The following is a 143,194-nucleotide window of genomic DNA, read 5'->3' on the forward strand; positions in this document are numbered from 1 at the left end:
CCTGTCAGTTCTCTAGCTGCAGCATTTTGGATCAGCTGAAGGCTTTTCAGGGAGCTTTTAGGACAGCCTGATAATAATGAATTACAATAGTCCAGCCTAGAAGTAATAAATGCATGAATTAGCTTTTCAGCATCACTCTGAGACAGGATATTGCTAATTTTATAAATATTGCACAAATGCAAAAAAAAAGCAGTCCTACATATTTGTTTAATATGTGCATTGAAGGACATATCCTGGTCAAATATGACTTGAAGATTTCTCACAGTGTTGCTGGAGGCCAAAGTAATGCCATCCAGAGTAAGTATCAGGTTAGACACCATGTTTCTAAGATTTGTGGGGCCGAGTACAAGAACTTCAGTTTTATCTGAAACTCAGGTTTTATCTAAAAGCATAACTATGTAGTGAAACAGGACGGACCACCATCCAATTTTCAGCCAGGAGCTGGTGATACTAAAAGTAATTCTACATAGCTAATGACGGTAGATTTTTTTAACAGCCACTGATTTTATGTGTGTTGTGTTATTGTTTAGACACAGAACACTTTAGCGTTTTGTGTGACCAGAGGCGCAAAAATTGTAAATGTTAAAAATGTGGCAGCTAGCGTGTCAGTGCTAAAGCTTTCAGGTAAGATAAAGCGCAAAATTTGCCCTGTTTGATTTGAGACAACAAAATTCAGTCACTACACAAGTATGCAGCGTACTATGTGAAGGCTATGAACATGAGTACCAAATTGTGGTGAGTCTTTTTGATACGTTTTTTTTTTTTTTAAATGAGCCCTCAACAAATTCATAACTTCAGTTTTACCAGAGGACAGACAAGCTAGCTTTGCTTGGGGTTAAATGAGTACCTCATTCTCATATATATGGCGCGTTAGCTTAGCTTAGCTTTGTCTGAATGCGAAACTACTATTCCTTTGAAAGAAATTGTTTGAGATATTGTGACATAATTTTACACACTTTCTTGGTGAGTTAAAAACATTTTACTGTTTCTCATTTCTGTACTCTAAATATAACGTTGAAACCAGTTAGAGTTTAGACTACGTTAGCATACAAATCTGGAATCAGGAGAAACTCAAACCTGAGACTACGTTAGCATACAAATCTGGAATCAGGAGAAACTCAAACCTGAGTCTGTCTTGTCCAGTTGGTGAAGCTCAATCAGTTCAATTTCAATTCAGCTCAATTTTATTTATATAGTCCCAAATCACAATATCAGTCACCTCAAGATGCTTTATACTGTAATGTAAAGACCCTGCAGTAATACAATTCAGGTATCGTTTAATAGTCAGATAAATTCTGACTATTGCTACAAATTCTTACTATAAATTCAGATAATTTTTTTACCACCATGTTGTCACTGTGAGTTTGACCGTCATTAATAAGACACTAATTCCTAGTGAACAAACTTATATAGAAGTTGTATCAAATCTCATATACTACAGCTTGGCAAGAAAGCAAATAAAAACATTTTTTGACATTTAAAAAAACTATATTTAAGGTTTTACAAATTGCAACAGGTGGAGCTGTAATTAGCATCATTTCGTTCAGAGAAGAGGAGCAGCTTTTATTCTGGCTGATCAGCCTCTGAAGTAAAACATTAAGATTAATCTCGGCTCGGCAGAAAATAGCTACGTCCTCTGTGGCTTCCATGTCCAGTCTGGGTGATGGCTGCTAATTGAAAACGAAGAAATAATTACTGTCTTAAAAGTGATAGAGGAGACACTGGGGACTCAGGGAAATATGGGACTCCACTGGGACTGGGAAGTCTCACTGGGAGTCAGAGTGCCCACTGGGAATTCCTCCATTGTCCATCAGTCAGCACCCAACGGGACTTACACATATGCACTCATTTATTACACATTTACTTCTCTTTGTGTACATATATATGAACACAGTTTTTTTATTTTATAAAGATCTGTAATGAAAAGTTATTCTTCACAGCCACAGCAGAGCAGAACAGACACACTGTAGTCCTGGGGGTGTTGGGGCTATAATAACCCCACTAGGCTGTGATGTATGTGTGAGTGCCGATAACAAATGGCGATGGACCGGCGGCTCTGTGGTGTTGTCTGAGGAACAGTTGGTCCTCTGACCGTCCTCATCAGCAGATTTCAATTGGCAGTGCAGCCTAGCATGAAGACTCTAATCTCTCTGCAGACAGTTATTTACATTTATTACCCTGCTAAGGAAGCACAGGATACATAAAGCATACACATACAAGCATGCAGATCCACAAATAAAATTCCCAAAATATCGACCGGACAGACTGACAGAAATCAATTAGAATCTAATACAGAATTATCAAGTGTTAAACGATGGATAAACCGCAGATTTTACTATAGCAGAGTTGATGAAAACACGCTCTCCATCCATCTTGCTTTGCAGACACTCGACTCGCCCCTTTTGATTTTCAGTTGGCCCCACCTCTTATCTGCCATGTCAAACAAATCCGTCTGATACAAATGAAATCAATGCACCCCTGTTAGATCCTGCAAATGATGTTTTGCGTGTATTGTAGTCATTTTAAAAGAGTATTATGTTAAATTTAGTTTAGTTGCATGTAACACAACCATTAAGATTTTTAAGCACTTTCTAGCCCTGCAGACACACAAAAGTTTAGCATTTTTGCCATTTTCTCCACACAAGAGAGTGAGACAGTGCAGAGTGTGTGTGTCAAAGCAGGGGCTCTGAGCGAGGGAGTCCCACATAATCTGCAGAAGAGCACTTTCTAGCGGCGTGTTCGGAGCACAGCAGTGAGTGCTCAGCGGGAGCAGACTGCCTCTCAGTCTGTTGTCTGTCGCTGCTTCATCCCAGCAGCCAGGCTTTGCTCTCTCACAGACACATACGCAGACACACACACACACACACACACACAAATATGTATGTGAGAGCAGGCTGTCTTTTCACAGCAACAACAAACACTGTACTTGCGACATGCCGCTACATGGGAGACGCCACAAATAGCCGAATGGTTTTGGAGAAAACATGTTTTGATGTGGAGAAGTTGTCACGGCACTGGGCGAGATTCTGTGAGGTTCTGCTGTGAGAATAACCAGAGCTGACTTGGACTTTCGGTTTTTACATTCAACCTCTTACTACTCAAAGTTGTCCATTTTCCCACGGTATTTTTTAATCCATAGCTTTGGGGCTTTTCACCTTTATTTGATAGAGCAGTGAAGAATGGACAATAGGGAGAGAGAAAGGGGGAAGACACTCAGCAAAGGGCCCCGGGTGGGACTCAAACCCAGGCTGCTGCATTGGCATGGGGTGCCTGGTCAACCAGGTGAGGCACCCTTTCCTCTATTGTATCTTTATTAGTTTCATTTAATAGAATTTGTGTCCATAAAAATGGGGATTATTAGATGTGAAAACACTGCACTCTAATTTTCCCTCTTTAAAGTGTCATTTTGTATCCATTACAACGTCATCAAACCTCATTGACCTCAGAAATAGAGGCGGGGTTACTCTTCAATAGCCACCCTTTACAATGGCTAACAATAGGACCAAATGGCCTGAATGTTTGCACCCACAACAACAGACCACCAGCATCCACCATCCATCACAGTCAGGACAGCCCCAGTGTCCCGGATGATTTGGATGATATAACTCCCTATTTAGAGCACAGTCTTTTGCTACTGTATATTTTGTACTTGTTCATGGTGAATAGTATGATGGCGGCTGCAGCAGTGTCCCCCCTCCATGCATTTTCTTGTAGTCTGCTATTTCATTTTTTAAAACTGTGTATTATGTACCACTAGGACACATGCTTATTTACAAAAAAGGTCAGGTTAATTATTAAAACCACTACTAACCACTTATGTCTCGCTTCCTATAAAAGACCCCAGCAGTGTTTCATTTTTATTATGGTTTTTGTCTCAGATGAGCCTTTATTGGGGGGGGGGGGGGGGGGGGGGTGACTGCATGTAAGTACCGCTTGTCCACATATTTCTGGGCATTTGAGAGTAAAACATATTTTATTCTTGAGGAAATACAGTCCCCACTTAAAAAAAAAAAGTGGTTAAAAATGCTTTCATTACAATTCTTGTGATTTCTCATTGGGGGAAATCCAAAACCTCTTTTGGGAGGGCACCAAAATGATTGCATATGCAGCCATGTGCCTAAAAACTGCAGTTTCAGAAAGAAAGAGATATTTAATTTCAAGTAAACTCTCTTAAATGCCTCACAGCACTTCTGTTAGACGATGGTATAAGAATTTTATCTGGGTTTGCCAAAAATGTGAACGCTCCATGTAAAAATGTAGATGTGAAGCTAATCCTGACCCTAACAATGTCACCACCAATCAGGTGGTTGTTAGGAGTCATTTGAAATGGATCCATCATTTCATATCTCTTTTATGGCAGTAATGTTTTGCTTATTGTGTTAGAAATGGCCCCAGATACTTTACAAAACACCCCACTTGCCTGTGACCATGAGCCCACGGGCCTCTGCTGAATAACTCTTGTAGACAGAACACAAATATGTAATTAAACTATTAAAAAAAAGGCTGAAAATTCTCATAGAATAACTGAGCTCTGTAGGTTTTCATCGTCACTGCTCAGATAGGGTGCTTTTTTCATCTGTAATGAGTACTACTGACTAAAACTAATCTATAATGATGCTCTAACTATGGACAACGGTTCTCTGATGCAGTGAGGAAAAAGATATATCAAGCTTTGGATACACACACAATAATTGTCTCACTTGTATATAATTCCATGCTCAGCCATAATATTAGTCAAGCATCTGAACTAGGAGACAAAAGACTCTCTCACTTTCATCCTGGTGCAGCAGCCCAAGCCTGAGCCAATCTGTAGGACAGCCGGACCCGAGGGACCCTCTAGCCACCAGCTGACTGACCAAGCGGTTTACTCAAAGGCACAATTAGAGGGTCTTTGTTTCACCCGGAGTGGCCCTTTGTGCCATAATGTCGCCTGGCACTGGAGGGGAACGTCATCAGTCACTGGCTGAATGGTGTGAGTCGGAGGAGAGATCACACACATGCAGGTTGGAGGTCTGTGGTCCTATCAGAGTGAAGGATCTGATGGCGCCCTGAGGCGCTTCAATGGGCAGCTCTCCCAGCTCGCTTCTTCAATAAGAGCGGGTGCTAATGTCATGTGGATGACGGTTCATCAATAGATTCTTGGCTGTCACTTTCTAGCTGAGCACATGCAGGATTTGCCAGACTTTTACTCAGGATTTACCACGTAAGAGCTAATTACGCACACAGCTGTAACTATGATCTCTCACCTGCGTCCATTTCTTTGAAATCACTTAGTTGTAGAATGATTTTAGTGTAACAGGTTTTGGGGGAAGTGGGGGGTGGCACTTTGCAACAACAACAACAAAGCAGATTTTCCTACTGGGTCTCCTCGCAGTCCTGGCTCAGCAACAATGTGCTGCGTTAGGGTTGGAGGTCGGAGAGCTTTAGAAACCAAAAAAAAACAAAATCATCATCACTCGTCTCGTCTTCCATCTCAGTGCAAAAAAAATGACACATGACCTGAGCCAGCACTGTCAGCAAGCTCGAGCTCATAATCACAGGCCAATTGATCCCCAATCAGTGTCAAAGCCGAGCATGATGTTGCAGTTACAGTGTACTAACTTTAAAAGATCGCGGCTTTACAAGTCATCAGAGAAAAACCTTAGGGAGCTGCTTCTGGAAGCAAGACATCAGACATGGATTGTAACAAGGAGACAGAGACAAAAATATCTTCGTTTTAAGGGCTCGAATGCGGTAATTGAAGAGCGAAGCCGCTTGTTGAAACGCTGTCACCCAGCTGCTGGTTTTGTTTGTGCAGCGTTTCATTTGATCGAAAATATCTTTTTCTGTGGGAAATTTATTTGCTCGGCTTTTCCAGCGAGAACAGTTGAAGCTGCAAATAAATATTACTTTTATTTTTTATTTATTTATTTTTTTTAAATTCACCCTGTGAGGTTTAAGTCATCACATGTGGTAACCCTAACCCTAGGGTTAGGGGTTAGGGGTGAAAATGATAATCATAATTTCATAAACTAGAAGAATCAATGCATTTTTGTCTCCCAGTTTTTCTGTTATAATGTTACAGTTTGGGTGTGCTCAACATTTAAAAATTTCACATAAACAGATACAAATGAACTTAATCCTAACCCTAAACTGGTCACTGGCTCTTAAGTTAAAGGTTAAAAATGTTTATTTTTTGTGAATACAGGGCAAAAACAGTCTTTATCTTAAAATTTCTTTATCTTAAAATAAGTTCCCAAAGAAGCACTATGAACGAATCCTGAAATTTTGATTTTCCAGACTGTCAGGCTGACCGTGATTTCCCCGGTCATGTGCAGCACACATCACAGATGTCAGATCAGAGAAGCTATGATAAGAGTTCTGTGCCCAGACCCCTGACCAATCCACACATCTCTCTCTTAAAAATTGTACTTTCTTTAGTGGGGTCCAGCTTGGATTATGACATGGTTGACATCATTTGATTTGCCTTCCCAGGAGCTCTGAAAGTGCTCCATTAGAGTTATTGCTGGTGTGGCGGCGTGCCAACACCAGCAGCCTGTCCCTGTTACCCACAGACTTACCTGCTGAGTGTAATCTGTCCTGTTAAGGTTAAGCCAAGTTTAAATTTACACGTACTTTGAGGTCTTTACACTGCCTCAAACAATAGCAGAAGTTTATTCTTATTCACATAGACCCACCAGACACAGAGCATTGTTCCTACTGAGAAGCAGCTCAGAGTAGGAAGAGGCAGGCCCATAAACACAGGTTTCTAATCTTATAATTCGCCGGTCTGTATTATGGCTACAGACGAGAGAGAGCAGAGTCAATAAAGATACGCAAACACGACAATGTGACTTAAACCAAAAGTCGAGCCCTGCACTCCCCACAATGGGTCATGAGAGCTGAGCGAGCCCTTTGCCAAGGAATGGATTCAAAACCGAGCTGAGAACAGGGCAGGACAATAAATCAACAGGGAGTCCTTTTATTTTCTTCCTGGTTCTGGTTTTCATATCTTACTAGGACATGTTGTTTTTCTCAAAATGGAAGAAGAGAGGGAGGAGTGTGGTGGATGTAGGAGGAGGAGGAGTGTGAGTGTGTGTGTGTGTGTGTGTGTGTGTGTGGGAGTGTGGGGGGGTGACTGGAGAAAAATAAGAGGTGGAGGGCAGGCGGGCAAGCAGGACAGTGACATTCACGCATTACGACGTGGCGACACTGACAAGGTGTCCTCCCTGCCGTTCGGCCAAGCTGTTATCACAGTCGGCCCCCGTTTCCAGGTCGCAACCCTCAGCGGCACCGGCATTATTGGGTCGCGGCTTGGTGCCACAAGCCAACCCCGGTGTGGGCCGGCCATGCCATTGTCCAACGGTGAAGCGTGGCTTTGAGATACTGAACACACACACAGGCCCACTGATCCGCCCTGGCAACCTCCCTAGCAACCATCTGTCCTGCTTTGCCATGCTCGGGCTTGGGCACAGCTAGCAATGGGCATGCCTTGACACGTCTGAGTTAATGGGACAAAACGGAGGCGCGCAAAAGGACAAAAGGACTCACAAATGAAAGAGTGTAGCCAACAGAGAGGAGGCAGAGAAAGAAAGATGGGTTTCATGAGAGTTTGGCTCAAAAGTCCAAAGTAAGATCAATGTTGTTTTGGCCTTTGTGTTGATTTAAATGCTGTGACATTATCCAGGGTTGCTTTCGAGGAGCAAATGGAATAACAACAAAGGAACATTATATATTTCATATGTAGACAAATGAGAGTCAAATTTACCACAAACTGACAAAGATTTGACAAAAGTAGAAATTGTCCAGGGTGAGGAAATGATGGCAGGACTCGTCTTTCCCTCCTTAGTTTTTCTTTCTGTATTCAGCACTCTGCCCACTTCAACACCATCACTCATTTCACCTATTCAGTTATGTTGTCATCGCATTGACGGCTATTAGCATTACAACCAACGGCAAACCGGGGACATGAGAATATGTCAAGCGTTGACAAAGGCCTCACGTTTGAATGTGTAAGGCTTTCCTCAGAAGCATAAAGGGATTATGGCTGAATGTGTGTTGCATTTGTGGAACGCTGAAGAAAGCTTGGAAAGGAGATGAGTAATTTGAACAATAGAACTTCTGACCATCCTGATTTTGTTGTTTAACTTACTTTTGTGTCAACAACGTTGTTCGTATTGTGATATCTACATGGAAAAGTTCGGAACGTTGACGCCCTCGAGGTCACCGTGTCATAGGGAAAGGGCTGGAAGAATGACGGTTTGCTTCCTGATGCTATAGATTTGAGGCTATTTGGGGGGGACTGGATGAGAGTGGGGCAGGACAGGGTTGGGGTGGGGCAGGTCTGGGTGTGACGCCATATCACAAGCAGATACATCTTCCGCTGTCGAACGCGCTTGCTTGTGTTGCCTTATCAGCGTTGCGCCGATGGCCCCAGAAGCAGCGCGGCAATGACCTCACGTCTTTCTCCCTCCCAAAATCAGCCTTTTCTTAACATGCAAAAACGCCGCCTTTGTCAGCCCTCTTAGACACAAATCAATTCCCCGCCCCTTCTAGCACCCAAAACCTCAGGCTTATCCAAGAAGCAGAGGGGAGCCTCAGACAACTCATGACAGAGCCTCTTTTGATGGCAGCTAAATTTTGTTGCGTTCGTTCCTCGAGCTTCTGATTTGTCGTGCAAGAAAAGCTCGGACAGTTTGGTTTGTTCCAAAAATAAGATTCCATGTTCACTCCGAGAACTGGTCTCACCGTTATGACCGTTATGTCCGTTCAGAAGGGGGCCAAAGAGAGCACCTCTCCCCTGGGCCGTGCAGGCAGAAAGATTCTGCTCTGCTTCTGGCAACAAAAACAAAAAACGGGTGGTTTAGAAACAGGTTGGAGAGACGGGCAGAATTATATGATGAATGTAGGAGATACAAATCTGTGGAAATTATGTGGCATGCCAGCTCTCTACTAAGCCCCCCCCCCCCCTTAACCCCACACCCCTTCCCTTTTTCTTTCACTGTCTTGCATTTTCAAAGAGCTGAGAGGCCATAGCGAAAGTGAATGAAGCATGACCGCTGGCAGATGCTCCCCACATCTCTCTCCCTCTCATCCTACCCTTCCCAGTTTACACCCTCGATTTCCCACAACTAACTTAACACTGCTGTTTCAAAAGGCCACAAAGTACATTTTCAGTTTTTGGTGTTTTTTTTTTGTTGTTAATCCCTGCAGCTGATTACAATTTAAAGTGGACTTACAGACTTGTGAGGTAAAAGTTGTGTTACAATGTTTTTACCGTGCATTAGATTAAAGGTGGAAACTACTGTTTACAATATGTATTTTTTATATTTAACCTGTTTTTAGATGTATTGTTTTATATATTGTGCTTGTGAGCAGGTTTTTTTTTTGTTGCAGTGCCATTTTGAGTAAATGCCATTTGTTAATTCCCCCTAATTCCCTCTGGGCACTTGAAGGCTAAATGAGCACAGATGGGACATTTTCAGTCCTTTGGAACAGTTCATTTGAGTGATTTGGATTCAAAATTATTGTTTCACACTCTACATATCTCACATTGACTCTTCTTAGGAGCTTGTGTGGAGAAAGCTGTTGAAGCCACGCTGTGATGGAGCACATCGGCAACTTTAATCCAAACCACGCCATCAAAAATAAGAAATAAAACAAGTCTCTTTATGGTCGCTGCAGCAGCGAATAACTTTTGTTGCAAGAATTACACACTTACATGCTCATTCATGAGTTTGGCTAATTTTGCAGCATATCTTGAACACAGAATTTAACAAATAAGGTTTTTATCTAACAGCAATAATAAAGTATAATGAGCAAAACTCATACATAAATACTTTGAACGCTTTATAATAACTTGTTATACATGGTTACCTAAACTTGAGTAAATTTTACTGTTAAACAATTAAATAAATACTAATAGAATTGTTTGAATATATCCAAATGTCATTAGTTCATGTAATAAGTGTTATTTTATGTCAGACTTTGTGGGTTTTTTGTGGCATCAGTCATGCCAACAGTGAGATGGGTGTGAGGCATAAGTTGTTGTGTTTTAACCCAAATCATATTTTTCCTAAACCCAGCAAAATCCAAAGTAAACAAGTAAAAACAAAACTAATCAGTGAGAGCAGCAACGCCACCTTCTAAATGCTTTAAATGGAGCACAGTAACCATCATCCATGAACATCCAGACGGCTGTTCCAAAGTTGCAACTCGCTTCCAAACCAACAGTGCTTTACTTTAAATTACTTTTTAGGTTACTATAAACTCTGTTATTCATTAATAATTATTAATGATGGTTTTTATATAGTGTTACCGAACAGGGTTTTAAATTGTATAAAAAAAAAAAAGCTTTAAAAATTGTGTATAGATGCCATTTTTGCCCTGGATATTTAATATTTAATTTTTAAGACACTCGCGACTGTCAGTGTCTTTTGGGGCATTTCTATTGGTCACACAAATACATCCAGATCTGAAGCACAGTTTATATATATATATATATATATTGGTCGCTCTTGCTGGTGTTATTATTGCTTATGCAAAAGTATATTGCAAGAACAGCTACATTCGGTCTATGTGAATGTGTTTTCCACAGGCATCACTCTACTGTCATTTTAGGCATAATATTATATCAGAGATGAGAAGATCCTCTGTGTGTGTGTGTGTGTGTGTGTGTGTGTGTGTGTGTGTGTGTGTGTGTGTGTGTGTGTGTGTGTGTGTGTGTGTGTGTAACCATATTTCTGAAGCAGGAATGAGGCCAGTCACTGGCAGGCGACGGGGCAGTGAAGCGACCCAAAATTCACTCTCCTCACTCTCAGTAGGCTTGTTTTCACCACAGAGCCAACAGCTCCGGCTCATCGTCCCGCTCTGCCAACAACAATGTTTGTCTTAAGAATTTCCATTCTGAGGTGTAGTCCGGAATGAGAAACACAACCTGAGCTGATAAAAATGTTAGCTGCTGTTTGGCAGCCGAGCACTGAGATTAGCCGTAATTCATAATCTGAAAGCACAAGATTGTTGAATTTGTGCCATTAATACTCATTTCTAGTTTAATCTCTCAGTCTGCATTTGCTTTCTTTTGTATTTATTTTTGGTGATAGCTGTGTGCTATAGTGTGAAATAGAGTGAAAGATTTATATTGTGATGCATATATTTGATTTACCCCCCTTACGTATATGCTATATTTGTGCATTTTCATTATAATATTTTAATCTCTTTATCCTCTTATTAAAGTGTTTTTATATTAGCTTGTGCATCTTTTATACGAGGTTGTAATGCCTACTTATGTACAGCCCTCTGAATGGCCTTGTTTGTGAAATGTGCAACAAAATGCGCCAATCATCACAATCTGACAACATAATGACAACTTTTATATTTTATATTGTTTTTAGATATATTTAGAAGTGCAGTTTGTAAAGAAGGTAAAGGAAGAATTCAGCCGAGAGAAGACCTTTGTCTCCACATTATAGTTATATTTAAGGGAAAAATCTTCAATAACAGCAGGACCTGAGGTTTGCATTTAAGCATTATGCTTGCAAACTGAGGGTGATTATAAATGTGGCCATGCTGATCACTATTCACATGAGCATTGCTGTGTCATATTTTCAAATCATGCAATGCAGTTATTTTTGATAATAAATGCAGTGCACACTGCTTTGAAAGCACACTTGCTAATTAACTATGAGACACCTGCAGCCACACAGGAAGACGACAGATATGATGCTGTAATCCCTGCTTAGAAAAAAAAAAAAATGGTCGGAAATCCATCGCCAAATAATTCTGTAAATTGAAACTGCTCTATTGCTGCATGTACCGACTTTGATGTCTGTGGCATGTTATTGCTAAAGACAACTTCTCTGTTTGGAGACGGAGAGGAGTCTCCTTCCTCTCGCTCCTGATAAAAAGGTAGAGCAGATGAGGGGGCGGCGGGCGAGAGGTGATACAGCGCACAGAGAAATTTCATTTCCTGCCTTGTACGGAGAAAATAGTATCAGCTGGGAAAACCTGGCCAAGAGATGGGAGATTTCCCCTCCGAACATTGATAACCATTTGTTCATTTCCTGACAACAACAGTGGAGGGAGAAAAAAAAATGCACAAGTCTTCTCTGAAATGGAATGGGCCGAGTTTTTCCCTCTCTTTCTTGTTTTGTTCTGCGGGAGCACAGGAGTCTATTTCATCACCAACATGCAGCAGAGGTCCTAATCACAGGATCAGTTATTACTGGAGGGAGCGCATGCTGCATCGGCTGCATAGCTGAGAGACGAGAAAGAAGGGGTCTGCGGTCAAATTCTCCCACTTTTGTGTCGCTTAGCTTCTCTCCGCCGGGTCGGATTTGCATTTTAATGGGAGGCTTTTATAGACTTCTCGGTGGCGTTCGCGGCACCACAAGTGGCATCATTAAGTGAACTAAGCCGGATTAGAGGCGATGCTGAGGTCAGATACCCATACGCCAAAAACAGAACCGAAGCTTTCACCTCCGGGATTAGACTGAGACCAAGAGACGACACTGTGGGGTGGGGGGTTGGGGGGGGGGCGTCTGGAGGGGAGGGTGGGAGATTTTTTTTAAGGACAGAGGGAACGAGAACAACAAGAGAGAGATTTTTAATAAGAGCAGTGGAACAAGAGAGAGAGGTGATGAAGTGCTTTTAAAGTGTCTCCTCTTCTGCTCGAGGGCCTTGCACATCCTCCACTTGGCTTTAGTTCCACTTTTTTTAGTATAATATTAAACACAAACAGGGAAGTGACAGCGTTTGTGAACAGTTCTTGACCTACAAAGGGGTGGCCAACAATATTTCACCAAACAAACAGGTCCTGCGATCTGTCTGAATCGCTGATTTTGCAGTGCTGCTTGTGGTTTCTGTGCATTTCTGCTGTCATTTTTCTGCACAAAACTTGTGGATTGTGCAGTGATAATTATAGCTGTTTGTTAGGACAGCATTCGGGAGGACTTGTACTGCTACATGGCATGAAGACCTATTCATAGAAAGGACACCTAGAGGTTCATCAGAAGAAAAAAAAAATCTCAAAGGCTGCTGAACATGCATGGAAGCGTTGGTATTTTTGCTGTCTTTTAACAGGCCTAGGGGTTACAGTGTGGCAGCCTATTAATATCAGCCCAGGGTCTACAGCTGTTGACCACAGATGTAAATAAATCTGAGTAAAATCGAGACTTCAATTATCAGGTGTGAATGCACCACACAAGCATGGCATGTCATTTCTATATTAAATGAGGTCCCCTGCTTATATTAATCCTGTGAAATAAGGCTTATATCAGGAAAACTACAATCATCACAGTGGAATGATATTTAATTTTAGTGTGGATGTGCCTCTCAGCAACATTTGAAATTGCTGCCACACATGTTTTTAATGGTCAAAGTTGAAAAACTAGAAGGCGTATGAGGCGTATTCTTGGGGTGGGAATTACAAATCACTTATAAACTGCAGTTTCTAAGATGTGGTCACATCAGGTATCTTTTAACCCAAACCAAGAGCTTTTCCTAAATCAAAATTATTGTTTTTAGTGTGTTAACCAGAAAAGGTGACAGGAAATGTCCAAAAAAAAAAGAAAAAAGAAAAACTGCAGTTCATCCAGTGGCCACTTGGGGCTTATTTCATGAGCAAGTCAGTTTGCATAGATGCATCTGTTTAAATGCCCAACTGTAAGGCATAAATAAGAGTTTGTATTGCCAGGTGCAAAAAATGGTTTCAGTCTTTATGGACAGTTTTCCCTTCATTACAACTTCCCACCATCCATCCATCCGTTTTCTTCCTGTTATCCAATTCAGGGTCGCTGCCTTTACGCTTTGCAGGGTGTGCAGAGTGAGTGCAGAGCATAAATGAGTAAATAAATAACTGCACATAACAAAAGAGGATAATGTGTTTATGTTTCATGTGTCTGAAAAAAATATATAACATTCGATATATATTAGATTTTAAAATGACCAAATATTGGCATCGGTATCGGTCTTGAAACTCAGTCAGGTTCTGTTTGTTAGGGCTTAAGATCAGGGGGGAGTGGCAGCTTCGACTGACAGGTGTGTAGACAGGCAGCTGTCAGTGACAGCTGCTAGACCGCTGCTAATTGGACTCACTGAACAACGCCTTTAAAAATTATCTAACACATAATATGGACTGTTTTTGCTGCAGTGCTGATGTGAGAAATCTGAGTATTTTTGACCTTGCACTAAAGTAAACAAAGGAAATCAAGGCTGGTCAAAACTGCTTACACAATGTTTAAGATAACTGGCAAGATATTCAAACTTGTCTTGCACAAACCTACAGGATTGTTTTTACTGCACAGCATGTCAGGACTCTGTGGTGAAACATCCACCTTTTATTCTATGGAATGCACCAACTTATTCACCTTCATTGTCCACTAGAGCGCCAGAAAACACTAAATCTGCAAACTTTCAACTGTTCTGCTGCCTTGTTTTCCAATTAACCTTTCCAGGGGCCAACCTTTGCATGGAATGACATGGATCAATGCCCACAGTGATAAACATCTGCAGAGCATCTATAACTGACTGGAAAAGTGGCTTTGTAAATGCTGTGTAAATATTAACTAATGGGTGTTTGCCGTCACTTCACAGGTCTGATGCATGCCAGGTGCAGATATGAAGGGGAAGTTGCTGAACCGTTGCGCTGTGAACATCAAGGTTGCAGGTTAGACTGAAGGTGAACTGCTGGAAATGGGAAGGATTTGACAAGCATCCAAGCTGAGGTCTGTCTAGTCCTGCCTCGTATTGTCTTTGCCATTAAATGACTGAAAAGGTAGCCATAGTCTAAGAAACCACTCACAGTGGAGACAAAGTTAGAATACAAACCACTGCTGCAGAGACGAGTGACAAATTCAGCAGAGGGAACATGAGGATGTGTTTATTTGGTTAGAAAGTTTTCTTCTAACAGGCTCAAACTCCAAAGCACTCAAAGATCAGGGGGGAGTGGCGCTAGAGTTACTGCCTGGAAGCTCCTCCATGCTCTTGAGACTATGCTGGGAGACAGCAAAGCTTCTGGGAATGGCACATATTGATGCGCCATCCTGGAGAAGTTGGACTACCTGTGCAATCGCTGTAGGGTCCGGGTATCACCTCATACTACCAGCTAAATGCAAAACTTGTGAAAAACAGTCAGAAAAGATGAAGAGGGAAAATGTGAGTGGCCTCCACCCGTAAAACAACGAGATGAGCCCTTACTATTTTGGGGGTTGCAAATGCTAAGCTGCACCATCATTTTTGTAAGTAAAGTCAGACCCCGTCTACAGAGAGCTTATGCTTCACTTAATTTTGATCCCATCGTACTTGCAATTGACTTACAGGACACTTGCCAGCTGATCCTCAATGAACATGAGTGAACAGAGCTAAAAGTGTCACAGCCCTGAGCCAGTTTACCCAGCATTTGAGTTTTTTGGCCTTTCTGGTTTATTTAACTATTCTTTGTAATCCCTGCTTTGTTTAATGTTTATTTTTACTTCATGTAGTCTTTAGTGCGTTTAGTTTTGCTCCTGGTTCTCAGTTGTTTTAGAGTTTAGTTTTTCTCTGTGTTCCCTCACTTTAAGGTTGTGTATCTGGCTCTTCCCCTTTTCAGTTAGCTCATTTCCTGTTTTATTCTTGGAGTTTGTGTCTCTTGTTTATTGTGTTTGATTTTGCTTCTGTTTTATCATCTGCAGTGGTTCTTCCCAGTCCTCATCTTCACAACATATATATTTATATATACATATGCATATATATTTATGACAAAAAGGGCTGAAATAATTCCTTTCACATGCTTCTAGACAAAAAGAAAATCCTAAAAATAAAATACTTTATCTTTGTTTTTTCTATTATTTTTATTTTTTTGGTGTCTCCCAAAATTGTTTCAGACAAGCAAAAACAATAAAAACATTTTTGTTTATCTAGGTTTTAGTCACTCAGGCATGACACACATTTGCATTTATGAAATTAAGAGAAAAAAACATAGATTTCTGTGAAATAATGTAAAACACATTTATTGTTTCTACTATACGTGGAGTAATCAGGCAAGGAAAAGCCCTGATGTAGTCTTAGGACTACACTCAGGTTTGTGTCAATGAAGCCTTATCTGGGCAGGGGAGTGTCCACAGGAGGGGCATGTGGTGCCCAGTGCCCCTCCACCAGTGCCTTTAGATGAGAGTGTGGATAGGACTAGTAGTGGAATGTAACTGTACTTAATGAAGTCCTTAAATAATTTTTTTTGCAGCTAATTTGGTTATTTGGCAACACGTCGGTATCATCATTGGGTGTAAAAAGAGCATCTGCACAAAAACTGTCTACAAATTTTAGAACAATTTCAGAGTAACATAAAATTGTAAAGACATTGAATATCTCATCCACGGTATGTAATATCATCAAATTTGGATCATTCAGAGAATCTGGAGAAATCTCAGGGCTCACAGTCAGTATTAGATCTTCAGGCCTTCAGGTGAGAGTGCATTAAAAACAAGGGTGATTTTGTCATAGAAATCATTGCGTGGGGTCAGTAACACTTCCAAAAATCACTCTGTGAAACTCCGTGCCGTCCACAAATGCAGGTTAAAGCTGCATTGTGCAAAGAAGAAGTCATACTTCAATATGAGCCAGAAACACCGCCTTCTTCTCAAAGCTCATTTAAAATGGACTGAGGCAAAGTGTGAAACTGTTCTGTGGTCAGACAAATCAAGATTTGAAATTGTTTTTGGAAAACATGGACGCCAAGTCCTAAAGACTAAGGAGGAGAGGGACCATTAAGCTTGTTATGAGTACTTTCTCAGTTAAAACCTCTAATATGCTTTTTTCTGTTCTATTGTGAATTAAATATGGGTTTATGAGATTTGCAAATCATTGAATTCTGTTTATTCACATTTATAGTGTCCAAGCATTTTCAGGATTGGGTTTGTGATTGGTGAAGTCATCATGCAAAATGTTTGATTTGGTGACTTTACTGATTTAAATCTCATAGCATGACAAATTTGAGTGATTTAAAATCATGCGCATTGGCGAGAGATACCCATTTACCTTGGAATATGGACATAAATCCTCTGTGTAATGTTTCTGAATGTATTAAAAATACATTCCCGCCTGCAGAGGCTGCAGCTTTGAGTGGCAGGGGAGGAGGGGGTCACTTTAGGTCACCAACATGTAGTAGTCTAGCATATGAGGTACAATTTTTTTAAAGTAACATGTTATATGCTTTTGTTGTAACCAACACACAAAACAGCTAGATGTTATTTGTGCCTGTACAATAGTGTGTGTGCGCGTTGTTCATGTGCCTAACACAGCGTGCTGTGCAGAGATGAGCGGCCCGTCACTCAGCAGGCATCAGGCCATGGAGGTCACACCCCAACAGTTGCGGGAAGAAGAGATTATGCCTGTGTGTGTTTGTGTGTGTGTTTTTTAAAAAGCAGAGATTATGCATTGTGATATCAAACTGGGTTAACGTAGCGGACTGTGTTTGCATACAGGGGTGCCACGGACTCGCGGGTTTTAGCTTTAATCCCCACACACAACGGAATCCTCACCGGCTGATTTGGCACTTTTTCAGAGCATTAGGCGACCAGGCGAAGAAGCTTTGTTTACCCGACAGACAAGTCATCATGTTTCATAAAATCCCTGCTAGCCTGTATTTTCCTCTACTTTTACACTTATTTGGGAATTTTGCTTTCACCTTGGTCCACTTGAGTAATACTGAACCCTTATTTATCCATGTTTCTGAATCTTCTTTCCAAAGACATGTGGTCAGTCGAGCAATAGTAAGATAAACAGAAATATAAAGAAGTGCCAAAGTAATGCATATTCCCCAAAAAAGGAAAAGAAGCAGGAACGCAGACCTTTTCTTGAGCCAAGCCTTCTCTTAATCTTGTATTAAGATAACAGGCCGTCACGATGGACTCATTACACTGTTGTGCATCAGCCAACTAATTGGTTGGGAATTTCTGTATTTTTCTTTAGTCTGCAGTCATCTATTTTACTTTTATCTAACCCACTTGGAGGAGGCATACACAGTCAGTGCCTTTATAGTGTAGTGATCACAGAGAGGGTGGATCACACAGACTGTATATAAAAGATGGACATGGCAACCATTTTCGTCACCCACTTGTTGGTGAAGTCCTGCTGTGAAGCATTAAGTTGAGCATTTTTACTGTCACCATCTTAACTTTTTCAATCCTGAACATCATGAGCGCAGAATTAATTTGGCAATGAAACAGAGGAACACTGCACACTCACTGGCTACTGACTTGTCAGTTAAGTTGTTAGCCAAAAAGCTAAGCCAGCGTTATCATCCCTTTTGACTCTAATTAACCATAATTTACAAAATGAACATTGTGTTCTTGATCCCACCCATGGCCTCATAATCTCATTTCTGCTTTTGGCAGATGATGTGGTCCTGTTGGTTTCATCAGGTGGTGGCCTCCAGCTCCAGTGTGAAGCAGTGGTTATGAGAATTAGCACCTCCAAGTCTGAGGCCATGATGCTCAGCCAGAAAAGGGTAGGGGCCCACTCTGGGTCAGGGGTGAGTTGCTGCCCCAAGTGGAGGAGTTTAAGTATCTCAGAGTCTTGTTCATGAGTGAGGGGAGCAGGAGATGACAGATGGATTGGGGCTACAGCTGCAGAGATGCAGACACTGCATCGGTCCATCTTGATGAAGTGAGAGCTGAGTGTAAAAGTGAAGCTGTCGATTTACCAAACAGTCTGCGTCTCTACCCTCACCTATGGTCCCAAACTTTTGGTATTAACTGAAGGAACAAGATTGCAGATATAAATGGTGGAAATGAGCTTCCTTCAAAGGGTGGCTGGCCTCTCCCTTAGAGACAAGGTGAAGAGTGCAGTCATCTGATAGGGGCTCAGAGTAGAACCACTGCTCCTCCACATTGAAAGGAGCCAGCTGAGGTGGTTCGGGCATCTGACTAGGATGCCTTCTAGGATCCTCTTGGGTGAGGTGTTCTGGGCAAGTCCTACCAGGAGGAGGTGGCTGGGGAGAGGGAGGTATGGGCTTCTCTGCTTAGGCTGCTGTCCCCATGACCCAGCTCCAGATAAGCGGAAGAAGATGGATGGATGGACGGATGGATGGATGGATGGATGGATCAACCCATTATATTCAGTAAGATGTGTAACCAGCAAGTGAGTGTTGCTGGTTGCTCTGTCCCCTTTAGTTCTCAGCAGTGTATGTTGCACAGTCGGCAGACCCTGATCATCTGACTTCAGGGCCTGCTGGGGTTGTATGGATGTAAAAGTTCACTGATGTATGGTGACGCTTGTCCATGCAGAGCTCTAAAAGTCAAAACTAGAAAGCAACTAAAGCAACAGTGTGATATGTGAGTACTTAGAAACCTCACAGCAGGACCTGAAAAAGAAGTTCCAAGGGACAAAGAATTACAATAATCCAAATGCAATGAAATAAAGGCAAGAAATAACAATTTCCAATTCAGAGTATGATACAATGAAACTCAACTTGGCAATAACTCTTAACTGATAAAAGCAAGAACAAACCGGAGATTTAACCCAAGCATCCAGAGTAAAAGCTGAGTCAAAGGAGCCCAAGGTTCCTGATAGAAGATTTAGCAAAAGTGGCACGAAGACCTAAAGTTTCCATTACCTTGGGCACAAATCTGTCGGCGGCACAAACAAGGACTTCTGTTTTCTCTTCATGAAGGAGGAGAAAATTGTCTGCCATTCGGCTGAATAGAATATTACTAAGCCAAACTGAAGGGCAAACCTTTTGGCTGTACTGTAAAAGAAACTGTGCTATTTGTCAAATAATTCCTAAAAATGCTACCAAAGGCACTAACAGCACAAATGTGACCAGATGTCCAGTTGAGTGACTCAAATTATGGTTATGAAGGAGGGAATCAGCTAAACAGAGCCATTTTTACTGTTAAATGACTAATATTTGCTATAAATTTGCCCTTTGCCTTATTAAGAAGACTTGAGAGGAAGGAGGTACCATACATGTATATCATGTCGATGTTTCACTTCCATATTTCTGTATTTTCCACTCCTGCACGCTGCTTTATACGTTTAAAAATGTAATCAGGCTCCAGCACTTGACATATAATCATATTCCATTTGTTTTTCCACATTTGAAATGCAGCGGGTCTATTTATTACCAGCAGCAAACTAAAAAGCAGTGTAGTTTGTGTGGAAATTAACTAAAGCGATTAAATAATAGATTAAAATCAATAGGAAAAAACATCACAGTTGCTTTGATTAATGGTCTCTCCTGAAATGATAAATTAAAGTTGAAAACTTTCTGTACACATTATTAACCCCCCATTTTCTAACTCATTTAAAAAGCTGCAGGCTTGTTTCCCATTATGTTGATAATATGGGTATGGTTAGCCAAAACTCTTTGTGCTAATTGTGTGTTGGTTCAAAAAGCCATTTTCTGTTAGAGTGCACAAATCCATTACAGCCTCCTCCTTAGCCCTGATAATGGGGGATTGGATTAATGCAGGGACTAAAACATGTGGCCCCAGACTCCTAAAGATATGATTGATCACCTTATTGCTGAGTATTCAACCAGTTTGGTTTGTGTTAATCGATGCCATTACCTCTTTGGATTAAACGGCGGCCCGTTAACAAGACCAAGTCAAAGAAAGAAAGACAGATGTGGGGAGGATGGTTTCTGATGGTTGTAGCAGGTAACACATCTCAAACGACTAGATATTCTCTCACATCAAGCAGCTGACTTGTTTCTATTTAGAATTATTCAAATTGTATTTAACAGCTAAAGAAATAAATAGAAGGATTCCCATATCAGATAGCTGAAGGGCCTATTATGATCCATATTTTTATTCATGGACTCTCCTAGATCTGTATGATTCATAGCTGAAGGCAATCCCTGCCTTTCTTCTGATTGGCTACCCCTTCAAAGCAAAACATCTTACCTGTGCTCACCTTTTGAGCGTTGGAATCCACCAGCAAAAACACATGCATGTACCGAAGAAAGCTTGGAAGAAAACACATAATGTCATTTGGAAGACTGGAGCCGAACTTTGGAGAGGAAACAAACAGTGAATTTTCAGCACATTTTAACAACTTCTGCTTTCTGTCCTTTTTAGATTAGATTTCACAATCACATCTCTACCACTGAGCTTTAAGTATATATGCAAAGTAGGACAGTGGCTGGGATTGGCTTCACTCCCCCCATGACCTTGAATCGGACAAGCAATTAAGACAATTAAGACAATGGATGGATAAATAGATTTAAAAAAAAAAAAAGAAGCATACTTTCAGTCTAAATAAAAGTATTGCTTGCAATGTTATATGGCTCAAAAAGTTTCATGTATGTGCACTTATATACAGTCTCTGACAAGAGCATCAATGGAAGAATGGAAGAAGTTGAACATTTTCTCCAAACTGGGTCTTTTATTTTGACAGGCTTCTTTATGCCATCTTTGTGTTTGACTTCCTGTCTTTTCATCTGCTCTGTGCAACATGATGCAGCTCCTGTCAGATAAAAAAAAAGACCCAGCACTGTGTTTCTGGGAGATCTGTTTCAGGGATGTTTTTTTTGTTTGTTTGTTTGTTTGTTTTTTTTTTGGGGGGGGGGGGTGAACATAAGCGGATGGCTATCAGCTGGACAGGTAAAATGCTATTAAATTATAACAAATGTCTGGTTTATTTTCACCTTATAGTCTTTTTTTTTTTTTTTTTTATAATGACCAGTCAGTCGACAGGGAGACTATCTTTACAGATACAATCATACATGCACCCTGATGTTTTTGCTTTCCCTTTGGACAGAAAGTTTGAAACATTTGTAACCTAACATTAGTTTGTAAATGCCTGTAATGTAATCCATCTGTGGCTTGTGGACACTTAGTGGAAGGGTTAAAGTTGGGTTCACATCTACTCCTTTATATGTATATACAAATGGTAACATTGTAAATGAAGAAGTTTAAGGCCAAAATGCATGTAAGAGAGCTACTCTGAAAGGTAGCATCTTAGCATGTGTCTAAAATGAACCCCTAAGCCTGCCCCTAAGTGGTGACTGTTATAGGCTGATGGGTACGGTATTATTTTCTAATCACCAGGTCTCACTATTCTTACAGAAAAGCCAACCTATCTAGATCTGGCAATTTACAAAGAAGCCGAGCAAAAGCACAGCAATCAGATTACTCTGCAGGTAGCGATGAGATGTCTACCTGCTGAACAATTCTGATCGTGATTGGATTGTGTATTGCAAAGATATGACCCTCTTTCTGTTTCTGCCTGTTTGTGCCAATTTGGTCACAGCCAAGTGATCAACAATGAATACATAAAACCAAGAAAAACAACAGACAAATCACTGCACTACAGACTAAATGAATAACCTCTTCTCTCACACTGTTTCTTTTCAGATGATAAAGCAGAAATAACAAAACAGAGCTTCCAGAGCATTCAGGAATGGAGCCATTGAAATGTAGAAGAATGTGTGTTGGAGTTAGACAGCAGGGCAGGTCATAGCAGGAGGGGTGAGAGGTGTTGGCTAATCTGCTGCAGGATGATATAGATGAGCAGAGATGCCTCCCAGAGAGCGGATGTTGTACCCAGATGGCCACAGAGCAGTTGGTGGCAGCAGGAAAGATCAGATAGGTGGAGAGAGACACACAAAGAGAGGGAACACTGCAAAAAATATCTCATATTCTTGTTTTTACAAGGGGAATTTTTCAGGTTTGTAGTATTGTTTTTGTTAGTGCTCGATTTGGAAAATATGTGTGTTTCCAAATAGGGCCAAATTTTACAGATGTATGTTAAAAAAAAAAAAAAAATTTAAAAACTAATGGACTTAACAGCCTGTTAACATGAATAATCCTTAATGCTTAAAGATGCAAAAAAAAATATATTTCTTTTAAAGTTTTGCCCCTTCTGCTCTCACATAGCTCACAGTGGTTGGGTCCCCGGGCCACCACACTTGCCATGCCATGCAGCACACTTTCACACCTGTAGCACACAGCACCACTAGAGGGACTACTTTTGGATTTTGGTGAGTGTGGTGCCTAGCACTCCCCAGTGGCAGCAGCCTCCCACCACAGAGAAATGGATCCCGCCCTGAATCAAAAACTGCTCTGAAACGCTCAAGAAACACGGCAAAGAGCTTAAGGTGTTGACCGGGAGCGTGATCGAGCATATGCAGGATGTGTCTGTTTTGGTCCTGCGCTGGTTTGTTTGATGGTTTGGGTTCTCATTTCTTTAAGTCTAGGCTGGGCAGGTGAGGATCCACCTGTGGGTGGGGTTATGGATTCCCGCTCCTTAGCTGCCATACTTGTTCCTCGTTGTCCTCTTTTTCCTGGCAGTATTTAAGGACCAGCTCTGGAGTGGCGATCCGGCCTCACCGTGTTCATCTTAAAGCAACTCTCTGCTTCACCCCCCTCCTGGCTGCCCACCATCCGACGTCTCCAATTTCCAGCACAAAACTGACCAGTGGGCCCCCCCCCCTCCAAGTACCTCTTCCAAACCTACCAAGTAAGCAATCTCACCTCCAATCACTGATTGGCTTCATTCATTAACTCTTTTGAACTTTGAATGTGTCTGTAATTAGTCCTGTTTAAGAGCCCGCTTAGCTTTATGGCCTTTTTGGCTTACGACAGCTTCAGAATAAGTAAGATCCACGGAGGTCCCAACCTGCAGCCAACAGGGTCCAAACACATCATGTCATGTTCATGCCCAGTGGGTCAGAGCTGTTTTGGCAACACAAACCAAGCCTCGACAATATAAAGCAGCTGATTTTAAAGTTGTGGCTGATCTGTGTGTATATGCTGGAAGTTCCAACCTATTCCAGGAACTCTGAATGATTTGTTTGCTTGAGAAGAATAGCACCTTTCTTCTTAGTTTGGCCACAAAGCAAACTGGAACATTTCCTTCCCAAATTCTGCTGGGAAAAAAAAAAATTGTGAATGGACTCCTGAGTTTTCATGTGTGTGCAATGATTATATTAACATGACAAAATTAAAAACATTAGGATTTATCCACAATGAAATGCAGAATATTTACAAACATCATATTCAGTACTTAAAAGTGAATGAGTGAAGGACACTTTTTGCAGCAAGCAGCCACACACACGGAGGAAGAGACGGCAGAGAGATCAGACTCCCTGTCCTGGACTCCTCGCATGTGTCATCTCACACTAATAACCCTCATCTGATCTGAATCTCCCTCCTGTTTTGTCCTCTCTTCTGCTATTTTCCTCGTGTCTACTGATTCGCTACGTTCCTTCCATCCCCCTCTCTATCCCCCTCTTTGGTTGTATCCTTCTCTTTCTCTGCCCCATCTCCTTCTCATTAGAGCTTATCTACGCTTCCACATTCAGTGCTGGTTTTTATCTGTCTAATTATGTTGCTCCTCACCTTTGGAGGGAGTATAAGCAGCCCTGTGGCACGCTGGGAAGACGATTCTTGTCTGCTGCTCTCCCGTGTCCTGCCCCCTTGACTTTTACACACCCGTACTCTCTCTCACCCACCTATGGAGACAAGCAGATTTTCCCTATGCTCTTTTCAATTCCATCACCTTTTCAGCATCATCAGGGGCCCTTTGAGCGGGGCCCCCCGGCCTCTAAGTCCCCTGAACAGCCAGGGCTCAGCGATAAAATTCCCCAGACACTCTTCCATTATGGAGCAACGATATGAGGTGATGCTGGGAGTACCAAAAAGAAAAAAAATACACACACTCACCACCATCATCGTGCGCATGTAGGAATCGGGGTATACACACTCAAACAGCATGCACAAAAGCACATAAAGCAATTTGCACACACTCCTCCCTGCTGCCTTATCGAGCTTTTTCAGTACACACCGCGTGAGCTGCATGTGCTCATCTTCAGCATAACCGTGTAAGAATTCATTGATAGAATATTTATAATAATACTGCCGGCTTTTGATGTATCAGAAAATAGGATTGGTAACAACTGTGCTGGTTGTCTGCATGTTTTTATTCTTTCTGATATTCATATGCCGACGTATTCACATCAATAATAACAATATGCTACATACAGCAGTTATTTTTGGTGCTTTCATTTTGATGAAAAAAACTTCCAGTCTGTGATATCATGTTTTGAAGGCATTGTAGGTAAAAATAAATAATAGTTACGTATGGCACATGGTATAAATATAAATGCTCTCAGTAGGTTTGCATTATAGACTGTATAAAAGAAAGTTATCATCATGGTGATGCTGCATTTCTGCAGCTTCCATGTTGGTGCTTTGGAGTTAGAAGAGACCATATTTGGGGTGAAGTGCTACATCATAAGCTAACACTAGCAGGCTTGATTAGCGAGCTGCATCCATAAACTGTATGAAGGCAACACACAGACAATTAGTGGCTCCAGATAAGCTGAAGAAAATGGATGGATGGATGGATGGATGGATGGATGGATGGATGGATGGATGGATGGATGGATGGATGGATGGATGGATGGTATAATACTAGAATTTCACTCACCAAAATGAAACAAACTTTTTGGACAGCCTAAATATTGGTCAGATAATTTCATTAGAAAGATTCCAAAGGACACCAATAGCACGAGCACAATGGAAAGGTCCAGTAAAGTGACTCCAATCAGCAGATATGAGGCTTGGCAGACATCACCTCCCTACAGCTACCTGTTTTGGCTCACCTGTCAATCATAGCAGCCACTCACCTAATTTTAAGCCTCAGCAAAATCCAGATGGAGGAGTTATATAAAAAAGATGAACCCACCTTTTAGATGTTCTGAAGGGGAAGCCAACACTAGAAGACAAAAATACACTTTTGTACCAACCTAGGAACATGCTTTTGAGTGCTAGGCATTTAACATGAGAGTCTATGGGGACTGACTTGATTTTGTAGCCTACCTCAAGTGGCCATTAGAGGAGCTGCACCTCTGAGTTGGATTTATTTTCCAGCTCAGGAAATTCCTGATAATTTAAACTTAAGCATGTACAAAACTGACCTGACTGACCTTCATCTTAACCTTTAGACCTTAATGTATTGGGAGTAGCAGATGTCCTTTTTTTTTTTTTTATAAATTATTAATTACACTCCCCTCAGTTTCCCCTCAGTTTCTGCTGTACACCCATGGCTGCTTTTCCACACATAGAGAGAACTGTGTTGTGAAGTTTACAGACATCATCTTCATCACCTGGATTACACACATCCATGACAGTTGCTATCAGGAGGAAATCAACAATTTTGCAGTATGGAGCAGAGAACAGCGCCCAACCCCAATGCCTCACCCTGCAGGTGGTGGTTCCATACAAAGACAGTTCAGGCTGTGCCTGGAAGAGCCCCGTGACTCCAGGCCCAACCACCAGATACTCCACGGTGACCTCCCCTCACAGTTTTGGCCCCAGGAGGGGACCCCCTGGAGCTCATATCCATCCGATTCATCGGGAGCTTTTGAGTCACTTTCAGTCTGACCCTTCTCCTGGGACAATTTTGCCTTGGGAGACTCTAGCAGGGGCTGTTGCCTCAGACCACACAGCTTCCAGGATCGCAAGGGTACACAAAACCCTCTACCATGTTAAGGTGGCAATTCTCCAGACAGTTTAAACTTTAGAAACAATTAATAGGAGTCATAACATGAAAACAGCAAAGTCTGCATTCTCGGCCCAAGTTACACAGCTGCAGCAATACCTTCTTTGATGTTCTGTGCGACTGGTTTACCACAGGTGTTCTTAAATCTCTGTTTTAAAAAGCTAGAGGTTCTGTGTACCTGAGGCAGGATCTGACTTTTTAAGGTTTCTACAGAACTCAACTCAGCAGGGTGTTTTTATGACATGGAGCTTGTCAGGGACAAACTAGCTGATTCTGCTTACTGCAGTCACTTGGGGTTGAAATGAGGCACAGAGGGTGAATGGGAGGGGTCACACGCATGTGTGTTTGCCTTAATGTGTGTGGTAGGACCTACAAGGGGGTGATAACCCCAATAACAGTGGTCCTTACCTTTCTGCTCCCTTGATCCACACACACATGTTACAAGACACATGTGCGCGTGCGCACACACACACACACACACACACACACACACACACACACAACATGCCACTGTGCGTACAATATGTGATTTTAATGAACCTAATCTCCAGGATCACCAGGTCTCTGAGCCGGGAAATTAACGAGAGCAGGTTAAACACACACAGTGGGTTCAGTGAAACCCCTTTCAAATAATGCGTGTGTGCGTGCGCGTGAGTGTGTGTGTGTGTGTGTGTGTGTAAGGGTGAAATTGGTTTTCCTCAGGATTAAAGGATTAAAAAGGCTGTTAGTTCCTCAAAGTGCTCCAAATACCCCCCTCAATATTCATTACAGCAGATACAAAAGGGAGAGAGGAGCTCATAATGGGCCCCAACCTTCTAATCATTTCAAGCAGGGACGCTCCTGATCTTGCACGCCGCCACACATACACCCGTACGCTCTCTTTTATTATCATTATCCACACTATTAGCATGATATAAGAACTGTCTGGAGATCACAACGGGGTGAATTTGATATAGAAAAGAGATTATTGAGGAAACTGTGGCTGAAAATGATCCAAATATTTGTACACATTTCAAATGCGTGCCCCTCCCCTCCTCAGCTGCTTTTAAGAGTCATCTCCCCTTTTCCAATACTCCGAGCTAATGACTCCCTGATGCCAGCAGGTCTGCCAGCCATAGAGTTTGTTAAAGAGGATAATAAATCAATATCTGAGTGCCATCGCAGTCAGGAGGTGGCCTAAGTGCCCCCTTAGCACACACCCCATGGAAAAACTGTCCTTTTAAAGTCCCTTCAAGCACAGAGGAGGGGGGGAATAATTGAAAGTGATTGAGCGCATTCTTCACTGTGCCCTTTTTGCACCCAGCAGGTAGCCACTTGTTCACTGACAGCAATGGAGGGATTGGTTTACATTGTGTGCTGCTGGCCTGTCGCTGCGCCTGTGTGTTTGTGTGTGTGCGCACAAGCTTGTGGAGGCCTAACAAGGCTGAAATTGATGCCGTTTTAGCCGGGGAGGCATTTTTGATGGTTGCTGACATTCAGCTCCAGAAAATGTTGCATTGGATGTGGAAAAGGTCAAAGCCAAGGGCGAGGAACTGGAAAAAATAAGAAAAAGAAATGGAAAACTAAATGAAAGTGTACTCGAGAATTGAATCTGCTCCATAAAATAAAACTGGTGTAAAGGTAAACAAATGTATGATTCGTCCACCTTCACACTGCTTCAGTTTAGTGTCTCAGCTTTGGAATCAGCGTTTGGTACATTTAATTTTCAAAAATGGAATATTCTGAAGTGCCTCACGTACTCCCGCTCAAAGCTTACTCTGTGAGCTGGCAGTCCATGGATGCATACACAGAAAATATTCAAGAACTCCCACTCCCTGGATTTCCAGTTCAGGGGGGTTGGGCATAGTGTAGCGCTTAGCACATTAACCTCATACGCAAAGGGTCAGGAGGAGATGCAAATCCCCCCTGGAGGGTCGCATCTAGTGTTAAAGTCTGCAAAATCAAACATGTGAACTGTTGTGCAGAGGCAGAGAAGTACCCCCCAATAATAAGCTTCTTATAGGGGGGGCTATTTTCAAGTCAGTCCAGAGCAGATGTGGATCTGTGGAGCTGCAGGCTGAAAGTGTAAACTTCATGTTTTAGTAGAAAGAATCAACACAGCACAGCTTTCTGTAAGATGCCACAGCACCATGAGCCACATAACAATATACACCACTTTTCCCCCTCTCATGTGTATAAAGCTCAATAATAATATTAATAATATTAACTCTGCCTATGCATCCAACAGATGACATTAGCAACGCTGGGTTTTCTAATGACTTAATGAATTTGCTAATGAAAAGGAACGAAGCAGCAAAATATGTTTTTTTTCCTTTTAAAGCAGCATGACTCTTTTTTTTATCTCTTCCAAAAACGAGAGCCTGCTGCATGTTAACTGTGACAGCAGACTTTCCATGAGTTTAACCAAACTGCAGGACACACACATTTTTATTTTTGCATGTATTTATTTGTGTGCATTTATTTATTTGCCCTTGATTGCCAAGATTTGGATGCACAGGCACTTTGTCATGATTTATCAAGTTAGAGGAACCTCCAGGCCTTTCAGGAGGCATGGAGGAAATGTATTTTGTAGTTTAATTTGGAAAAACATGAGAAAAAGTGTATTTTATAATCAAATTTTATATCACATTTTTTTAAACTTAGTACCCTTTAAAAAAGAAATGGTTGTACATACACTTAAAGGTGCTCCACAAATGTTTTTTTTTATTTCTCCACACATCTTCACAAGTAAGATGTTAACAGGTTTGCTTCTATATTGTTTGATAAAAATAAAAATAAAAAACACAGGAAGGCATCAGTTCAGTGAGTTGGGATTTCTAATGAGCCACTAACAGGTTATCATCAAACACCGGCCGCCCTGCATTCCACAACTCAATGCTTTTACTGTCCAACGAGAAGAAAATCCTCCAAGTTTGTTTTCAAAGGCACTCCTCATGCACAAAACACCCCATCAGCTACTGCAGGAGACAGGAAACTATTATGCACATCATTTTTCTTCCTTGTTGGCACGCTGGAGTAATCACAGTAACCCCTCTCCCTCCCCGATCACGCGGGCCTCCTCCTGCGTCTTCCTTCGTCCTGTAACAGCGCTGAGAAAAACTCCACACAAAATAAATGCTGCTACCTCGGCTCCGCCGGCTTGGTTTTCTTTCCCCGCCCCGTCACTGCTTCAGAAAGGGACAAATGTTTGTCACAACTTTTGTCTGGGTGCACAACAGCTGCTGGGGATTCTTTTATTCTTCTATTTATTTTGCACATATTGTCTAAAATGCACAAATGCATGTCAGCATTTCTCCAAGTCAAGTCGTGTTTCAATGCATTTCCCCATTCTGCGGGGGGTCGCATGGACTCATATCAAGTATGAATTAAGTGTGAAATTCCACCATCACTAAAGACAGGAAAGGCTTCCTTCGTCTTTCCGTTATTTAAAGGGGCCTCGGAGAACCCTACATCCCAGCTTACATGGTGTTACACATTTAAAATATGTCCCATTCTATTTGAGTTTGTGCTAATTGCACTGCTCAGCATTAATTCAGCTGATTCTATTATTGCTGCACATCGATAGATGTCAGTTTTATTTGCGGTATGAGCCCGATGACGGTTTCTGCATGCTTGCTCGAGAGCGCGTGGAACTTATTTTCATTCCTCCTTTAAAGATGGGGGCCCTGTTTCCCGTTGGTGCTAGGTGAAGATAAGGAGCACTGCTCGATGGTTCTTCACAAAAATAAATGAATAAAAGCTCCTCATACTGTAAGCCTGGCCTGGCTCCTCTGTTCAGTTTCTTACAACACTGAGCTAACAGGCTACATTCAACATGGAAAAACACAGAAATCCTGAATTTGGCTACACAGAACATAAATATTAATCAGGTCAACCTGTATGAGCACAATGTTTACCATTTAAAGCAGTTTTAAAGCAGTTTCTTGCTGCTTTAAAGCACAGTTTTTCACCCACCTGCCACTAATCATTTCTTCATATTTTTTCATCACTTTCCAGATTTCTCACTCTCTCCTTGAAACCATATCAGTGTCCTCTCCACCTTTTCCTCACCCTCCATCCAGGCTCTGCCAAACTTGGCTTCATTAAAACGCTAATGAGTCCCATTAATGGACCCGGGGATCAATTCTGTTGGTAAGCACTCGAGTCTCTGCTAATGAGGTGTGATTAGTATTAGTTTTATTCACTGCGCCTCTGTGTGTGCGAGCCCCGATCGTTACCGATTTTCAGTGTGGTCAGGAAATGTCTAGGTGGACTTCTTCAGAGAGACTATTTCAGAATGAGTCCCAGCAGCCCGCATTAAACTCACATGAAAATATTAAATACTGTAAAGTGCAACAGTGAGAGAAAAACAGCTCTCCTTCTTTCTCTCTCTCCCTCTTTCACTCTCCATGTTTTGCATTATCCCCACTAGTCTCTCTGTGGTTTTTGAAGTGTCAGGGAAGGCGTGGTAGCCTGGACCTCCATGGCTGAAGCATCCCAGAGGTTATAAGGATGTTGACACAGCAAATCACAGTTTGATGGCATTCCCATATGCTTCCAGCTGACTGGGACGGTCCATTCCACGCCGGCTGTTCCGTAATAATTCTCTGAATTTGTTTTAACTGTTAAAGACAGCCAGATGTTCACAGAATCAGGAGCTGTGCTGGAAGGAGATGGAGGAAAGTCCGTTGTCAGTCGTTGATAAAAAGTGGCACCTATAGTGGTTCTTACTGCACATTCACTGGGAAGATTAAAGTTATTTCTTCCACTATTTCCTGTTATATTTTTAGTTTTATGGGTATATAAACATAAAAGCAGTTATTTTAATCTGAGATTTGTATGTATATATATATATATATATATATATATATATATATATATATATATATATATATATATATATATATATATATATATATATATATATATATATATATATATGCATTTCACATTTCAAAGTTTAAAATTGTCACTTTTTTCTTGACCTGCTAAAGTTTAAAGTCAGACACATGGTGTGAAAACACAGTGATTTTAACTCTAAAGTTACTATAAAATAATTTACAGTAAATTAACAGTAAAATGTTTTAGTGTTAAGTAAAAGAGTAGCGTGTTGGTCTTGTAGCTGTAAAGGGATTCTGTGGAAAAACGCCCGAGTGAGAGTGAGAGTTTCCCGGGTTTGAGCAGGACTCCCTACTTTCTTTGTCTGATGTTATCTGTGCGTCTCTCACAGACGGGGCCTTTGAGGATTCCCCTCTAAGGGCTGCGGATGATATTGTTCTCTGCGGTTTGCATCTGCTGGTTTGATAATCCAGTGATTCCGCCGTCAGAGGGGGATTCTGGGAGCGCAAATACGCAACAACACACAAACTCCTGGACTGTGACGGCAGCCATTGTTCCTCCCAAACAATGTCTTCACTTTGATGTCTGTGATGCTTGGCCGGCCGAGGGAAGTTTTTTCAATCTGTGCTTTAGCGCCCGGCTCCCTTTTAAGTCTTTGCTGCTGAGAAACCACGAAAACACAAAAATAAGATAAATGCATATTTACATGACCTTTAATAATGGATCAGGGGGCTTTGTAGAATTTTACAAATGAAAGAAGGATCGAATATTTGACTATAAATGCACAGCAGGGAGGATCAGATGCTTAATTTTGCACATTCTTTGCTTTTTATGCACCAAACTGTAGCTTTTTTACATCATTATACGGTGGAAGAGTCTTTAAACTGAGGCTGTGCTCAGTGCTTCCCCTGTATTGACTCTGCTTAGTTAACAAACATATAGGTGTGATTTTTTTTTTCTCTTCTTAGAAAGCTGAGGCATGTTAAAGATTTCTTTTCAATATATTAATTCATAAATTATATAACTAATGCCTTTTTTTTTTTAATCTGCTGGTTTATCAGCAAAAGCCTGTGCAGTTGATATTATAAAGATTTTAATTAAAAAAAAATCAGTGCCATGCAAACCCAGACAAAGTTATGAATTCAGTTTGGAAAGACTTTGCCGGAGGAAATCTTCCATGTCGCTGTACAACACGACGCATCCTCTGTGGAAAGGGGTTGGTTTTTGTTTCACTGAAGGCCCTTCAAAGGCTCCCATAAAGGACCTTTTTTTTTCATTGTCCTGCTGCAGGGGCAACACGCTGCTGCAAGTCCTGACTGACAGCCTCAATCCTCCAATGTTCTTCAGCACAAAAGGCAACAAGCAGAAAGGAAATTGGCTTTTGTCCTCGCCTCTGAGCTCCTTAACCTGATGCTTGTTTTCTCATTTATTAAAACTTAAACTGTACTCACAAACTGCCACACAAACACAAAGTACTGCATGTACGGTTATTTGTCTTGATTATGTTTTTTTTAATTGGCTATCTGCATGTTCTTTATAGTATTTAATTTTTCTTTTTTGGTGTGTATGTGGGGAATACAATTCATTTACAGCAATTATTAAAATGCACTAAAAGAAAATCATTATGTCAAACTGATTTAAATTATTTACTTTCTTTCAGCTCTTTATTTTCCTTTTTATTAACTTAACTATATTTATTTTCAGCTAGCAGTTTTTGAAAAGGTGTTTTTAAATAATCCATTTTTTAAAGCTTATATTTTACTAGCCTTACATCTCCAAATAACCTCAAAAGAATATATTTTATATTTTTTAAGACAATAAAAATTAATATTTTCTAAAAGTATTAAAATGAAACCTTGAAAATCAAACACACAGCCAGCGAGTGAGGTGGCCAGAGGCGGAGGCCTCTCTGTTTGGCCTGTAATGACTCTCAGCCAGGAGTTTTGTGCCCCCTTCTGGTAATTCTGGCAATAGGTGACCAGCTGATATAGCTGTGATAAACAGAAATGAGACGCATGCTTGTAATGTAGCGGTAATGTCGTCTCTCCAGCCACCACATATCCAACTTACACCCTGTTATCTCCTTTATTAGATGTCCACATGAGTATGAAAACAATATTACTGAATATAAAACCCGATTGGTCTCAGTTTATTGATGATGGCAGCATTCAAACCAGCTTAAAAAAAACATTCCTATAATGAGTCATATTTGGGGTCCAGTGGGTTGTCACCCTTTGCTGCCCAACTTTAACCATGGTCAGTATCAGATTAAATAGGACTGTTTGTTAGAAGGCCAGCGGTGATAGAGTCAAACAGAACCTCAGGCAGAGCAACATAATCAGAAGCAAATCAGCCGCTTCCCCTGTCACCTCAGTGCACTCTGGGAACTAACAAGGCTGCAGACTCTCCGTCCACTCCTTCACTCCCTCCCTCTCCTTTGCGACTCCATAACTTGTCACATTCCCTATTAATTTCCAAGACGGATGCTGACTTTGCCTCTCTACCTTTCTTTCCCTCACCCTCCATCTCCCTGCCCGCATTCCCCCATTTCTGCCTCTTTCTCCTCCATTTATCTCTGCCTCTTTGCCTTTATCTGCGTCCTCCATCCTTTCTCCTGCTGTCTTCACCTTCCTTTCAGACTCTCCACCTCTCCCTCCAAGTGTTCCACCTGTTCTCGCCTTTCTCATCTCTCCTTTCATTATCTTATTCTTTTTTTCCTTGTATTTCCGTCTTTAATTTCCATAAAAGAGATGCTGACTTTGCAGAGCTGCTGCTGAGGTGTGTGCACACGTCACAATTAATGTAGATTTTAACTGGCGGCAGAGAGCAAGAAGATCATAGCCTAACGTGTTTAAGCAACTGATGGCTTCCCATTAAGGGAAGGGAACACTGATTTATTTTTTACGGAAAAGAGAAAAACACTGAAAGGTTTGGGAGAGGACAGAAGAAGAGATGGCAAAAAGAAGAGGGATATAAGAGGGCGGAGAAGATATGAAGCAGGTGGTGAGTGATTAAAACAAAGGCAGGAAAAGTGGAAGCTAGCAATGCGGTGTAGATAAGAGTACTAAAAGAAAAAATTTAAAGAGCAAGAAATTGTTTGTGTCAGTGCTCGAAACATGAGGGGGAAAAAATAAAGTGAAAGGGAGCTGGGAGGATGCAGCATAATCATTCACATCTACAAAAAATCTCATTCTGATGCCTGAGAGTGCCACTAAAGATATATTAAAGAAGGCGCTTTAGGTGTGCAATATATCATTTAATATGACAAAGCATGAGAGGTCTGTCTCTAAATCTCTGCGTGTAATAAGCTGGGAAGTGCTCCTGTGTAGTAAAATCAAAGTACATTCATTATTCAGGCATTTAATTTGGTGCATTTACAATTTCTCCAAAATATTTGCAATAAATGTGAAGATGTGTTATGTATGACATCACATGGTGGGTGCTATCCATATCAGTCTCCTCTAAATAAATCTGTTCAAGGTTTATAATGTTAGACATGCAATTCCAGACTTAAAGCAAGGTGATAATCTGGTTACAGAGCAGCTTCTCATCATAACGGCTGACTGACGATGACAGTGATGATGCTCTATGTCAATACTGTAAATAACTGCACAGTTCCTTTTGTCTGCTTTTGTATATTTGCAGCATTTGTATTTTGAGTTGAATTCACCATAAATAAAAAAATATATATATATTAAAAAAAGATGTAGATAAAACTGCCAATAATTGTGAAGTGAAAATCTGATATTCAAGTTACCACTGTTCCTGTAACTGGTTATTGGGCATTTATTGCAATGTATCAGGTTTGGTGCTCTGTAAAGGTAACAGATTGGAGCCTTGGTGGCACAGATATCCTCTACAGAAGCATCACCTGTGGGGGCCATAGTTCACCTGGTTGAGCAGGTGACCCATATGCTGAAAGTCTACAAGGACCTGGATTTGATTCTGCCCCCAGACCATTTCCTGCATGGCATTCCTCCTTGATCTCCCTCTGTTCCTGTCCAATACAGGCTAAAAATGCCTTCTGTGAGTTTAGCTAATTGCTTATTAGAAGAAGAGCAGGGCTGATATGTGCAGCTCTGTACACGGAGAGATGAGAGAGACAGCAGGCACTTCATCATGTGCAGCATCAGGAAAGCCCCGAATCACATTTAACCTAGTTCACATACAGTAGTGAATGATCTAAGCCACCTTAATTAGTAGGTGTATCAGCTGAACAGTATTAGTATTACTATTATTATACTATTAAATACTTTATTTAAATGGGTAGTCTTACTGAGATCGAGATTTCCTTTACCAAAGGGACCTGTGTATAAAAAAAAATATACAAACACTGAGTCACACACATAATAAAACATTATACATGATTACAATTTTTTTTTAAAAATGCTAGAGTAGTTGCAGATAAATAGAAATAACCTTTTAAAATGTTCCAGTAAAATCAGAGAATTTAGCATCTTAGTTTTTTGCGGCTCATTCCATTCGTAGTACATCAGAGGTACAGCTAATGTAGCCTGATGTTGTAAGTACTGTGTTTAAATTCAATCAGGGAGCATAGGTAAGCAGTAGAGCCCTGTATATAAACATTATTTTAATGCTGCTCTCTTCAATTTGCTAGGGAAGACCACCCGACTTTTTCATATAAAATACAATGGTGAGTAAGCCTCAGTGTGTTAGGATTTATTGCCTGTGATAAATCCTAACACACTGAGGCTTCAAAGTGGATGAAGAAGCAGGCATATAAACAACATCACCAAAATTGTTGATTATCTTACAACTTGTGAATGAGAAATGTGATTTATTTCATTACAAAAATCTAATCTTCTTCTTCAATTTTCCTTGAAAGGTTTTCCACATGGTTTTTAAAAGTGAGTCTAGCATTCAGCCAAAGTCCTAAATATTTATAACAATCAACAGTTTAAATTTTATGACCATGAAGGGTTTGAATATGGACTGTAGGCTGAATACTTTTAGGTGACCTCATAATTATCATGCACTTAGTTTTAACATAATTTTAAGAAGTTTATGTGTGATCAGAGATTTCTAAAATGTATTATATACAGATCACAGTTTTGCAATGGTGTATAAAATAGTGTCATCTGCATAGAAATGTACATTAAAGATTTGAGTGGCAGAGATAATATTGTTTGTGCATAGGGAGAATAAAAGAGGTCCAAGAATGGATCCCTGTGGAATACCTGCAAATAGAAAGTGAACTGTAGTGAGTGTACTCACATAGCAAAGTTACTCCGAATCAGGAGTTTTCCCTATCTGAGTGGACTGTCAGCCTGCTGTTTACCTCAGCTTTCAATGCCAGGTGAGAGGTGTCCACCTTTATTTATTCTGGAGGAGGCTGTAAAACATCATGAAAGGAGTCCAATATGAGGTCAATGAAGCTCTCTTCTGACCAATGACAGTGATACTGAGGTGAGCTGCTGAGGAGGTCCAGAACTTCTCTGTCAGTAAGTGCTGCTCTTTTTGCCGCTGCTAGCTTCCTTTAGCTACTGTTGGCCTCTGTTAGTTGCTGTTAGCGGGTGACTCTGACACTTAGTGAATAAGGTTTCATATGATGGGATAAAGTAATCAAATTGTTTATCAGAGGAAAAGGGTGATTTTTAGGACACTCGAGCCTAACATTAGCTGGCACAATGTTAGCCAATAACCAGCATTTGTCAGTTGTCCAGAGACTTTAGGGTCACATGTCTAATCTGCTGATAATAAGTAATTGCGACAATATCAGGAATAAATATGGTGTTATTAATAAAAAAAATTATGAGTTATTTTTAATGCAACACTGTGTACACAGACTACTACCAGATGCCCATTTTTTCTTAAACAACATTTGCATAAAATCTATGTGTAAATTCACAAGAAAGTTGCACCAGTGATATTGTGCAACTTTATTGGTTGGTTTGTCACAACCACGGCCTCTAAGATAGATGAGAAGATAGATGCAGCTTCCTGATCTGAAAAGTGAAGCCTATGCAGAGGTGCCCTGAACCTGCATTCTTTTTAATGGCCACCAGGCAGTGATACGTACCTGCAAGACGAACTCTATAGATGTCTATGCGAAATCAGCCTTGACCCCCTGACCTCTGCAAATGCATTCCAGATGAGTTTATGAGCTCAGCCACACATTTCTGGTCATACTGAATAAAACATTCAGATCACTTTTTTGAAATTGTGTTCATACTGTGTTACAGAAAGAAGTTTTCTCCAGGGTATGCTCATTCTATAACGCAGTGTTTCTCAAACTGTGGGGCGTGCCCCACTGGTGGGGCGCAGGGTCACAACAGGTGGGAGAATGAATTGGGAGAAAAATAACGTGGAACAAATGTAGAACATCAGATTACTTTTCATGGCAGACAAGGAAATCACGTTAGCATATGTTAGCAGGTACGTTAGCATAGCGACTAGCGCAATTCTCCATGGTCACTGTCTTTTGTGTGCATAGAGTTGTCATGCTGCTTTGCCACCAAGCCATTATTAATTCATCTGTGCAGGAGTTTTAAGTTCTAATGTTTGGTTCCTTAAAGTGATGAATTAAAATGTTTTTTAATTTGACTAAAGCTACTTTACACTTGTTCTTATACAAGAAATCGAAAAGCAGCGTATGAGATATTGAAAAAGGTACATTTTTAAACAAAAAAAAAAAACAAAAACAAAAAAATCTAATTTGCACAGTTAACTTTTTGTTGAATAATAATGTTTCCAGTGTCCATCTTTTCACAAATAAGCTTCAAGCCTGGCTTGCTGAGTTTACTGTGGCTTTTCTCACGGTCCTGGGCGGCGGCCCAGCAACGGTCGGATCGTACTGTTTTTGTTGTCGCCACGTGCTAGCAGGAGGGTAAACAAATCCAGTTTTAATAAGGGCTTGTAGCTCATAATCCCCGCCCGCCAGCAGGTGAGGGCCAACATATGGAGCGAGACTACGACGGAGAAACAGCACAAACTCGTGCACGAATATTCACACACACACCGTACGCACGCGCACACACACACAGCAGCTGTCGCTTGTTTTTCGAGGCAAGACCGATCCAACAAGAACGCGGCGGGTCTTTGGGAGCAGCGCCAAGATGGGGGAAGGGGGGGCTATATTGGTGCAAATGACAGAAGGTGAAGGAAGGAAGGAAGACAGGAAAGATTCCAAGTAGAGTTTATCTTTTTCTCTCTCCTATTAAAGTCCACTTGCTTCCTGCCACTATTACATTTCCTAAGCCGATAAATGACACAGGGTTAAGTACTCCATGGTTATTATAACTGAACATGGAGCGAAGCAACAGCACAATATTTTACTGTGCTGAAGCCAAGTGTGTTAGAGCTCAACTAATTTACCACTCTACTGTTTTGTAAACATAATACGTTTGACTAGTGGGACTTGTTCATGGTTACTTTGCCCTTGTGTACTTTACGGCGATAAAATTCTTTCAGCGAGAGTGGAGAGGAAGAAAAAAAAAAATCAATTTCCCCCCTGACTGATTTGGTTACACACAGCTCAGGCACAGCCTCTCTTCAGCTCGCTGTTGTCTTGTTTTAAAGCTTAACAAATGTACTTTTTCTCCTGTTGTTGTTTTGGCTTATTTCATAAGAGAGCTTCTCGTAAATCACTGTAGGTCGCTGTAATCTTTCAGTCCGAGTTTAAACATAAAATTCAAAGCAAAAGCTGAGGTTTTAATGATTTTATGTCCTCTTCTCCACAGGGCATACTCAGTATGGTTTATAACTGTGCCTTCCCCCTTTCTTTTCATGCCTTCTTTTAGGCTCTTCTCTCCTCCCTCTTTTGTTGACTGAATTTCCCTCTCAGTCTTTCCCCGTGTTCTTTTACTCCCGACCTATTCCCTTCCTTTTTCTCGTAATCTGCCTCCTCTCTCCGTCTCTTCCTCTCTCTTCCATCTCATCCCATTTCTGCTTCTTATGAAGTGTGAAAAATGATTGTCTGCAGGATGAAGTGGACAGAATTCGCCGGCGTAATGGTCTGACAAAATGAATCGCAGCCTTCCTCGCCATCCATCACTACTCTGAGGCGACTGCTGGCTTATTGATTACTAGTTGTAACTACAAAGTGTCTGATTCAGTGCTTGTGGCATGGCGTGTGGAGGGAGGGGTGGGAGTTTGAGAAGGTGGTTGGCAGTGGGCGGAAGGGAATGCAGGCAGCTGTAGTACCCTCAAAAATCCTCGTTTGATAGATTTTAAATGGTGAAATATTGATTTCTGTCTGGTCCAAGGCCTGGCCGAGCAGGCTGCAACTATTTGTCGTAGGTATAATGCTGGACACCCATTTCTGCTGGCCACCATAAGTCATACTGACACCAGGAAAAATGAGGAAAAGGGGGAAAGAGGGAGAGAAATAAATATGTGGCTCACCCCTTTACCTTCATTCAGTTCTAGCTGTGTCTCCCATGTTAAATCGCACACACCGAAGCACAGACTGAATAATCTCACTTCCGTTTAATTCAATTTTACATCCTTTGTTATACATATATAAGATTATGTAGGTTTGGTTTGAGCACTGGGGAACATGCATAAAGTGTCCGAGGTGTTTTTCCTCTGCTTGATTTCCTGCATTCTGGGGAATTTTTATACATCAGTTTATGATAGAAATGTTTTTATTTATCTAAAGGAAAAGAAAAATGGGCACCAGATGAGATTTCAATTCTGGATTTATTTACTGGAATATAATTCTCTCAAATAAACAAAATATTCTCAGCATTTAATATCATTGCCACTAACATATAGTATGCATGAAGGCATGCTTTATTATTATGCCGTCCTGTTTTCTGACATGAGAAGTACTCCATATGTTTTGGAAAAGAAGCCTGCCTAAATGTGGATGTCACCTCTTCATGATTAGATTTTTTTTTCTTTTTTTGAATTTTAAAAGCAAAATAAAAAGTGAATGAATCTATCAGGTAATTATCCATGTCATCTTTTAAAATCCAGATTAGAATCAACCACCAGAAGTTCCAGCGGCCTCCTCCATTAGGCCTTTCCTTGACATAGTGTCCAAGTTTTTCTCATTTTCACAACCTCGGAGATCAGAAGTCTCTGACCCACTACACCATACAGCTTTCCTTGCTAACATTACAAAGACAGACTGGGTCACATCCTCTTTTTCTATATGAGATGCAGGAACCTGCACAAGCAGACATGGAAGTGCAAAAACCTGCTGACCTACTGCTGCACTAACACTTGAATGTGCTGCTATCCAGAACAGAACATTCCCACAAATGATGCAACCTGGTGCCTACACGAGAGATTTCTATTTGGGACAATTTGGTGAGGTTCCTGTTCTGTACTTACTACAATCTTAGAGAGAGAACCCAAATGATCCAACAATTGTCTGAGAAAGCATTGACAGCAACAGTGGAGACGAAGAACTCCCGTTTAACAGGAAGAACCAGGCTCAGTGAGGAGCGGCCATCTGCCATGATCCACTGGATGGTGAGAGGATAGAAAAGGGAAAACAAATACTTCTGAATATTCTGCATATTTTCCAAAGCGCTGACTCATGCTAGTGGTTAGAAAAACAATAAAATAACGCCCATAAAAATGCAGTGCACAATAACACCGTCACCTTTTCGACCTTCCTAATTATCGTGCATTTGGAGAAAGTGGTGCGACGGTGAGGAGGGTGGGGGGTTGCTATGAGGATAGTGACCTACTAAGAGAGCAGACCATGAAAAGGTGATTATTGCTCTTAATTGCCGTCTGCAGAGGCTGCCAAAATGTAGGCAGGTAGCATTAATCTACATTAAAGACATTAGAGGCACCGCACACAGCACTTTTCTGCTGATTCACGCTTATTTAAGGCTGCATATTGTTCCGCCGATAAGCTTCAATTAATAGCATTTTCAGTGCTGAGCTACTGAGTTCTGCAGTTAGCACACTGTGGTCTCAGTCTCAGACACGCCAACCTCTGCACAACAGGAGTGAACAATGTAAAAGACGCAAACACCACATCTGAACGTCATTGTATAAACAGGCACCATGTTTGCATGTTTGCAGTGCATGATTGCACTGATACAATACTTTGTCAGTATATCATACTTCTGTGCTTCTAAAGCCTAACTGCCCTGATTTGCACTTTTTCCCAAACACACAGTGCAATAATCCTATTAAACAATATGAGATTCCTATAAATGCGAGTTGCTATAAATATTATTAAAACTTTATGCTCATTTATATAATAAAATATGAACAACTGATAATTACAAACTATATCTGTGACAAAATTCTTGGCTTCTTACTATAAAACACCAAACCTGTGCCTGTCCGTCTGTTTGTCCACAAACTGTCCCTGCATGATCAGCAGGTGAGCAACCAAACTTACCCTGAAGGTTCTTATCTATATCAGATATTGTGGTGTCATTATGTTGCCTTGCAGCCACCTACCAGTGGGTTAAAGTGACCCATTTTTAGTATTTTTGCACTTGTAACACCTAATAAAAGCATTGTATCATTTTAATTTCACGACAGTAACATCTAATTTATAGCCACAGAAATGAAGTGTTGTATATATGATATGAGACCATCACATTGCCTGGCATTTATATAGTAGAAAAGGACCTGAATATTCAGGGGGAACACCAAAAAAATAAACAACATCTACCACCTTTTCTAAATGTCATTAAGCATACCATAATAGCACAAACAAACCAAACAATACTGCAGCATTGGCATGTACTAGTTAAGCAAACAAGACATTTCAATTTTGCTATTTAATATGTCATATTTTGGTTTGAACCCCTGCTGGGTGCTGTGCAATGTTTTGGTCCTGAGAAAAACTGAAATTAGGTTTAGAGCAGGTGGTGACTGCCACCCACGCACCCTCCACCCGACAGACACACATACACACATACATATGCAGCACAGAGGAAGCTCAGTCCTGGTGGGAGGTCTGAGGTCTGGCCCTCCACATTCCACAGACAAGTGTCTAGCACCTGCTAGGCCTCAGTCAGCCTTTACTGGCCAACAGATTAGGACGGGCGGACACACTCCAAATCCATTTACTTTACAGTCTGTGTGTGTGTGTGTGTGTGTGTGTGTGTGTGTGTGTGTGTGTGTGTGTGTGTGTGTGTGTGTGTGTGTGTGTGTGTGTGTGTGTGTGTGTGTGTGTGTGTGTGTGTGTGCTTGTGTGTGTGTGAGACTGGGGGAAAAGCTTTGGATCAGTTTGAGAAGGAAATCATTCTGCAAAATTAAAATGTGAACTGAAATTATATTGTAGATTTTGGCATTTTGGTATTAAAGCCTCACCCAGACATCGCACACACATACGCACACAGACACACACACACACACACACAAAGTATACAGTATGTACATATAAATGCGCACACACCTTCAGCAGGCCATGTCTGACAGGTGCACATGTCAGTGGTTAGTTCAACCTGGATCAGAGCATTTGGTCTCACTCTGTCGCAGCCAGGCCTCTAGGGTGTGTGTGTGTGCATTTGTGTGTGTGTGTGTGTGTGTGTGTGTGTGTGTGTGTGTGTGTGTGTGTGTGTGTGTGTGTGTGTGTGTGTGTCTGCACGCACGCATGCGTGTGTGTATAAAACCCAAGGACCCAATACTCAGTACCCAGACACTACCCATATTGTTTTCTTCAGTGGAGCTAGAAAAAAGGGAGCTGATTTACAGAGCTGTCTGGCACTGGAGCACACGGATGCATGACTGACTCGGCCTAATGGAGTTTTCAGCCCTGGATTTACACTTCTCCATCTCTGTGCGAGGAGCACAGCCCGGCTGCTTCACGGCTCCCTGGAAGCTATGTTAGCTCACTGATCTCATCCTGCATCCAAGTGTGGTTCATCGTCAGCCCCACTTCGACCACTCTGCAGCCATAGAAATTCACTGAATACAAAGACATTTAATAAAATACACCCTTAGTTTAAATATGTGCATCATGTGCAATCCATGAGTGTGATTAAAGCCTCGTTACAATTCTCAGTCCAAAATATTTGCACATTTATTGTCTGATTCCAGTCTTTAAATGTTTATTAATGCTAGCTTAGCAACATTAGCTCCCCCAGCTACATGTCATGTTAACAAAAAGGACAGTTCACTTTGGAGTCAAACTTCCATACTGACAGTAAAAAGAAGGATGAAGGTCGGAGGTTCTGAAGTGTCCAAAAAGCCATCAAAAACGAACAAAGCACTGCGAGCCGGAGCCGATGATGTGGGAATTCAACATTAACGTGTTAAGTGGACCTAAACCAGTTTGATCTGTGTCGGATTGCTGGACTGCCATCAGGGCAGGACTGCGTAACAGCCAGCAGCTGCCCCTGAATACCGGCCTTAACAAATTATCTATTTCACAGCTCACAAAGCATTTAGCCTTCAAACTATGTGAACTAATCCATTCCTGTGCTTTTAGAAGGAAAGCCACCCAATATTTTGATCAGTGATCTTAATGCCGTGGGCATGCCAAGATTGTGAAGCTGCAGGTTGTAATTTATTTCATGGCAGTTCCACGTCTCCCTGATCGACCTGGTATCAGTAGTCTGGTACCACACGTCCACGTGGCAATGCTAGCATCTCACAAAACAAAGGATTTAATATGTAATTACTGATCTCGCTTAAGTTATAATGCCCATATAGTCCTTTATTGTTCATGGTCATCCCATGGCCATCATCATTATATTTTGGATGTCAAACTTTTAGCTTTAGTAACCTGTGACAGGTATTTTTCACTAGTCAAGAAAACAGCTAGGCCAATACCAGTATTTAAAGTTTAAGAGTCAATAGAGCAATTTGGAGTGGGCATCACAGTTATGTGTACTATTGTGTGCGCATTCTGGTTGCATAAAAACAGGAAACAAGTACAAAATGTACTCCCAGGCAGGTTTTCAGGCGTTGTTGGACATGAAGTCTTTCACAAACATTAATCAGAAATGTAGGTAGTACAGATAAATTAGCAACAGCAAAAGGGGATGCATTATTATTGGGTTTTTTAAATTAAATTTTGTATTACATATTATAATATCAACATTTTGTACCACTGCATTTAGTTTCCTTTCCTCTAGCTACAGATAGTGCATTGTTCCACTACCTGTAGCTAAATCAATCAAATCCTGAGGGGTACTGAGGGATTTATGAAGACACATCACTACAGAACAGTTTTCTTCTGCCACCAGATTGACTCCGCCCACAAAACGTGCCATTGCCATGTAAAAAAAGGTAAAAAGTTCTAGGCTAAGACCAATTTTTTTTTCTGTTTATTCTGTTTCTGTTGCTTTTTATTTAACTTATACCAAGAAAGGGAATGCAATTTCATTCTCAAGTCTTAAGTCTTCATATGACATAACAGACTAAATATGGGCAAATATGTGCTTTTAATTGCTAGCTAGCTGATATCAGTCAACAAAGTTAATACTGTTTAGTGTTTGTTTGATATGTCAGTACATCCCTGCAGTAGATGATGAACAAAAGGGCCATCTGGCTACCAACAGTCACTAAGGAAAAATTAGTATTCCAAGTGGTTGCTGGAGGTTGAGGCAGTCGCTGAAAATGAATGCTAAAGCCCCAGTCGCACTGCCCTAGAAACCGGTCAGTGACCTCCTCGGTAACCAGTGGTTGCTATTGGAAAACTTTGCAATCCCCAACCTGTTGGCAAGTAGCTGCAGGGGGTTTCTTGGTGTCGCTAAGTGAAATTGGTTGTAAAGAGGTTACAGTACCACTCACTGTATACGTTGCTTGATCTATTGGCAGGCCAATATTATGTGCCGATATTAGACATTTGCTGATCTCTTGGCATCAACATTTTTAACAGCCGATAAATGAAAAATGAAAAAGTAAAGAAGTAACTGTAAAACACGCTTCAACCATGTTGCGAGTGTTGATGTTGCATTGTCTGTCCACCAGAGGGCACTCTGCTACTTCCCTATTGGCAACATATGTTTGAAGCCCTATACACAATAACCAACTGATCTGGGCAGAGTGTAAACTACTAAATAAATAACTACACATAGCAAATGTTTGAGAAATCTTTGATTCACTTGCCTGAATAAACATCAGCCACTGGAACATTGGATTTTTAAATCACCAAATATTGGCATTGGTCTTAAAAATCCTATATCAGTCAAGCTCCAGACCCTACAAAGAGGTTAACCGTCACCTGATCTGACAGAGCTCCTGTGCATCAACGGGAAGTGTTGCCCAGCCATTCAGTGAGTGAGTCAAAGACTCAAGTGCCAGCCCTCAACTCTGAGAGAGCAAACTATGAGCACCAGACCTTATTATTTCCTCATTTTGCAGGGATTGTCAGGGGACCTTGAAGCATTTATGCCAGAAACTCAGGGTGAAACAGCTCTCATAGTAGAAGCTTTGGTCCAACATCAACTGTTGGCAGTGGCTAATGAATGGTATATAAACTGGAAAACTGATTTCCTTAATCCACTTACATTTCTTTAGATTCTATGGTGTGGTAAGCCTATTAGGCCACAGAGCTGTGGAGAATCGTGCAGTAAGTGTTGAAAGTAACAGCAGTGGGAGGCTGAGGAGGAAGGAACAACTGTGGCACAATAGTCTCCTTAAAGCAACACCCCGAAGAATACAGTATGAAACATTTGATCGAATCGTGCTTAATATAAGCCGCAGAAAGAAAGAAACCAAACTGATTTCTTCATCGCCTACATCCAGAGCTCTAAGCTTGGATTTGTCTCCTGGGTTCCTTCTGCAACATTTATCGAGGATAAAAAAAAAAACAGAGAGACAGACCAAGGGAGACAGAAAGAGAGAGAGGGATCAAGGTCTCTCCCTATAATTACAAAGATAGCACGGTCTCACTCTCTCCCCAGCGGAGGCTCCGAGGCGTCACTCCCCGTCCCTTCATATTGTATAAAGACTGTTCTATCAGCCCACGAACGGCATCATTGCTTGTAAATTAATTTGGGGTTCCTGTCAGTCGGGCCCTTCTCCTCTCTTATCTGGCAGTGTAATATGGGAAGCTGAGAGGCTTGGGAGATACTGCTGAGAGCGCTGGAGGAGAGGAGGTGAGGGGAGATGGGGTGGGGGTGAAAGTGAGTATTAAAGAGAAAAGAAAGAGAGAGAGGGAGGGAGAGAGAGATAGGAAAGAAAGAGGTTGGGACAAAACAAGAGAAGCAAGTGGGAGAAGCAAATGGGTCCCTGTGGATGTCAGGAGTGGATTCGATGGAGGACCTGACTCAGTGATAAGTGAATATGGTCTGGCTTCCTATTTTACACACACGCGCGCACACACACACACGCGCGCACACACACACACACACACACACACACACACACACACACACACACACACACACACACACACACACACACACACACACACACACACACAAGCCATTTGTCATCCAGACTGGACTCTACATCGAGAGTCCTTCACCTAGCAGCACTATTTGTTGCCGTGTCACAGCCTGCGGATAAATCTTCTCCCAAGGATCCTTGTTTAAATCCGCCCCCTATTACCAAAGGTCCGGCCCTCTCATGATCACGAGCTACACACACATAGGCAGGCACACACACACACACACACAGCCACCTCTGACCCCTTCACTTGTTTATAATTAACCCCTCACCCACTCTATGCTGCCTCAATTCCCTAATGGCAATAAATAGGCCTGACTACAATCCCATTAGAGGACTGAGTCATGATGGTGAATTAGGAGGGACACTGACTAAATGCTGGGGTGAAATTGAATATGAGCATCGTTACTTGAGCTGACACCGTGTCCCTTTATTTTCCGCAAAGGCTAATTTACATGAGTTGTCCTTCTTATTTGTTCATTTATTAAAATATCTATTTGTTAGCAACATACTTTATTCCCACCGCGGCGTCCTTTTGTTAAAACGCTCCATTTAAATACAGCTTATTCTGAGTTAATTGCGTCCGTGTATACAGTGTGTGTGGAAATAATACGTGTTGACAGAGCCGTGGTTGTGACAAGTAGTTCAGGTTGGGCTGAAGTCGGTTTTGGGTGGTTAAACGAGGCGGAGGCAAAATGAAAATATGGCTCTAAATTAATAGAGCTGTGTTATATCCGACAGGACTGCTTTTATACTGAAGCCAGTGGGGACTGTGGTTGACACGGACTAACTTAATAACTTAGTGGTTTCTAATGGTGATGAAAGCTCAGACATTAAGGGGGCAGCATGGATGTTTTTAGGTGGCAGGCTTTTACTTAACTAGAATACTTAAAAACAATTTAAGATGCTTGAGTGTTTTACTGTCCTTATAAATTATGATGTTTTGTCATGGATTAATTTGGGACCCACTAATAGTGAAATTCTGGACAAGTACCAATGCCAGTATTTAAAATAACAATTTGGCTGATAGTTCTGATTAAAAATATGATTTCAGTTAGTTTGTTTTGTTATTTATTCCCCATTTTTCTGTCAGAGAAACATCAACAACATTTTCATTAAAAATTAATAATTAAAACTGGCCTGTTTAAATTTTTCCAGCTGGTTGTGCTTTTCTTGAACATTTAGCCAATATCGAATGACCGATATCAACCGATATCAGTCAGTCGATATCGATATTCAGTCAACATATTGGTGCATCCTTAATTAAAATATCCAACATCATGTTCAGGCTATATTTTGAATTTTTTTAAAAAAATGCTGCTCAAATATAAATGCACCAATAATAATATTAATGTAAAATGTGTTAATTATGATACGACACTTTCACAGCTAATTATAAGGAAAAATATTCAAAGATTTTAAACATGCAATGGTTAAAAAAGAAAAAATTAAATAAAAATGAGAGCAATAATTCAAGAGCAGATGTTTATAAAGTTTTTATTAAATTAATTTTAAATAGACTTACTATTCGCTGTTCCCCCATATGTAGGAATGTTAATCATTTACAGTAAATTGTATTGTCTTTATAGTACAGCACTTCAGTGTGTATTACAGGCTAAAAGCCTTTGTTTATGTGTAATCACATTCATGTTTGTCTGTGTGAGCAATAATTATTTCCACTCTGCATTAAACAAAGAATATCTTCTTCATGTGGAGACCCACGGCGGCCACAGCAATAATAATAAAAAAAACACTTTGTGTTTTTAAAATCCATCATTTCGAGCATTTCCGCAAAGCAACAATGAGCAAAACAAGCCAGGGATATGTGAACATATTATATTTGGCAGAGCTCCAAAAGTGGCAAAAACAACAGAGCCTTTTTAAGCAAAAGAACAATAAGACATGAATCATCTATTGTGGCCTGCTCTGCAGGGCTGGAACTGAATCCACATGAAAAATTGGTTCATATCCAGACGTATGGAGTGTGGAAGTAGACAGGGCACTGGAGCAGTCCTGATGGATAAATCCTGTCCAATTCTTTCCAACATACATTATTCTAAACCCTTTGTGTGCATATTTTTGTTATAACCTAAGTAGAGAAGATGAAGATTATCTAAATATTAAAATCTATAAAATGCAACCCCCAAAAAAAATGGAAATACACAATTTATTACATTTTCAGCAGACAATTATAAAAATAAATAAAAGGGATAAAACTGATTATTCTTTTTCTTTGCAGGGAAAGCAGGGTGGAAAACACAGACTAAGGCCTCTTTATTTTCCTAATTTCTGGGTATCTACTGCCACCTGGTGGCTGCAGGCAGACATACAGGCATACAGCATCTGCAATACAGGAAAATTCTACAGTTTGCTGTATTAATTTTGAGCTCTATAAATACTAGTCTCTCTCTAGAAAACAGTCCAAAACTCAAAAGGTAAAATTAGCATTCATTTTAAAATGGAAGGGGTAGCATGCTGACTGTTTCCTCACAGCAAGAAGGTCCTGGGTTTGAATCCAACTTGGCCCGGGCCTTTCTCTGTGGAGCTTGCGTGTTCTCCGGTTTCCTCCCACGGTCCAAAGACATGCAATTAGTGGGTGTAATGAAGGTCTTCATTACGTGTCTTATGGTGGAATAGACACAGATGATTTTAGTATATAAGTAAGAGAATGCAGCCACATTAAAGGTTTAACATGTTTTATTTGTTTTGCAGATTCCTGTTAGCAATCTCCCAACTGGTACTGTTGAAGGTCTGCCGTGGAGCAAATGTTTTACTATGGCAGGTTTAGTAAATCAACAGGAACTACATCTTAGCCTTTATAGACTATGTATTTTAATGGTTAGCATTTATTGATATTTTTAAAGGGTATTGATTGTGAGAAATGCTTTCCTGTGCTTGCTCCAAAAAGGTGTTCCAGCCAAAAGAATCCCCGGATTTCCTGAGGGCCTTTTTAAGGTTCCAAGTTATATCAAGGAACTGAAGAGGGGATTGAATGGGCAATCACCAGTTTAGTTGTATATTTTGGATGGTAGGACTAGTGGAGAAGTATTTTATTTAATAAATTTTGTGTTTTGTAGTGTGGTATTGATGTTAATAAAGTTGATTAGCTAAGTTGTGTGTTTACTTTGTTAGTATAGTTTTTTTTGTGTACCCCAGAGAATGGTTAGGCTCAAGTGGTAATTTAGCAGCAGTCTATAAAAGGCTGCCAGTTAGGCTCAGACTGCTGTTGGAACCCTGCCCCACCATTCGGCGCTATTGGTTTATTTTGTTATGTTTTCTGTTGTGTAAATGTTGGTGAATAAAAAAACCTGTGGGTCAGCACGTCACCTCTGTCTCAAGCCTCCTATTTTAATTCAGCCGCTACAGCCATGCTAACAGTGGGGTTAGGTTAATTGATGACTAAATTGCCCCTAGGTGTGAATGGTTGTCTGTCTCTTTGTGTTAGCCCTGCGACAGACTGGTGGCCTTTGTAGGGGGTACCCTGCCTCTCGCCCTATAACAGCTGGAATGGATGGATTTTAAAATGGAAAGAAAATGCAGCAATGCTTCCCAGTGAAGAGCACAAGAGAAATGCTGGTATTTTAGCCTTTGTAACTGACAAAAAACTATCAAAATTGCTGCTTAATGCTTAATAAATAACTGTGAGGCATGGAGCCGCTGCAGGTGGTGAGGTGGTGAGAGGCCGGGGTAATAAGGAGTGAAGCTAAGCTGCATTAATCTTATTTTTGTAAAATAACGAAGTAGAAGTTCACTGATTTACTGACAGTTATTCCACTGGAATTTAACTTGGATCCTGTTTCACTGTTAAGGATTGACGGGAATTTATTGAGCATGAACTTTTTTGGTTTCTGAAGGGTGAAGAGGGGCAGTTTGAGAAACACTGGTTTATATAGAAATTGAGGTGCCGTTTACACGAAGCCGTTTTCACTGGAAACGGTGTCGTTTTGATGCGTTTCAGCCTTTCGTTTACACGATGGCGTTTCAGAAACGATCCGTGTTTACACGAGGACATGTGAAACGATGAAAACGATGTAGTTCCCATGCCAGGCCACAAGTTGGCGTTGGTTTTCTCTTTGCAAAGTTTGTTTATGCAAGACGCGCATGCGTGGAGTGACACAGTAGGTAGTGCGGCAAATTGTTCATTACTTACAAAACGGCCAATGTGAGAGGTTTTGTGTGGACCGATGATGAGGTTGGATCGCTGCTGCACACAACGCTGAATTACAAAACGGTAAAAACACAGGAAAAGCATAAGAAGCACTCGTGAATCCGCGAGTGCTGTTTATCAGTTTGCGCGTGCGCGAAAAACTGGCCGTCGCAACCATAGTGCGCATGTGCGAGTCGAGCGTTTTCAAATCACCCCGGTTTCAAGTGTTTACACGAAAACGCAAGCCGGTGCGTTTCTGAAACGCTCCACTCTGGACCCCGTTTCTGAAACACATCGTTTTCACTCTGTTGTCGTGTAAACAGAAGGGCGAAACGCATCAAAACGACACCGTTGTCGTGTAAACGCAAGGCCGAAACGCATCAAAACGACACCGTTTCAAAATGAAAACGGTCTCGTGTAAACGGCACCTAAAACCAGCTCCAACCCGATGTCACAAGCACAGAGTAGAAACCGAGGGATACTCTCCCTGCTAACAACTTGTCAATCACAAGTCATTAGCTAATGAGCACCCTGTTATACCCTTCTTTTTGTGTTCTAATGGGAAGCATTATTGGGCCACACCTCTCTAAATTCTGGTGTTTTCAGTCCCTTTGCCAATGGTGGATAAAATCAAGCACATAGTCATGCAGTCAGCCTATATAAACATTTGTGAAAGAACGGGTCACTCTGAAGAGCTCGCTGAATTCGAGTGTGGTACGAATTAGATAATAAGATGCTATTGGTGACACCAGTCAGTTTGTGAAATTTCTTCCCTCCAAGATATTCCACGTCAACCGTAAGCGGTGTTGATGCAGAGTGGAACCCTTTAGGAACCACAGTAACTGAGCCACAAAGTGGCAGACCACACAGAGTTACAGCGCGGGGGTCGCTGAGTACTGAGGCGCACAGTGTATAAAAGTCTGCAACGCTCTGCTGACTCAATAACTGCAATGCTCCAAACCTCCTCTGCAATAAACATCAGCACAAATAGGTATCTGGTCCAATCATGCCCATTTAAGGAGATACCTCACTGTCCTACTGTCGCCAAGTGCTTGCTCATAGGGGGTCATTTCAAACTATTGTTTGGCCTTACAATATAAAATGCCTTGAGGCGACTTTTTGTTGTGATTTGGAGCTATATAAATAAAACTGAACTGAACTGAACTGAGATTTTTCCAGGTTCAGTCCTGTCCGTTTATGGAGACATCTCAAAAACGGATCTGGTTCACATTCTTTAGGATATTGTTCGTGTCTGCGACGAATACAAAGGTATCACTAGCTTAGTATTTTAGTGCTTTTATTCCACTATCAAATGCATTCATTGAAATCAGACCATAAACGGAGAAAGAAAAGAATTTGTTGAGGTCTGAGAGCTATGTTTGAGTCACCTCCCTGCTGGCCGTTAAAAAGAATCCAGGTTTGTACATAATTCGCAGAGGTAAGGCTCCCTGTTAGCTTCTCTTTTCAGATCTTGAATATGTCCATCTTTTATATACAGTCTGTTCACCGCAACTGAGCCACTTACACCAAAATAGAGAAATAAAAGAAAAATATGTATCATTCCTTTCCTGACTTTCCACATTTCTCAAAAAAGACTGATGTCATGAGACAAAGCTCCAAGGAATGCATGCAGACGCATGTTCACGTAGATCTAGGAGCGTATGCGTGCACGTGTCCACATTTAATTAGCGATGCAAGATATAGATTAATCTCCTTGCATGCAAAGGAGAATAAATCAATTGCACATAATTAGCAGGGGCAAGGTTATAACTGACACAAGGTTTCATCTTAATTACAGAAGGGGCTGCATGAACATGTCTCAACTTAATCACACCTGCCATTGTTATCTAGTAAATGTTCACGACAACTTGATAATTTATTCTTATGGGATCTTTTAATAATAATCATGTTTTAGTTTGCATGAAATCAATGTAGAGTTAAACACGTTAGCATGAAAGTGCAATTTTGGCCACACAGGCCACTGAAATGAAATAAATAAAAAATAAAATACATTTTAGCAATGTGGTAGAGGCAGCTTTCTTCTAATTTCTTTAAGTATCCTTTAGGAAGAGTTCTCCGGGCTTCTTGAAGGACATTAAAGCTCTTCCTTGAAATCATAATTCAAATTTTCCCTTCCTTAAGAATGGCTTCTTAACAGCCATCCCATCCACTGAGACCATTTCTGATGAAAAATGGCCTCACCTTACATTACCATTAGCTAACATTCAGCAAACAGTTCTCAGGTCGTGTGTTAGATCTCTGATAGTTTTTTTGTTTTATATACACTGCTCAAAAAAATAAAGGGAACACTCATATAACACATCCTAGATCCGAATGAATGAAATATTCTCATTGAATACTTTGTTCTGTACAAAGTTGAATGTGCTGATAACAAGATCACACAAAAATCATCAATGGAAATCAAATTTATTAACCAATGGAGGCCTGGGTTTAGAGTCACACACAAAATTAAAGTGGAATAACACCCTACAGGCTGATCTAACTTTGATGTAATGTCCTTAACCCCTTAACTGGCCAGGGCCCGGCTAGACCCTCCCATTTTTATTGACACCTCATTCGGCCAATCATGTAACTAGCTGCACTAAATCACCTGACAAAGCTACGTGATGCCCTCTGATTATCATTGGCTCTGGGAAACCCATTTCTTAACATGATTGGCCGATTGAGGTGTCAATCAAAATGGGCGGGTCTAGCTTGCCATATAAATGCACTTCATTCGGCCCGCGGACCAGACGCAGTCAGTTAATAGGCTATGAAATGGGTTGTTCAGAGCCAATAATAACTAGAGGGTGTTATGTCGTTTTTTTCAGGTGATTTTTTTGCTGCCAGTTAAGGGGTTAAAACAAGTCAAAATGAGGCTTAGTATTGTGTGTGGCCTCCACGTGCCTGTATGACCTCCCTACAACGCCTGGGCATGCTCCTGATGAGGTGGCGGATGGTCTCCTGAGGGATCTCCTACCAGACCTGGACTAAAGCATCCACCAACTCCTGGACAGTCTGTGGTGCAACGTGACGTTGGTGGATGGAGCGAGACATGATGTCCCAGATGTTCTCAATCGGATTCAGGTCTTGGGAACGGGCGGGCCAGTCCATAGCTTCAATGCCTTCATCTTGCAGGAACTGCTGACACACTCCAGCCACATGAGGTCTAGCATTGTCCTGCATTAGGAGGAACCCAGGGCCAACCGCACCAGCATATGGTCTCACAAGGGGTCTGAGGATCTCATCTCGGTACCTAATGGCAGTCATGCTACCTCTGGCGAGTACATGGAGGACTGTGCAGCCCTCCAAAGAAATGTCACCCCACGCCATTACTGACCCACTGCCAAACCGGTCATGCTGAAGGATGTTGCAGGCAGCAGATCGCTCCCCACGGCATCTCCAGACTCTGTCACATGTGCTCAGTGTGAACCTGCTTTCATCTGTGAAGAGCACAGGGCGCCAGTGGCGAATTTGCCAATCCTGGTGTTCTCTGGCAAATGCCAAGCATCCTGCACGGTGTTGAGCTGTGAACACAACCCCCATCTGTGGACGTCGGGCCCTCATACCATCCTCATGGAGTCGGTTTCTAACCGTTTGTGCAGACACATGCACATTTGTGGCCTGCTGGAGGTCATTTTGCAGGGCTCTGGCAGTGCTCCTCCTTGCACAAAGGCGGAGGCAGCGGTCCTGCTGCTGGGTTGTTGCCCTCCTACAGCCTCCTCCCCTTGTCCTGGTAGCGCCTCCAACCTCTGGACACTATGCTGACATACACAGCAAACCTTCTTGCCACAGCTCGCATTGATGTGCCATCCTGGATGAGCTGCACTACCTGAGCCACTTGTGTGGGTTGTTGAGTCCGTCTTATGCTACCACGAGTGTGAAAGCACCACCAACATTCAAAAGTGACCAAAACATCAACCAGAAAGCATAGGTACTGAGAAGTGGTCTGTGGTCCCCACCTGCAGAACCACTCCTTTATTGAGTGTGTCTTGCTAATTGCCAATAATTTCCACCTGTTGTCTATTCCATTTGCACAACAGCATGTGAAACTGATTGTCAATCAGTGTTGCTTCCTAAGTGGACAGTTTGATTTCACAGAAGTTTGATTTACTTGGAGTTATATTGTGTTGTTTAAGTGTTCCCTTTATTTCTTTTTTTGAGCAGTATTTCTAAAGGACATGACTTTCTGAGAGTGTTCATCTGCTGTATAGTTTTGTTGTTGTTGTTGTTGTTGTTTTTAGTCCACTTCTACAGTTTTCTCAATTTTTTTAAGGACACATTGCACATCATGCTGAGATCTGCCAAGTTTTTGACTAAAAGCTCTTTGGGAATCACCTTGTTGGTATACTATTGTATGCCTGTCAAACTTTATCTTTGGCATTTTTCATAGATTCAACTAAATAAAATGGGAACAAACTATGTGTTTCTGCTGTTTAAAAAAAAAGTGCCTAAAGATTCAATTTAAAATTCGTTTGTATTTAAATGTTTAATTTAACCTAAAGTTCTTTGCAAAGTGGTCTGTTATGTGTTGACACAACACTGGATCATGCCTTGTATTAGGTGCCTTTTAATGCTTGAATGACCACTTATTATAGTTTTCAATTCAGTTTAGTTTTAGCTTATTTTAAAAGTGTGTTGTTGTTTTTGGCTTAGTAGTTTCCTAAAAATTTATTTAGTTGCTATTAGTTTCTGTATTAGTTTCAGACATTTTTATATAATGGTCGGGTGTTTGGGGTGGGGGGGTCACACTATTACAATACAAATACACAGTCACTTTTCATTCTTTTCTAATTGTTTCGGTCAATTACATTATCATACCTTTTATTAGTAGTAGCACACAGTAGTAGTTCCCAACAGGCTTGAGAGCCTTTATTTTGAAAGCTAGAGCCGGAAGTGTAGGTTTTCCTGAGGCCGGCCCGGTCGCGGAGCCGCTCCCGCTGTAAGCCAATCACAGTGCAGAAAAGCCTTTGCCGTATCTACGCGCGCCTGTGTTCGTGTTTGATCGCAAACAGTGGGGGACTTTCAAGTTGTCTTCTGATTCTCCAGTTCGCACTGAAGTAAGGATAATATGATTTTACTCGGCTGTTGATGTACCCTGCAGCTAACGCGGGTCAGACACGGGGAGCTTCAGCTAGCTACACTTGATGTCAGTCGGTAAAAGCGACAGCGTTACGCGCTGCGCTGCCGGACAGTCACCGTATAACTGAATAAGGTAGTCTGAGCTCAACTTCAGTAACAGGTGACTAGGCAAAGGTAGTTAGCCTCGGTGGTTAGGATGCTGCTTGAGGGGACACAACACTGAGTTAAAGAAACTCCTCAGTTAAACGCGTAAAGTCGGAGCTAACAGCCCAGATAAGAAGGCAGCATTTGGGCAACTTTGGAAATTGATACGCAATCGCACTTTTATGCATTGTGTTACTGTGTTGAATTATGTTATAAAATTATGTTATTAAAAAAAAACAACAACAACAACTTGCGTTTCATGTTTTTCTGAATTGCACTGATTCAGTTGTTCTGGTAATAGTTGTTTTACCTCTAAGAAGCAATAGTCTCTTTAAACAGTTTAACACTCATTTGCACACAAATGTCGTATTTGTTGTTGGGCTGTTAGACTACTTTGTTTTGGAACAGTTTTGTCCAGGGTAATGTTGGTAATTTGTCCACATTAACCTGCGTTCCCCCATAGGCTTGATGGTGGTCTGGAATATAGCTAAAGCAGTCTAAATTTAGACCAAGTCAGCAGGACGCTGTTAAGAAGCTAATCTGAGATGGGTGCTGGGGGTCAGGTGAGGCTTTCATATGTCAGTTTTATTTTGACAGTTTCAAGCTGATCTATATACAGTATGCCCCTTTAAAAATCATATCTTACTTAATCCTGAGCAACTGGAAAAGAAACAAACATTTAAAAATTAATCTGACTAATTCAGCAGTCGTTGTAGGTAAATAGCATGACAGTACACACAGATATTAAAGCAATAAGAAAAGTACACACTGCTGTGTACAAGAGGTGGGAATCACCAGACGCCTCACGGTACCATATTATCACAGTCCTTACAATACAATATTGCAGTTGTTAACATTTTGCAATAACATATATTGCGATTTATCGCCTTTTTTCAACTGCAAATTATGTCCTCAAACTTTGTCAGTATGTGCTTTATCCAGTAGGATAAAGTTGTCTCACTCATTTGTGCATCATAATAATACAGTAATGTAACCCAGCTTAGATATACAGAGGCTGTGGATACTCTCTGTGTTTTATGTTAATAATTCATGCTTTTGTTTATAGGCGGTGTTACGATGCTGGTGGTGCAGTTGCTGAGAGGTGCACTGAAGCATGCTGGGAACAGGTCCGCAGGTTTTGTGAGATCACATGCTTCATCCAGCACCAATGGTGACCGACCCAAAGTCCTCATCACTGGTTAGTTTTTGTGCCACATCTCTGGAGTTAGTTAAACTCCTAAACTGATTGGTAATTCACTTCTTCTTCTCTCATTTATCCTTGTAGGAGGACTTGGACAGCTGGGAGTGGGGCTTGCTATGTCGTTGAGGTAAGATGCTTGATTTGATTTCAGTTGTTAAAGCTGTTTGTAGTAGCTGTTTCCATATGTAGCATAGTTTTCTTTGCATGTGGAGCTACAAATAAAACAAAACAAAAAACAGCTGAAATATTCATACAGGAATACGTCTGCTGGCACCACTGGATCATTTCCTTTTCACACATATTCATATAGCACTTTACTCTATGGACTCAAGCATTTTGCCTACCTTGCATTCATACCTACAGCTAATTTAGAATCACCAGTTAACCTAACACACACACACACACACACACATCTTTGGACTGTGGGAGGAAGCTGGAGTATGTGGTGGAAACTAGTGTTGTAGTCAAGACCACCTAACCCGAGACCGAGACAAGACCAAGACTTTTAGGGTCCGAGACGTGACAAGACCAAGACCAGTGCCCCATGCTACATGACACAAGAAAATGTGAAAGATGATCAGAATCATTTCTCAAATTGAGCTTAAAGATCCACATTTCCATAAAGAGTGTTAGCAGCACGTACACAAGCATGACTGACAGTGCTAAGACCCTCCTCCTGGCTCTGATTGGTTGTTTCTGACCTAGCTGTGTATTTCTGCAGTTCCTACTGGGAGTACTGGGAGAAGGCAGAGGAGCTCAATCTTTTCAGATTATCTGTCTCATACTATACTGTCATGACAGTGAGTTTTACATATTAAAACTCACTGTCATGACAGTGAGTTTTAATATGTAATATATTTTTTTTTATAAAACATTTTTTATAAAAGTTACATACTCCAGCATTAAGTTTGCTTTTGAATTAATGTGTAAGCTTTTATAAGTTTTCAAACTACATAAGAATATAAAGAAATCAGAATTTCAATAACCTAACCACGTGTGTTTCAACCATAAAATTACACAACTGTTAAATTAGGAGCAGTTTCATCATATCCCAAGCCTTAAAAAACTCCAGTGGCAAAATAATCTTTGTAAGTCCAAACTCAAGACCAAGCATGTGTCATGGCTGCTGCTGCAGCAAGGCTGAAAAGACCTCAATGCAGGACACAAAGACAAGACCTGTACTTTTACTTAACTTTATTGTACACATGTAACAAGACTAGGTTGGTTAGGGGCCAGCTATATGAAAAAACTTGAAACTAGAAACCAAAACAGTGTTTTGAAAACACACAGCAGGCAAGCCAACATGGATGGCTACACTGACAAGGACCTGACAAAGACAAAATCAGACAATAAATACACCAGGGCTAATGAGGAGTGTAACAATGGGTGAGGGGCACAGCTGAACATAATTACACAGGGGAGCCAAAACTGAACACAAAGCACAAGGAACACGAGACTGTGAAAATAAAACAGCAAGTGACTAACCATGACAGACATGCAGGCTTAACGCACGGAAACCTGACACAGACAGAATCTAAACATATGACTAAAGAGACACCTACTTGAACACAGGCTGACAACACGGGGAAGACAGAGACAAGACAAGGATGGGACACTAAGGGAAAACATAGGGAGAACTAAACTCTAAAGCTATGGGAGAGGGAACCTAAACACCACACACACAAGAAAACAATGGGAAGGGAACTAAACACAGAGAAGAGCCAAGACACGGGGACAAAACAGATACAAACATGGAAAGACCAGAACAAAGGGGAACCAGAATAATATACAAATAACTAATAACAGAATACCCAAACAATAACAAACTGAGGATCTAAACTGAAAGGAAATCTAAGACAACATAACTACAAAATACAACAAAACAGAATTTCACAAAAAGGAACAAAACACTGGGCCACAGGCCCAGGACATGACAGGATAACCATATAGTTGCACAGTGGTTGCAATAAAGTAGTAGTTGCACACCTTTAAAGTTAAATCAGTAGAAATCACTTTAAAGTAAAGTTTGGTTGCATTTTAAAAACATGAGAGATTGCAACATTCTGTGACCTAAACGTGCACGATGGGGTCTCATTATAATGCCTCCTCTACTGAAAACCCTCTCCACTGGTGCAGAGGAGGCAGGGACTGATAGCACCTTCAATGCCAAATTGTGGAGTTGTGGAAATCTGGCATGGTTTTTGGCCCAGAAGACAAGTGCATTGTCAGGATCAGAGTCACGGACGGCATCAAAGTATTTGCTTATCTGTGTTACAATACTTGAATCCTGCACTGAGCTGCGTTTCTTGTGGGCCTTGTAGCGGGACAGAAGGCGAGGACATTTAGCTGGTGGTGAATCACTGGCTGGATCCACATTCCTGGCTTCTGAGCCCGTTTCATCTTTACTGTCCATCATGTTCTCCACCTCAAAGATCAATGTGTCTGAAAAACATAAACACAATGACTGAGTTAGATTTAAAGGGATATGCACGTATCAGAGTTAAATTAAACACTTTTAGAACCTTATATAGGGCCTTTTTTAAAAAAATTATCCATTAAGTTATATTATTGCTGTTCAAAAAAACACAATAGGTTATTTTATCCAGTGCAGAGGTCAGTAATGAAATGATTCTATGAATAGTTATTTCTTTAGGTTACAAGATGCTGCTGTACTACCGTATTTTCCGGACTATAGAGCGCACCATACTATAAGCCGCACCTACAAATTTTTTGGAAAAAACTGGAAACGTACATATATAAGCCGCACCGGGCTATAAGCCGCTGGTATCTCCGCCGCTCTCGGTTTTCCACAATTACTCGGCACTCAGCAGAGGGGGACAGACAACCCCAAATTTGAGTTATAACAAGTCAATTCACCATTGATTCGTTCACGCCGAGCTTACGTGCAGCGGCTCTATTTCCCTCCTGTAGTGCCAGGTCGATAGCCCTCAACTTAAAAGCGGCATCATAGGAAGTTCTTTTTGTGGTTTCCATGATGAGGGAGTTTGAAAAAAATCTCTTTTGTGCCTGCTGCTAGCACTTGTTGGCGCTTTCTTCTTTGATTTCCAACTTTGACGTCCCATGATTCATATCCTGCTAAAGAGCCCCCTGGTGGTTAAAGAAAAATCCACAGAAACGCCGCACCGGGCTATAAGCCGCATGGTTCAAAACGTGGGAAAAAAGTAGCGGCTTATAGTCCGAAAAATACGGTATATCTAACTGCTGGCCTACTTATTTAATAGTATTTGAAACACTTGGTACTTTGAGTACAGGTGCAGGTAAGTATGACGGGCTAGTATAAAGTGAGAGTTTGGATTATGAAAATAGGCATGTTACCAGCCTAATATTTAGGCTGGTAACTTTAAAGAGTATAAGGTTCAATAGAGTATACAACATAATTTTTACGACAAGTAAACAGATGAAATGAAGACTGTGAATTCCACTGTAAGCCTAGTTAAAGCTTTTATGGGCTACCAATTTAAAACATTTTAGGATTTATGATTTTGCAAATAAGACATTTATTTTCAGCAGAGAAAAATGTATACTAACCTGTCAGAGTCTTCTTAAGTTCTTCTCTGAACTTCTTCACTGATGCTGCATTTCCCCCATTGGTAACATCTAAGTCCACCCAGCTTAAGCCAAACTGCGGATCCAGCATGGTAGCAAAAAAGTACACATTGTGGTTAAAAGGTTGCTCTCTTCCGCTCTCTTTGGCCATGTTTATTTTTATAAAGATTCCAGAAAATCTTTTCATCAGAGACTGTTTGAGGGCTGCAACTAATGGCCGGCACTGCATTCGGGTCTCCTCCATCTTGAGGAGGTGTGTATTCAAGTCCAGGACAGTTGGAACCACCATACTAATGGTAACTGATTTCTCTCCTTCTGTCAGGTCTGTTGCCTCAGAAAATGGAGCAAGAACTGCACTCAGTTCCTTCAGTTGGTTCCACTCACGGGTGCTAAACACCACATCCTCATAATCCTTAGTGCACATTTCGTTCAGGGCTTTGTGGTCCAGAGCTATGAGGGCCTGTACTTGTTTAAATGTACTGTTCCAACGAGTCATGCTTGCAGCTGGAACAGTCCTATTAGTGCCAAACATAGCCTCAAACTTGTCTTTGAATTGTGAGCTGCTATGTAATAGAGTTGTGAACCGTGATGTTTTGGCTATGGAGCGGGAAATGGTCCTAACCTCCTTCATGCCATCATTCACAACTAACTGCAGAGAGTGTGCAAAGCAGGAAAGACGTTCACCTGATGACCAGGGTAATTCTGTGTCTTCTGCTAAATTAATGTCCTCCCACAAGTGCTCGTTATCTAGATTATCCTCCTCACTCTCACTGTCATCAGATTGCTGTTGGGGCATGTGTACTTTAAAAGCACATTTCATATTGCTGGCTTTGTCTGTTATGATATAGCTTATTTTGTGACGAATCCCATATTCCTCTGTGATCTCCTCAAAGGCAGATGAAATATGCTCTCCAGTATGCCTGCCTGTAAAACGCCTACAGTCCAGCAGGTAGGATTCAAGTGCATAGGAATCCTTTGATTTGTAGCACACATGGGCAGTCACTCCAAGGAAGGAGCGTAGCCTGCGATCAGACCAGAGGTCAGTTGTTAATGACACAGACGACTGGGTCTTCAGTTTCTCCAAAACAGTTTCCTTGACCTTCTTTACCAACTCTGGTATTCGCCTCTCAGAAACTGTTCCTCTAGAGATTGGTCTGTATTTACTATCCATGACCTCAAGAAAGTGTTTAAAATGTCCATTTTCCACAAGTGAGATAGGCAGACAACACCCAATGATCAAATCTTGAACAATGGCTTCACTGATGGCTTGTTGCCTTGGCGATTGTGGGCTGTAGAGCTGCACTTTCTGGGTAAATGATATCGTTGGCTGTGTGACATCAGTCTGTTGCCTTGACTTGTACTCCAAGAACCTAAAAAATAGGAAAGAGGAATCAGTATATCTGGTCATGTGTACATCAATTACATCAAAAGAACAATCTTAAAAATATGTAGCAACTTCATAAATGTATGTCAAACATGTGTAATACTGTTACTGCATAGAATGACACGTGTGGGTAAACAACACAATGTAAATCAATGGTATTTTGGCCATCATATTTTTCAAATCGATAAACAAGGAAGTTACATGACTGATACGGTATGAGCCTTAGAAAGCGCACTAGTAAGAAGTTATTTGATCTGCAACTGTAAATTGGAACTTAAAAACACTGCATTTGCTTACTTCTGTTAATATGTTAATTAATTAGTGTTTGCAAAAACTTTTGAGCTACAGCAGATGTGGGAGTGTATCAGGCGGGACATTTTTTAAATATGTAGGACAATGTACTCGCGTGCTGCAGATTTGTATCTATTTAATAGTGGGTATTGTAGTGGCCTCTAACAGTTGCACATTTTACACTGTACTTGAACATTAACATTCTACTCTACATAGATCCGTTCATTTTAAATATGATGACACAGTAAATTAAAATTCATATAAGGGTTAAACAAAGGGGGTCTGATACACAGTAATAAATATCATTATCATTTCAAACCCTTCTTTGTTCTGCTTTGCTTCCACCTCTGCGCCACAATCTGGTCAGTTTGGACGCAGCGCAATCACACTATACCATGATGTGAAGTCATGCAGCCGATAGAAATACAGAGGCCTGTTGAGGAAAGCTGTTACCATGGAAATGGATTTAAATACCAAATTAAAGCCGCAAGCGGCGATAATAGGCCCTCGCCGGCCGCCGCCCAGGTGCTGGTGCCGATTTGAACCCAGCTTTTCCAGCCGTGCCTATTGCAGCGGGGTTTTTTTTGCTGCCACATATGAAAAACTGCAATGGATGTATTGACTTTATCAAAGAAAAAGATGCCATATTCTGGGCATCGCCATGGCAACGCCTTACACATTACAGTATTTTCACCTGCAGGTTTTATGTTCAGGGAGATGTGGACAATGCGTGTACCAAATTTCAGGCATTTGTATGCATTTTTGAGAAAGCAAGGGTCATTTTTCCATTGCAGAAATTTCACATTTTTTCCCATAGGGATAAAATGGGGCAGTTTTGGCATCGTCATGGGAACAGCGTCCAAAATATGACATAGGTGTGATTGACTTTTTTTATCAGGCTGACATCAGCAATCTGTGTACCAAATTTCATGTATTTCGGGCAAAGTAAGCAAAAACTTTAGTATGGGGGATTTTTCGCTTTTTCCCATTAGAATAAAATGGGGCATTTCGGGCTCCGCCATGGCAACGTGTTAGAAAATAGAGCATGGGTGTGATTGGCTTTTTTGATGAGGATGACGTCAGGAATGTTGACACAAATTTTCATGCATTTCAGTGAAACTAAAATTGTGGACCTCCATACAAACTTTTGTTTGCTTCTGTAGGGGGCGCTATTGCACCTAGAAACTTGATTGATGGTACAGACTCAGACTCAAAGCCTGATGAACCTGAGCCGTAGACTTGGGGAGTAGCAGGTGAGAGGGGTTCGATCTGGAGATAAGGTACGGTTCTGCTCAGTGAGGACGGTAACTAATGAATTTGGATTATTGGATTTATTGAATGGTTTCCCAGTGAGACTGAAGGCTGTTGAAAAAACAAGCAGCCTGTTCCAAAACAACATCTGCATTATCAGAATTCGGCTCCCTAGCCGGCCTTGGCTGGCAATCATATCTCTCCAGAACTATGTGTGAAGGCCGCTATCCCCCTCAGCCCTCTCTGTGATTTGTGAAGCTGGATCTGGTGTACCAAGGCTGCTGATGAACTTCCATCACTATCAGCAAACTGTTTGCCTGGGAGCTGGCATCTGGGCTCCACAATGCCCCCACCCTCTCGTCTCCGTCTGCGTCCCCTCCTGACCCTGACCCTACCCACCATACTGCTATCCCGGCTTTATATGTGCAATATGCTTTTTGCTGAGGTGTTTTTTGGAACCTCGTAAGGTGTTCTTTATGAACACAGTATGAGATGATTTTTTTGAACCTAACTATCCCAATGTATCTCTTTCTGTCTCTCTGCTAAAGGTAGCGCCGTTGAGAAACGGTTGCATGACCTCAGACATCTGTCCCCCCCCTGTCTGTGTTATGTTTTTGTTTTGGATGGATGTTCTGTTAACTGCAATTTCCCCATTTGTGGGACTAATAAAGGCATTCTTGATTCTTGATTCTTGATTCTTGATTCCCTAATTGTGGGTTCAGGCCGGGTCAGTAAACAAGTTATTAAATTTTGAGGCTGATCGGCCAAAGATTGTGCGAACGAATGCACAAACAAAATTGCGGCGAGAGACAAAAACGATCCCTTCGGGAGGCTCGGGCCTAATTATTCAGCTCGAATCAGTTACCTGTAGTCCCTGCTTCAAGATCAAAACAACTACTGCAGCAGTGATGGCTCTTTTTGAAGGGAACCGAATCTTTGGGATCTGTTCACCGCGACTGTTCTCACCCTTTCTCCTGCTGCATGAAGCCTGCATCAGTGTAGCAGCCAGGTACCACGCAGAGCTACATATATGACTGCCACCATGACAGGTGACGAAAACAGAGCAATGAGCATGCGCTGTGTGCTCTTACGTTCTTACATTTTATTTATTCGCCGATTAAACAAATGTAATTTTTAATTCAAAAGGACCTTCAAAGCGCCCTGAGGCGACGGTTTGTTGTGATTTGGCACTATATAAATAAAATAGAATTGAATTGAATTAAATAGAATAATAATAGCTACTGTAGTGTGCAGAGCATTACAAAAACAAAGGACGGTTTTCACTGAGACTCGAGTCCTATCGCTCATAGTCAAGAGCCGTCACATCACTGTATTTGCAGGCTTGTCGAACAACACGTCTGCACAATAATTCAGCGTAGAAACAATTTTTTTCATCGCAAATGCAACATATTTGTCACTGTACAGCCCTGTAATTTTCAAGATTTATTTAATGGCAATATATTGGCAAGGTTAGAGGAGAAGCACGTCGGTCAACATGTCAGACGATTTTAAATCAGTAATGTCTGACGCAAATACAATTAGGTGACGTTAGCTTGTGCGCCAAGCTAGGTGGCAAATAGCTGACAAGAAACGGAAAATTGCACCCTAAATATACATGCTCTACAGTGTGAGCTAACTTAATATGCATAGCTAATATTGACAAAATGTCTTTGTGTGATGGCCAGGTAAAGAATTTCGGTAGAGGCAGATTACTAACGTTAGTTAGCTAGCTTTGCTAACATCACTTACACATAGCTTACCTTGCTTTGTGCTTCCTTTCTAGGTGACGATAAAAGTTGGACGTTGTCCCCACCGTCTCTGATAGCGAAGCACGGCAGAATTTACATGTCGCAGTATGCTTTTTTCTCGATGTTGTTTTACAAACATATTCTTTATGATTTATATAGCCGAATTTTATAATTGACGATTTGGCAGACATCTCCTCCCGCTCCCAGACAACCACATCTTACTTGGAGTGCAAGTGAAAAGGGGGCGGGAGTGACAGCGGTAGGATCAGTCACATTATTGCTCGGATTTGAATCAGTACGTTTTGCACTCAATAAAAGCAAGGATGTTAACAAATAAATTTGAGAATATTCTGGCAAATTAGTGATATTTCGACAGCTGCGGTCTCGACTGGTCTTGAAATAAAATGCCGAGTCCGCAATGTCCGAGTCCATGACAAGACCGAGACCAAATGCGGTCGAGTCCATGACAAGACCGAGACCATCAAAAAGCGGTCTCGAGACCGGTCTCGAGACCAAGACCGATCTCGAGTACTACAACACTACTGGAAACCCAAGTGGGCACAGGGAGACTATGCAAACTCCACACAGAATGACCCCCTACTAACTAGGAGAACCCAGAAGCTTCTCGCTGTGAAGCTACAGTGCTCGCCACTCCACCACTGAGACACATTTATCTGACGTTTGATGATGTGTACACACAATAATAATAATTCGGTTACCACAGTTATTGTCAGTACCTGTATACTGTGAAAAATGCACTCCCCTCCAAAAGTATTGGAACAGTGAGGCCAATCCCTTTATTTTTGCTGTGACTGAAAACATTTGGGTTTGACAAAATAAGTCAACATGAGACATTGGAAGAGATGAACTTAAAATAGATTAAAGTGAATAAGACTCAATGTTTAGTTGCAGATCCTTTGTTTCCAATAATTGCATCAAGCCTGTGGGTCACGGACATCGCTAAACTTTTGCGTTCTTCTCCTGTGATGCTTTTCCAGGCTTTTACTGCAGCCTCTTTCAGTTGTTGTTTGTTTTAGTAAGTAAGTAAGTACAAATTTATTTGTATAGCACATTTCAGCGGCAAGGCAGTTCAAGGTGCTTTACATCATAAGAGGATCAAACAAATGTGCAGTAAAATCATTAAAAAGCATTAAAAACATCAATCAAGTACACAGTAAATCATTAAAACATGAGAATCATCACACAAAATCATTAAACCATCAAGCAGATGCACATGATAATCATAGGGAGATGGTCAATGTGTAATAAGATATTTTGTTTAGAGCAGCTTTCACCCAGCTTTGTTGGCGGACTACTAATCAAAGGCAGCTCTAAACAGGTGGGTTTTCAGTCTTGATTTAAAGGAATTTAGTGTTTCGGCTGTTTTGCAGTTTTCTGGGAGTTGGTTTCACATTAAAGGTGCATAAAAACTGAGAGCTGCTTCCTCCATGTTGGGTTCTGGTTCTGGGGATACAAAGTAGACTGGAACCAGAAGACCTGAGGGTTCTGGAAGGTTGATATGACGATAGTAATTCTTTAATGTATTGTGGTGCTGAACCGTTCAGCAGTTTTATAAACTAATACAAGTATTTTAAAGTCTATTCTCTGAGCTACAGGTAGCCAGTGTAAGGACTTTAAAACCAGGGTGATGTGCTCTATTTTTCTAGTCTTGGTGAGAACACGAGCAGCAGCATTTTGGATTAGCTGCAGCTGCAGCTGTCTGATTGATTTTTTTTTTTTTTTTGGCAGACCTGTGAAGATACTGTTGCAATAATCAATGCGGCTCAAGATAAATGCATGGATGAGTTCTCTAGATCTTGTTGAGACATTAGTCCCTTAATTCTAGAAATGTTCTTCAGGTGGTAAAAATCCGACTGTTTTTATGTGTCTCTGAAGGTTCAGGTCTGAGTCCATTACTACACCCAGATTTCGGACCTGTTCACAGGTTTTCTAGTTGTAGTAGCTGAAGCTGCACGCTGACTCTTGATCGTTCCTCTTTAGGTCCAAAGATAATAACTTCAGTTTTGTTTTTGTTCAGCTGAAGAAAGTTTTGGCACATCCACACATTGATTTGTTCTAAGCATCTGTTCAGTGCTTGGATAGGTTTTGAGTCACCTGGTGATAACGTGATATAGAGCTGTGTGTCATCTGCATAGTTATGATACACATAGTTGGTGGGGTACTCCCTTCAGTCTCCTCTTTAGCAGGTAAAATGCATGCTCCATAGGGTTTAGGTCTGGAGATTGACTAGGCCGGTCTAAAACCATCCACTTCCTGCCCCTGATGAATGCCTTTGTAGGTTTGGCAGTGTTTTGGGTCGTGATGAAGGACCTCCCAATCAGTTTGGTTGCATCTTTCTTTAAATTGACAGACAAAATGTTTCTGTAGACTTCTGAGTTCATTGTGTTGCTGCCATCATACGTGACATCATCAATAAAGATCAATGAGCCCGTCCCAGAAGAAGCTATGCAAGCCCAAGCCATAACATTACCTCCACTGTGTTTCACAGATGAGCTTGTATGTTTGGGATCATGAGCAGATCCTTTCTTTCTCCAAAATTTAGCCTTTCCATCACCTTGATAAAGGTTCATCTTTGTCTAATCAGTCCTTAAAACTTTGTCCCAGAAGCTTTCTGAAGCTTGTCTCTGAACGTCTTGGCAAAGCCTGGCCTTCCTGTTCTTCTTGCTTTCTTGCCTCTGTGCTTTTGTTTATTATTCAGTAGCTTGCAAAACCACTTTTAGCAGCAATAACTTGAAGTCATAATTTTCTTTATGACTTTATCAGTCTCTCACATGATTTGGGAGGAATCTTAGCCCGCTCTTCTTTACAATATTTCTTTAGTTAATTGAGGTTTGCCACCACCTGTTTATGCACAGCTCTTTTATACACTTTTATTTTTTAAAAAAATGTATGAACACTTTGAAAACACATCAGATCTTAGTGGGGGAAAAAAAAATCATACTGGATATCTATACGGATTTGGACTGGGTAATGTGTTATGAATGCGGTGTAATGCGGTGACGGGAAGAGTCAAAAATAAAAGGAGGGCCGTGCAAACCTCACTGAATGTAGAAGTTCCGACTCCCCTAACAGCGGGCACCCGGCAGACTACGCACCCCATCCTGAGGACCCCCAGCGCTGCGGACAGCGGACACACCAAAGCTGACGCTAACAGCTCTGCGGCTAACAACAACCCCGCGGACCAGCAGGTGTGACAGTGCAGGTGTGACAGCACTCAGCCCCGGGGACGTTCAGACGGATTCCGCTGGGACCCACCTCACGGACAGGATGGAGCAGAGGTTCCCACGCAAAGCTTTTTCTCTACAGATTTAAGATGGATCCTGATAGACTGTTAAGAATTTAACTGCTGGGAACTCTACTAGCTACTGCAGCCTGGACTCCTGCTAGCTTCATCCTGGACCTCTGCTAGCTTAAGTGTGGCCCTCCACCTGCTACAGCCTGGGCCTTTGCTAGCTTGGATTTGGCTTCCAGTTGCTGGCCTGGACCTCTGTTGGCTCTGGCCTTCTACCTGTTTCAGCTTGAACCACAACCAACTTTAGACTGGCCTTCCACCTGCCGCAGCTGGGAATTCTACCAGTACTATCTTAACTTTCTACATAGTACAGCCTGGGCCTCTGTTGCTTCAACCTGGCCTTCCATCTACTATTGCCTGTCTACTATACTTGCCACCACACTTAGCCTGACATGCATTTCCTGGTAAAAATTCCAATGGCTGTCAGTACATTACTGTTTGTCATTTCACTACACACTCAGTCCCCTGCTCCTGAGCCTCTTAGTAAGCCTTTATCTGGAGCTACTACTGCATTCCATGGCAGCAGAACACTGGACTTCACTCTACTCCCCAGAGATGTCTCTTCCTACTGGATCACCAAAATTTTTGGACTTTCTACAGTTCAGGTATCTCATCTTACTCAGCTCTATCCACTCATGTTACTGGATCAGTTTTTTGGTTCTCACTGTTTGCTTGTAGACACACCCTCTGTGAAAGATAATCAAACGGACTGTTTTGATATTGCTCTCAGGCGCATAGTAATCATACTCATGTTACTTATCTCTGGTAATGTTCACTCAAATCCTGGGCCTGTTTTAGATAAGCCCACTTCAACTCATTTGCTGTTTAGTGATTTCTGTGATCGTAAATCTTTGGGTTTTTTACATGTGAACATCCGTAGTCTGTTAAATTCTAGGCACTTTGACAATTTAAAAGCATTGGTACATACTTCTAACCCCGATGTCTTGGCCATCTCTGAATCCTGGCTTAAGAAAACAAACACTGACCATGATATCTTGATACCAGGCTACAATGTATTTCGTCAGGATAGAGCCTCCAGGGGAGGTGGTGTAGCTATGTATGTTAAAGACCATCTGCATTGCACTGTTGCTCTTTCTAAGTCAGTTCCCAAACAATTTGAATTACTGGTGGTAAAGCTTAAACTCTCAGCAAGTTTCTTTCTCACTGTTGCTGTCTGCTACAGAACACCCTCTGCCCCAGCTCCTTCACTCACTGCCCTTAGTGAACTCCTAGCTCCATTTATCACCTCTGAATTTGTTCTTTTGGGTGATCTAAATTGGAATATGATCAACCCCCCCGACATAGTTCAGCAGCAATTTGATGCTCTAAACCTCACCCAAATTATAACTGAGCCTACATGACCCAACCTCAAATCTCCCTCATCCTCCACACTGATAGATCTCATTCTCACTAATACCCCATCTAACTACAAATCTGGAGTTTTCAGCCAAATGAGTGATCACTGCGCTATTGCATGTATACGCTCTGGATGCTCTGCTAAAAGACCACCAGTGATCGTGATAAAGCGCTCCTTGAAGAAACTTGATATGCAGGCCTTTCTTCAAGACGTTGCAGCAGTGCCTTGGGACACAATCAATTCTATCCACTCCCTAGATGATGCCTGGTCCTATTTTAAGAATACATTCAGTCTGATCATCAATAAACATGCCCCTATGAAAAGATTTAGGACTAAGAATCGTTACAGCCCATGGTTCTCCCATGACCTGGCACAGCTCATCCATAAAAAGAACACCCTTTGGCGAAGAGCCCGTTCCTCTCGATCTCCTGCTGATTGGCTTGCCTTCAGGCAATGTCGGAACAAAACCACCCAGGTGATCAGGAATGCCAAAATCTCCTACTATAAAGAGAAACTCACCACATGTGGCTCTGATGCAAGGAAATTCTGGAAAACGGTGAAGTCCATGGAAAACAAACTTACCTCTTCACACCTGCCAATCTCTATGGTATTCAACAACATTGTTATCACAGATAAGCCCCCGCATGGCTTCACTCCTCAACCATTACTTTGTTAATTCAACCAAAGCGTTTACTCTTCCAGGCTCAGTTACTACCTCACCTGATGCTCAGCCTTTCCTTTCCAGCAATAATGGTTTCTCCTTCAAATCCCTCTCTATCTCAGAAGTGCTGGATGAACTCACTAAAATTGACCCAAATAAATCTGCTGGCTTTGATGGACTTGATCCCATGTTCTTAAAAGCATCCGCTCACATCATTGCTGCTCCGATCACAAGAATATTTAATCTGTCTCTGCAGCTCTCTGTCTTTCCTTCTGACTGGAAATCGGCCATGATTTTCCCCCTCTTCAAAGGTGGCTCTAGCTCAGACCCCAACTGTTATCGACCCATTTCTATTTTACCATGCCTATCCAAAGTCCTGGATAGGCTGGTTCAGAAACAGCTAAGCCACTATCTTGTTTCTAACAATATCCTGTCTGACCTTCAATCTGGTTTTCGTTCTGGACATGGATGTATGGCCGCTATCACGAAGGTCCTTGATGACATTATTACAGCATTAGACAGCAAGAAGTTCTGCATGGCTGCCTTCATTGACCTTGCCAAAGCCTTTGATTCAGTCGATCACAGGATCCTCTTAGGTCGGCTTTCCAGCATTGGTCTGTCCACCACCTGCTGTGACTGGTTTTCCAGCTATCTAGCTGACCGTGTCCAGCAGCTAAAAACAGAGAACATCTTGTCAGAACCATTAACCCTCTCCAAAGGTGTGCCTCAGGGCTCCATCTTGGGACCAACATTGTTCTCTGACTACTTCATTAACGTAGATAAAGCTGCTGGCAGTTCCCAAATCCATCTTTATGCTGATGACACCATCCTATACTCAATTGGACCTTCACTACATTCTGCCGCATCTACGCTTGAACTCAGCCTCACCTCTGTAGAGCAGTCCTTTCACAGCCTCCATCTCTGCCTTAACACCAGTAAGACCAAATGCATCATCTTTGGTCGAAAAAATGAGGCCTCCAATCCCCCCAAGATTAGCTGTGCCAATGGCACATCTCTGGAGTACGTTAAATCTTACAAATACCTAGGCATCTGGCTGGATTCATCTCTGTCCTTCACCACACACATCAACAATCTTCAAATAAAAGTCAAAGCCAGACTAGCTTTCCTCTTCCGCAATAAAGCTTCCTTCACTCATGCTGCCAAGCACGCTCTTGTCAAGATGACAATACTCCCAATTCTGGACTATGGCGACATCATCTATAAAATGGCATCAAGCACTGCTCTCAAAAAACTGGACACTCTTCATCACTCAGCCATCCGCTTTGCAACTAACGCGCCTTTCCACACCCATCATTGTGACCTCTACAAACTGGTGGGCTGGCCCTCCCTTCATACCCGGCGGCTCCATCACTGGTTTCACTTCATCTATAAGACAATCCTGGGCAAGACACCACCTTATCTGTCATCTCTTCTTCATGAAGCTCACAATAAATATCGAACAAGGTCAAGTGAATACATTAAGCTCACCATTCCCAAAACCTCTACTGTTTTTGGCTGCAACTCCTTTCGTTTTGCAGCAGCAAATGACTGGAATACTTTACAAAGCACCCTCAAACTTGCAACTTTAACATCTCCTACAACTTTCAACCATAAAACTCAACAGATTATAGTTGACTGTTGCTCATGCTGACCACCTCAGGTCACACTAATTTACATACCCACATACACTTTCTCCTATATATACTCATACATGCGTACAATCACACAAACACGTTAATGTCAACTCTCTCCCTTTTTGCTAACTCGTGTATGTTTCTTCTCATTCCTGTTTTATCCAGTTGTCATCACTTACACGCATACTCCATGATAAATCTCAGATTTTATTGATTGATTGATTGCTTTGGTATGTTTGTATGTTTATATTTATGTGTATTTATGTGTAGTGGACCTAATTCGATTGGGGCCTCTTGGCCAGGTCATGTTTGTAAATGAGAACTAGTTCTCAAACATTTTTACCTGGTAAAATAAAGGTTTTAAAAAAAAAAAAAAAAAAAAAATGAATGAAAGGATGCCACATTATTTGATGGAAATTAAAATGATCAACCTACAGAGGTTGAATTTAACGACACACTGAAAATCAAAGTGAAAGAATGATGCAACTCAAAATGGTACTCAGTAGTTTGTGTCAGCCTCACATGCTTGTATGCATGCCTGACAACATCAGGGCTCCTGATGAGACCACGGATGGTGTCCTGGAGGATCTCCTCCCAGATCTGGCCCAGGGCATCACCGACCTCCTGGACAGTCTGAGGTGCAACTTGGCAGCATCAGATGGACTGAAACATAATGTCCCAGAGGTGCTCTGTTGGTGCACTTACTGGGGTTAGGTTAATTGGCTACTCTAAATTGCCCATAGGTGTGAATGAGAGTGTGAAAGTGAGTGTGAAAGGTTGTTTGTGTTTCTGTGTTGGCCCTGTGACAGGCTGGCGACCTGTTCAGGGTGTACCCTGCCTCTCGCCCTATGACAGCTGGGATAGGCTCCAGCCCCCCCCCCCCGCGACCCTGAACAGGATAAGCGGAAGCGAATGGATGGATGGATGGATGGATGGAGGTGCTCTGTTGGATTTAGGTCAGGCGAGCGTGAGGGCCAGTCAATGGTATCAATTCCTTCATCCTCAAGAAACTGCCTGCATGCTCTCACCACATGAGGCCGGGCATTGTTGTACACTAAGAGGAACCAGTACCCACTGCAGCAGCTTAGGGTCTGACAATGTGTCCAAGGATTTCATCCTGATCCTGGTAGTCAGGGTGTTGTTGCCTACCCTCTAGAGTTCTGTGTGTCCCTCCATGGATATGTCTCCCCAGACCATCACTGATCCACCACCAAACCATTTGTGATGAGTGATGTTACAGGCAGCATAACATTCTCCATGCTAGATGTCAGCAGATTGCAGTCAATTGAATTCTTTTTTTCTTACCCCTCCCAATTCAAGCACATAATCCTAGCTACGGTGTGCACTGTCAGACAGACAACTCTGGCTGCCGTTCATCTGTAGTGAGTGTAGGCTGTCAGTCTGCTGTTTACCTCAGCTGTCAATATGTGACCACATCTGTTTACTCTGGAGGAGGCTGTAAAACTTTGTGAAAGGAGTCCAATACAGGTCAGTGAGTTAGTGAAGCTCCCTTCTGACTGATGATGATACTGAGGTGAGTTGTTGAGGATATCCTGAACTCTTCTGTCTGTAAGTGCTGCTCTGACACTTGGTGAATAAACTCTTATACAATGTGAGAATGTCATCAAACTTTATCAGAGGGAAAGTGAGATTTTTTTTTTTTTAGGGAATTCGAGCATAACATTAGCTGGCAATAATGTTAGCTTACAAACGGCTGTTGTTGTTTAGCTGGCTTGTTGTCAGCTTCTAGACACGGTAGCGTTGCATGTCCAATCTAGTGACAGTAAGTAATTGCAACAGTACTGGGAATAAATAATCGGTTTATGCCCTGACTTCAGTTTAGGAGATGAGGCTTGAGTTGAGGAGGAAGCGGATAACGTAACGTGACCCAACCCCGGTCACGTTGTCTCTTTCCTTTGCATTTTCGCTTCTTTGGTGGCAGGAACCCCTTCTCACATGATAAAACATAGGTATAATCCTTCATATCTTGAACCTAAAGGTGCAGAAACAAATTAAAATTTGCCTCCCTGATATCTGTGAGCCAAAACCTGTATTACCTGCAATGTGTCAACAATTCCAACAGCTATCAAAATAACATATTATGGAATTGAGCCTGAAGGCTGCCATTTTTCTCATGTAATCATGTTATTTGTACTGCAGACCTGCTCTTTTACTACAGTTACCAGAACTGACTGTTGTAATGTTTCTTCCTCAGGAGGCGATTTGGAAAAAACAACGTGATCCTCTCTGATATCCGGAAACCCCCCAACAATATCTACAATAATGGTGTGTGTGTGTGTTCTTTTTTACCTACTCTTAAAATGGAGGGTCAGTGACTTTCTATTTAGGAGGTCCATTCTTGGACAATGCAAACCACATGTCCATTAAACTACGCTCTTTGGGTGAGCGTTTCCACAGATGAGTGGGTGAACACACCATCTATTGTGTGCATGTGTCCTCCACAGGTCCATTCATCTTCTCTGACATTTTGGACTATAAGAACCTCAGGGAGATTGTGGTCAACAATAACATCAGCTGGCTGGTTCATTACTCGGCTGTATTGTCCGCTGTGGGAGAGAACAACGTGGCTCTGGCTAAAGAGGTCAACATCACAGGTGGACACTGCTTTACATGTGTAACGTTTCTGAAGATAGATGGTTTATTGCAGATTCTGAAGGTAAAACACTAACGCACTTATGCACAGCCTCTCTGTTTTTGTAGGTCTCCATAACATATTAGACATCGCCACCGAGCACGGTCTGCGTGTGTTTGTTCCCAGCACAATCGGTGCCTTCGGTCCATCCTCCCCTAAAGACCCCACTCCCGATCTGTGTGTGCAGAGGCCGCGCACCATTTACGGTGTATCCAAAGTCCACGCAGAGCTGATGGGTGAGGTGAGGCACACACTGTGCAGGCTTTCAGAATACATACCTTTTTGTTCTTCTCCACACCTTTAATGGTTTTAACTCAGTTCCTCGTTCTAGAGACCTGTTCATTTTATCTCTGCTGTTTTTGAGTCTTTTCTTCCCCTCCCCTCTATCAGTACTACCACCACAGGTATGGGCTGGATTTCCGCTGTCTCAGGTATCCAGGCATCATCTCAGCTGACTCCCAGCCTGGAGGAGGAACCACAGGTGAGTAGGCCTGAGATAGAAATACCCAAAGTCCTTCTAGAAACAAGTCTTGCAACACCTCTGCACAGACACTGTTCCCTTTTTTTTTTTTTTTTCACCGTTTTCCAGATTATGCTGTCCAAATCTTTCACGCAGCTGTGAAGATCGGTCACTTTGAGTGCAATCTGCGCAGCAACACACAGCTTCCTATGATGTACATCGGTATACCAGACTTTATGATTTAGTGGAATTGGCAGGATTTTAACGAGCAATGCGTTCCTGTCTGCGTTTGTCACTTTCACTCATCTCTTCCTCTGACCGCCTCTCCTGCCCAGATGACTGTGTTAGGGCCACTCTGGAGTTCTTGGAGGCTCCGGCTGACGCGCTCATCAGCCGCACCTACAACATCAATGCCATGAGCTTCACTCCACAGGACCTCACCCATGAGATCCAGAAAGTCCTGCCTGACCTCAAGGTCACCTACAATGTGGATCCTGTCCGGCAGGGTATCGGTAAAACTGCTGGGAGACCAACGTCATATCTTTATAATTTCAGCATCTTGACTTCTTCTTCTCTGCTTCATTTTTTTTTTTTCTTCCCCAGCGGACGACTGGCCCAAGGCGCTCGAGGACAGCGCAGCGAGACAGGACTGGGGCTGGAAGCACAAGTATGACCTTCCAGAGATGGTGCAGGCCATGCTTACTCACATCACTCTGGGAAACAAGCTGGCACGAGACTTCTAAACAGTTTGCAGCATTTTCGTAGCAACTGGACACAAAGCTTTATTTAAAAATTTAATGTGACATTTAGGATTTAAGACATTTTTTCAGCCTTAACTATTAAACTTTTTAAAAAGTTCCAAAAAAGGAAGTGAGGGCCTGTTGTCTATACGTAGATTGATGTTTTAGTTGGAAGAAATCTTTGGCATGATCCCAAATCTTTCAGTTCTTGACAAGTTAGCCACAGTCACAGTCAACCCTAGATGGGATTGGTGCACTGATCATCACTTCAGTTAAACCCGTCACAGTGACGTAAAATCAGCTGCAGAGGGCATCCGGTGCCACACGCAGAGAAAATGCAGAAATTGTCTGCAGACGTCGGGCCGTGTCTGGAGAACAAGTTTCTAAAAATTAGTTCCTGTCTTATTTTTGGCTGCGGACAGGAACGCACGTGATGAGCACTTGAGCCTGCGATCAGTCTGCAGCTTCTGCCAGCTCAGCGACGATTGCTCCACATACATCACGCAGCATGAGAAAGATGGTATTATTGCCACTCTAAGCCCTTACATCAAACCTGTGTAGCTGTCACCAGTTGCCAGGTGTTGAAGGGTGATGGCAAACCTCAGCCCAGGATCCAGTGGCTTCCTGTAATTTGTGCAATGCTTTTCAATTCTGGGCTCCAGTCTTCTCAGCAGCTCACAGAATGTGGTTGGATACATGGAGCTGATGAAGCCACTCTCGTCTTCAGCATGTAGTTCCCTCATCAGCCTCCCATATTGCCCAGTACATCCTGACGCAGCGATCTGCTCTTTGCAAGTCTCCGCCGCTGCACACAGATGTCCACCACCTCGCCGCTGTGCGTGTTTTGCACGCGTCACACACCATCAGGTCACGTGGTGCACGCTATCGATTGTTTACATTTCCCATTCACCACGAGTTTCTGTGGATTGCTCGCGGTCGTTCGTCCGCCGCCCTCCGCAGGATTCTTGGGGTCAGTATGACAGGGGGCTTATAAGGGAATAATTCACATCATATTAGCATGCGATGTTGAAAAAAGAGAAAAGTTCAACATGCAATGGTACGTGTCGCTCTTCCCTGCAGAAACTCTTGTTAGGTTTCAACTTTGCAAGCTCCCATTCCGGTTGACCTTTGATCTTTTTGGCAGCATAGAGAGAATGGGCCTCAGGTCCTACATAAACTTTCAAGGTCCTAAATACATACCAAGACTCTAAAAAGCATGAATGAAATTGAGATTTTAACAATATATTTGTCAAAAGGCAAAAAAAAAGGCATTCCTACTGAACCATCAACCTCATCTCTCTCTGTGAATCCATCCAGCACCTTTAAGAGTTAAGTTCTCTTTCTGAACGTATCACGTCTACCAGCCTGCTGTGCTGAGCGGCTTAAAACCAGCTAGGTAGAGCTGCACTCCGTTTACCAGTGTGAACTGTACTCCTAAGTGCTGAAACAGTGGTGCAGGTAACTGTAAAAACAGTAACCCCACACAGTAGTACTGCAGGGATATTTTTTGGTGCTTAAACAGTGTTTGCCTGCTGCGATCTTCTGAGCAGGAAAAGAAAACTAGCGATGTTTTAGGCCTTAAAATACGTGCATTAAAGATGCTGCTTGATCTTTGCACTGGTGTGATTTTATTTATGTATTTATATGTTTTGTTTTGTTTTGTTTTGTTTTTTTAACTGTTTTCTGTCTAGAAGCTGTGGTTTCTCTGCTAAGCTTTAATGAATGTTGAATGGATTAATGCATCAGTATGAATTTAAGCAGAGCTCTTCTGTTGTGGTGCTGTGCAGAAAGAAGGGTGTGGATGGCCTATTAATGTTTGTTTATAAGCTGTTCTTTCAGAATTATTGCTGGGGGGTGTTTTTGTTTTTTTTTAAATAAATCCTCTTAAAAAAAAAAAAGTTTTTCTGAATTTTTCTTGATAACCACACTGTGCTGAAAAGTGATGCTGGTGCTGATGTACCAGAATTTCCCTCCTTACAGCATGAAAAAGCATGATTACAGCCTGATAAGAAAATTATTTTAGCCTCCATTCACAACAACTACAGCAGGTGAATTGATATTTGTTTAACTTATAAGTGAATGCATGAAAATTATTCCATTTGGATATCTGGTTTACTTTTTATAGCTAATTGATCTGACTGAACTTTTGCATCATTTTTAATGGAATTATCTGACAAATAATGTAGTCTGCTATGTGATCCAAGATGTTAGTACTTCAGTTTTTGAGAGTGAAATTCTTGTATTTACTTTCCACTAACTAGCAGGTATCTTTGTCCGAGCATTGCACCCATAAAGTTTATGAATGCAGGTAGCTAGCCAAGCTTGCTAGCTTTAGCTGATAGCACTCCAGCCTCCCAAGCATGCTCATTTCTGTCTCCAAAAAAATAACCTGACAGCAGCCAAAATGCTAACAGCGGCTTCAAAATGTGGAGTCCAGAAATCAATAGGTGGCATCATGGTGGCTACGTCCATCTTTTATATACAGTTTAGTTTGGGATCCATGTTGCTGTGGCTGTGAGTCTTGCTTTTAAATGTCCAGTTCAGAAAACTATAAATTCTACACATCAGAAATGCCCAAAAATGGCACACAAGCGGGACAGTTGAAAATTGTAATTTTTTATTAAATGAATTAACATCATTGCTTCCAATCAGGATGCTTCACTGAGTTCCTGACTTCATGTGGCTTTTCCAGATGCCTTCACTCCTTTTGTGTTTTTTGCAGTTTGTATATTTGCCTTCGTCTCAGTAGCTGGACGTTGGTGTGGTTCTGTATTGGTAGAAGTATTGTTGTGCCTCCCAGTGGCCAGAGCCTCCTGCTGCAGTTTGAGCTGCATGATGTCACTGAGCAAACTGGCCTCTTGGATCAGACTCTGCAGTATCTGGCCCTCGGTGGTCCTCACTGCTGCACGAACCAACTTCAAAATGCCCTACATAGGGAGGCAATAACAGCGACAGTTGGGCCCTGAAAGACATTTCCAAACTATTTCCTAAGGGAACTACTTTAGCTACCATAACCATAATCTTAATTCTATGTTTTGGAGAATCTAAAAAAGGGCTGTTTTAGAAGAAAAATTGTCTGCTGATTGCCAAAATAATTTTTGAAAAGACAAAAACCACATATTCTCATAGCATAATGTATGATTGATGTTACAGGTTAGGGTTAGGAAACTTATCGACCTGTTGGTCCAGATGCTCATCCTTTGGAAGAACGATGTCCTCCAGAGTGACCCGTGACCCATGTCTGAGACACCTCAGCTCTGTTTCCTTCTGCTGCAAGGCTGAAGTGAGACTAGCTTGATGCTGCTGACTCTCCCACTCTTGCAGATCAGTGCCCTACAGAATGGATACAGTGTAAAGATCAAAAAAGGGCCCTTTTTTTAAGTTTGAGACAAATGCATTAAATAGATTCCAGTACCATCAGATAGCAGCCCTGAATCTGCATGATGATTATGTGATTACTAAGAGGCAGCACACAGCAGTGGATGTTTGCTAGCCACTACTCAAAGAGGTCTCCGTACCTGTGCCAGAGGAGAGGGTGTGGGTGGCAGTTGCACCTCCAAGTGTAGCTGAGTGATAGACATGTGCGCAGCTCCACTGACCACCGCCTGGAAAAGCCTCCGCCGGACGATGCAGATGTCTGTGAGGTACCTGGTGAGGTCATGTTGATGGATGGGAGCAAGGTTTGGTAAACGCTCATGCAGCACCTCTCTCAGTAGGGACAACAAGCCGAGTACGTCGAGATCTGATGGATAGAAGACCGTCAAGAAGCTTGAAAGGAGATGAACCAAACCCCAGCAACACATGATCCTGTAAACTGTGGCTCAAAAACTCCAAAGCTGAGGACAGGTGGACCTGCATTAATAATGCCAGGATATCTCTATTGGCCTATCAGCAATGAGAGCTTTACATTTGATAATAATTCTGATATTAAGGGCCCTTGATCATGGCCTCTTGGTTAAGCTATGTGTCACCTGACAGGCCTCTTTATAGTAAACTGCTGTTTGCTCTCACCGTCCAGCTGTGGAAAGATGTCTCTGGCGATCGCAGCTGCCCGGATAACATGAGGCCAGGAGAAGCCACGGTCTGCAGCAAACATGGCCACGTCATACACAAAATCCTGATGGAAGCATCGTCGTTCATCACAAAACTCAGACCACAAGAAGTGACGGCTGAGCGTCTCCACACCAGCATCTCTCTGACAAACACAAGCGAGAAACTTTGAGATCCATGTAGAAGGAGCAAACCCTCCTTTCAAAAGGTCTCATTCTTCAGAATGTCCCCTTAATGTATCTAATGGCATGTTATTTTAATCATTTATAGCTGGTGTGGTTAGTGCTTTATTTTTGCAGTTCTGCTCCTCCATGCCTGTAATGGTTCAAGTTCCCTACAAGGAAATCAATAAAGTTTAGTTTATGTACAGATATGATGTTTATGACAGTGCACCACGGGGCCATCCTGTTATCGTTTTATTCATTCAAAATGTATAAAATAAGTAAAGCTGGGCCGGTTCAGCATGCAGGACCAGCAGGCTGTAAAGTCCAGTCTACACTAGTGTCCTGTACATAAATAAATAACTTCCGGCTCCACAGTTTTGGAGAACAAAAAGAACTTAATGGAGACAATAACACAACTTGCTCTGGCTCGCATGGCTTTTTGGTCAAATCATGTATTTTATAGCGGCATTTAAAGCCAGTATAAAAAAACGGCTTTCGCTTTGTATCAGTGAAATCAAATGTTTGGATGTTACCTGTAGCTTTGCTATCTGAGCCATTTCCGCCTCTGTGAGGGAATCCATTCTGACCAACGACACCGCGCGGCTTGGTTGCCGTTGGAGACCGACGCGATGACGTAGGGACATAAAACAGCTGATTGAACGTGTATGCAGCGCGCAAATAACATCACTTTATTTACCCAGTACTTGCTTTGCACTGGGTTTAATGGTTTCGTTTGCCAGTTTATTGTATGGGGATGGTTCCGGGCTGAGAGAAGAGCAGGCGGTCTGTTCTGGAGCCGCGCAGCCGCTGATTGATACTCTTAACTGGGCTTATTATCAATCTGCGGCCACAGATGGCAGCCAGCTTTAATCCGCTTTAGCGCGAATCCCACTCCTCTCCCTCCTTTCCTCCGCCCTTCTTCTTCTGCCTTACCTTTCCCTCTCTCCTCCTTTTGTTCTCCACCAAATAATGCCAAGGTAATAGGTTTACATAGCGCCAGGATAGCTGCAATTAGCTGGTAGTGTATAGTTTCCGGATGTGTCTTTACAAATAAAAGCTTTATTTCCTGCATTCCCAAGATTCTCGTCAGTTTGCCTTTTTTTTTAGAAAATGTGTATTAATCATAGGCGATAAGGCTGGAGAAAAAGTGTGACAAGAAAATATCCCCCACACCATTACACCACCAACTCCAGCCTGAACTGGTGATACAAGGCAGGATAGATCCATGCTTTCATGCTGTTTATGCCAAATTTGGATATTTGTCAAAATATCGATATTTCAAGATATTTGTGTTAACAAGCAGTTGAACAGGTGTATGCAATGAAGAGGCTGGTGCGTGCATATTTACATGTAGATAAAACACAAAAGCTTCTGTTATCCTTGGCACACCAATGGCCCATTTCCTGTTAAAAATAAAACTATGAAAAAAATTACAGGACTGTTGACAAATGCAGTAAACATTTTTACTGTTAAATATCACAACAGCACATAAATGGGGTCTTAAATGATTCCACGTGCTTCCACTGTGAAACACAGGCTTCATCTGGAAATATGAAGCCTTTTTCATTAGCATTTTTTATATTAATATGAAACTCAACATTTACCAATCTGTGTTTTAGGAAATTACAGGAAATTTTGGATTGCTGTTACAGTAAGGAAAATGTTTTATGAAGTTCTCAAAAATGTCAGTGTAATCTTTCAGAGACTGAATAAAATAGCATTACGACAAAGATTATGTACAATATGATGGGAGTAGATTTTGTTTATTTATCTAAAGAAAAAGACAAAATTCAGGCAACAGGTTGCAATTCTTCATTTACTGGCAGTTTTCCTGAGTAAGTCATTTTATGTTTTTAAAGAGAAGAGGGCAAATACTGAAATTTATACTTCCATCCATCCATTCACTTCCGCACATCCTGTTAAGGGTCGCGGGGGGGCTGGAGCCTATCCCAGCTGTCATAGGGCGAGAGGCAGGGTACACCCTGAACAGGTCGCCAGCCTGTTGCAGGGCCAACACGGAGGGACAGACAACCTTTCACACTTACATTCATGCTCTCATTCACACCTATGGGCAATTTAGATTAGCCAATTAACCTAACCCCAGTAAGTGCATGTCTTTGGAAAGTGGGAGGAAACCGGAGTACCCGGAGGAAACCCACGCAAGCACGGGGAGAACATGCAAACTCCACACAGAGAGGGAGAGGCCTGGGCCAAGGTGGAATCGAACCCAGGCCTTCCAGATGGTATTCTAACTGTGAGGCAGCAGTGCTAACCACTACGCCACCGTGCTGCCCTGAAATTTATACTTAACTAATAAATTGTATCTGCATAATAAAATTGTAAACACACACCACACAGAGAAATAAAATAATGTATAACTGTACTCACCCACTTGTTACTTTGGTCTTGTAATGACAGTCCTGTGATTTATGGTTACAAGTCTTTTTTTTTGTTTTTTTCCTTGAAACGTGAATGTATGTGGGTGTAGCTGAAATGTAATTCTTTTCTTTTCTTCTTCTCTGTCACACTGGCTTTTTAATATTGGCTAGAAACAATGGACTTCTTAGTCTTAGCAAAAATTCTTTGTGCTGGACTGTAACTAAGGACTTGTAAGTACAGGTCCTACTCCACTTCTCTTACCTATGGTGTGCTGCAAGGTCCTGTTTTGGGGCCCTTATTGTTTAAGTTATATCTGCTCCCTCTACAGCACATCTTGAGCACCTTTAAGGATGTATCTTATCACTGCTATGCTATACTGATGTTCAGTTGTATATATTTAAGCCCCAAGATCTTTCTAAGCTACAGATCCTGAATAGGTGCTTAGACTATTAAATGGTTGATGGCTGGTAACTTTCTCCAACTTAATAAAGAAAAAAGTCTTTGTTTGTGTCCCTGACAAATTTGTGCCTAGGATAATGGAAGCTCTTGGTCCCCTTGCCAAATTTGCTAAACCTTCTATTCAGAACCTCGGGGTAACTTGAGTCTGCCTTCACTCTGGGTGATTGTGTCAAATCTCTGGCTCACTCTTGTTTGTACCACTTGAGAAATCTTGCTAAGTTAAGACCCATTGTCTCACACAATGAACTGGAGACTGTTATTCATGCATTCATCTCATTACATATGAATTACTGTGTCTCACTGTTCACTTGTTTAAGCGAAAACTCCTCAGGAACATCTGCAGGTCTTCAGAGCGCTGCTGCGAGGCTTCTGACTAAGTCTTCCAAGTACTCTCGTGTCCAGCTGCACTGGCTCCTCGTTAAACTCAGGGTCCATTTTTAGATTCTGGTTTTGACTTTTAGAGCTCTTCATGGACAAGCACCAGCTTGCATCAATAAACCTTTACATCCATATGTCCCCATCAGGCCCCTGAGGTCATGTGATCAGGGCCTACTAACTAAAGGAGACAGAGCTTTTGTAGCAGTGCCCGCTCTTGCATTTGGTTCACTTTTTTTATTTTATCATCAGTTATTTTATTGTGAAGTATTTTGTGATTTTTATATTGAAAAGGTGCAATAGAAATAAAAAAAAATACTTTACTTTTACTATTACAATGTATATTACAATGAAATTACGATGTGCAATGTGCAAAGGATTCTTTATAACCCCACAGGTATTTAACACCCAGCTCTTTGGAGTTTTTGACTCATCGTTTTTGTTTCCCAGCTTTAATAATTCACTTCACCCTCACGCTTCATGCTGAAACGCATGGCTGCAAGTGATTACTTTGAAAGTCTGAATCATTCTACTTCCGGTTTTCATGCCGCTAACTTGCCGCATGCCTGAGCGCGCGCCCATAGCTTGTGCGCGCGTCTCAAATCTCCGACCGTGAACTCCGGCTGCGTTCCTCGGCTCGCGCTCACCGCTGCCCACACCTGACTTTATCATCCTGTTACTGAACTGGTTTTTATCCGGATCTAAAATCGGATTCTGATCTTCGCTCATTCCTGCATCCTTGCAGGTAAGATCACCTGTTGCTTTACAAACAACCTGCTTCTCCGAAACTCCGAGAACATGAAGAGCTCTAGTGCGGTTTTGGATTTTGTGTGTGCTCCGTTTGTTGTTGTTGTTGTTTTTAGTGGGGATGTAAACACCGGTGAGCAAGTGTATGTATGTGCTGTAGGCCCGTGTGAGATTTGATCCAGTTGTGCGAATAAGATGATCACACACCTGCTTATAGGATAAGACACAAAAAGGATTGGGCAGAGGAGTGAGCGCACTTCCGAAATTAGGCCACCACACATGGAATAATCTCTCCTCTGTTTTACTCTTCACTTGCTCTGCTGACTGCAGTGATCGCACATGAGAAGCAGAACTTCTCTCAGTCTTGGGGTGAACATGTGTAAGTTCACTGTCTTCATAAAGGAGATGAAGTATATCCATGTGTAACATCATCAGAGAGAGCGCGCAAGTCATACATTCCTTGCTTTATCCTCTAGGAATACACATTAGCACCAACACCTTTCCAGAGTGCAGATCCCTGACGCCTCACTTTGACGCTTCGGGCTCCTGTCAGCACCGGAACTACTCATCCCTGACTTCCTGTCTACCCAGAATCCCCCTGAGGCCCACCTGCCTCCCCCTCTGTCTCTCATTAAGGCTGTGAAGCAGGTGAATTGAGGAGTTACATAAGTTTAAATTATGTAATAACATACTTCTATAAAAACGAGGACTTGTTTCAAGGACATTTTGAGCCTGTAGATGGAAATAACGTTTTCAAAAGTGTAAAAAGATTTTTTTTTTAATTCTTTTTCTTTTGCTGCTATTATGAAGCAGATTTTTAACTCTGCAACACAGCATGTTGCTGAACTTCAGTATCAAACACCGCTCTGACTGAACTTTCATAATAAACCTACCTGTTAAGTAATCATTTCATTTGTCATCTTTGAATTAAAATAAATAAAAAAAAAAAAAACTCAGCCCCAGCAGAAATATTTCAAAGTGACTATGGAAGACCAAACCAGCCAAAATAAATAAATTAAAAATGAATATCCCGTTAAAATCACATAATATAAAAAAAAATCTATGAAACAAGACGTGTATTGATTTAAATGTATTCTTTTCTTATTCCCTTTATTTCCTTTCCCATTTAATTTTATGTATTTCTTCCCGTTAATTTTCCCATTATTGATTCTCCGAATCTATTTTCCTTTGTTCCCTGCTGCATTTCGTTTCTGCTTCTGTGTGCAGATGAGGAGGCAGCCATTCTAACACATCACCTGTTGGCTGATGCACACACAGCTCAGACTCCACGCTGGCAGCTAGGGGGAGTATTTTGAAGTGAGCAGCAGATACAGGACAAAACAGCTGATGTTGATATTGGTGATGACTTCAAGTAAATGCCGGTGAAATAACCTCTGGTGACACGAAGTGGGCGGGAGCCGAAACTTTTCTCAGCTTCTAGGTGAGGAATGAAAGTGAATGAGAGCACAGGAACAATACCAAATCCTGACACAGGGGGCAGCTCTTTCTAGGGAAAAAAAAAATTAAAAAGCTGGCAACAGTCTGGTGAACATATTGGAGCAAACAGAGCTCGATAAGTTGGGATGTGTTCTCTAAGCTCAGTTATGGATATTCTTTTTATCACCATAGGCAGCAATGAGCGCAGCACACAACATTAAGATTTATCCTTTTGAGCTCTTTCTAAGCAAACATTTCTCTGAATGTCTTTTTTCCCCCTCCGGCTCCTCCTTTCACGCTGTGTCCTAATCAGTGTCGTATCTGTTGCCACTGGCGCTTGTTCTGTGCTGCTGCTTTTTTTTTTCTGCCTCCTTCTGGTTTTGTGAGATGCTGCTTTTACTGATTGACGCAATCAGCCGGTCGTGATTTGCTCATTACAGATTTCGTGCCACTCTGACAGCAATAACAGGAGGTTCCAGAGCAGCAGCTGGTGGTTTCAGGGATTTCTAGACGAGAGGAGCCCTGCTGTCAGACAGATTGTCAGTAATTACAATCCTCCAACTAGATCCCCGTGTGTGTGTGTGTGTGGGTGGGTGGGTGTGGGTGGGGAGTTATATGTGCTAAAACCTCTGATATCAGATTTCAGAGTTATACCTTTGTGACCCCCACACTGACTGTAGGATCAGAACAATTGTTAAAAATCAATCTCACGACTGCAAATTAGCGCATGCGTCTTCTGCTGGTCAGGTGCGGCGCGCATAAGAACATCACCTGTCTCATTACCATCTTGGCCTCACCATAGCAACCCCTCCTTCTCACACACACACAGGTCCTTAAGCAGGCTTTTCGTTCTATCCTTAGCCTCACCCCTCCTGTCTTCTCCACCCCCGCCCCTTTCCTCCTTGTGTCCGTCTGCCATTTTACCCTGAGAGCTGGAGAGTGGAACCAGGGGCTCTGCTGCGCATCTCTGCGTGTGACTCAGAGACAGCTACACACACGCGCGCGCGCGCATTCGGACAAGTACCGCACACTGGTCTGACAAGATATCCACAAATTTCTCTTCAGCTTTTTCGTGCCGCTTTGGACCATGTTTCCTGAATATGTGAGTAGTGCAACTAATAGATACAGCATGGGGGGGGGGGGGGGGGGGGTTAAAATTAAATGATATCGCTTTCATGGGAAAATAATAGAGCTTCGTCTAAAATGCCAAAAAGGCTTATATGTTTATTCTTTCATCTTATGAGTCAGAGTCTTAACAAAAGTCTGTCCATGAATCAGCTAGTCCACTGAAATCAAATTATTCAGCAGCTGTTCATTTAGCTGATTCATTCTTTCTTATTTTAAATGGTCACCAAGTGCGTTTTTAAGAAAATAATTTACTTATTAGTATTTTTATTGTAGAAAAAGTGTGCAGTGTTTAAAAAAAACAGCATTCAAGAAAACACACCAGATTAACAAAATCCTGCACGTCAGGACCGCAGTAATCCTTCCCCACAGTTTCAGTGGTCGTTTATAATGATGCACGTCGATAACAGCTTTGCTTTCCATGTCTGAACAAAGTCTGAGCAAGTAAAAAGTGCGCTCGACTCAGTCAGAACGAGCTTTACAGTCTGTGTATTTGTGCTGCGCTACACTGAAAACCCCTGTGGCGTATTTGATGACTGCGTAGTTAACGTGTGCCTAAATATTAACTGTTCCCTAAATGCATTATTAAATATGTTCGATGTAACGTTATTAGGAAAGACTGAGCTAAAGAGGCATTAAGGAGCAGAGTGCCAGCACTGATTTGGCCTCGTGAGGCTTAAACGCCTGCTAAGCCTGTTGATAGCATTCCCCTGTGTGCATAAGCTATCAAAAACCATTACAGTAAACAATCAAGAGGCACATTATTAACGTGTACTGATCAGGAAAAGTGATATTTGTCTTGAGGCTGTTTATACTGCAGTCTCTGTTGTGTTATTGCTTTCAGTTTGTCGCCTTCTTATTTCGGCTGCTCCTATAAGCAGATCTCTCAACATACGCATGATATTTGTACACGCCTGCATGCTTTAATAAACTGGGTTTCGTTCATGCGTTAAGCTCAGTCAGGATATATGTGAATATACAAATGCCTACAGACCTGAAACCCATCAAGACTAAAAACTAAAAAAGTAGTTATTTGTGTACCTGTGTTCGTCATTGTGTTGTAAAACTGGAGATCAAAGCCAAATGCATGAATTACTCAGCTATATTATGTAAGCTGATTTATGCTTGCTTTCCAGAAGCAGGGCAGAAACTTTTTATGTCCGTTCCAAACAGGATTTCTATATGTGTCCTAGACCACTAAAAATAGCACACTGTATAATCTATATAACTTTAGCATTTAGCTGCATTTGATATTGTTAACTTACTTTATAGTATGTGGCTAGTTTTTGTTGATCTTTGATACTGTTTTAAGATTTGCAGTTCTTGCAAAAAAATAAAATAAAATAAAATGAACTGGTCAGTGATCATGTGTTTCAGGCATTCCTAATCATTATTTTCTCTTTGTATTGTAACACTGGCACAGAACATTTCAGAGAGAATCAGGGCTAATGTCTTTTTTTCTGTAACTCATTACCAGTTTTGATCTTTTTGCCAAAATAAACAGCAGAAAATATCACATGCAGCTTATTTAGGTAATAAATCTGGAAGCCTACAAGTCTGATTAAAAATGAGTTAAAATGATTTGAAGTTTAGTTGCGAACGACCGCAGAACCAAACGTGTAACACCCACATATGTCTGGTAGTCCTTGGAGTGGATGTCCTGTTCTGAATCCTCAGTTAAACATCCCGATTAAGACTTGTGATCTTGTGAGAGTGATTAGAGAGCATGTGAACAAAAAAAAAAAAAGAGTAACCTGCAGTCAGAGGTGGCAAAATACAGACATTCTGTACTTAAGTGGAAGTACAAATACTTGTGTTAAAAAAATACTCTGGTAGAAGTTGAAGTACTTGTTCAACTTCTTTACTCACGTAAAAGTACAAAGTACAGGCTCTGAAATGTACTCAACATAAGAAAGTAAAAGTAGCATGAGGAGATGAATCACAACTTTCTATTGTAGCTGCAGTAAATGATGTTGGTGTGCAGGCTGTGATCAGCTGACCTGCTGCTGCTGCTCTGAGGTTTACTGCTCTGTGTGGATGAACTGAATTCATAAAGATGTAGCCCAGTATTTCACAGCTATCTTGGCTGATCTCCATCCCCTAAACTGACAGCATACAGGCTGTACAAATGTTGCATTCAGTGAATGAATCTAAGCATCAGCAGCTTTGATTCAAACTCATCTCTGCTGCACTTCATGTAACCAAACTCTGAGCACCAGTCCAACACAGAACTTTACTGTAAGTACAGTACAGAAAACTAATCTGTTTATCCTGCAGTAAACTGCAGTATTTTCACACAATCTTTGAATAACACAAAGTTAGCATACCTCAGTGTGTTTTGCAGTCCTTACCTTTAAATCTAGCCTCTCTTCTTCCTCTCCTGTCCTCTTTCTTCCATCTTTCTCCATCTCTGAGTGAAGTTATTGCTCTTTTTCTCTTCCTGGAAATGCAGCAGCTTTTTTTTAGCTAGCAGACACACTGTGTGACAAACTTCAGGCACCTTGTGTGTTTGCTGATATTTGTTGAGCATTTAGAAACAGTGCATTAAAAATTACCTGCAACACATTACTCCCTTTAATTTTGCTCCTCTTCTGTAGCGCTAGCCAGATGCTGAAGTACCACGACCACAACTTACGGACATTGGCACTCAGTCCGGCCCACTGTAACCCCTGATTACAGCGCTATAAATTATACATAAATTATATGGTTTTGTCTCAGATCGGTTTAAAGGTGCAGTGACTGGAAATAAAAACTTCCCTCAGATGTTAAACCTAAAGTAACAAACCTGTTTTGAAAATGTAAGGAGTAGAAAGTACAGACATGTGTGTAAAAATGCAGAGAGTAAAAAGTAAAAAGTAGTCAAAAAAATAAATACTCAAATAAAGTACAGATACCTGAAAAATCTCAAGTACAGTAATGAAGTTTGTTTCTTCCCACCTCTGCCTGCAGTAAATGACAACAGATTAAAATGAGTCTTTTGAAAACACTGGAAATGTTCTCATCTTTGTGTGTTTCCCAGGTGTATGTGAGATCACAGCATGCATTCAGTTCAGACAGGGTTGTGGAACCCCCGGCCCCCATCTAAACATGCCTCGCCCATCCCTGCCCCGCCCCCTTTCCACTCACGTCCTGCTCACGTGACTTCAACTACCCCGGCCAAACGGATCACCTTCTACAAAAGCGGCGACAGCCAGTTTGGTGGCGTCAGGATGGCCATCCACAAGCGCAGCTTCAAATGCTTTGATGCCCTGCTGGATGACCTTTCTCAAAAGGTTAGTCTCACGGGTGTTGGCGGAGACTTCTTTTGAAGCCAAATGCTTAGATGGACGCTTGATATTTATGTACAGTGTACAAATGTGTCCATATGCAGGTGCCACTGCCATTTGGTGTGCGGACTGTGACCACCCCCCGTGGCACTCACACCATCAAACAGCTGGAGCAGCTCCAGGACGGTGGCTGCTACCTCTGCTCTGATCGACGCCAGGCGAAGCCAGTAAACATGGAGCTGGTCAACAAACAGTCAGGCATCTGGTACCATCACGGCCGAAGGCCCCACAGGCCTGAAACTTCATCCACAACACCGCCTGGCCATTTGCATACGCCTTACAGGCAGCGACGGATCTTGCTGGTGAAGAACAGTGAGCCAGGGATGAGGAGAAGCGTGGTCCTGAGCAGGAGGTCAGCCAGGAGCCTGAGAGCATTTCTAGATGAGGTGTCCGAGGTGATGCAGTTTCATGTCCGCAAGCTCTACACCGCAGAAGGGCGCAGGGTAAAAAGCGATTTCTATTTTAATGTGAAATGCACAATTTAGAATTTAGGTTTTGCAGAGGATACTATTTTTCCTGACTCTGCATGAATTTGTTTCCAGATTGACAGCGTTCAAAGCTTGATGACTTGTCCAGGTGTGCTGGTGTGTGTTGGCCGGGAAGCCTTCAGCCCCATGCTGATTAACTTTATTAGGAAAAGCTCAGAAGAAAAACTCCCCGGTCTGGGCAACAGGTCCCCGGGTCTTGGCCCCCGGACTCCTGGAAACGGGGCGCGATCCCCTGCTACCCAAGGAGTAAGGTCCCCACCTCATGGAGCTCAATCCAGAGCCAGTGAGTACAGCGAAGGACGTGACAGCAAGAAAAATGGTGAGTTGTTTGGGCAGGTGGGCAACTTGACAACAAACCTAAAAGGTTTAAAAGGTGTAAGAGAAAGAGGGACAAATATTTGTATTTTTTCAGATGCATTTTTCTCTTTTATTTCAGTTAACTTTGGTCTGGAAACCAAAAAGAGCATCATTCACCCTCGCTCTGATTCCTCAAACCGCTCAGCCCGTTTCTCTTTTTCCTCTGAAAAGTCATATGGCAATGGTGTCAGCACATTCCCCCAAGCAAAACCAGCTATTATGAATGACGACATTGAAAAGCGAGTCCTCGTCAATAAAGATGGCAGCCTCTCAGTGGAGATGAGGGTGCGTTTTCGCCTCCAGAGTGACGAGACCCTTCAGTGGTCCACGCAAATTAAAAAATCCCCATCTCTTACTAATGAATATTGCCCTCTAAGCCAGGCACAGCCTCATTACCTGCAGCAGGGCCAGTCAGAAAGTTGCTCTGACCCTGATTCAACATCCTTCGATCAAGAGGGTGCGGACTATTCCAGCCAGCCTCTGCAGTGTGAGCTGGAAGGGAACCGCTGCCCCTGCTGCCACCAGAGACATGAACAGCAGTACGATTTATGGGAAAACCCAGCACACAGCCATAAATCACCTCCGGTCCCACCCACCAGCAACACCCACGCTATGATGAGACACACGCACTCTTCTAGCTCTTCCTCATCATGTAATTCAAGGAGGGTGGTGCGCTGCCGAGCAGGGCTCTCCAGCTGCGGGGGTGGCTCGGGTTCAGAGCAGAGCCAACTGGTCCAAGAAGAGATGTGTGTGACAGAGCAGGTTGAGCACAGATTAGAGGTGGAGCAGGATGGAGACACCCACGTTGAGGTACACAAGGTGAGCCGGTGCTGCAGTCGAAGCGAAGTGGTTGTCATGGACAGCAGCCTTCGACCGCTCAGCAGAAAGTCAGCTGAGGAGGAAGAAGACCGCCCATTGTCAGCAGTCAGCAGCTCCTCACATGTCCTTCGGTCACTGAAAGAGGATCAAGATGATGAGGATGATGAACTGCCACCAAGCGTCTCACAGTGTTGCCATGGCAACGAACCATCCCCAACTCCTGACAGTCAGCAGCACGAAAGGCCAAGAAGCAACGTCTCAGCCGATTCCTTCCAGTCTGTCAAACACAAGGAGAGGGAAGAGAGAGGAAGCGGGGCAGTGTCTGCAGCCTCTTCCTGTCCCTGTGGAGAAACTGGTGGTCCAAACGAGGTAGATCAAGTACTTTGCACCACATCTAAAACAAGCGAAACCAGGTTGCCAGAATTAGAGGAAGGAGGGGCAGGTGATGATGATAAAGAGACAAAGAGGGCTGTAAGTGGCTTGTCAGGTCACACAGGACTCTCGGCAAACTCTCAGAAGTCAGGGTCATCCAGTGTATGTCCCAACTGCGGGGGCTGCAAACGCAAGGCCAACTCTGTTTCCAGCGGCAGGGCATCACACAGATCCAATCGCTCCAACCAAGCATCTCCAAACCGAGCCTCCCCAGTTCCCGACAGTGATGATGCTGCTTCAGATGTTTCTACCCAATCCAACAAAACCAACCTCACCAATAATGGACGGCTCTCTGCCACATCAAATATCTTGGAAGGCAAAGTATCCAGTGCCATGTCTAGAACATCCAGTCCTAAGGCAACGGGAAAAGAGGAAGAAAGGGCCCCCAGTGCTACTACAAGCCACAGGTCCAGTAGATCACACAACTCTGGCTGTAAGGACAGTACTGATGTTACAGCAGAAAAAGAGGAGGAGAGAAGCCCCAGTGTAGTGTCAAATCAGTCTGCAAAGTCCAGCAAATCTAAACATACAACTGAAGCTCCTGACATGAGTTCAATTGAGAAAGCAGAGGGTGAGAATGCTGTTGAAAGAGCAGTCAGCTCCTTGTCAGGCAGATCTTGTGTTTCAGTTAAGACCAAGACATCAGTCAAGTCTTGTAACTCCAACTGTCAGTCAGGCTCTAAAGGCACATCCCAAAGTGACAATCCAGCTGTAGAGGAGTGTGACACAAACAAAAGAGCTCCCAGTAGCCTTTCTGTGACGTCTGGAAAGGCTGAAAGACCTGATAGTGCTAGGTCAACAAAATCAAATATTTCTGTAAAGTCCAGCACATCTCACAGGTCTACTTGCAGTAACTGTGCAAAAGCAGCAGCAGGTGAAGCCACCATAAAGGTAACTGGAAAGGAAGTAGAAATAGAAGTAGAGGAAAGGGCAACAAGTGCAATGTCAGCAAAGTCCAACTTGTCTGCCAAGTCTAATAAATCCCACAAGTCAACTAAAGCTTCAGAAGGGTCAGAAGCTGGGGGAGATGGAGAAGAAAGGGCACCGAGTCAAATGTCTGGCACATCAGTTAAATCGGACAAGTCTGTTAAGTCTACAAAGTCATCCAAGTCTAAATGTAATGGCAATGAAACAGTAGCATCTTCAAGTTCAAAGACAGCAGATGAAGCTGAAGAAAACAACAACATACTTGAAGTGGAAACACAACCGAGGCCAGACAGTACAATGTTAGCTAAATCAGAAAGTAACGAGAGGGCCCCCAGCGCAGGGTCCTCCAAATGTCATATATCTAGCTGTAATCAAAACACAGAATCAAGTTCTGAAACAGTATACAATGCAGGAAACCAAGAAGATGCTGAGAAGCGAGCTGCTAGTGCTTTATCCCATAAATCAGCTTCCTCTGCAAAGTCTCACAATACAAAGATAGAGGAAGATGGCATGGGGGACAGAGCCCCCAGTGCCAAGTCCTCCAGGTCCCAGAAGTCAAATCACTCAGCAGCATCTCCAGTTCCCAGTGAAGCTAAAGAAAATCAGGAGAGGGTGGCAAGTGTCATGTCTGCCAAGTCGAAATCTTCAATGAGGTCCAAAACTTCTCATAAATCAAATTCAAGTGCAAATGTTGCCACCATTAAAACACCAGTGGCAGATGACAAGGAAGAAGATGTTACCAAAGAGAGAGCACCAAGCGCTGCATCAGGAACATCAAATGTTTCATCTGCAGTATCACAAAAGTCAAATTATAATGGAAAAGCTGACATTACCGTTATTGAAACAGCAGATGGAGATGAAAAGGCAGAAAATACAAGTGCACCAAAAATTAAATCTTCTGAGCACTTTAATCTCCAAACACTCTCACCCAAGAGAACACGTTCACCAAAGATGCACTCACCCGATGCTTCGGCTGCATCCACCAAAAGTTCCAAGTCCCCTGTGCAGCAGTTGTTGAATGCCTCTGGTGCTGGAGAGACAAGAGGGGCCAGTGCCTTGTCAGTTCACTCCACCACCTCTGCTAAATCTGGCAAATCCAAATGCTGCTGTGGAGGAGCTTCAGAGCGTGATAAGGCTAAGACAGAAAAGGAGGATGAGGATAAGGAAGCGAAGCTGGAGGTGAAAAGTGAGAAGTCTTCTGAGCGAGCAGCCAGCGCCTTGTCATCAGCAGGTGTGGACCAACTTTTGAGTCATAACTCAACAGAATCAGTCTCCCTTGGGTTGCCTGAAGAAACATCTGACTCAGATAGTGGTAAGTCTAGTGTTCACACAAGGGCTGAGGGCAAGGCCGAGGGCCAGGCAAAGCCATCAACTCCCGATCTCCCTAAAGATCCAGAAGTTTCCACCATGAAGGAGGATGTGGAGATAACAGGGTCCACCGTGTCTCAAAAATCCAACAGTACTGGCAGGAAGAGTGGGTCAGCAGTGGATATCCCAACTATTGAAACTCCAGCAAGTGAAGAAAACGGAGTGCAAAAGAGAGAAAAAGCAGAAAGTACAATTTCAGTCAAAAGCAGCAGGTCTAACAAGTCTTCTTGCAACTGTAAGGCTAAAGAAAAACACACTAATGCTAGTCTGACCAAAGCCGGAAATGGCAATGAAACAGAAACTGTGAAGTCTGCTCCGATGACAAATGACAGCAGTGACAGGAACTCATCTGCAATGTCGTCAGCAAGTGCTAAAAGTCGGAGCAAGTCCTCTGCGAGTGCAAACGCAGTGACAAAAACAGCTGCTGGAGAGTCAGCGAATGATGAAACAGAAAATCAAGAAAACAGTAGAGCAGCAAGTGAGGCCACAGGGAAGGAAGATAATGCGTACAACAGGGCAATCTCCTCCCAAAGTCCCTGTTGCCTCAGGCCTGAGTCAGCATCTTTAGCTTCAGAGCAGAGTAAAGGCAAAGATCCAGTTGAATGTCACAAGGCCAAATTCAGTACAGGAAGTGATTGTGTTAGTGTCAAAACGGCCAAGTCTAAGACGAAAGAAACCCCTATCAAGTCCTCAAGCCCCTGTCCCTTACACAGCAAAGTAGAGACATACAGTGAAAGCACTTTGTCTCACTCTCTGTCTGCTGCTGATTTGCTAAAGGAAACCATGGCTGCAGCACGCCCATGCAGCCAACAGTCCAAAGCCAGCAAATCCAGTGACAGGTCCAGGAGCAAGAAAAGTGGGACGTGTCGAGGCAGCAACCAGAAGGATAAAGGAGAGGAACTGACGCCTGCCTGTTTGCCCAACACATCCCCCAGTGAGGTTGTTAGTGATTGGCTGCGAAGTATTCCAGCTAACAGTAGCATGCTAGCACTAGGTGATGAGTTCAATGAGGAAGAGCTGAGGGCAAAGGAAATGAAAGAAATACCTGGAGAGTCAAAGGAGAGTCCTGAAGGTGAAAAGATAGACAAGGAGGAAAAAGTTGAACCTGAAGAGGATAAAGAGAAAGAAGATGAAGCTAAATGTGATATAGCACAGGAGGGGAAGGATTCAGATCCAGCTTCAGGTGAAGCAGAGCAGGCTTCAGGTCGCCCTGGTCTTCTGCAATTAGGAAGTGAGACTCTGCCTAGAAACTGGCAATCTTCTGCAGCCGTGATGAAAGTTCTTCTAAGCTCTTCTCTGGGTCGGTGTAGGAGTATGCCTGAGGTAAGCCAGTTACTTTTTTTGACAGAAAAATATGTTCTACCATACAGAGCTGTAAATAAGGAGACACAAATCCCTTTGGGGTTGCGTCAGGAAGGGCATTCAGTGTAAAACTGTGGCGACTTCTTGTGGATTAGGAGAAGCTAAAAGTAGCTTATTACATCATTTGACTTCCTAGTAAACAAACCATATCGCAATTATGGTTAATAAATATGGATATGGTTAATAAAAACAATCAAGATTAAAACTCTCTCTTCTTTGGCCACTGGGAAAAGACGAGTTCAGCCTCTTAAAACCTACCAGGTTCTTAATGACCCATTTGACCCTACATTATAAACAAGCACATTTTCAGAAACTAGAAGTTATTCCTTTAGGGTAAATGTCATGTGAAAATTACATAAAAAGAGGTGGATGTTAACACACAGTAACCCTAAACAGGCCACCAGTATCCTGGTAGATCTTAAAAGATCAAAATTCTGTTGATTTAATTTCAGAATTTTAAATTTCTTTGTAATCTGTTGTAATTATTTGAATTTGACTATAATTTATACATTAAACACAATCTGCATTCTCTGAATGTTTTCTGTCTGATTTAGGTGTCTCCGGTTTATGGACGTCGACTAAGCACATCAGCCAGAGGCCTTTTGGACTGTTTGGCCCAGCTGCAGCTCATAGAGCCTGCAGGGAGCCCTGGCTATGATCCACATAAGGGTCACAGCCAGCAGTATGAGGATATTATGGCTATCCTTCATTCCCTCTGGCTCACTGAGCCTGGGAATATTGAAGCCAAGGAGGCAACAGAAAACAAGGACAGTAGCCCAGAGCAGGTGACACCACCAAGGTCCTCATCTGGGGTGGATATGAGCAGTGGTTCAGGTGGATCAGGGAAGGAAAATGGGAATCAAGGAGGAAATGAAACCCCTCCAAAAGAGAGAGAATCTCCAAATGCACATGAGGTAGCAGAGAAGGCTGTAGAAGAGCAGGAAGAGGAAAATGCAAAAGCAGGAGATGTAGAAATTGAGACAGAGGACAAGGAAACATTCACAGAGCAAGCTAAGGAAGTCACAGCAGAGGAACCAGTGCAAAGTGAAGAAGTTCTTCAAAGAATGGACAGCCCAAAACCGTCAGAGTCATCAGACAAGACCTCTGCCGAAGGCGGTTCCAAATCCTTCACAGATAATGAGCGGGAGACATTGGAAGAGTCTAGCCCAGCCACGCCCCCAACTGTCCTGCGAGCACCCTTGGCCAAAAGACCATCCCAAGACCCAGACCCAGTGTGGGTACTTCACCTTCTGAAGAAGCTTGAGAAACAGTTTATGGCTCACTACATTAACGCAATGGCGGAGTTCAAAGTTCGATGGGACCTGGATGACAGTCTCATCCTGGACACCATGATCACAGAGCTAAAGGATGAGGTGAACCGTCGCATCCAGAGCAGCATTGAACGTGAGATAAAGAAGATTCAGAGTCGAGCAGGGAGAGGGGGGAGATCACCTCGGCCGCCACAGGGAACAAATCTCTCCAGGGAGTCCACTACGACGGAGAAGAGACGTCGGATGTTGAAGGTAAACCTACCACAAGTCGTTTTGATATAACAAAAGCCTGCTGCTTGAATGGCAAACATCATTTTATTATTTTTTCAGGTCATGAAGAATCAGTCAGTGAAGACCGGTGATTCCATCAGCGACGGAGAGACGACAGGGGATTTCAGCGACCAGCGAAGTGACGACGAGTACTGCCCCTGTGAAGCTTGTGTCCGCAAGAAAATGGCTGCACGGCCTTTCAACACAAACCCATTAGCAGCTGAAGCGCCGGTGATGAAGGACTTCGACCTACTTAAGATACTTCAGCTGAAGAAAAGCCCAGGACCTGCTCCGGCGCCCGAAGTTGCATCATCTGCAACTTCCATGGAAGTTGCAGATGATGACGGGAGGAATCTAGACGCGGTCCAAGAAGAAGAGGAGGAGGATGAAACCAAAGAGGATATCAGAGCCGCTGTTGTTTTAGAGGAAACAATTGCAGAGGAGGATGAAGAGGTTGAACAAGAAAAAGATGAAGGGGAAGCAAGGGAAGAAGAGGAGTCAGGAGATGAACAGGAAGAGGAGGAGGAAAGTAGTGCATGCGAAGAGGAGCAGGAAGAGGAAAGAACAAGTGGTGAAGAAGCCAGAGAAGGAAATGGAGGGGAGGAGGAAGAATGCCAGTGTAAGTGTGCCAGAAATGAGGAGGAGAGTGACCAAGAAGAAGAGGGAGAAGGGCAAACAGGAGAGCCTGAAGGAGAGACAGGACAAGATGAAAATGAGGGAGAGATGGGAACCAGCAAAGAAGAGGAGGAGACGAGCGACCAAGACACAATAAAAGAGGCAACAGTGGGCAAAGGAGAGACCACAGAAAATGGAGAGAGTGATGAGGAAGTAGATGAAAAAGAAAAATCCACAGACAGCAAATGTGAGGAAGAGGAGCACGACAGTGCCGCAAAAACTACAGAAAATGAACAGTCGACGTTGGTGGAGGAGGGAAACATCAGTGCATCAGCAGAGGATGAAGATGATGGGGAAGAGGGCACAGGAGAGGAGGAGGAGTCGACTGAAGACAAAAAGGAGGAAGAAAGTGAAGAGCAGGAAGGGGAGGCATCCGAAGAGGAGAGAACCTCACCACAGGTAAAGATGAACCATATTTTCCCTGAGCGGGTTCTGCTGGAGGTTTCTTCCTGTTAAAAGGGAGTTTTTCCTTCCCACAGAGCTAAAGGATGCTTGCTCATAGGGGGTCGTTTTGACTGTTGGGTTTTCTCTGTAATTATTATACCTCACAATTATTCTTGTGACTGTTTGTTGTGATTTGGTGCTATATAAATAAAATTTAATTGAATTAAATATCATAAATAGGGCAGCACAGAGGCATTGTGGTTAGCACTGCTGCCTCAGAGCAAGAAGGTCCTGGGTTCGATTCCACTTTGGCCGGGGTCTTTCTGTGTGGAGTTTGGATGTTCTCCCCCTGTCTGCGTGGGTTTTCTCCGGGCGCTCCAGTTTCCTCCCACACTCCAAAGACATGCAGTTGCTGGGGTTAGGTTAACTGGTGATTCTAAATTGCCCATAGGTGTGTCTGTCTCTCTGTGTTAGCCCTGCGACAGGCTTGCGACCTGTACAGGGTGTACCCTGCCTTTAGGCTCAACCCCCCCCACGACTCTGGATAAGTGGAAGAGAATGGATGGATGGATAAATATCATGAATATCACTGTATAATTATTAACTGCATCTATTCCGTTTACATTTCCACGAGTTTGGAATACAGCATTTAAAATTTAGTGTGGTATGATCCTTTCTGATGAGCATGAATCAAAACAAGCACTGATCTTTTCAAAGTCTGCTACAGGTGATGCTAATTAGATGTTCTTTATAGTAAAATGTGAACACAATTAATGGGTTATTAATAAGTTTCTGGGGAATTATCATCTTATACTCTGTTTTTAAAACACTGTTGAGTCCCTGAACAGCAAAGTGTGCTGTCCCTTAAAGAGGAATCTGACCTACTGCAACCTCAGCACTAATTCTAAGCCTGTGGGAAAAGATAATCTTGCCATCCAATTAGACAGCCTGAACAAATCTGTTTTGTTTGGCACCAACATGAAGCATCCACTGATATTACCAGTGGACGACGGTCAATCACAGCAGCTACTTAGTGACATAAAAAGCTATTTCAGCACGTTAACATACCTTTAATGATTGGGTTTTTTTACCTCCAGAAGAAACTGAAACCAGTTAAGGTTCAGTTTGGTTCTATTTTTATTTCTTTTACTGATGAACTTATTTTAATCTCACACATTAATTTGGTCTTACTGTGTAACTGTCTTGCAGCTGTAATTACTGACACTCTAATGCCCAATTCATCTAATTAAAACTGCTGAGAGATTATTTATTGTGATCTCGTTTACCCGTCAGGGGCAGGGAGCGAATCCAGCTGTCTGCACGACCGAGGGAGAGGAGGCCGACGCCGAAGACTCAGACGCAGACAGCAAACGTCCGAGTGACACCGGTGCTGACGAATCAGGATGTGAGGAGAAGGAGGAGAGCGGAGGAGATGGAGATGAGGAGCAAGATGCTGTTAAGGAGTTCAAGCCGGAGGAAGAGGATGAGGAGAAGGCAAATGGGAACAAAAGAGATACCGGCGCTCTCCTGCATCAGTTCACCAGAACCTCAGTGGAGTCCCAGCCAGGCTCGCTGGAGGACATTGACACGGATTCACCACAGAACCCTGTGGACGCCATAGAAGTGCCCAAAATGGCTGACAGCATATCCACAGGTGGCGGTAAGGGCCAGAGGAGGAGTCGGTCTCCAGCCAGGGTTAAACGACGCAAACCCAAAGAGGGTGATGACAAATTGGACAGCTTTTAAATCAAGGATACACTGTAGGACAGTGCCAGGTGAATCACCAACTTCGTGAACTTTGTGGGACTGCACTGGTTTAATGTAGGTTTTTTTTTGTTTTTTTTTTTAGATATAGGTTTAAAGACTCCCTTAAACACTTGAAGCACTTTATTAATCCAGGTCTCGTGCAGGAGCAGCAAATGTGACTCACATTAAAACAGCAAACTGTAGAGACTGAAACTTGAAACCGGTTTATCATACATGAATTATATTGATAATGGATATTTATTTATTTTTGAAGTTAACTGTATGGAAGAAGACATGAGAATCTATTTTTGAACAAAAAAAACAACACTTGGCATCTGTGGATGGCTTATCAGAACTCAGTTTTGTGCTCACTGGGCAGATTTATTGCTGCATTGAATGGTGTATGATACACACACAAATATTTACGTGGGTTATCGGTTCACTTCTGTGTTTATTTCGTGGACCTGTCTCACTGAGTCATTGCTGGAGTCTCAGGGGTTGCTTTGAAAAAAAGGTCATCTCCTAGCTTACTTATTATTTAACTACCTGCTTAAATCTTTAATCCGTTAAGAAGTCTTATTTTTAAACCTATGCAAGTTCTGTAATGTGATTATATTAAGTAATTTTTTTTTTTTGGAAAATAGGCTTGTTCGCTTTCCTGCTATGAGCTAGTGTGAAAATTGATACCACTGTCAAGCGTACATGCAGGGCAGTCATTAGGTTAGCTTCCCTTAGCTACTTAGCTACCTTTATCGCTGCTAAAACAAAGCTAGGCTCACAGTTTCCTCCTTCTTCCAGTGTTAATGTTGAACCAAGCTAATTAGTTCGTGGCTTTGTTCGTTTAGCTTACAGACATGAAAGTGGGATCAGTTTTTTTTATTTAAATCTCAGCAAGAAAGTGAACAATATTTCCCAAAATGTCAAAATATTCTGTTTTCAGGTACCTTAAAGTAATACAAACTGTATTTTAACAATGTATTATCCTTGAATTCTTGACACTAACAATGTGTTTTACCTTCAACTATACTGTACCTCACTATATTTATGTAGTCCTGTTACTGTGATCATACTGTAAATGCTTTATTCCCCCCAGGAATATCATCAAGAAACAGAGCGCATGTATCTAAAGGAAATTCTAGGACGAGACCGTCTGAATTTCAGGGTGATGCAAACCTTTTCTCTGCTGCTTTGGTGAAGCAGCTTTCCTTAGCTGTGTGTTACATGCTGTAGATTCAGGTGGGGTTTGCATAACCAGCCATGTGGAACAACAGCGTGAAACGTGTTACTGATGCCTTACTGTATCCATGGTTATATAGAGGATGATTGACAGAAACAGAGGGGGGAGATCACGCTCTCCACAAGACTCACAGAGCCTGTCAAAGAAGCTGGAATGAATCAAGGCTCCTGTTTAAAATGCTGGAAGCTATTCCTTTAAGGACCCCTTTAGAAGTAATTTTCTGTCATTTTATCCCAGCCAGGCTGAGTGAGCCGGGCTTCAGGCTTACTCTTCAACTGTATTTAAGGGCAGAGATCCTCTGCACATGGTCAGTGTGTGCTCAGGGCGGTGAGAATGAGGCGCTTATCTCTTACTGCTTATTTTGACAAAAGCCTCCTATTTGTGGTTCCAAGAGGGTGTGTGTGCCTATGCTGTTATCGGTCTGTCTGGCTGTCCATTAATCTTAAGCATCACCAAGTGAAAATCATGTACCTAGTGCAAATGAATGTAACAATACTGACAGAAATAAAATGAATGCACAAAATGTTCTGAGTTTATTCTAACAGATAGATCATTGAGGTGCTCTGTCCTAAATTGTCATTTTGGTTTAGGGAGCTGACGTTTTGTGGACACATTTCCTTTATTTCAGTAATTCAGCAATGTTTTTAGGGAGCAGAATGTCTGAGTCAACTGAGCCGCCACCCAAAAAAATTAATTAATTAATAACCCTAAAGCATTGATAAGACTGTGTAAAAGTGAGGTACAGAATTTTTGAGCTCTGAAATTTAAAGGAATATTTGCCATTTTAGGAAATATACTTTTTCCAATTAGTAGAATGATACAAAGCAAAAGTCATAAGCAAGCAGCAATCTCTGTGTAAAGGCGTTCTGACAAATGAAGCCAACATGGAAATGCCAAAAAATGCAGTTCCCCTAATGGCCACTTGAAGCTTGCTCCAAAAGTGAGCCAACACCCACAGACTCCCATGTTAAAATGCCCAGGTTTACAGTACTGAAAAGCATGCTTACAGCCTGGTAAATAAAGCAGTTTTGCAGTCTATGGTCACACGGTGATTAGCTTAGGTTAGCTAGCATGGCTGACCACCTAACACCTGTAAAGCTACAGGTAAAAGGAAGACCTTACTTGGAGACCCCCACTATTGGAGGCGATTAGCTACGTTCACTGTGTAACACATTTGTTTCTGTGTATGGATCAAAAAGTCAAAGTCACAGTGCTTGTATAGGGGGCAAACATAAATGCTGGAAGTTGCTTGCTAATGCTTTCTGATCCAGACCTAATGTGCACTTTACCGTCCTGGGACTGCCTTGGCTCTGAGCCTCCCTGCTGAGTTTGGCTCTCCTCCAAAGGAGTTCCAAAACTGCTCAACCTCTCTCTCTCAAGATACACGCACACACACACGTCACACTAATCCCCTATCTGTGACTGTGTGTTGAGCAACAGAGGGACATTGGGATTGAGGTTGTCTTACATCACGCGGACAGAGACAGCTGAGCCTTTAACTCCAGAAAATGGTCACAGAACACAGAGTGAAACACTGTCCCAGGATCAGTTTTAGGCTTTCAGTGTGAAGGAAAACTTATACTTAACCTTATTTTAATCACATGAAATCCAATAGAAATACATTCATTTAAAAGTGAAATAAAAGCTGTCCGATTCCTCCCTGTGGAAGCAGACAAAAACACGACTGAAGACATTTGTGTGCTTTGTGTTTAGAGTTTCAGCTTGATAACAGCATCAGTTACGGCAACCACTTATCCAAAGCCTCCCTAACGATTGGTTGCTGCTCCAAATGAGACGCCGCCTCCATGACTGACCAACCAGTAAGCAAAAAGACCAAAGCCAGAGGGACCACCTAAAAGGAGGGAAACCATGACACAGCCATCAGTTCCTCTCTTCAGTCATTCAGCTCTTTATGCAATGACTCTGCCCAGTCCGTACCAGAAACCAGATTTCTTCTTCTAGCCATGTGGGTTATTCTACATAAAACCAATCTTTTCTAGCAGTATAATTTCTAGTATTTTAGAGCCCTCATAACTTCTTAAGTCCAGAAGATTAAATTTCCAGAGCTGAAAAACACATTGTTAGAAACTGCAACCAAATCAACTTTACACCAATAAACCTAACCCCAGTAACTGCATGTCTTTTTTCTATGATCAACTTTGAGCATCGATATCACGGATTAGATCATAGTTTAATTAGCAAATCTCAACACTGCAACAATTTAATGTCTATGACATAGAGCAGTGGTTCCCAAAGTGTGGGCTGCGGCCTCCTGTTGGGCTGCAAAGGTAATGCAGGTGGGCCACAGTTTGATTTTCTGTTTTTTGGGGGTTTTTTTTAAGTGAGCTGCAGCACTCTTGACTTTGGGGACTGCTGATGTAGAGTAACAGAAACAAGCATTGGTTCCCTGGATGTTTGATCTGTTTTCTAATAATTCACTGGAGAAAACTTCCATACTGGGTAAACTTTCAAGGGTCATGTCACCACGTGGGATTGGTGATTGGTCAAAGTAAGTTACAGTATTGCAAATGTCTCCTTTTTGCCTACATCCTGATACCAAAGTCATCTTCAAACCATGATTCTTTCTATGTCACAAGCGTCTCAGGATCAATCAACGATCTGAGTATGAGCCAAGAGATGTGTTTATTTAAATTCTAGGATGTGACATAAGTTGTTTTGACAACTGCAAAAGGTAAGGGTAGGAAGAAGCTTTTTTTTAACACTTGTGCACAAAATAATCATGTTTCTGGTACGGCTCTGCCAGCAACATGCACATCACTCCCTCTTTACCTTGGTCCTCTTTCTGGCAAAGTGCGTGTGTGAGGTGATGTCAGAGGATGTCATCTCCACTGTCAGCTCATCTACTCGGTAGATTGCCTTTAAAAGGGCGTCCTCACATTGCCGCTCCAGACATCCAGAAAGCTTCTGAAAACAGAATAATTGAGCCTTAATTTACCTGTAAATTCATTTACTTCTTCTTTGCTGAATGTGCTGCATGTAAATGCGTTTAGAAGTAGAATCTCATTTTGTATTGTCGTGTTTTTTTTGTTTAACAGAAGCTTCATACATGATTGGATGTATGAAACATGGTTGTAAAGCATCCAGAGAGAGTTGTGTAATCTGAACACTAGAAGACTGAAAATGAGAGGGCCTCAAGGACACACTGGCTACAAGTAGGAGCCAAAAACATCTAAGGTTGCCATTAAATAGTCAAAAACGTGACTCCATCTTTTCTTAAGCAGTTTTCCTGTAAAAAGAAGAGGATGACCCACAAACAGAAGTTTTGTTAGTGATGGAGACCTGTACACCCATATTATGTTGGTTAATCGAGTGTTTTTTACGTCACAATACCTGGAGTAACCATGTGGCCCTGCGGTACAGTTTAGTATTGGTGACCTGCACGTCGATCATGTGGTTCTGGTATATTTTCCCCTTTAAGACGTGAGCTCCGGTGCTCACAGCATTCAGCACCAGCTTGGTGGACAGCTCCCACTGCTGACATAGAAAAGCTATTGATTTTCCTTCCCCTGCATTTATGTAAGCTAGTCTGAGAGGAAACATTAAAGAAAATAACCTGTAATTTAAAATAAGGCCTGCAGAAGTAAGAGAAATTGAGAATCAATAAAGTTTTTTTTTTTTAAGTATTCTGGAAAGGCATTCCCTCTGGTCAGTATATTTATCTCTTTATATGTCTGTAAAAATCTCTAAGGAAAGAGGGCAGGAGAACAACACAGAGAGCATTTAATATTATATTATTCATCATGCTTCAGTGAGTTGTTGGGCTAATCTGTGTCAAAGTGTGTGTGTACTGTACCATGTGCTGTAAGATCCCTGAAGCACGTCCTTCCTGAGGCCAAGTGATCTTTAGGGTAGATAAGCACAGCCTATTGATGTCATCCTGCAAAGAAAAGATAAATCAATTCAGTGTGTAACTGATAGCTTTCTAGATAGATTAATACAGGGTACAGATGCAAGAAAGGTTTTGTGAATCTGGCATTACTCAGATGTTTGCATTGATTGTTGTCTGAGCTTTATATAAGTCACAGTTATAGGCAGACACCATCCAACTACACTAATAACAAACAAACAAATACATTCAGTAGTCACTTATGGTTCAGACTGGAAGAAATTACAATCGAGGTCAGAAGTTTGCTTACACTCATCATGGCCATGAATGTCCTGGTAATTTTGGGTTATTAATTTCTTTGAACTGGGTAGAGTACGGCATACATATTTAATGACTTCAAAATACAAGACCTGGGTGCACAAGTTTTAAATTATTTTGGATTTTCTCTAACCCATGCAGGCTTAAGAGTATACATACACGCCCACTCATATTTGGTTAAACGTCTCTTAGCAAGTTGCACCACAACCAGGTGCATTTGGTAGCCATCAACAAGCTTCTGGCATAGTTATGGCTGGATATTTGAATGCTCTTCTTGGCAGAATTGGTAGAGTTCATTTAAATTGGTTGGTTTCCAGGCACAAACCCAACTTTTAAACATAGTTCGCAAATTTTCAATAGGGTTGAGGTTGGGGCTTTGGGAAGACCATTCAAGAAGCTTAATGTTAGTCTGCTTTCTCTATTCCCAAACCATTATTGCTGTGTGTTTGGGATCATTGTCCTGTTGGAACACCCAACTGTGACCAAGTTTCAACCATCTAGCCATTGATTTCAGGTGGAGTTGAAGAATTTGGAGATAGTCCTCCTTCTTCATTATTCCATCCATTTTGTGTTGTGTACCAGTACAACTGGCAGCAAAACAGCCTGGGTACCCTCCTATTCCATGGAAAAGTGAAACTCTCCACACGGTGGACTGTGATGCTGGTGTTCCGGTAGTTTCCATTTTATGGCAGGCTTGAGCCTTGGTGGTTTCAGGGTTGTTCCTGAGTATCCTAACCGATTTCCTCTTATCTGAGGCTGAGATTTCTTCCAGACCTTAGCAAGGTCATGACACATCAGAATAACTTGCATACAATTGTTTGAACTGATGATCTTGGAATTTGCAATTTTTTAGAAATGGCTCCAAGAGACCTTCACAACTCATGTAAATCTACAGTTCTCCTTTCCCATTGTGCTGAGTATTGGTCAATCCAATGATGCTGTCAAACAAATCCTTTTTATGCTGGCAAAGAGAAACTGTTAGTTTTAGTCAGTCATGAGCACTGGTGAGAAGTTATCAGGCCTTAGCCTTGTCAAGTTAAAAGACATTATAGAACCTCAGCACCACTTATTAAAAGATTTAAGTGAGTGTATACTTTTGTCCCTGTGTGGATTCAAGAAAATCCTAAATAAATTCAAACTTGTGCATCCAATGCTTTTTTTTTTTAACATAACTGAAGATGCTGCATAGTCATTCTACCCTGGAAAAAGAACAGTTATAATAAATCATTAAAATCCCAAAATTATCATGACATTCATGTTAATGATGAGTGTATATAACTTTCTGACTGCAACTGTACTTGTCTAAAAGCTGTCAGGAGTTTCCGTTAAAAAGTCAAATTCCACAGAATTCCTGATACATTTAAGAGACTAGGATAGGTTTGAAGTCAAAGTGTAGCGATGCACTGAAATTTCATCCTGGTGTTTCTGAGATGTTAGATTCAACTCATTGTCACTGTGCACACAAGGCACACAATGAAACGATCGTTCCATATCACTCATCCAGAGACGAGCATCTGCAGTCATGCAGCCAGAGACCGGCACTACCGTTAGGCAGTGTGGTTTAAGTGTCTTGGTTTAAGTGTCAACGCAGCGCAGGGACAGAGGCTCGAACCAGCAACCCTCCAGCTGCAAAGTGAGCACATACCCACTGCGCCACTGCCACTGAAGATGGCAGATGTTCCTGATAATGGAAAGAGAACCCAAACGCCTAATGCCAGTAGCAACAGCTGTCACCAGAACAGAAGAATATTGCTGTACAACATTATGGCACATACCAAGTTTATAAAGCAGCACTTCTGGGACATTTTTCTGTTGACAGATGAGACAAAAGTTGCTGTACTACCTCAGGGCATAGAAACCTGGCAATTATTGAGGGAACATTTGATTTAACAGAGTATAAGGACATGTTATGACATTTCCATGACCTGAAGCTAAGGAGTGATTGGAAGCTGCAATGACAGAAGGGGAAAAAAAACCAAAAGGTGACAATTAATAATAGAACGGTTAATAAAACAGGAAAATTCATATATTATACAAAACTCGTCATCACGGTAGAAATAAGCAACACAAGCAGGTCCTACAACATCTAGGCTCACATATAATGTCAAAGCAATGTGGTGTAGCCCCTTAACTGGCAAGGGCCCGGTGACGGGCCGTTTGTAGTCCCTTTTATATGGCAGGCTAGACCCTCCCATTTTTATTGACACGTCATTCGGCCAATCATGTAACTGGCTGCACCAAATCACCTGACAAAGCTACGTGACGCCCTCTGAGTATTATTGGCTCTGGGAAACCCATTTCTTAACATGATTGGCCGAATGAGGTGTCAGTCAAAATGGGCGGGTCTAGCCTGCCATATAAATGCACTTCATTCGGCCGGCGGACCAGACGCAGCCAGTTAATAGGCTATGAAATGGGTTGTTCAGAGCCAATAATAACCAGAGGGTGTTATGTAGTTTTTGTCAGGTGATTTTTTTGCTGCCAGTTAAGGGGTTAAATCCAAAACACAAGCTGAGGTGTGCATCTCATTCAGGTGTCCATAAATGTAGTGCGCACAGCAGTGTGCATGTTGCTGCTGCGTGTCTGTGGGACAGATGGCAATCCATCAATCAGCGCTCTGTGTGAAGCAAGAGCCAAGATTAATGTATGAAAACATGAGCTCAATACAGGTTGAGTCATTGTCAAGCTCTCTGAAACAATTACATACATTTTAAATTGCATATTTTTCAGTGTCGCACACTGTATAGTGCATCTAGGAAAAAACTGTGTAATCTGCGTTGGCCTAGTAGAGCTTTATGAGCACTGAGAATGGTGATCTAGATCTAGAATGTTTGCATGTTGTATGTTTGGCCAGATTGTTTGTGTCTCACATAAAGATCAGACCATAGTAGTGTAATTCCAAAATATCAGACATCTACTTGTTGTATAGAAGCTGCTGTGTCTCCATCGGCCTGATGGTAAACAGCATGGAGGTTCAGCGTCTTTTCTCTCACTCTGCGTGCCAGGTTCCCCACTTCACTGACATCGTCTGTGGAGAGAAGCTGTCAAAACACTTGCTGATCTGGACGTGATCCAAGCTACAAAAAAAAGCGCTGTCTCACCGGAGTTTGTGTAGATTAGTAGAACAGTGTCCTTGTCAGTAACATATGGGAGGATCAGCTGTAAAAAGTCCTGATGTGCTATGCAGAACTCAGGACCCTAGAGGAAAGACATCCATATGTTAGTAACAGAAAACTACAGCACAGCCAGGACCACTGTAGTCAGAAGAAGACTGGTATTACCACCTCCCTGCCCTCCCATGTATATATGAGGAAAGCAAAGGGCAGGGAGAGCAGCAGCAAGACCCTAGCACAGGATAGAGCAGGCAACAATGACAGCAAACATAACAGTGATTCAGTGAAACAGTGTAAAAGGTGGAGCTAGGCTGGAGGTGGGTTGCAAAGTGGCATGCAGATGTGCAACAGCCGTGGGAAGGCAAAAGCAGCTTTAATAGCTCACCTGTCACGGTTCCACTGTTGAGCATCATTTTGAGTTTTTTTTTTTATTCTTAGTTCATATTTGAGCATCAATTCCCGTTTGACTTCGGTTTTAGAGTATTTTGTTTTTGTGTCTGTCGAGCCTTTAGATCATTGCTTTGATTCTTTTTTGATTCCATACTGTTGTGAGTCCGAGATTATGTGGTTTCGAGTCCAATTCCTACTGTTACCCTGTAGTTAGTCTAGTACGGAATTTCACTTTTGCATTCCAGTTGCTGGTTCATATTTTCATTTTCAGTTCTAGTAGGTCCCTCTGTGTTGCCCCTCTATCATATCTAGTGTGATTTTCTTGACTCTGAGTTTAGTTTGTTTTGTTTTTTTGTATCTGGTTCTAATTTAACTTCCTCCCTCTTCCCTCTTTTGCGATTGCCCACTCCTCCCTGGTTGATTTCACCTGTGGTTAATTGTTTCCACCTGCTTCCTGTTCCCCTAATTAGTGTTTTGTATATAAATAGGCCTGTCTTTCCCACTGTCTGTGACACAGTGTCTGCTAACCTTCCTGGTGTGTCTTTGAAGACTTGATCACAAGTACCAATGTGGAATATGTGGGGCCCAGAAGCCCGGTATTGTACAACAAAATGCTCCTTTGGGACCCACTCAGGCTGAGATGCCAAGAAATCTCGAATACCATGTAACACTGTAGCACCAAAAAACCTGACATGAATTTTGAAAGTACGCAGTTGCTATTTGTGATGTTAAAAAAAATGTTCTTTTTTTCCGGTTTTCTTCAAAATGTCACATTAATTTAGCTCATTTTTTAATTTAAAAGACATCTTTGTAGTAGTTTTCTTTCTCTCATACTCTGAGGGAGGACAGATTAAAGCACATCAATGACATCAAATCCAGGAAAGCAGATCCAGCACTGTATACTTTACTCTAATCCTGCTCCAGTTTAAGTCGCACTCTGCAGAGACAGATGTGTCATTACAAGGTGCACAATGAGACCTGGATGCTATTTTAATTGGATTTTACAAGATTTCAGACATTTTAATACTTTGCATGGCCTTGTTTCAGACCCACAGATGAGTCAAAGCAGAAATCCCCATCCTGGCATTCAGCTACGCCTGACTGTAGAAGAAATCAGCACACTTCATTTTGAAAGACAGAGCACTGTGTGAAATTAAAGCTTTGATGCAGTAATTACTTAATAATTTATCCTTTGTTTAAATAGATGTTAATAAACTGCTTTCTTTCACACACCAGTGAAGTTAAGGGACCGTCACTGTTATTCAGCTCGCTGTATCCTCCGCTGATGAAGCCTCGAACATCCTCGTAGTCTGTGCCACACACACACATTTTTCATTATTACACACTGCGGTAGATTTACTAGCTGCTAGGTACACAGAGTGGTACAACAATATTTTATTACCCATAAAGAAATAGTCTTTATGGCAATGTTGTTTGGCTGCTAATGAGGACATCGTACTCCACTTACCTGCACCAAATGTGGGGTTACACTCACTGGCATCAATGAGGCCCAGCAAAGCCAGGGAGCCCCAGCCCAGGTAATACACATGCCTACTGCACCGCAAACTGAAACACATACAGAAGGACAGCAGACTGAAGCTTTCCCTCCTCACAACAAAATAAGTCATTGCAGATATTGCTGTTCCTGTGTGTGAAAATGGTAACTACTGAGTGTTAAGTATCCATAATCATTTTTTGCTTCCATGCTTTTGTGATGATTCAGGAACTAATTCAGTCCCACCTGCACTAACAACTAGAAACAGTGTGCTGCTATGAATCCACAGACTGAACTTCTAGGCGACAGTAAAAGGTGTCAGACGAGATGTTCTACCTCCGTCCTGCTGCCTCCACCAGAGCAGTGATGCCCTCACTCTGAGAGTACGTGATGTCCAGAGTTCTCTCATATGCTCTCATGTGCTGCAGAATACCACTATTGAACAGACACAAAAACAAAGGGGATCATTGCAGATTTTTGTATGTTTGCACGCACTAAATGAAATGGTTTCAGATGTGCATTCAGTCTCTATCCCGCAATGACCTCTAGAGGTCAGCAACACCCAAAGAAATATGCTGTAGTTTCCTGCTATGGACGTAGTTATTAGTAAAGTTAAGTTCTGATGGAAAAGCAGAAGTAACAGTCCTTTCTGTCTTTTTATATACTCTTCCAATCAATATCAATCAAAAGAGCTCCAACAAGAAATGACTCTAAATTCTCCAACAAACAAATCTATATATTCACTGCTCTCTGTTTATTTATGTGTCCCCCCCCCCCCATTCATAAGAAGTCCCATCTTGAGCCCAGCATTTTAGCTGTTGCCATCTTGGTGTTTTGAAACCAGATGTAACAAATGTAGGGTCGATCTAACTGAGAAGCCTGTGCATTCACTGGGTAGTTACTCATGGGATGGCTGTGGCTCAGGAGGAAGGCCTACTTTAGAGCATACCCTGCTTTATTGACCTTAAGAGGGATCATAATTTACAAAATGAAGATCATATTGTAGCCAATAATACTTACAACTAACAAATGATATCATAAACTCCTCAGAAAAGTTTTTGCCTTGAAGTCACAGAACCAGGGAATCATTTTTCCATAGACTTATGTACACAACCACGGAAATCGTGCCCTACTGGCCATTACAAAATATGCAGGTTTAAGGTATTTTGGCTACACTTTTCAGACTCTGGCATAACAAGGCTGAGTAGGAGAGGGCTGCAGGACACCACAGGCTGAATTCACAACAAACGCTAGCCTTTTTATTTAGGCAGGAAAAAAAGTCCAAACACAGGAGCAAATGTTGGGTTTCTACATTTCTGCCTAGTCCAAAATTTATCCGCGTCTAAAGCTCACACACTGTATGATATTTATGTGTTATGCATACTTAATCAAAATGTAATGTTTCCCTGAGTTTCTTTATGCTGAGCTAATATAATCAATGTGTCAGTCTGTCAGTAAGCAGCGCTGTGAATTGCTGTGGAAGTTCAGTTCACAGGGATTTGTGGGCAACACAGAAAACTCCAGTGAACTGTCAAAAAAATGACATGGACTCAGGAATTTCTAGAAACACAGTAGTTCATCCCCACATCCCTGGACTGAAGGGAGGCTTTGATACTGTTAGTGCACCGGGCTATACAAATCTAATTGAGGACAGCTGGGCGGCACAATCATCTAACTCAGGGGTGGGCAATTCCAGGCCTCGAGGGCCGGTGTCCTGCAGGTTTTAGATGTGTCCCTGATCCAACACACCTGAATCAAATGGCTGAATTACCTCCTCAGTATGCAGTCAAGTTCTCCAGAGTCCTGCTAATGACTTCTATATTTGACTCAGGTGTGCTGAAGCAGAGACACATCTAAAACCTGCAGGACACCAGCTCTCGAGGCCTGGAGTTGCCCACCCCTGATCTAACTCTTCACTTACTTCTGAGGAAGGTGCACCTTTATCTAATCTCATGGCACACTTTTAACAGCAACATGCCAAGAGTTGGCATGAGCTCCAGCATTTCTCACCATGCTTACTCGTATGTGATGGGTGTATTGGAGAAAGTGGCAGCATGAGCAGCAGACAGGGCAACTTCCAGGATAATCTTAGTGGCGCTGCCTCCCTTCATCCTGGAGGAGCCACTGATGGCTTCAGGCTGAACAGACACACACACGTTCAGACACACACAGTCACTGGACACTGACTGTTTTTAATTTTGAGATCTGGCATGAATGCACATTGACCAGAAGGAATAATGTATCCAAGTCCAAAAAAAATTACAAGTACCCCAACTGCTGGGTTGATGAGGAAGGCCTTTTGACTTTTTGCAAGTTCTTGCATCCTTTGTACCACACTGTGAAACGTGAAGGTGCAGTCTTGCATGGGCTCATCCCTACATTATTAAAAAGAAATTAAAAAAAGAAATCACAAATTGTCAGTTATTTTTAGTTATTCACAACTCATTTTATATACCACACATTTGTTGCAAATATTCAAACTCATGTGCCTGGCCTGATGTGCAGGGTTGAAGCCAACCAGTACCGGAGTGCAGATTTCAGGGTGCTGCAAGCAGAAATCCAGCTGACCTGCCACAAATGGAGCCTATAGGAGCAGAAATCACACACAACAAAAGGTTGAGCTTGAGCTATCCACAGGTTTACTCGTTTTCTCAAATAGATGCGAGGTGAGAAACTTTCTCTGAAATATACGATTCAAACTCGGACTTACAGACAATCCACAGGAAATGCCGATGAACAGGACTCGCTTCTTTCCCTCACATGCCTGCGGAGAACAGCATGCTGTGGTAACAATGCAGGAGCTACACTAGTTAACTATCATGCTATGTTCTCACAAACACAAGACACACACTCCAGACCTTCTTCAGACTGAGCATGCCCAGTTTGGGGTCGTCTTCGGGAGCCTCTTGGGAGGAAAGCAGAGCTCTGAGGAAATTAACATAAAGGAAGAGTGATGCTATGTCCTTTTAGAAGGAAAGGGAAAAAAACACCTTCATGCTCTTCTAAAATGAGAAGTTGGATTCTTTAGTAATAAAATCACACCTTTGTTAACGCCCTCGGAGACTTACTTGGTCCTCTGTGACCGATCGCCATGATTCAAAGCTTTCTAATGCTCGCTAAAGCCACCAAAAGCTATGGGTCATATCAAACATGTAGGTCTGCATGTCTCAGCGTAAATACACTATTTTACAAAGCAAACAACTGCTGCTGCTTTTATATTTTTAATTGCACTTTTTATATTCCATTCCCACAACCCCAGCTCACCTGTCTCCTCCTGCAATGATGTATGAGTAGACTGTACTTCGGTCCACCTGACTCAGTGCTTTGTTGAAGCCTGACTAACGACACAAACACACAACAAGCACACAATGTTGTTTTTCCATAAGCAAGTGAGATCTGATCAGATGATTTAATTAAGAGCCATTTTCCTCATATTACTGGCATCGTCTGCTTTGTTCTGCTCCGCCTCACTCTACATTTTATTTTTCCATTACGAACATTCAAGTAACTGATCTGGTTTCCAGAGGGCTGAGCCATGTAGAGAGCATTTCAGGACAACTTTTACCGAGATCAGGAAAGCCAGCCGACCAGAAGTGCCGCAGCCGCTCAGTACGACACGGCTGTCCTGAGGATCCTGTTAAAGAAACAGCAGACACAATAACCTACGTCTGACCGACCAGCACAGATACAGACCCAAATACTGAGGGAGAAAACAGGCACCTTGAGAATGACCTCCACCCTTTTAGCAACCTCCATTAAGGTTTTCACCACTTGGCTGCTCAAAAGCCTCTGAAAATGAAATTCAAGAAAAATGTCTTAAAGGGGAAATTTTGAGAATATATTTTTCACCATGAAGGCCTCTCATGTACCTGGTAGGTTGCTCCCATCTCTTCCTGAAACATCTGGGTGTCGCAAACTTGTAACATCTTCACAATGCTATAGGCCGACGCTCGGTCGATGTCACGTGTCAGGGGATTAGACTTCTCCGAAACAGGAAGTGAAGGCTCATAATCTGGGGACTAAGAAACAACAAGTTAGATTTAAGAATAATTAGGCATGTTTGATCTATTTAAACACCGAGATAACCTCATTCCACACTTAATAAAATGTGAACAGAAACTACAAACTAAAAGATCTTTTTTGTTAATCGGTTTGATCATATTTAGTATGTACCTAAATATATTTTATGATAAGCAATAATAACAGCTTAATTTAGAGGAAACAATTTGGGTACCATTACTTATTTTTTCCATCCAACCAACCATCCATCCATCCATACATCCATTCTCTTCCACTTTTCTTTCCTTTTCAGGGTTGTGGTTGGGATGGAGCTTATCCCAGCTATCATAGGGCTCGAGTCGCCATGCAAAATTAAAGCAAGCTATAGCCAACATTCGTGTACTTCAGGCAGTTTAAAAGATGGATGAACGCAGCTTCTATGTTAGAAAAGTGAATCCAACATGAATCCAAGTGACTTCATTCTTTTTTAAGGGCCAGCAGGGTGTGATAGCTGTGGCTGCAAAACGACCTCAGATCCATGCAGGTCTACAGGGAAAAATGGCCCTCTGCCCTGACCTCTAAAAACACTTTCCTGATGAGTTTATAAGTTCAGATCACTCATTTTGGGTCATAATGTATAAAGCATGAAGTCCTTTTTATACATTTTGGTCATTTTGTCAGGAAGGAGGAGAATCCAGCATATGCTCACTGGCTAATAACTTAATTAGGTGAGCCAATAGTTGTGAGTCAGTTCTACCCTTTGCTGGCCGCTTCCAGTTTCCAACACCGAGATGATGACGTGAAAGTGCTCAGCTCGAAGCTTCAAAACGGGACTTTGGGTGACTAAGAAGTTATGTCCATCTTTTATACTATCTAAATGGTACCTAGCATAAATAGAGGACACAAATCAAATTATTTCATTTATTAAGGGAAACAATTATTCAAACCTACCTGCCCTGTGTTAAAAAGTAATTGCCCTCTAAAACTAATAACTGGCTGTTGGCAGCAAGAACTGCAATCAAGTGTTTGTGATAACTGGCAATGAGTCTTTCATATCCGTGTGGAGGCATTTTGGTCCACTCTTCTTTGCAGAATTGCTTTAATTCAGCCACATTGGAGGGTTTTCCAGCAATGTCCTGTTTAATTCTGGACCTTGATATGGCCACTCCAAAACTTTCATTTTGTTTGTTCTTTTTGGGTTTTTTTAAGCCATTCAGAGGGGACTTAATAGTGTGTTTTGGATCATTGTCCTGTTGTATGACCCAAGTGCACTTGAGCTCCATGGCCAGATATTTTCCTTACAGCAAGATGTCCTGAAGCAGCAAAGCAACCTCAGACCATCACACTACCAGCACCATGTTCTCTTTATGAAATGCTGTGCTAGTTTAACACCAGATGTAACAGGACTCAAACCTTCCAAAAAGTTCAGCTTTTGTCTCGTCAGTCCACAGAATATTTTCCCAAAAGTCTTGGGTATCATCAAGATGTTTGTTGGTAAATGTGAGACGAGCCTTTGTGCTCTTTTTGGTCAGCAGTGGTTTCCTTCTTGGATGCCATTTTTTGCCCAGTTTTCTCTATTTGTGAATAATGGCTCTCACTGTGGTTCTCTGGAGTCCCAAAGCTTTAGAAATGGCTTTGTAACCCTTTCCAGTAACAGCAATCACAGTTAATTCATGATTCAACAAAGGGGGGGGGGGGGGGGGGGGGGGGGGGGGGTCTTTTTCACACAGGGCCAGGTAGGTTTGGATACCTTTTTTTCCCTTAATAAATGAAATCATCACTAAAAAACTGCATTTGTATTTACTCAGGTCATCTTTGTCAAATATTAGAATAAGTTAAATATGAAACATCTAAGTATGACAAATGTGCAAAAAAACAGAAAAAAATCAGGAAGGGGGCACATACTTTCTCACAGCACTGTGCTTCTCAAATAGTGGGACACGCCCCCTTTTTTGGGGGGGGGGCGCTATCAGGGGGGCACGTCTAACCCCGGGGAACATGCTTTTTTTTGCCGTACTAGAATAAAGTGTAACTGCACATCCACAACAGTAGGTGGCAGTGGCGCTCTCATTGTCAGAGTGTGCGCAGTAAGTAACAGCTCTATGGTGCACCGGGTTTTTTTCCCTGCTCGCACAGAGCAAGAGGTTTTCTTCCTCCTAGGGGCGCTGAAAATAACTGAGAAGCACTGGTATAAAGAAATGAGCGGTGGCCCAAGACTTTTACACAACATTGTACCTAACCACATCCTGCCTGTAGCAAAACCAAATATTTACCACTGTCTAAAGCTGTATTAATCTTTACTTGTTGAAGGAAAACAAACAGCGTACTTCCCCAAACAGTACCTCAAACTGTATAAACTTACCTCCCATTGATGTAAAGTGGAAATACCACATTCTACTCCTGCCATTGTTTGCCAGAAAAAAGGGGACAATGGAAACGATTTGTGGCAACCGGAGACGACAGAAAGCGAACGATATTCCGCGACTTCAAACCACTACAGGGAAGTGGGAGGGAACCGGGATAAATTTTACTCAACTTCCAGGCTGAGCGACTGAAGAAACTACCAATGCGGGTGAAGAATACCGCTGATCTGCGCTGCCTGAAGTCGTTTGTTTAGTTACAGGATTTCAAATTGAAAGCCACAAAGTATCGCTCTACCTGTAGTGACAAAGTTCACATATCTGACCTTTGAGACTGGGAAAGTGAAACACACACAAACACCACTATGAGCACCTGCGCGTTTATCTGTCAAATGCAATTCCTGCACCTGTTTAACGGCAAATAAAGCGTACTCTCTTTACGGGATCAGAGATCAAACACATTTCCAATCCCTGGTTTTAATTCATAATGCCACAGTAGCAGTTGGAGCATGGAGATCAAACTGAAAACTCAGCATTAGAAAATCCTTGATCTCAGCTCCCAGAGTGTTGGCCCAGTTTAAATTAAAAACCTCTAACAGTGAAATTTCTTCCATCATTATCCAACATGTTTTTTCACCCTACCGAATACCAAAGACCCAACTGATTCTCAGCAGTGTGAAAATATTTACACCACAGCAGATTGTGGAGTCTAATATGTTTCATCACTCCTCCAAACTCCCACCAGTCTCTCATGACTGCTGGCTAATTGCTGTCAGCGACACTGCAGCGAGGACATTTTTCACATCATGTTCCATCAACAAAGAAAAGACTAATATTATTTCTCCTCGCACTTCATAAATCATGTCGCCTCTGTCTTTTTTTTTTTTTCTACATGAAATTAATTTAAATTTTCAGTTATGGCCTGTGACTTTGTAGTGATGCATTTGTACTTCTCATTAATGGCTCACGCTGTTTATTGAAGATATCAGACCTCTGAAGCACAGTTTGACTCAATCAACTATGACTCAACCCAACACCGGAGCTGTGCGTGGGACTCTGTGGTAAGTCAAACCAGGACTTAACTCCCCCGCAGTTTGTTGGCGGCACCAACTCAGGATCTTCAGAGGCAAAACCACAACTTCAAACAGGGCCCGGTTGTTCAAAAGTAATCTGGCAGTATTAATCCAGTCAGATGGGATTAAATCCTGAAGGGAATAAAAGGATTATGCGACCGGATAAGATCATGTAACCCGATCCAGTTTTTTTTATCCAGATCAAACCTTCAGTTTGTGTTGTTCAAAACGTTTGAACAGGATACTTTGATCCGTCACTGGTTCTGCTTTATGAAATATCTTCAGTTAAGTTTGCTTTTCATGTATTATTCCAGAGCTTTTGTTTTATTTCTTTTGTAGGTTTAATTTATTTATATAATCCTGCATTTTGAGTTTTGTTAGTTTTATAATGGTTCTGGTGTTAGAATAGATAAACATGTAACTGTTTTTCTATGTATCACAATGTGTTCATCATAAACATGCACATGACCATCAGATTGTAAGCACAAAACATACTCACACACACCTGGACCCTCCAGGTGAGGAAAGCAGGTAACGCCTGTTTCCTGACGTCACACGCACATACACACACCCCCCACACACACTTACGTGATGCTAAAATAAAAGCACCGGCAGGAAGAAGAAAGTCAGACTCTCTTTCAGAGGCACGTGAGTGTTAGCTGACTGAGACTCTCCCTGCAGGTAAAAAATCAACTACGGGTTTCTGTGTCTTTCTTTATTTAACGGTGGTCCGAACCTAACATCTGGTTTGTTAGTGCTGTATTCCTTCTTTTAGTTTATCCTGCCTTCCCCGGTTTTCCAGTGGTAAGTTTCTTTGAGCCTGTTAGTGTTCCCTGTTTAGTCACTTCCTGTATTATTCTGACAGTCGTGTGTTCTTATGACTTGTATTCTGTTTTGCTTCCTTGTCTCAGTTAATTAGTTTCAGCCTCCTGCATCCGCCTCCTTTGAGGTGTATTTAAGGCCTCAGTTTGTCTCAGTTCCTTGTTGTGTCATACCGTTTGTCTGCCTGTGTTTCTCTCCTGCTGTCTGTGATTTTTCTATTTCTGGACTTACTCTAACAAGCAGCAGAAAACTACCTGTCTCGTCTTAATAAAGGTTCATTTTCCACTTATTAATTCCATCTTCAAGTCTGCATTTTGGGTCCAATGTGGACCAATGTATCCACGTCACGACAGCCGGTGTTGCGACATATAAAGAATTTGAAATAGTCATTTCTCTTCTTCTGGATTATTAAACCTTTATGATTTAAAGAGCACCTTTAAAATGTCCACCATGATTCTTTAAATAATGTACATTTTTGTTCATGTTTATTGGTTCTCAGGTCAGTGGGTTGAATATTACAAAGGCATTTTTGTTTGATGGTTTATTTCAATTTTGAACAAAAACACTGAACATTACCCCATGGACATAATTAAGGATTTTTCTTTTTAAAAAATTTTGTGTAACTTTTGGTATTGCCTGTATCCCAGTACTGGTAATCTGGATTTGGTAATCTGGATTTTGAACAAAAGTGAGCTGGATGCCCTGGCCTCTTTTCTAGAACCCTCTGCGGACCAACCTGGCTTTATTTCTGGGGCGTCATTATTTCACAGATATTCACAGACTCCTAAACATTATCCATTCTCCTGCGTCCACACTGGTGCCTGAGGTGGTTATCTCGCTGGATGCAGAGAAAGCTTTTGATAGGGTCGAATGGGGATATCTATTTGGATGCTTAAAGAAATTTGGTTATGGTCCTAATTTTATCTCTTGGCTCAAACTCCTTTATATCTCAACCAAAGCTTCTGTATCTACAAATGGCAAGCAATCACAATACTTCCAGCTGTCTAGAGGGACCTATCAGGGATGCCCCATCAGCCCATTACTATTTGCCCTGGCCATAGAAACCTTTTCTATTACATTTAAATCATTGCCATCAGTGAGTGGAACTTACAGTGGGGGTGAGGAACACAGAGTGTCCCTATATGTGCAGATGATTTGGTGATATATGTATCAGATCCTGTCTCAAGTGTACCTGATATTATCTGTGCTCTGAGGAGATTTGGTAAATTTTCTGGGTACAAACTAAACCTCCACAAAAGTGAATACCACCCTGTAAATGACTTGGCCCTTCATATGCAAGACAGTGCCCTACCATTCAAAATGTCTAGAAATGGCTTTAAATATCTGGGTATCAATATAACAAAAGGGATATTTGAGAATGTCAAATCTGACCTGCAGAAATGGAAACACTTCAACTATCCTTAGCAGGAAAAGTAAATTGTATTAAAATGAATGTGCTCCCCAAATTTCTTTACCTGTTTCAGTGTATCCCACTTTATCTTCCCAAATCCTTCTTTAAATCAGTTGATAAAGTTTTAATTTCATTCGGGACAGTAAGAAACCTAGAGCGCAGCTAGAACTGCTGCAGAGACCTAAATCAAAAGTTGGCCTAGCCCTACCAAATCTTTGTCATTATTATTGGGCCACAGAGTTTTAAAAAAAAAAAAAAAATATATATATATATATATGGCTCTATTTTCCTGATATAGACTGGCACCACTTTGAAGCCGTATGTTGCACCTCAATATCTCTTAGCACCCTCATCACTTCCAGTCTTCCCCAACGTTAGTTGGCTAACTTTTTGATATGATGATTGATGAAGTATAAAGTCTTCAAGTTGACAATATGCCAGAACGTCTTAGATTAATGCTAACCATATATTTGCTAATAAACGAGCACCACTTCTGAGAAATTCTCTTTTTATCCAGTCACTGCACTGCAGCAGGTTTGCAAATATATGATGCAGAACATTGTGCAGCCACTTGGTTCATTCACCATCTGGAATACAGCATTTTAGCTCCTGTGTTATTAGGATTTCCCTCTCTAAAACCCTACTTACTGTTGAGTGTCCAACTTCCACAAGCCTCCTGCCATTACTTGAAAGCTTGTGAGCTGTACTTCCTGGTGTGCTGTGCCAAACAGATGACTGAAGAAATCCATAAATTCACATTAACTCATCACCAAAGTAGACAAAAATGTAATGTGGCGCAGAATAAAATGTGAGATCTTCTCTTTTACGTACATTTACTTCAACATTTGAAACTCTGGCAGTGTAAGGCACTTTTGACTGCTCCATTATTTCCCAAGAGGTCACCGCAGCAGATAAATCCACATTTTGTTTTGGCACAGATTTAATGCTGCAGCCCTCCCATTTACCCGGGCTTGGGACCATTGCTGGGAATACACTTGCTTGTGACCACCTGATGCTGGGTTTGTGTCTCCTCCCAAACACAAACCGTGGTTCTTTCACGTGTAAGGTGTGAAAGGTGTACTGTTAACCACTACACCAGTCACACAAGCACTGGACAGTGTAGCATTATAAATAAATGTCCAAATATGCTTCATGCCCTCCAGGAGAGCCCTTGTTCAAGCCTAGTTTTCAGGAGTTACATCACCTCTTTTTTTGCTTTTACTCTCAGATATTCCTATTAATGTGTGTTAACTCAAATAACACCCACAGCAAACCTGTGGGACATGGCAGAGGCCACATTAGAAATAGGGTTTGGAGAACAGTAAGTTAACAAGGAGCCAGCAGTTCATTCTCCCTTGGGCCGCCCTATCAGGTTAAAATAAATAAAATAAAATAAAAATAATAATGTGTTAATCTTTGTGAATGTACTTGAAGTTCATTTTACTTCTCGGATGAATGACCTTAAAGGAACAGGGATGTGTCAGAGACCTTATTTCAGACATTTAAACTAAAACCACCTCAGTTTTAATTTGTGGGAATCCAAGGTTCAGTGGTCAGTCAGCACTGACTCTTTAATTAACCTAACTGATGGTGTTTTTCCCCACAGAGCTGGAAACAGATGAAGAGACAGAAATGCACAGGACATCATTACATTTCTTTTCCTTGCAGCACAAAAACAGCCTTATGGTCTATATCAGATTTCTCTTAAACATCTTGATTTCTGCACAGCTCTAACGTGCCATTTAAACTGTAACTGTCTGCATTTGTGTCTGTGGAGCTGTGCTGCAGTTTTTCACAAACTGAACACAGCGTCCCCACCGAATGAATCAGCAGCAGATTCATTGACCAGCTGATAACGGTGTCTAAATCTGCACATACGACAGCCAGACACAGCGTCTTGTTCTCCTCTTGCCTCGGCCTGCCTGAGCGCAGTCAATTTTCTTAGGCGTGCTCATTTTGCCTCTCAGCGACTGCAGGATGTTTACTTGTGCTTTCAAAACCAACATGTTTTGAACCTGTTCACAGAAGCACCTCATAAATAATCAATACCAATTCACCTGGGCTAACCCCTGTGTTCAAAACACATGGGTTAGCTCAAGGTCAATGCGCAGTAAAAGGCCTTTTGATTTTGAAGAAGCTGCAGGATCTCCTTCCCATCCCACTTATTCCACAGCATGGTTCCTAATTCTTGACAAATCATCCCTCCCGGAGGAGCAAGAAAGCCATCAACACTTAAGTGGCTCTTCATATTATCAACCATAAAACCCTGGAAGAGCAAATGGTTCATTTGGGGCGGGATTTAGTTTCTCTGCTATAATTTCTTGTCTGACATTGTCACTGAGTCAAGTTCAAGCCGGTGTGTTTGATATTGTAGAAACTCTCAACATTGTGCATTTAAAACATGTTTTTATGAACGTCTCCTCTCCAACTTTGTCCTTTTTGCTTCAAGTTCAATTAAGCGCTGAACGAATGAAGCAGGATTTTTTTTTACACCGTCAAAGAACTGAAATAAAAAGCAGCATCAAACTGAACAAAGCAAATGTAAGATGGCAAGCTATGACTGTATAATTACTTTTTCATAGCTTTGGTGTTTTTAGCTTAGTCAACACACACAGTCACCAGAGCAGGTGCACAAAATGTATGTCCCTATTAGATGTGCATTTTTTCAGAGATCTGTCACTTCCTGTGACAGTCAAGTTGGCATTTAAGAGGCTTTGCATTTTATGCATTCAGCCTGAAATATAGGCATATTTACTGAAAAAAAAGACATAATTTTGCACAAAAATAATTCTTTATTCTTCACTACAATACAGAGAGAATTATGATGCTGTTTTTACACGCTGACACCCTGAGTTATTCTTGGTTTTGCCTTAATCAAAGACTTTGTTTGCTTCTATTCACAAGTACCACACGTTACAGATTCTGCTAAATCAGTACAAAAAACAAACAAAAACCACAAAATATACTCAAAGCGAGTGTTATACAACACTAATTCAAGAAGTCTGGAAGTCATCCTCTGTGGAATCTGGGACTAGCAATGGATTATAGGACAAGTAGTTGCTTCACCATTAAAAGTACACTATACTGCCAAAAGTATTCACTCGCCCATCCGAATCATTGAATTCAGGTGTTCCGATCACTTCCGTGGCCACAGGTGTATCAAATCATTATGGATTATGGTGTGGGGGTGTTTTTCAGGAGTTGGGCTCGGCTCCTTAGCTCCAGTGAAAGGAACTCTTAATGCTTCAGCATACCAAGATATTTTGGAACAGTTTGGGGATGGCCCCTTCCTGTTCCAACATGACCTCACACCAGTGCACAAATCAGGTCCATAAAGACATGGGTGAGCGAGTTTGGTGTGGAAGAACTTGACTGGCCTGCACAGAGTCCTGATCTCAACCCAATAGAACAGCTCTGGGATGAATTAGAGTGGCGACTGTGAGCCAGGGTATTGTTTTTGGTCTGTTTGTTTATTAGTTTTGCTGTAATATTGTAACAACCAGTTCGATTCATACCATTTGCACAAAAAAAAATCACCTGATAGATCACCTGATTAAAATTTTTGCCCCCCCCAGTAAGATCTGCCAAGACCTGGTTGAGGGGTAGCACCAGCAGCTGACAGTATTTTTTCTTCTTCTTTTTGTCCCGTCATTGAAAGCATCTTTTCATGCTTAAATTTGGTTTAAAAGTTAAACTGATACATATTCTGGATTTGCAGGCTACTTGAATTTAACATGAGAAACTCCATTTACATTCATAAAGTGAACGTTATTGGACAACTGTAGGCATGGACGTGTGTTATCTTGGTGTTTGAGAGAGACGGGCACCGTTCAAATCAGCTAAAACGTCTGCTGGGGGGCGGGGTTTGTTGTGCATGGCACCGCCTATCTTTTATTTATTTTTATCCCAATCAAATCTTTTATGGTCATGATTCACCTTATAGCTGATTGACTTGGTTCAAGGCTTAAAACTCTTTATAAGAGGATCTTCTGAAACATCATAAAAAAGGGAAATTAAATTCACTTCCTGAACCAGAGACCTTAAAAAAGTGAGAGGTCACTGTTGAGCTGTATATAAAAGATGGACACTGTGACATCACTAAATGGTTAATCTTTGCTGCTCATAGATTTCAGCTTAAGATTCTCTGAGTGCCCTCTCCTTCGCCTATTGCTTGACCTCTTAAATGTCAGCTGGGTTCCCAGCAAAACACTTGTGGCAGGGTTAGAGTTGAATTTTAGCCACGTGCTAAACTTCCATAGTCTAAAAATCTGGAAGATGTTACCTTTCAAATCACTTTGACCTTTTAGTTCTTCTTTTGCAATATTTCCACTTGAATATGCCACATGTTAAAACACCATGTAAAGGGATGTAAATCTAACCCTAACCCTGCTGGTGACCCGGTGGATGTTAAGAGGTAAAATATTATTTTAAATGCAGTATATTTACTTAAATTGAACCAGTTTACACAGCTACAGAGCAGACCTGCCGCTGGATCTGTTTTCCACCACTGTCCGATTCTATTTAGAGGCTGAAAGTTGAGAGCATCCTGCCCAGCAATCCTCCCCACTGTGCTTACAATATCTTCAGCAGTGCGATCTTGATCTAGAGCCAGATGACAGCCCAGTTTGGACACGATTTTCCAACAGTCTGTGCATCTGAAGCGCTCCACTGCAATCACATGTACGTCACCTGCTTGTAATTAACTTCAGCTTCTGACTTAGCTTTTCCTCTCAACTGTACAAACCGCTGTCCTGTACGGTGAATTGAATGAACTGAATTGTATATCTTATCTAGCTCTGTCCTCGGTCACAGCCGCATTAAAGCTCTCATTTGGATTCTCATGATTCCCATCAACCCAGAACAAGGTCATTGTTTTGATCTTTTGAAGTTTGCTGCTGATGTAACTACCGCCGCCTCTTCTTTGTCTTGAGCAAATCATCGGCACATGTTTGATCTCGAGTCCTCTGGCATCTTTGCCAACTCGCTGGGATAAATAGCGCACAGTGGAGGCTGAGACTGCAGCTGCAGCCTCGTCTGATGCCAATTTTCTGCACTTTTCCACAGGACTGGGAGAAATTACCCTGAAGTCCGGATGTTACAACCTGTATAACCAAACACCTCGACTGTTGCTGTTGCTCACTCTTATTGCTCACATTCAAACGGCTCTACAACCATCTCCCTGTCCTTCAGCCAGCCGCGGTTGTCATGACAACAGAGCGGCTAATCTCCAGTGGACAGAGAGAGAGAAAGTGCAGGAGCTCGCACAGAAACGTGCTTCTGGGGACGTGGAAAAAGCGTGTCTGTGATAAAGAGGTGCAGTGCATACTTGCTTACGTTAGTGTGTGTGTGTGTGTGTGTGTGTGTGTGTGTGTGTGTGAGAGTATGACTCACAGGCATATGCTGAAAGTATATGGTGACTATGAGCTCTTCTTTTTTAAAACAATATTTAAATATAATTTTTAAAAAGTCCATTTCCCTTTCACACTTACTCTCTCCATCTCACAGGAGAATTCCTCAATCAGACCTTCCCTCCTCTTTTTTAATTCTGCTCCTCCCATTTTTCCTTCTCCTGACCTTCCTGATCCTTATTTACTTCCCCATCCTGTCTTCTTTCTATTTAAATCTCCCAAATGTCCTCATTTTCAGATTTTTTTCTTTTGACGTAATTTCTTTGGGGGTTTTTTCCACTGTATTCCCAGTTTTCCCATATATTTTCTTCCAAATTCTCTTTTCTGTCCTTTTCCCTCCTCTACCGCTGACACACCCTCTTCATCTCTCCAACAATTCCTTAATCTTCCACTCATCCTCTCTTGCATTCATCCCGTCAGTCTTTTCATCCTTTTAAACTGCTTCAGCTGAACCGTCTTTTCTATCTTTGTCTCTCCACACGTGCACCTTTTAACCCTGCTCTCATTCTTACACTCATCTCTCTTTCATTATCCGCCCTTCTGCTTTCTAGCTCTCTTACCCCCCCCCCCCCCTCCCCCTGCACATTCTCTCTCATAGACACGCATACATATACAACGTCCATCCACTTCCTCATGTTCCTAAATCCTTGCCTCTCTGGCTCCATGCTTGCCTAGCAGGGATCTCTCAGACACACATATGTTAGGGCTGATTAGGCTGGCACAGCCACTGGGCAGTCAGCCCGCTGGAGGAATGATGGAGTGATGAATGGAGAGTGTGAGGAAGTCGTGGAGAGTTGGGAAGAGCAGGGGGAGGCAATGACTGACTGAGAGATGAATGACAGCTGCTTGGAATCTTGCTTGTCTTCCTCTCAGTGAGTGAAGGAACTACTTGGAAAACAGTCGATATATTCCTATACAGTGCACGACCGTAGGCGTGTGTGTGTGCGCGCGCGCGTGCACGTGCGGATGTGGATTGGGGGGTTGAAGTTGTTCTCCGGTAGAGGGCGGAGTGAAAGTGTGAGAGAAAGTGAGGAGAGGGGAGGCAGAAGCTGCAGAGGGCTGGAGCTGCGGAAAGGAGCGGAGTGGACATGGGTGGCAGCGGATGCCGGGGACCTGCAACCTGAGTGCGGGCGACAGGAGTTGGAGGTCCTCCGGTTGACTGAACAGGAAGGCTTACATTAGCAGAGTCGTGCTTAACGAGAACAGTGTGCTGTCCGGTTAGCGCCTACACACACACGCGCGCGCAATCAGTCACTCACACATCTTAAGAACAGCGGGAGATGCATTACGTCATAGCCTCTCATTGCCCTAGATGACCGCGCGCGCAGGACGGGAAAGATGCAGGGCTGCTGGACTACGAGGAGAACCGATTCCCCTGCTGCTGAACGCGAGCGCCCGGTGGAGGTGTCTCGGCCGGTAGAGAAAGAAGGGGAGCCGCCGTCGCGCGGCCGCCGGCTCTGATGGCTCCTCGCGCCCGGGGCGGGAAAGAGTCACAGCAGTCGCCGCGGAGGAGCGAGAGGGTAGGGGACAGCAGGTATCTGGGAAGTGACGTGGTGTCCGCGCCCCACAAGAAAGCAAAACGGTGCGTTTGTCGTGCGTTTCGCAGGAGGGCAGGAGCGGGAAGGGGAACATGGCCGCGCAGTCCGACGGCGGCAAAGCCGGGGTCGGGTGCGGCGGCGGCGGTGGGTTCGCCCAGCTCTACGATGTTGACGCTGACGAGCCTCTGGACTCCGCGGCGATCCACATCTGTCAGTGCTGTCGCTCCTCCGCTTGCTACTGGGGCTGCCGCTCAGCTTGCCTCGGCTCTCTACTCGGCGGGGGTCCGCCTACCGGAGGGGCCGGCATCCGGGAGACTCACTGCCCGCCCCGGGAGCAGCTGTGGCTGGACTGCCTCTGGATCATCCTTGCCCTCCTTGTCTTCTTCTGGGACGTTGGCACGGACCTGTGCCTGGCGGTGGACTACTACCAGAGACAGGACTACCTCTGGTTCGGCCTCACTCTCTTCTTCGTACTGGTGCCGTCGGTACTGGTCCAGATTCTGAGTTTCCGATGGTTCGTGCAGGACTACACCGGCGGGGGCCTCGGGGAGGTTGAGGGGCTGACCAAGCGGGGCACAGTGGCTCTAGGGTGCCTGTATCCCGGCAGAGACCGCCTGCAGCTGGCCACCATCTGGCTGTGGCAGGCCACCATACACATCCTCCAGCTGGGACAAGTGTGGAGGTAGGAGGGGGGGCACAACACAAACAACAATGCACACCCGATCTTTACCTATAACAGCGCCTCCTTCTCTTTCTCTCTCTCTCTAACAGACTCAAAAACTTAATGCTCCTAATGGAGCAGGGTGTCTACTTGATGTAGCCACTAGAAAAGACAGCTTGCTTCACAGTGACAGGCAGTAGAGGAAGAGCAAGACACGGAAAGGCTCTCTGTGACTTCTCCAGTGCCGGAGTTACTATCTAGGAACGACAGGAAGATATTAGGAGAGACAGGCGGACAGAGAGCCTGATTTCACAGACAAACTCTGATCTGTTGAAACTTTTCATTTCTGGGTCATCTTATGAAAAGTTAGTTCAGCAACTCACTGAACAATCTGCAGTAAAAAAAAATTTAAAAAGAGGAGAATTTATAGCCAAAACGGGTCCAAATAAAGCATCTACAGTAAACCTTTACACAATCTAAAGAAATAAAGTGAGGCGCATCCAGAGCCTGTTTTTAAGGACTGACTGAGGCGCTCTCCATGGTGCTGAACACATTTCCACCATTTCCAGTGCTCAGTCAACGTTCTTCACTTTAGAAATGCATGCACGTTTTTGTGTCTATCTATGTGTATGTTGATACATGTCAGAGCGTGTGTGACCAGTGGAAAAACGGTGTCAAGACTCTTCCCATGAGTGTCAGCATGCATGGAGAGTACAAAGAGGAAAAGCATCTGCGCTTCTGGCAATGCATCTCTCTCTCTCTCTCTCTCTCTCTCCTCTCTCTCTCTCTCTCTCTCTCTCTGTGTTTATCTCTCTCACTTACACACACACATACACACACATATATACCCACAGTTGGACAAGGTTAGGTGTTAATTGTGGTGCTAAAAGCGCCGTTGGGGGAAAAAACTGCAATACGCTTACGTCTTTTCATTGTGGCTTTCTTGCTTCGTACAAACATGTAGCTTGTACTGCACACACACTGTAGTTGTAGTAGTAGCAGGAATGTACTGTTTTTTTCCAGTCTTTTATAAAAGGTCAACATTTGCTCTCATTCCCTCCCTACTCCCTCTTCTCTCCGAGAAGACTTCTTAATGGTGTCCACTTGCCTCTGGGTGGGCAGCAGGGAGAGTGTGTGTGTGTTTGTGTGCATTTGCATCCTTCTGTGCTGATGTGCTACTCAGCTTCTCTGCATTGGTTGTAGGGTTAAATCAACCCCCCTCCTTACACATATACACACAGTCTACGCCCAACTCTTCCCAGTGGTTGTCCCCTCTTGGCCTGCAGAATGGACTCTCCCACCTGAAGGAAGTGGTGGACAAGAAGGAGCACAGAGAGGAGAAGAAAGGGAGGGGGGGGTGTAACCGAGGAAATGGCACAGCCTGATTGAGACCAAGAGATGGAGGGGCTGTGGAGAGAGTGATAGGGGGATGAGGACGTGCACTACTGGAGTGAATGGGGGCAGGGAGGAAAGAGAACAAGAGGAAAGAGAGGGGGGACGAGAGAAGTGAGAGTGTTGGGGGCAGGGTGGGCTGGAAGATCAGCTGTATTTGGTTTGAGATCACATCCTTCCATGTCAGGGGATGAAAGTCGCTCGCCTGCTACGCCCCACACTAAAATTTCAATCCTTAACATGACCATTACAGACTAGACTTCCTGTTTACAGATGTTTAAAAAGCTAAGCAAATTATGCTGATTATTTACCCTTCACTGCTCTTGAGTCAAGGACACACATCATTCTGGTGTTATTTTAAAGCTAAAACATCTATACATGGTTTGTTTGGAAGCACTGGCACACTGTAAATGAATGCACATGCAGGCATTTTCTCAGGGACGCTGCATTATTTATGGGGTGTGAATTAACCTGCAGCTCTAATACCCATACTGTACATGATGTAGAAGCACACGCATGCATGGAGGACACCCATGTATGCACTGCAGCAGGGAAGTAGCAGAATATCAGAGCACTTTTGGAGTCATAGATGCACGCACATGCATAATTGCACACACACACAATCACACACGCTCAGTGAGTGCCCTGAGGCAGTTTAATTGAGATCACTGCCTACATCCCACCCACACGTGCTGTAGTTTCCCACGTCCAGAAATCCACTCAGTACATATAGATCAGCAGCTCTTCAAGTCTATTCATAGAAAGGCTCAATTAAATGTTTAGACCAGCCAGGAATATTTATAGTCACACATCAGGTTCAACAGAGGAATGTTGTTTTTGTTTTAGTTGCCCAGTTAGGCAAAAAGAAGGCAAGGGAAGAGGTGACCTATTAGGCTCATTTCCAGCCCCGTATTCTTATTCTTGGACTCTACTAGAGTTCAAAATAATCCATATTTGTCTTATACTGGACCTTGATGAAGCCCATTAGGTCATTTGCCATCTCAAATGATCTTTTTCTAATTGGCTGCCCCTCATAGCAGCTGGGAAGGTGCTCGTGTGCCTTAGATGACAAGACTAGCTATTTTTTAAATCTAAAGTCTGAAGAATGAAAAAAACAAACAATGAGACAGACGACTGAGGCTGATAAATGTGTGTTTGTACCTCTGAACCCCAACAGGTACATCAGGACGCTGTACCTAGGCGTCATGTCGCGTCGGCAGAAGGAGCACCAGCGACGCTGGTACTGGGCCATGATGTTCGAGTACGCCGACGTCAACATGTTGCGTTTGCTGGAAACATTTCTGGAGTCGGCGCCTCAGTTGGTCCTGCAACTCTGCATCATGATCCAGGAGAACCGAGCTGAGACACTACAGTGTAGGTGGTTGGCTGGATTACAGACTGCACTATGCCAGCATAATAGCATGTTTTCATGTAGCCGGCAAAGCGCATACAAATGAGCAGCTGCACAAGTACTAATTATCAATTTGCACACATTGTGCTTGATAATGTGTGGCTGCAGATGGCTTCTGGATTTCACAGGTTTTACTGCTGCTCAGGTTGTCAAAGATAGAAAGGGATGTGCGAGTCAAACTCCATCATCCTCCTCTTCCTTATCGGATGCATCATCTCAGGCGGCCACCCACTGGTGTTATTCATCCCTTTCACTCTGGAGTTTTTGGGACACAGTTTACCTTAACGGAAAGATGCGACTAGTACACAGGGGGGTGGCTACACATAGCAGCTGGGCCATTAAAAATAACTTCATATTTGAGACTCGTCATTACCAAATGTTTTGGTCGTGTCACACACTACCTCTTACTTACACTCACACATTACACAAAACACCCCCCCAGTGAGTCATAATAATGTCGTGTTAATCCAAAACAGAAGGAGCATCGAAATCATCCGCCTCTGTGTCTCTCTGCAGGCATCTCCTCCCTAGCCTCCCTCCTGTCTCTCGCCTGGGTTCTGGCCTCCTACCACAAACTGCTCCGAGACTCTCGTGACGACCAGCGCAGCATGAGTTACCGCGGGGCGCTGCTGCACCTCTTCTGGCGCCTCTTCACCATCTCCTCCCGTGTCCTGTCGCTCGCCCTCTTTGCTTCCCTCTTCCACATCTACTTCGGCATTTTCGTGGTGGTGCACTGGTGTGCCATGGCTTTTTGGGTGGTGCACGGAGGCACTGATTTCTGTATGTCCAAGTGGGAGGAGGTGCTCTTCAACATGGTGGTCGGCATTGTCTATATCTTCTGCTGGTTTAACGTGAAAGAGGGACGAACGCGCTACAGGATGGTAGCATACTACACTGTGGTGTTGGCTGAGAATAGCATCCTCACTGGCCTGTGGTGAGTTAGACAAAGCAGATGCAAGTGAAGGTTATTTGCATTCTCTTTTTTCCCCCCCAGATTCAAAAAGCTAAATGACAGTGATCTCTTTTGAATGATCTGTAATTTCTTTTTTTTTTCTTTTTTTTTAACTTCCTTTGTAATTTGGAAGTGGTTTTTTTTTGCCTTTTCTGTGTTAGCTGTGATCTTTGTCAGTTTACTTTACTTTACTTTATTTTGAAGGTTAGTTCCTCATGTTGCTGTCTGTGTTTTTACTTACCTTCTTTGTTTTTTCCAGCCCTCTTATAGTGCCTGATTGAGTTCATTTGTTCTTACTCCCTGCTGTGTAATTAATTTGTATCTATCAGGGTTCTAGCCAGCGGTTGATCACCTGCCATGCTGAGGTCGTCTTGCGCCGGGCTGAGAATTTCACCAGTTCGCTATCTATCAGAACTCTTCTATCACTGCAATTAACAAGCGGGCGCGTACCCCACACGCTCCACCCCGTCGTTGATACCAGACTGATTTTTTTTCTCTTCAGGCTAGATCGCTGCACTATAGAATTATTTCACCACAATTTGCAGTCTACCACCGGGCACAGCCAGTTTCGATCTCACGCGCAATCTCGCAACGGTCCTGTTCACACTTGATTTTGTGGGGCAAAATAGCAACCGGCAGGAAAACGAGGGGAAAGTAGAGGAAAAATGTAACTCAAAGGACAATTTTGGGCTTCCTATTAAACATAAAATCCCAGGAGCTTGTCTTGTTTCTTGTCTTCATAGACTCACAAGAATAACGCACTGATGTGTTGCTTAATGAATGTTTATTAACAATAGCTGCAGGTAAACGTGCATCTTATTTTCAGAGCATCGTAACAGACTAGAGGGATCTACACTTCCTGTCGTCATCAAGTCACATGGTCCAGTCATTATCCAACTGTTCACCATCACTGAGTTAACAAGCTGGCACGTCATTTAGCGTTTAGCATTAGCAGGCTTATGCAAATTAGCCCCCACCCCCCAACAAACACGTGCCAAGCTGAAATTTTTTTCTGGCTAGAACCTTATTCTTACAGACTTTTTTCAGGTTGTGAATCTCCCTCCAGGTCCCGAAGCTTCCTTATTTTCTAATGTTTGTGCCTTGATTTTTGGATGGTTCCTGGTTGCTTTTGAATTTTATGAGTTCATTGGCTATTCCTTATTTTCCGTACAGACTAGCTTAAAGTTTCTTGTTTTTCCATCCACCTGTGAATCCCTGTCATCTTCGCATAGGGCCCTTTTCTGAACGTTTACTAACAAAACTCAAGGCTTCAAAAAAAAAATCCCCTTCCATCTTTTATATACAGGGTATGCATAGAATGTCCCAGGTTTTGTATGAAGCAAAAAAAATAAAGAAAAAAGTCAGTGTTGGTTGGAGAAGGTTTAAGTATTGAAAAGGTACATCTCATCTTTTAGCAGATCAAACAGTAGACGAGCAGTTTTCTCAGACTTCAAATTTATTCTGAAATGAAAATGGTAAACACACTCATTCAAAGTACAAAATAAACGCTTACCCAGTGCTGAAAGCAGGTTGATTTTACTACTTGGTGCATACATTTTGAGAAGGCTATCCACTACACTAGCAAGGTAAATGTGTATCAAAATAGTCATATAATTAGAGGTTATGCTCAAGAAACATTTTCTTGATGAGTTAATGATCTTAATAGCTAGGGTCAAGTCTTACTTAATAGAAAATTTTGTATATTATGTAAATTAAATTACTATGGTTTAAGGCAGGTATACCTGGCACATATGGTTTCCCAGTCAGATTTACCTCTTGCTCATCACATCTGGTTTCTACACCAACATGATCATATTAGAGACCTCACAATGGGACCTCACTAATCGCCTGACAGTGGCTACATTCATGTTTAGATGCAGTCTGTGGTAACACTCTGAAGCTAAAAAAGCCTGCAACAAATTAATACTTTTATCCTGTATGAGTAATACATTGTTGATTTTGGTCTGTTTATGGAATTGGTTTAAAAACTTAGATTCCTATAGTTATTATTTAAAAATGTATCTTCAAATATGTCCAGCAGTTGCCTATTAATTAATAATAAACAGCCAATAAACTACTTTTTTTAGATTAAATTAACGTTGCTCTCTTGTAGGAATAGGGAGTAACAATGAGACAGTATTGTACAAGCTGCAACATAATTGGTGCCCAAATGGCCCAGGGCCAGTAAGTAGTATACTGGAAAAGTGACCATGTCTCTGCAAACCACAGTCATCACAGTCAAGGCTTTAATGAAAAAAAGCCTTCTTTTTATCTGCTTCCATCCACCACCAGCATGCTTTATATGGCTGTGAAATTGAATTAATATGCTAAAGCAAAAGCTGCCTGTATGCAGACAAACTGCTGGCTTAGTTTGCCAGACTGCTTTAAACTTTGATGTAGGCTGATTGCAACCCTCCCCCTCTCGCTCTAGCAGTGACACCCGCAGTATGGAGGGCTTTGTCTAAAGCATTCATTAGAAATTATTTTGCAGATTTAGATTAATAATATCAAGTATAACTCTACTAATAAATGATGTTTTAATATATACACTAAACTACCCAGCAGCAGTAGGGGAACCAGTGGGACATTTGACACTATTGTATGAGCATTTTACTTTGCTATAAACACATGTAGATGTACACTGATTAATTTAACCCCTACATCCTGTAGGTATGCCTACAGAGACCCAGTGCAGACCGACTCCTACGCCATCCCAGCACTGTGCAGCGTCTACCTGACATTCGCCGGGGGCGTCGTGGTCATGCTGCTGTACTACGGGTTCCTGCACCCTGCCACTGCCCACCTCCAGCCAAGTCCCGCCTCATCCTGCTGCGCCCAGCTGCTCTGGGGTCTCCCTCTCCCACCATCAGCCCCACCCACAGCCCCTCCCACACCAGCCCACATGGCCAAGTCACAGACGGAAGAGGATGTGGCTGAGACGTGTCTTCCCGTCTTCCAGGTGAGGTCTGCGCCCCCAACTTCCAAGCCTGAGGGCCCGCTCATAAAGATTGACATGCCCAGGAAGCGTTACCCAGCATGGGATGCCCACTACGTAGACAGACGCCTGCGGAGGACTATAAACATCCTGCAGTACATAACGCCAGCCGCTGTGGGCATCCGCTATCGTGATGGACCCCTCCTGTATGAACTGTTGCAGTATGAGTCCTCACTCTGACACAAACACAAACACACACACACACACACACACACACACACGCACAAGTACACATAAGCACATATGCACCATAAAAAAAAACAAAAAAACATGTACGTATATGTGGATGTTCAGATTTAGAAAAGATTTAGAAACATTCATGCACAGAAAGTCACATTTGATATAAGCACATTCACACACAGAAGCAATCTGTCACGTTTATGTGCACACACATAATCACACTTACAATCCTTGTGAGCACCTACAACCTGCGAGTCCCATGGCCATGACTCAACAAGCTGCTTCAGCGCGAGTCCATCTCCTCCTCTCTTAATCCTTCTGTCTCTCTATTTAACTCCTCTAATCGTCCTTCACTTGGTCTCATTTCTTTAATTTCACACGTGTGCTCTCCGCTGTGAAGAAAAAAAATTTAAAATATGAAAAATAAGCGTAGTTTTACAAATGGTTGACCACCACAAGCCATTTATGTTGCACGCGTTCACGGGTCTCAGTAGAATAAAAAGATGTGACACAATGACAGTCACGTTTAATCAAAGGAGTTTGTGAACATGTTGTTGTTAGTCTAGTCAAAAGGTAGTGTATATATTTTATATGTACAGAGAGGATGTTTTTTTATTAATCTATTGTTATGTTGTCATCGGACAAAGCTGTTGGACACATCAATTTCTGGAGATTGTTGACAAGGTTAATGAGGCGAGTGGCAGAGCATGATGGAAAAGATGGAGAGAGAAAGTGGGTAATGGCATCTAATGCACACTCAAATTAAAAAAAGAAATCAGAAATTTTAGCTACAGTTTCTTAAAAGTATACTTTGACATTTTGTTTAGTAGATTTACTTGTTTTCTTGTCAAAGGTAGAGTAAATCATGCCTGTAGGGCTCAGGCCAGGAGTGGATTAGCTTAGCTTAGCTTAGCTTAGCATGCATACTGAAAACAGGTGGAAACAGCCAGCCTGGACGTGTTCTCCCAAAGTACAACTAGCATTGTATCTTGTTTAAACCATACACAAACACAAATGTAAAAAAAAAAAAAAAGGATTTATGCTTTAACTGTTTCTTGTGGGTTCAGAAAGTAGCCCAACCATATAGTGATAAGAATAACTGACATTCACTTGCTCCTCAGATGGTATAAATTGTGTAGTTGAGAAGTCACTCTTCCAATTTTGGTGTGTTCTTGCACTTTTATATCAGAATATGGAAACAAATCGATGCTAAAAAAAATTATATTTTTTTTATTGGTCATGGCTTTTAAAGGACATGGTAGTTGTTACCTGACATATCAGGGTCACTGCTAATGAATAATTTTTCTAACAACTCTCAGCGCAGCTTTTCCATTGGTACCGGCTCGGCTCGGCTCGGGTTTTAGGGTTTTCCATTACGTGGTTGTACCTGGTACCAAGTACTTTTTTATGTACCTACTCAGCCGTGGTTTTAAGCATGCCAAATCAATCCAAAAATGTGATATCAACAGAATGCATGCCACTGATTGGCCAGGGAGTGACATCACTAGATGACTCATGTGAGCGACTCCTTCACAAGAATCAAACCCGCTGTTTTTGATACCCGGCAATGAGGGAAATGGCTACACACTAACCAACACAGACATTTTTTGTTTCATGGCTAACAACAGAAGACAGATGGAGTGACCATTTGTGTTTGTGTCGCATAAAAATGATGTCACTTAACTTCTGGGCTGTCTTGCTGAGACAGTATTCAATTGTAATGAAAAACGAACGAAACCGAGTATAGTCGAGTCGAGCCGAGTAGGTACTAGTGGAAAAGAAGCACATGTATAAAGTAACAATTATGAGTTGATGCCACGTTATAAATTAAATCTTTTAATGAAAATATTGATAATAATGAAAATATTGACTTTTGTCTGCTTGTTTCTGCCAATATGATGTCAAAAACTCAGCAAGTCCTGAAACAAAATCTGATACGAGCTTGAGAGCTAATAGTTTCCCCTGTTTTTAGTTTTTATGCTAACCTAGGCAGTCTCCTTGCTAGAACTCATATTTAATGGAGAGCAAACATTTTCTCATTTAACTCAAAAGGCAATTGAGCATATTATCTACACAGACTTGAAAATAATATGTTGATGGGAGTTGGCAACATACAGTATTAGCTCTAACATGAAACAGCGAGAAGCGGTAGCTTCTTAAAACATGGTTCAAAAACACTAAAATAATTTGTTGCTGAACATTTGGAAATGTGAAAAACAAAATTATGAAGTAGTGAAAGAATTAGTAACTTTGGTATCTAACCATTTTCAAAATCTACAACAGCTACCCAGGACTAGCTAGCTAGGTTATTAGCTAGATGTTATCTAAAAAACAGGTTTGGATTTTATGAATTTATAGGATGTATATTAAAATAAAAGATCTCTTTACCTAAGTTAAGGTCACTTTCTTTCACTTCTAAGACCTCAGCACTGAGTTTGAAGCCTTTTGGCTAAAGATATTCTCAAGACTCCTATGCTATGCTTTTAATAACTTACTGACACTGACGCATCATTGTCAAATAAATCTGTTTTTAAAAATCCAAAAGCATGCCATTAAAGATTACTACTTTAAAATTCTGAAACAAATTGAAGACTCTTAAATAATCGATATCAGCAAAACAAGTCTTAAATCTGCGCTATAAATACATCATGACCGCAAACCTTTTTGAAGCTGTATGTCATAACAGATGCCATAACCTGACAAGCACCTGCCTCAAAATCTAACTACATCACATCGATGCAGCCCGCAACAACTGTTACACAAGCATAAATGCTGGCTACAGCACTGGCCACTTGCCTAGGCTACGTCATGGGCTCTACACATATTTACTGCACAAGCATAAATAGCATAAATCAATGGTCCTAGGTGATGTTTCAGTATTTATGGATATGTCATAATATTATTAAACATCTAGAATAAAGGAAGGGACATAACGTGTGTAATTTGAATGCCATCTCAGGGGGAGTTCTCCATCATTTCCTTTTATGCTAAAAGTGGCTATGGGAGGTCAAGTTTTCTTATATCATAAAAAAAAGAGTAAATTCAAGAGTAATTATTTTTTATCAAGGTCTACTACATTTTTTGTGCGTGATATGTTGATCCCAAACTAAACAGGGTACTGTCATTGAAGCTGACATAAAACACTTTTGGACTTCAATCATCACAACCCTCCCAGTGACATGTTTTCTCCTGTTTCGTGTCCAATATCAACTCCCCCGAAGCCACCCACGGCTGAGCTGTGGTGTACGGCTCGTTATTTATTTCTTTTGGTTTGTTTACCCCTGTAATCCAAGCTGTTACATTGGCAGGCGAAAACACATGAGCAGAGATATTAGTCATCAGCATGTCAACGGGAACGTTGCAACTCCTGAAATCACACACCGTCGGGGGGGGGGGGGGGGGGGGGGGGGTCCTCGAGTTCTATGCTATGAGTCGACTTTCTCCTACTTTCTGTGATTGCCTTTGCTATGAGGGTCAGGCATAGACAGAGTTAATGACAAATTTTGTCATTTTGATCATTCTTTTCTCGTGTCAAATTGAAGAAAAAGTCTTTCAGAGGGCAATTGAAATTATTTATATATAGAATTAATTTTTCAGTGATTAAATTATAACTCTGTGATTGATTTAAACCAGCCATCCAGTAAAAATTCCCAGTTTTCAGCCTCTCAAGTATGAGGACCTTTTGAATGACTGGTAAAACCTGTAATTTTAAGTTTTCACATTAAAACTGAGTTCTAGGAACTCATTCCCAACATGTCCAACAACCTTGTTGGACATGTCCATTGGGACATTCATTCATTTTCTTTTGCTCATATGGGTCTGGGTGGCAACATTAGTAGTCTAAGTAGAGCTGCCCAGCACTCCCTTTCCCAGGCCCCTGACTCCAGCTTTCCCAGGGAGCATCCCAAATCAGCCAAGAGGCATAATCTCTGCACTGTGTCTTGTGTCTACCCCAAATTGTCTTCTCAGTGGCCTCCCCTAAGTTGCTTTTAGGATGCATATTGGTCAGATGCCCGAACCACCTCAGCTGGTTTCTTTTGATGCTGAGAAGAAGCAGCTCTATTCTTAGCCCTTACCCTGTCTCTTAGGGTGAGTCCAGACAGCCTTTTGAGGCTTATTTCTGACAGTTGTTAATCCACAGTTTTATTCTTTAAGTCACAGTTTATGGCCATAGGTGAGAGTAGGAATATAGACTAACTGGTAAATTGACAGTTTCACCTTCACTGCAAACATTGCGCCAAACTCCCACTCCACTCTCCCCCAGTTTGTGAACAAGATCCCAAGATACTTAAACTGTTCTACTTGAGGCCACAACCTGTCCCCATAGCAAAGTGGGCAATCCACCCTCAGAAACATGGCTTCAGATTTACAGGTGCTATCAACCCCACTACTGCTCAGCTGCAAACCACTTAGCGTGTCCGGAAAGCAAAAAAGTCAGCATGATACTCAAACAACCAAGAGGCAATGCTAAGACCACCAACAAAACACAGTTGGATCAACAACAAAAAAATTTCCAATTGTTTTAACTAAATCTGACAACCTTTAATATTTGTCACACAAACCTTAATGGTAGTCCTGATCCCTACGTTGGGAAACATTCCCAGCTTAACCCAACCCTAACCCTTAAACCAGGGTTAGGGTTGGGTTCACATCTACCGTTTTATATGGAGAATCTTCTAACAGACAAAAATATAAGGCCTAAATGCATGTAAGAGACTTGATTTGAAATGTAGTTGTTGTTGTTAGCATGTGGCTAAAATGCAACCTTAACACCAACCCTACCACTGATGATCTGGTGGACATTACGATGTTAAGATCAACATATTGATTAGATAAAACTGTAATTATTATCACAATGTGGATTTTTGTTTTTAAAGGAGACTAATACCAGAAATGCTGAAGTGTCCCTTTAAGTGTGAACGATGCGAATGATAGGTGGGCTCACATTATTTTTCTGTGGTGCTAGCCAATTAACAAAAAAACAAAAGACAAATCAGTCCATTTGCTGCAAAGTAGAAACAGTAGGTGCAAACGCACGACAGAAGCAGCAGCATCAGTGTTCATATGGTGCAACACTCTCGAGCTTCAGAGTCAACTGGCTGCTAATCCCACTTCATATGGTGCAAATACGAAACACACATGTACTTATGGTGCAATAAGGGCAGATTGTCTCTTTGAATTCTATGGTGCAACTTGAGTACTGCCTTCAGTTATCAGCCAAGGCTGTGCCAAAGGCTCCGTCCAAACGGACAACTGCTCTTCCTGTCCTGCAGAAGCTATGCAAGTCTCCAACACGGAGGAGATGTGCTTAGTGTACACACTTCACACACACATTTCACACACACACACACAGTTTTCCTCTGAAGCAGGGAGAGACACACAGTGAAAAGTAGTGTAATAACACGGGATGTATCCCTACCTCACTGCTTGAACACACACACAAACACACTCACACACCAATGTCCAGTACTCCCTTACCCCTTTATAATTTGGGAACAATATTCATATGGTGCTATTGAGTGAAGTTAGATGGTTTTTGTACAGTTGTGGTTACAGTGACGAATTAGCCAAATATGTGTATAAAACCTGAGCGTTTCACATTCAGATTGATTGAACAGTCGCATCTCTTCATGTCGAGAGCGTACATAAAAAACAGCAACACTTTCCATTTCTGTGAAACACATCAAAGCAACAATGCCTTATCTGCTTGACTGACGTGGAGGTGGTTTCTTTTTCCTTTCTTTCTGTTTTTTTTTTTTTAAGATATGAGTCATAGGAGGGTGGTGCTACTTTTCTGGTACACTCTGATCTGGACATGCACTGTACACGAAGAACAAGGAAATCAAAGGAAAAACGGCATACTTGCATCAGCATGATGTCCTGTAAATGGAGTATGTGCCATTCAGAGAACACAGTCAGACATCTCCTGCTAGTTTCACATAAAAAAAATTAAAAAATTATCCCATGATTGTTTTAGATTTGAGAGCAAACATAAATGGCCACTGCAGAGGCTCAAAGGTTTGAAGTGTCACCGCTTAGAGGTTGCTAAACCAAGTTTATGTTGAGCTTCAGAGCAGCTGTCCCACATGTTTTTCCTCAGCGGTGACCGCTGATCTTTTTTTTGATCTAATCCACAGCTCTTTGCACCCAGAGCTCCAGCCAATGAGAAATCAGGTGTGTTATAGCCAAATCAGGTTAGAAGCAACCAAATAATACAATCCTTTCTTTATACGGAACTATTCATAGGCAGCGTTCAGACTCAGAAATAGCCTCAGTTATCAAGTCCAGGTATCATACCTCAGTCTCGGTTGTATCACCCAAGAGTCAAAAATGATCCGCGCTGGGCCTACGACTGAGTCTGCCCGCTCCGAACGAAAAGTTTCTTCCTTCATCGAGAAAATCAGAGCCTTAGCCATGCCCACGCTGTAAGAAGATTTCAATTTAATCGGTGTTGTGTCACTGTTGTATGGCTATACATCCACAGCTATGCAAGGTTATGAGCAAGAAGGTTCTGGCCTTAGATAACCTTTACAGAAATACCACATCACTGTTCTCACATGTTGCTTGTTTTTATACATGTTTTAGCCTCTTTTTTTTTTCTCTCAGTGAGGAAAAAATAAACCATAAAGTATCGATGTGCAGAAATGCAAATATGTGATGTACCATTTGTTTACAGATTTGAAGCTTTTTGCGTTTTTTTTTTTTTTTTTAATATTTCTGGTGATTATTTTTATGGACTTTTCTCTATCAGGATTGTCTTTTGATGGATTAAAATTAGTCGGGAGGGGAAAACTGTAACTTGGGAAGAACTGGGATGAATGCCACCTCCTGACTGAGGAATGTGTATCTTATTGTAAAGAAGTTTTTTTTTTTTTTCCTTTGGATAAAACACATAAATGTTCCACTATCAGGGTCTACAAAGAGTATGAGGCCTGTGGTAAGGCTGAGTGTGATGTTTGTGTGTGTATGCCTGAGCACAAGCTACCACACTGTGTCACGAATGCTTCATATGCTTTTTTTTTTTTTTTTTAAAGCCAAAGTTTTACCTGCTTGCAGAGCTGTGAAAGTACCGTCACTCATTATGGTTTTGTTGAGGCCTAATGTTAAGTCGTTTCTGATCTCAGACCAGTTTTTACCAGATCTGAGTCCAATGACAATTCAAATCCTTTCCTAGTGGAAATGAAGAAGTTTGGTAGTTCTGGCACATATACTCAATCACAGAAAATGAATAGAAAGGATTTCAGTGGTTTGACTCAGGTTTGGATACTATAAGCACAGGGAAGGTCAAACTAAACCTTAACTTGGATGTACCTATAAGATATACCATGAGCTTTTATTTTGTTAGGATCCTGCTTTTCTACCGTGTTCTTCAGCTTAGAAAAAAAAAAAAGTAAAGTAGCGATTTTGATGTGCAAAAGTAACTTTTATTTTCTTGTGGGTGGCATTTTGATTGTAAATACCTTTCTCTGGTAGTCCTCCTCAGTTGGATCTATGTTCCATGGGTTTGCTTAGGCGGCTCCTTGAAATACTGATAGTAATTGTTCTAAATATTCAGAATGTAAAATGAGAGAAGAAAAATTCAGCCTGACTGGAAACTGTGTTTTCGTAGGAATCTGTGCCATCGTGTTGTATTGAGTATAAGCACACTGATGTTAGATCTGTAGGCAGTATGAAGTTTTTGGAGGTGATTTGCCAGACAACCGTGCTCTGTTTTAGCTTGTTCATCTTTTCTCTGCAACGGAAACCTCCACAAGCAATGGTTAGTGATACAAAAATGATCTGTTATACATTATAACTTTATTAACAGTGTATTAAGGCTTATGTAGGTTAAATAAATTACAGAGCCAGGGGGAGAATTTTTGTTGTTTCAGTGAAAAGTTTAACATATAAGAAACTGGCTAATGTACTAGCTAGTTTTTAGCCAGAATTTGATGCTTCCCAAAAAACTTCACATATTAGGTTTTGTATAACTTAAACAACAAAAAGACAAAAGTATTATTTGATTATAAATAATCTCCTACAACTCATCTTTCTACCAACTTTTAGCCATATATTTCAAGTACGCTGTTAGATATGACCGTGACTTTTTATCATTTTGTAATTGTCAGTATTTGCCAAATATTTGTTCAATTTCTCAGTTTGCCCAAGTTCTAAACATTAGCGCAGTATAAAAGATTGGAAGCTGGCAGGAACCGCTAGTTTGGTCCTGACCAAAGATGTAGCCTACCAGCAACTACA

At 42.1% G+C, this 143,194-nt stretch overlaps 6 protein-coding genes across 12 annotated transcripts; 3 read left to right on the top strand and 3 right to left on the bottom strand.

Moving 5' to 3' along the window:
• Positions 1-55,654: 55,654 nt before the first annotated feature.
• Positions 55,655-78,040, top strand: LOC115790630 (L-threonine 3-dehydrogenase, mitochondrial-like). 4 transcript variants are annotated; one of them, XM_030744495.1, is made up of 11 exons: positions 55,665-55,767; positions 56,397-56,496; positions 57,000-57,131; positions 57,219-57,261; positions 74,556-74,626; positions 74,806-74,955; positions 75,062-75,234; positions 75,384-75,474; positions 75,583-75,675; positions 75,789-75,965; positions 76,057-78,040. In XM_030744495.1, exons 3-11 carry the CDS (start codon positions 57,011-57,013, stop codon positions 76,194-76,196), a joined length of 1,059 nt encoding a protein of 352 aa, XP_030600355.1. In that variant the 5' UTR covers positions 55,665-55,767; positions 56,397-56,496; positions 57,000-57,010; the 3' UTR covers positions 76,197-78,040. The 4 variants fall into 4 exon arrangements, with proteins under 4 accessions (XP_030600346.1, XP_030600355.1, XP_030600364.1 ...); XM_030744486.1 differs by lacking the exon at positions 56,397-56,496 and having other exon boundaries at positions 55,655-55,767; XM_030744504.1 differs by lacking the exons at positions 55,665-55,767; positions 56,397-56,496 and adding an exon at positions 55,785-55,922.
• Positions 58,328-65,824, bottom strand: LOC115790616 (zinc finger BED domain-containing protein 4-like). 2 transcript variants are annotated; one of them, XM_030744465.1, is made up of 3 exons: positions 65,388-65,824; positions 60,684-62,071; positions 58,328-59,576 (listed from the first exon to the last, which is right to left on the bottom strand). In XM_030744465.1, the coding sequence occupies exons 1-3, from the start codon at positions 65,564-65,566 to the stop codon at positions 59,149-59,151; spliced, it is 1,995 nt and encodes a 664-aa protein (XP_030600325.1). In that variant the 5' UTR covers positions 65,567-65,824; the 3' UTR covers positions 58,328-59,148. The 2 variants fall into 2 exon arrangements, with proteins under 2 accessions (XP_030600325.1, XP_030600333.1); XM_030744473.1 differs by lacking the exon at positions 65,388-65,824 and adding an exon at positions 64,493-64,569.
• Positions 78,041-78,836: 796 nt separating the features above from the next.
• Positions 78,837-81,293, bottom strand: c2h8orf74 (chromosome 2 C8orf74 homolog). 2 transcript variants are annotated; one of them, XM_030752086.1, is made up of 5 exons: positions 80,941-81,283; positions 80,205-80,388; positions 79,712-79,935; positions 79,371-79,526; positions 78,837-79,120 (listed from the first exon to the last, which is right to left on the bottom strand). In XM_030752086.1, exons 1-5 carry the CDS (start codon positions 81,049-81,051, stop codon positions 78,869-78,871), a joined length of 927 nt encoding a protein of 308 aa, XP_030607946.1. In that variant the 5' UTR covers positions 81,052-81,283; the 3' UTR covers positions 78,837-78,868. The 2 variants fall into 2 exon arrangements, with proteins under 2 accessions (XP_030607946.1, XP_030607954.1); XM_030752094.1 differs by having other exon boundaries at positions 78,894-79,085; positions 79,407-79,526; positions 80,941-81,293.
• A 2,948-nt stretch (positions 81,294-84,241) lies between these two features.
• rp1l1a (rp1 like 1a) lies at positions 84,242-102,104 on the top strand. 2 transcript variants are annotated; one of them, XM_030745062.1, is made up of 8 exons: positions 84,242-84,365; positions 89,949-90,201; positions 90,300-90,698; positions 90,798-91,062; positions 91,180-95,969; positions 96,563-97,531; positions 97,610-98,623; positions 99,902-102,104. In XM_030745062.1, exons 2-8 carry the CDS (start codon positions 89,968-89,970, stop codon positions 100,352-100,354), a joined length of 8,124 nt encoding a protein of 2,707 aa, XP_030600922.1. In that variant the 5' UTR covers positions 84,242-84,365; positions 89,949-89,967; the 3' UTR covers positions 100,355-102,104. The 2 variants fall into 2 exon arrangements, with proteins under 2 accessions (XP_030600922.1, XP_030600915.1); XM_030745055.1 differs by lacking the exon at positions 84,242-84,365 and adding an exon at positions 86,823-86,906.
• Positions 102,105-102,481: 377 nt separating this feature from the next.
• gckr (glucokinase (hexokinase 4) regulator) lies at positions 102,482-117,239 on the bottom strand. Its single transcript, XM_030752133.1, has 19 exons — positions 117,116-117,239; positions 114,624-114,773; positions 114,475-114,543; positions 114,320-114,388; positions 114,019-114,092; positions 113,613-113,679; positions 113,465-113,518; positions 113,244-113,338; positions 113,024-113,129; positions 112,774-112,892; positions 111,091-111,189; positions 110,728-110,825; positions 110,493-110,569; positions 108,858-108,954; positions 108,675-108,784; positions 105,406-105,489; positions 104,943-105,083; positions 104,382-104,516; positions 102,482-103,443 (listed from the first exon to the last, which is right to left on the bottom strand). The coding sequence occupies exons 1-19, from the start codon at positions 117,158-117,160 to the stop codon at positions 103,330-103,332; spliced, it is 1,803 nt and encodes a 600-aa protein (XP_030607993.1). The 5' UTR covers positions 117,161-117,239; the 3' UTR covers positions 102,482-103,329.
• A 10,218-nt stretch (positions 117,240-127,457) lies between these two features.
• Positions 127,458-135,008, top strand: xkr6a (XK, Kell blood group complex subunit-related family, member 6a). Its single transcript, XM_030751845.1, has 4 exons — positions 127,458-128,047; positions 130,596-130,792; positions 131,346-131,763; positions 134,452-135,008. The coding sequence occupies exons 1-4, from the start codon at positions 127,458-127,460 to the stop codon at positions 134,954-134,956; spliced, it is 1,710 nt and encodes a 569-aa protein (XP_030607705.1). The 3' UTR covers positions 134,957-135,008.
• Positions 135,009-143,194: the final 8,186 nt, after the last annotated feature.

The sequence above is a fragment of the Archocentrus centrarchus genome, chromosome 2, assembly GCF_007364275.1.
Source record: "Archocentrus centrarchus isolate MPI-CPG fArcCen1 chromosome 2, fArcCen1, whole genome shotgun sequence".
Lineage (NCBI taxonomy): Eukaryota > Metazoa > Chordata > Actinopteri > Cichliformes > Cichlidae > Archocentrus > Archocentrus centrarchus.

Bases quoted from the DNA above. Each gene is read 5' to 3' on its own strand.
- gckr (XM_030752133.1), bottom strand. From the start codon at position 117,160: ATGGCAGGAGTAGAATGTGGTATTTCCACTTTACATCAATGGGAG. The intron at 114,774-117,115 runs GTAAGTTTATAC...GTTGTTTCTTAG, and splicing joins CCACTTTACATCAATGGGAG to TCCCCAGATTATGAGCCTTC. The intron at 114,544-114,623 runs GTACATGAGAGG...TTTCATTTTCAG, and splicing joins AGATGGGAGCAACCTACCAG to AGGCTTTTGAGCAGCCAAGT.
- xkr6a (XM_030751845.1), top strand. From the start codon at position 127,458: ATGGCCGCGCAGTCCGACGGCGGCAAAGCCGGGGTCGGGTGCGGCGGC. The intron at 130,793-131,345 runs GTAGGTGGTTGG...GTCTCTCTGCAG, and splicing joins CCGAGCTGAGACACTACAGT to GCATCTCCTCCCTAGCCTCC. The intron at 131,764-134,451 runs GTGAGTTAGACA...TACATCCTGTAG, and splicing joins AGCATCCTCACTGGCCTGTG to GTATGCCTACAGAGACCCAG.
- LOC115790630 (XM_030744486.1), top strand. From the start codon at position 57,011: ATGCTGGTGGTGCAGTTGCTGAGAGGTGCACTGAAGCATGCTGGGAAC. The intron at 57,262-74,555 runs GTAAGATGCTTG...TTTCTTCCTCAG, and splicing joins GGGCTTGCTATGTCGTTGAG to GAGGCGATTTGGAAAAAACA. The intron at 75,235-75,383 runs GTGAGGCACACA...CCCCTCTATCAG, and splicing joins ACGCAGAGCTGATGGGTGAG to TACTACCACCACAGGTATGG.
- c2h8orf74 (XM_030752086.1), bottom strand. From the start codon at position 81,051: ATGTCCCTACGTCATCGCGTCGGTCTCCAACGGCAACCAAGCCGCGCG. The intron at 79,936-80,204 runs GTGAGAGCAAAC...TCTATCCATCAG, and splicing joins CATCTTTCCACAGCTGGACG to ATCTCGACGTACTCGGCTTG. The intron at 79,527-79,711 runs GTACGGAGACCT...TCCATTCTGTAG, and splicing joins CACCCTCTCCTCTGGCACAG to GGCACTGATCTGCAAGAGTG.
- LOC115790616 (XM_030744465.1), bottom strand. From the start codon at position 65,566: ATGTCTGCCAAATCGTCAATTATAAAATTCGGCTATATAAATCATAAA. The intron at 62,072-65,387 runs GTAAGCTATGTG...CCTATTTTTTAG, and splicing joins GAAAGGAAGCACAAAGCAAG to GTTCTTGGAGTACAAGTCAA. The intron at 59,577-60,683 runs GTTAGTATACAT...TATGTTTTTCAG, and splicing joins ACTTAAGAAGACTCTGACAG to ACACATTGATCTTTGAGGTG.
- rp1l1a (XM_030745062.1), top strand. From the start codon at position 89,968: ATGCATTCAGTTCAGACAGGGTTGTGGAACCCCCGGCCCCCATCTAAA. The intron at 90,202-90,299 runs GTTAGTCTCACG...GTCCATATGCAG, and splicing joins TGGATGACCTTTCTCAAAAG to GTGCCACTGCCATTTGGTGT. The intron at 97,532-97,609 runs GTAAACCTACCA...TTATTTTTTCAG, and splicing joins AGAGACGTCGGATGTTGAAG to GTCATGAAGAATCAGTCAGT.